The sequence below is a fragment of the Columba livia genome, chromosome 1 (assembly GCF_036013475.1).
Source record: "Columba livia isolate bColLiv1 breed racing homer chromosome 1, bColLiv1.pat.W.v2, whole genome shotgun sequence".
Lineage (NCBI taxonomy): Eukaryota > Metazoa > Chordata > Aves > Columbiformes > Columbidae > Columba > Columba livia.
Window position 1 is genome coordinate 1,798,779 of NC_088602.1, and position 142,998 is coordinate 1,941,776.

General features: G+C 48.4%; 2 protein-coding genes across 3 annotated transcripts; one reads left to right on the top strand and one right to left on the bottom strand.

The window, feature by feature from the left end:
- Positions 1 to 824: 824 nt before the first annotated feature.
- Positions 825 to 1,821, bottom strand: LOC102098270 (olfactory receptor 2AT4). The gene is given in 3 exon segments (XM_013371608.3): positions 825 to 1,230; positions 1,232 to 1,499; positions 1,502 to 1,821. Coding segments are annotated over 3 exon segments (954 nt in total). The 5' UTR covers positions 1,782 to 1,821.
- Positions 1,822 to 22,464: 20,643 nt separating this feature from the next.
- SLCO2B1 (solute carrier organic anion transporter family member 2B1) lies at positions 22,465 to 87,118 on the top strand. 2 transcript variants are annotated; one of them, XM_065049664.1, is made up of 15 exons: positions 22,465 to 22,615; positions 38,715 to 38,818; positions 50,898 to 51,035; positions 51,136 to 51,298; positions 52,673 to 52,900; positions 53,967 to 54,065; positions 55,516 to 55,646; positions 68,414 to 68,522; positions 76,126 to 76,290; positions 77,881 to 78,073; positions 78,848 to 79,007; positions 82,450 to 82,619; positions 84,291 to 84,355; positions 85,354 to 85,474; positions 86,507 to 87,118. In XM_065049664.1, exons 2-15 carry the CDS (start codon positions 38,738 to 38,740, stop codon positions 86,679 to 86,681), a joined length of 1,998 nt encoding a protein of 665 aa, XP_064905736.1. In that variant the 5' UTR covers positions 22,465 to 22,615; positions 38,715 to 38,737; the 3' UTR covers positions 86,682 to 87,118. The 2 variants fall into 2 exon arrangements, with proteins under 2 accessions (XP_064905736.1, XP_064905737.1); XM_065049665.1 differs by lacking the exon at positions 22,465 to 22,615 and adding an exon at positions 24,294 to 24,312.
- Positions 87,119 to 142,998: the final 55,880 nt, after the last annotated feature.

The window sequence follows — 142,998 nt, forward strand, 5'->3', positions numbered from 1 at the left end:
GTGAGGGTGGCAGAGCCTGGCCCAGGCTGCTCAGGGGGGTTGTGGAGTCTCCTTCTGTGCAGACATTCCAACCCGCCTGGACACCTTCCTGTGTAACCTCATCTGGGTGTTCCTGCTCCATGGGGGGATTGCACTGGATGAGCTTTCCAGGTCCCTTCCAACTCCCGACATTCTGGGATTCTGGGATTCTGTGAAAAGGTGCTCATTTGCACTGGACTATCCACCCGCTCTAGAATGAATTAAAATGAAATAAAAATGAATTAAATAAGCTCCAGATAAGCATACACACTTTCCAAGGCTTGATAGCATCTCTGCAAAAAATTTGAGGTTCATGGTGTTTTATTGACTGTAGCTTTCCTAGCGTAGGAACTTGTGAATTGGGCTGTTGGATATCAGAGATGGTTGATGGCACCGTATTGTATACGGGCACCGTTTTAATCCAGGGTCACCTCTGTCATTTGTAGGGAAAAAACTGCTACCACCCTGAAACTCTTAAATGCAGGAATTAAAATAATGCATCCTCCACGGTGTAAAGTGGAGGAGAAAGTGTAAAGAAATGTGGTGCTGCTCTAGATCAGCTTTATTTAGTGCATTTCCAGCTTTATTTAGTGCATCTGTGATTTTATCACTGAAGAAAACAAACTAGAAAATTGTAAATATTATGTCAAGTCTACTAAAAACTTCACAGAAATAGGCTGAAATACCTTAACACAGGATAAACCATATTTCAGGGGAAGCAAGCAGAACTCCGAAGACAATGGTGTCTTAATTAACCAGAGGGCTGAAATAACAAATAGCACAAGGCTTCTGCACTACTGTAAATTTTACCCAAATAAATTGAATTTTTTAGGAAGGGGGAAGATTTTCAGAGAAATAGACTTTTTAACTGCAGATTTTACTTCCTTGTTGCGTAAAGTGTAAATGATGGGGTTTAGCAAGGGAGTTAAAATTGAGAAGACAACGTTGTTCATGGCATGGACATCAGTGGGGATGTCTGCTCTGTAGGACACGTATGCCACAGCGATAGAGGAGTAGTAAGTGCCCACCACAAGCAGATGGGAGGTACATGTTGAAAAAGCTTTGGTGCGACCCTCTTTGGAGTTGATCTTTAGCATGGAGAGGATGATGCGGACGTATGAAAGGGTGACGAGCAACAGAGGGAGGACCGACACTGTCATAGCGATGGAGAACCCCAAGAAGGTCTGGAAATCGGCACTGAAGTCCAAGCACCACTGCCAGGTGGTCACAAAAGCAGTGGTGAACTGTGGTGGTGTCCCTGTAGGTTAGCTGAGAGGTCTGCATGATGATGGGCACGGGTATGAGCAGCGCAATGATCCAGGCACTCACTGCCACCTGGATGTTCAGTCTTCTTGTCATCTTGGCCGGGTAACGGAGGGGGTTGCAGATGGCTTCGTAGTGATCACAAGCCATGACCACCAGCAGAAGCGCCTCGGTTACCATCAACCTGTGAAAACTGTACATCTGCAGGAACAGCCCCAAAATGAGATGGTTTTAGCGTCGACCAGGAACATGGCCAGCATTTTGGGGATGGTGGTGGTTGTAAACAGCATGTCTAACACAGAGAGGTTGATCAGGAAGAAGAACATGGGTTTGTGGAGCATATGGTCGACCACAACCACGGTGATGATGATGGCATTACCAACCAGGATCAGCAGGTAGAATAGCAAGAACACAACGAAGAAGGTCTGGAAATCCTGGAGGGCTGGAAACCCCACCAAGAAGAAGACTTTAGCGGAAGCATTGCTGTTGCAGCTTTCCATAGTGGGGCTGGTCAAAACACCTGCAAGGATGAAGAAGGAAAGAGGCCGATGCTTGGGAAGGTATTTCTCTAAGGAGCTTTGCAGAGGTTCTGCAAGGAAAACACACGTTGGATGAAATCTTGCAGAGCCGAGCACACTGCAAGACACAGCTCAGCCCCTCCAGTCTCTAATTTGCAATTAAGGTGATTTGGATTCTCTGCCTTCAGACACACAGTGTGAATTTTGAGGTTGTCCTGTGCAAGGAAAGGAGTTGGACTCGATGATCCTTGTGGATCCCTTCCAACTGAGGACATCCTATGATTTTATGTTGGTGATGTGGATCATGTCTATAGCTTTGGGCACAAAGGGCAAGGATTCATCTCACGAGGCTTTGGGTGCTCTCCACACCATGTGCGCTGGTACTCCTGTGTCCTCGTTAAACAGTCTTTTAGCCCAGTTCTGATTGTAGTCATTTAAGAGTTCCTCACACACTATTAGAACATGTAGGTCCCCAAACAGCTGCTTTTCTCTCTGTTTGCTGTTGGAAAGTCACAGTTACAGAACTAGAGGCCAGTAACCAGACTCCTAAAGTAAGATCAGAGTAGCTCTAAAGGACTGATCAAAATACACCAGTTCCTCCATCTAAGGAACGGAGCTCCCAAGCGTCCCCTTTACTTTTGGAGGGACCAAAGAAATAACACACATGATACCAAATACATCATCTTCTATAAAGATTTTAACATTAAAAGGAAAATATCCAAACCTCATGTAATTTAAACAACACAACCAAGACAGGTGACGTTGCCTACAAACAAATTAATCAAGCTAACTCAAAGAAATGATCTATCCCCCAAATCTTCTCTATTTCAGGATGATGGCTACTTGCCTACTGATGAATAACACGAGCAAGAGACAGAGTCAACTGGTGAAGAGAAGCATTAAGAGCTGCTTGTGTGTCCATGACGCAACAAATGCTAAAAGTGAAGGATGTGCTTGTGGATCAAGATAAATTGTCTTATTTTGATACTCTCAGAAAACTGGACATGGATGTCCCCAAATCACTGGGCACTGGGCAGAATTGCATCTGGCACTGATTCTTTTCTGAGCTTCTTGGATTATAGCCAGATTCCAAAAAGAAAGTCTTAACTATCTTCATCCTAATAGCAAAAGAAAATAGTCTTTCTTCACCTGAACTCAGTGCTGTGGTATTGAAACGAATACATGGACAGTTTAGATGACAGGAAACAATACAGGTAACAAGTAGAACAACCGTTAGACAGTAAATGCCTGGCAAACGGCAAATACCTTTCTAACTAAAACAAGTGGTCCATGTGAAAAAGGGACATTTTGGGGGATGCAGGACCGAGGAGGAGATGTGTTGCGTTAAGGAAATGCCCGTTTATCTTCTCTAAGGGAATTTGGGGAATTAGCTCAGGAACAGCCAACCATCCACCTTTCTTTTTCCAGGTTATTATCGACTTTGCTACCCAAAGTCATTCTCATCACCGTTTTTCATGCCCACGTTACCTGTAGTTGGCTACTCGCAGCATTTCCCACCGTCATTGTGGCACATGGTCAATTTCTGATGCTGTTGCTGAAATTCAGATGAAAATATATAATTTCTTCAGACTTCCAGATCATTTTGTGGTACATAAAAGCAAAGGAGTTTTCACAGTAACTATTTTTTGGCTGATGTAGGTCAGCATCACTTCTTTTACTGTAGTAAGAAATATTTGAGGGACTTGTAACGTTCAAAGACATTGTCAAGAATAAATATCCATCAGTGACTTCAGCTCAGATGGAGGGGGACATGATGTGTGACAGCTTACAGCCTTATATATCTATATTTTACATAATGTAGCTCTACAGTTGCATTATTCATACAAACTTGTGGTGCTTTCTGGATTTCTCCAGGAAGGGTAAGAAAGAGCACACCATACTTTTCAATTTATTTTACATTTTGAGTTTTTAATATTACCGAGTTTCTTTCCTCTCCGTGGAAATATTTGCTTTGTTGCTCATAAAGATTTAATGTGCATTGGAAAGGACTATTCTGCCCAAGCCCAATGGAATATTCTTGTTTGCTGTGACAAGCAGCATTTTGGAAACTTCCAGCATCTTCTGTTCAATGCACGAAACAGCTGCATTTCATGGACACAAATTCCTTTGGAATTGATCTATTTTTTCTAACATAGGGTAAATCAAAACTAAGATAATGTTCAGAAATAAAAAACAACAACCTGGTTTTCATTAGGCTTATGCTAAAAAAAGAAGGAGAAATGAAGCTTAATTAAGTTTTTATCATTTTCTTGGTTTCCTTATCCCAATTTGAGATAGAGGAAATAAAGCTATCATGGAAATGTTTTGTGCTTGGCCACAAGTAGTTGAGAGTAATGGTTGGTCTCATGCAATTTCCTAACATTATTAAATCTCTGGTAATTTTCGGATAGTTTTACCTTTCACCCAGAAAGTCATCTCCATAACCATATAGGAGAGATCCATTTAATATTACAAATTAATAGATTTTCTGCCACACCGAAATTTAAATACAACTGATATTTTGTTTACTCTCTACCTCTCATCTAATCTACCCTTCTCCATTTCTCTTTCTTGTTATTATTTTTTCCAAAATGGTAACCTTCAAGGATGTAATTTGTATAAACAAAGCTGCACTATTAAAAAAAACAAGATAATTTATTGTATTGAATTAAAATTGCTGGCGTGCAATGTCCTTAAAATAAGCATTGATTTGAAGTTGTTTTCAGACATACTAGATCAAATTCTCATTCTTTGGAGCCTGTTGACATGTATTACAATCATATTTTTCCATCCTGGACCCCAGGAGGACAAAGTAAATCCAAATGAAACACTTAATTAGTCTGAAAAATATTATCGTATTAGCAGAATAGTATCAACAATAACTCACTTGCACTTTGAAGTTATAACAAAGCCTTCCCCTTCCGTATTGTTATCCTTAGTGGGAAGCGTGGAACTCCTGCAATATATCAACGGGCAAAGCCACCGCTGATCTCAAACATATTTGAACGTGTTGTCCTGCTCCTCACCCAGAGATGCTATCCAGAGATGGTCTCTGTGTTGTTTTCTTGCCTTGAACCAGGAGACCCACACATTGTTTTCCCTCTAGAGCATCTCAACAGCTTTGAATCCCCATGTTGCTTGTCGCAGTGACACCGGGTGAAGATCATACAACAGATTTGCACAGTCAAAGAGCAGCAAAGGAAGAGTTTTCACCACGTAGATCTTGTCCTGTGATGACCACGGGCTGTTGTGATGAGGCCGGTGGAGAAACACTGGAGGAAGTCCAGTCTTTTCTTCCCCGATCTGGAGGAGCTTACCATGGTCCAAGTGGCAAGCAATAGGATGAGAGGAAACAGCCTCAAGTTGCACCAGGGGAGGTTTAGATTGGATATTTGGAAATTTCTCCATCTCTATTCTCCAGGATTTTCGGGTCAAGCCCCATACACAGCTCAACAGCAAAGACAACATGCATGGGACTGATCTGGGCAACATCTCTGGGTGCCCAGGAGTTTCACAGAATCATAGAACAATTTTGGTTGGAAAAGCCCCTCAAGATCGTCGACTCCAACCATTATCCCACCCCTGTCCCTGCCCCATGTCTTCAGAACCTCCTGTCCGTCTGTCCAACCCTCCAGGGATGGTGACTCCAGCACTGCCCTGGGCAGCCTGTTCCAATGCCCCACAGCCCTTTGGGGAAGAAATTGTTCCCACATCCAACCTCAACCTCCCCTGGCGCAACTTGAGGCCGTTTCCTCTGCTCCTGGCGCTTGTTCCTGGGGAGCAGAGCCCGACCCTCCATGCTACAACCTTGGGTTTCCTTGAGTGCCCTACTTGCAGGTTGGCCTCTGGCTCTTTATTCTACCTCAGAGAAGAGCACAGGATTGCTCCATGAACCATGTATGTCTAGGTATGTTGACCAACATACAATCCCTTTACATGGACAACCAGGTGACTACTTCAGCCATCCCTGAGCCACTTCTGTGAGCAGCCCATCTCCTTGCTGTCTCCATCCCTGAGATGATCACCTCTAAACCTCACAGCTTCTTCTTTGGGAGTTCTGTGGCCTGGGTACTCCAGGCATGTGGCATGAGAAGACATTGCCACCCGGCTCTATAGTCAATGGAGGGAGATGTTCCCTTTGACGGGCAATTCTAATCACTCAACTAAACTCCTTCTCCAAGTGTCCTTCCAGATCAATGTCCTCTTACTACAGATTCCTACATAAATATTTTCACCGTCTCTTCACCATCTTAAGTGAAAGCTGCCAGATGGCAATTAGTAAGGGCTAAATCCTGTCCTGTGTGAGGAGGTTCTGATGCACTCAGGCTTCTGTGGTGCAGGATGTGTCCTTGGACACCACACAGAAAAATATAGCTTTGGTTACAATATTAGAAATTAGTGAATAATGCACCCACGTGCATCTAAGGACCATCTAGATACATAACAAAAACACAAACCAGTCCCACTTCCATTGCTCAAATAAAATTATTCCTCCAAATTGCAGTCACGCCTTTGACAAATGAAAGAGCTGGAGAGCTCTGGCAGGTGGTGGGATCTGGTGGTGCTCCTGCAGTGTGTCCTCAAAGTCATTTTGCCCAGGGTGATCCCTGGGAGGAGAAGTCAAGCCAGATTATAGGAGTGGTTTAGGTAACAGTTCCTTGGGTCCAATGTCCTGGGGCTGAATCCTCAGACTGGAGGAGGTGGGATCAACAGAGCATCGCTGAGGGCTTGGTAAGAGGTTGAGAACTTTTTGGGAGCCTGGGGACACAAAGATGGATCATAGTTTGGTTTTATTTAAAGTGTGAGATGGGATTCATGGCAGATTGGGCCAGCTAGTTTTGAAACAGAACCTTTGAAATAAACTTTTGTTGAATTCTCAGTATGTTTTCATTATTATCTTGCCCCCATGCCATTCTCAGGTCACATCCTGACCAAAAGCCATCACAGCCAGAAACAGTAATACAGTGGAGCGGTGCAAAGTCCGTCCTGAATGGAGTTAGTGTCCTTGATAGGCTCCAACTGCTCATGATACTTGTTGAGGTTTTGGTGTGAGGTTCACACCTTCTCCATCATGTTTCTGCTGTGGATGTTGTCCTGCAGTCCACATCTGCTCCAGGGACTAACAGGGGGACACCAGCTATGTTTCCAAACAGTCAAACACACACAATTACGGTTTCCTGAGCTTAGACTATGGATGAGAAAAGTCCCCCCTACCTTTAGTCACTTGAACATTTAGTTCTAATATTCTTCTAGGACCACAGGTGGTTAAATGTCTCTTGTATGGTGCTAAGGAGTAACTCATTGCTGATAATAAACCATTTGAGCTGTGATCTTGTCAGTTACAATTTAATTTTTAATTACAGGTAACTTCTGATATATGCACTATAGGTGATGCTGGGATTATCTAGCCTCTGCTTATCCTCAACAAATTGGCGGAAAAATACATTAGGGGACAACAATCTTTCCTTCAGGGTGGCAATTTTTATTAAACTACTGTGAAACACCCACACATCCAGGACTAAGAGCTGCTCCAGCTTAAAATGTCATCAATGGCTTCCCCAGGGACAGGACAGAGATGCTTAAGGTGTCAGTTGGTTCACAGTGATCTGCTGGACCTGACTATTGGATGGTCTTGAGCACAACAATGCCTGGTGGTAGCTGAGTTATCTCCTCCCAGGAAAGCAGCTCTGTAGGACCTTGGTGTTGTCACCACCGTGGTGTTTGCAGCTCTCCATGTGTGATGGCCATGGTGGTGACCGCAAACACATCCTCAGCAGCTCTGAGGTCCCTTCTCCTGCTCCAGGCCATGGTGAGTGAGATGCTCCTGTGGGGAAGCTCATCTCGTTTGGAAGCAGATGCCTGGCATAGTTGGAGATACTGCACCGTGAAAATGCTAAACATGGAGCTGCGGGGACTTGCTCAAGTGTGACTAGCAGATATCAGCCCAGAAGGCTGCTGAATCCTGTATAAACAAAAATGACTGAATCACAGGTTGGAAGACACCTCTGGAGATCAACTACATTGTCTACAGCAGGTTCCCCGGGACCGTGTAGCTGATGGAGGTGGAGACTCCATGACCTCTCTGAGCAGCCTGGTGTTTGGGTGGAGGACAAATCCCTTCCCTCTGCTGTGGTTGCACCGAGCAGCAGCCTCCCTATGCCATGCCCTTTCCCAAGCACATCTGGCCAGGTGTGGGACAGGGCAGCAGAAGCCAACCAGACCTTTCCAAATGAGTCCCTGGTACCTCTTGAAGGCCAAGTCCTTTCACCTGGGAGCTCCCACTCTTCCCAGCTGGGACCACCCTTTGGGACGGCAGAAGAACCAAGCCCCATGCTAGTCCAGCTCAGTTCATGACTTTCATTTCATCTCCTTTTCTTCTCCATCCTTCCCTTTGCCCTCAGACTTGTCTGAGGTACCTTCTCCCGCTGTCTGCGATTGCATGAGTCTCCCTTGTGCTCCAGATGGTTCCTCTCCCTGCCTGGAGCCCAAATCCCCAACGTCCCGCCCTCACCTTCCCTGAATCTGCAAATCTGAAAATGTTTTTGCAGATCTTCAGGAATTGCCAGTTTGCAAATCAACACTGCTACCACACCTGCCCGGTCCCACCTTCCATGCTCATCTCTGCTCATCTGGTTTCTGTGGCCGCTTCTTGGAGCACCTCTTGGTGCAAGAAGACCAAGGGCACGTGTCCCCTTTTCCCCGTGCAGGAGGCAGGATCTGGCCCTGCTCCATGGGCATGAGAGCAAATGTCATCAACACTAAGCCACGGTCACGCTCGGCACAAACAGGACAGGCAATGGCTCTGCTCGTTTCTATGCATTTCCTAACGAACACCTTCTGGAGCAATTTCCCACTTGAATTTCCGTTTGCATCCAAGCGGTCACGGTGCCCCTGACAATGGAGCCCCTGGGTGCTCGTGTTCAAAACACTCTCTGTAAACATGCGGGAGAAGTTGAATTTCCAAACATGTTTGTTTCAAAACACCAGTTCCTACACTTGGGTGGCAACGCCAGTGAAAATAGCACAAATTGGTCTCTCAGTGGCTTTTAGATCTTCAGGGGCTTAGAAATGTTTTTCAGAATAATTAATATCCAGGGCTGGGATAATCAGAGTTTGTATGGCTGGTGCTGGAGCGTTCCAAAGCCTTGGGGAGCCCCAGCCGCTGATTGCACAGGACTGGTGAGCATCCAGTAGCAGTTTTAAAGGTCTTGAACCTTTAAAATGTTTTGTTTTTGCAGGCCTGGCATATTAAGAAGCTCTGGGTGACCTGGTCGATGGAGACAAGTTCCACTTCGGGCTGCTCTGCAGATGTGGGGTGTCATCCTGGAGCCACCTTTTGTTCTATAAGTAATAAAGCCATGGATACTGCTCTACCCTGAAAATGTCCCAGAGCAGCGCAAGTACTTTCATTCTACCTTGGGTTCACACAACCACAGCAGCCAAAACTGTCACGTCGTCCCTTTGCCATCTGTTTATGGACCCCCCTGCGGTGCTCGTCCAGCTCTGGGTCCTCAGCACAGGACACACATGGACCTGCTGGAGAGGGGCCAGAGAAGCCCCAGAAATGATGCGAGGCTGGAACAGCTCTGCTGGGAACAGGATGAGAGAGTTGGGGTGTTCAGATGGAGAACAGAAGCTTCCGGGAGACCTTAGTGTGGCCTTTCTGGACATGAAAGTGTCCAAGAAGAAAGATGGGGACAGACTTTTGAGCAGGGCCTGTTGTGACAGGACAAGGGGTGACAGTTTTAAACTGAAAGATGGAGATTGAGGCTGGACATGAGGAAGGAATTGTTGTCCCTGAGGGTGGTGAGAGCCTGTCCCAGGTTGTCCAGAGAGGTGGTGGATGCACCATCCCTGGAGACATCACAGGCCAGGCTGGACGGGGCTCTGAGCAACCTGAGCTGGTGAAGATGTCCCTGCTCATGGCAGGGGGGGCACTGGGGGAGCTGGGAAGGTCCTTCAACACAAACTATTCTGTGACTTTATGATTCTTGAACTTGAACTGCCAGTCCTCTGCAGCCTCATGGGCTGTGAATCCCCAGGTTGCACTGCACGCTGCATAAAACCAGATCTTTGCTGTTTTATACCAATCTCCTGGCTTCAGCGAGCATCCCCTGGTCCTGCTGCTGGGGGTGTTCAAATGTCAGATCTTATCCCCATAGCTTGAGGTCCCAAAACAAGGACACAGAGGGGTTGTTTGGGCAGGATGAGGATGACACCTTCCTTGCATTCCCATTGCGCTTGTGATTTTTCTGTTTACGAGGCAGGTGTCATCCTGTTAAAAAGGGATGCTCTTCACGTGGGCAGCCCCAAATTTATAAGCAGGGCTGGGCATTTTCTTTGCAGGAAATGGAGAGGTGTGTGTCAGTGTTTTGATTCACTGGGAAATTTGTCTGAACAGCCCTGACATTGCAGATGGGGAAACTGAGGCTGAAGGGAAGCTGGGAAGTCTCTAGGACCTGCTCAAGATGTGTGTGAGTGCAGCTCTTCCTCACACAAAACCGCAACAGTGGAAACCTAGAACTGTTGTTCGTTTTTTCCTTTTGCCTGGCTAAAAATTGTCAGATAAATTAATTTCATTGTTTTAAAATTTCCTGTCTTTGCTCAGGGATATGCACAGAGTTAAAATCCATCCCCAGCCCCCGGAGTCTTTGCTGGACTGAGGGATGGAGGATCCGTGGGGCTCGGAGATGTGGACTCTGGGACTTTGCAGGCTCCCTCCTAGCATGGAGCGTCCTCCTTCTCTGCTCTAACACTGCCACCCCCCGGCACATCGGCACACAGCTCCCCGGAGCCGCCGGACCCCTCCTCTTCTCTGCCAGTGGCAGAACAGGTCATCCATCCATCCCTCCATCCATCCCTCCATCCCTCCATCCATCCATCCATCCATCCCTCCATCCATCCATCCATCCCTCCATCCCTCCATCCCTCCATCCATCCTTCCATCCATCCATCCCTCCATCCATCCCTCCATCCATCCATCCATCCCTCCATCCCTCCATCCATCCATCCATCCATCCATCCCTCCATCCCTCCATCCCTCCATCCATCCTTCCATCCCTCCATCCCTCCATCCCTCCATCCATCCATCCATCCATCCATCCATCCATCCTTCCTCCACCCACCCACCCATCCATCCATCCCCTCCGTCATCCATCTCCATCCTGGGCTGCGGTGGCTGATGTCTCTGCATGTTCCCACCAGCTTTTCAGCAGGCAAATACCCCCCAGGTAGTTATTTCTGGGGGATACATGGCTCAAGCGACTGGCACTTGGGTGAGAGCCCCTCATGCCTTACCTCCTTGCAGTGTCCGTGCAAGTCGCACAACCTCTTTCCCTACATGTCATTGAGGTTTTCACTTACGGATGGATTTATCATCAATGGACACCTTTTTAATCCTCCTTTGCGCCACACTATAGAATCGTAGAACCATAGAATCAATCACAGAATCATAGAATCACAGAATAATTTTGGTTGGAAGAGACCCCGAAGATCATAAACTCCAACCAATAACCCAGCTCTGGCACTAATCCATGTCCCTGAGAACCTGATCTATGAGACAAGAAAGGATTTAGGTTTGTATCGACACAGTCCTAGCCCAGGGACTTGGACTAACATGCTGGTGGAACAAGGCTCACCAGGGTTTGCAACATCTGCCCTGGGCTCACAGTGGAGATCCTGTAAGTGTTGGTTGGAAAAACCTTTCTGGCCACCAACCCAACCTCCCCCCACAAACGGGACTGTCCCCCACATGGGTCAGGGCACCATGTCCTCAGAGCATCTGTTCTTATTCAATTGAGCCTAAAGGAGCTACCTGGAGGTGAAAATCTCCACTTGGTCAGGGGAAACCCTACTGTGAGATGTGGGCTGCTCAGGGTCCTGCAAATCTCATGTTAGAATCACAGGACATTTTGGGTTGGAAGGGACCTCCCCAGCTCCCCCAGTGCCCCCCCTGCCATGAGCAGGGACATCTTCACCAGCTCAGGTTGCTCAGAGCCCCGTCCAGCCTGGCCTGGGATGTCTCCAGGGATGGTTCATCCACCACCTCTCTGGCCAACCTGGGACAGGCTCTCACTACCCTCAGGGACAACAATTCCTCATATCCAGCCTCAATCTCCCTCCTTTAGTTTAAACCGTCACCCTTTGTCCTGTCACAACAGGCCCTGCTCAAAAGTCTCTCCCCATCTTTCTTATGGGCCCCTTTTAAGTCCGGAAAGGCCGCACTAAGGTCTCTCTGGAGCTTCTGTTCTCCAGCTGAACACCCCAACTCTCTCAGCCTGTCAGGAAGGAAGAACCTGGGATGTCAGTGGAAGAGAAACACAGGGTTGCTAAATAGTTAATGACTGTCCTGACTCAGTGAAACGTGGAGTAGTAAATTGTTTTTCTCCTGGGGCCACTATTGGATCATCTTATGGATGAGGTGGCTGCTGGCCACTTGTACAGGGGTGGCCTCTTCTTAATTGCTCCTGCAACCTTTGAGAGTTCCTCCCAAGCAGGACGATTGCTCACGTGTGGACATCTTCCTCTCCTATTTAGAAAATCCAATTAGCCTGGCTTAATGAGAAGGTGCCGTTGTGCCTGGGAGGTATTTTTCTGATGTTGCTGCAGCTGAGCTTAGCCCTTTGGAGGGCTGGCCAAGTGTCCTGCTCATGGGAGGCTCTTGGTGTAGAAAGGAGATGAGTGATGGAGCATGGCAGCTTTGCCATGAGACCTGATCATCACTTGGAAATCAAGAAAAAAATAGTTAAATTTTAATACTTTGAGGCTGTTCTGTGTGTTGCTGCTCAGGCTCTGATGGAGAGGACTTTGGAGCCTGCTGAATGTCACCGTGGCACTGCCCTCCTTGGCCATCTGCAATAGCTGGCTCTAAGCTCAGCTTATCTCTGCTTGCAGCTGGCATGGAGGGGCTTAATGTGGCTCCTGCCTGTTTTTTCAGCTGCTTTCACTCTGCACTCTTCCAGATTTGCAGCCTCCTGCCATGACTTTACAAAGCTGTCAATGGAAGTGACCCTGTCCTAAGTCCTTCAAAGTAAGTCCCAGGCAATTTTAAACTATTGAGATTATCTAAGCTCCCCCTGAACTCCTCTTTCACTGTTTCAGACTCTGTCCATTACACCCCACTGCAGGTGTCGACATTGCTCACAGCTGCCATTGACCTTTTGGTGAATATTGATGTGAAAAAGCCATTCAGCAGCATTGGCTGGCAACGTCACCATGAAGCAGAAGACCAGCTCCTCCCTGGGCTTCCTTCTTCTCACAGGCTGGTGGCCAACCTTACATCTCCAGTCGCTGTCCTTGTGTCTCCGGTGGCCATCCTTGCTGGCTTCATCCCCTCTACATGCTCCTGCTGCTCTTCTGTATTGTCCCAGCCATGGCGCCCGGTTCCCACCTTCTCTGAGTTTCCTTGGCTTTGGACCAGAGCACCCAACCACCCTCTAACAGCTCTTTTTGTCCATCCCTTGAATTGAAAATCCCTCATTTCTTTAAACTCCATTGTTTTTGACCTTGTTGGCTGCCAACAATGCTCCCTCCACCTGATCTTTGTTCATGTTCTTGTCCCATCTCTTATGGACTCTCCGACTGCTTAATGCTTGGCGTGGTCTGAAGTTCAGGATAAATCTGTACCTCTGCAATGGTACAGAAACCATCACTCTTCTCTTCCACTCCTGTCTGCCCTTCCTGAAAATGTTAGTCCTTTTTCTATAATTAATCCAGTGATGGAGATTGTTTTGCTGGGTCTCTGGTGGGGCAGCATGAGCCACTGACCCAAGTCCAGGCCTCCAGCTCTTCCTATTCCCCTCCACCCCCCTTGCAATAGGATATAGAGATGTTGGGTGGACCAACCCATCATCATCTTCATCCCTCTTTTCTACCTCTGTTAGGACTAAGCCTATTTCTGCATGGGTCTAGATCCTGGTCCTGCTCCATCCCTGCTCTCCCCACTTGCTGCCTCTTCTCCTCGTTCAGGATTCATGGATGAAAGCCAGTGAGATGCTCATCATGCAGCCTTCTTGCATCTCCACTGGCCTCCTCTTCCTCAACAAAGCCTGCGCTAGGGCAGAGCAATTTCAGGATGAGTTTTGTTATTACTGGTTTGTCCTGGTGAGGACATGATAAAAAACAAACCAAAACCCAACCCAACCAACCAACAACAACAAAACCCAAAAGCCACAAAATCCCAACCCAACCCAACCCAACCAACAAGCAAGTAAACAAACACAAAAACCCACCCCAAAACCCAACAAAAACATCTTTAACCTGCAGTATTGGCTTTGTTTTGGTGGGAAACTCAGTTTGGAGTCTGCCGGAGATGATCTGTCCTTCTTTGTCCCTTGGCTGTCCTCCCATTTCAGCAACATCCAGCTGGTGGCATCACAGAGAGTAAATTCCCCCGGCCCTTTTCTTCCCCCGAGGGTTTTCATATCTCATGCATTTCATGGGCTCCATTTCTTGAAGGACGATACCTCTCAGTCCCGTAGATTTTTAACTGAAATTCTCCCAGATGGATTTTGATGATGTCAAAATGACTTTTTAAATTACTTTAGGCCCAAACAGTACGTTGCTGGAGCACACAGCCTGGCCTTAATTCCCCAGGACTTTCCCATGCTAGAAAACAACTACAATTCCTTCTCACCCCTTTAGATTGGGTGAGGTCTGGGCTTGGTGGGGCTACATTTCAATTGATAGGTGATAGGAGACATCTTCAAAAAAAGAGGAAAAGGCTACTGGTGGAAATGGGAAGAACGTGGTTCTTATCAGGACTATAATAACATTTATGTACATAGCGATTTATTTAACCTACTCTAGTAAAGACAAAAGGGATCATAATTCAGAGAGCTTTGAGGGCACATAAAGACACAGTTCTTCTAAGGGCTTCTGTGGATAAATTAATGTAAACTTTCACTTCAATAACAACTGCAAATTACAAGTGCTTCCAAGAAGCAGGAACTTGTTCAATTATTAAGCGACAGGCGGTGCCGGCCTTGAACTCTCTGCGCAGTCTGGCTCAGTGACTAATTACTTTTCAGTAAGATGCTTCTTCGGAGAAACTCTGCCCTTCCTTATAGCATTGCTATCGTCATTCAGGTCATTAGAAGCAATTAAGAGCTAATTGTAAGCCTGCATGGGCAGAAAGGCTTCAGGGAGTTGTGGGAGATGGCAGGACTTGTCTCCCTGTTAGATGTGGATGGAGCTGCCCGCAATGGACATGGTCACGGGGCTCTTACCCAAAAATTAAGCTTAAAGAAAATCTTCTGCCATCACACATGGCATTAATTAGTGCCCATCCTCTTCATTTTAAAGCCACACTGAAAGGATGATGGGCTTAAATGCTCACTCAGCTCATGTCCTCAACCATGGAAAGACCTTATTTTTCCACGATGCTCTGACTTGTATGATGTGCATCATTAAATAAAAAGGGAAAAAATTTTAGCCGCTTGCCTTTATATAATGCCTTTAGCTCTCCTAATTAACACGTAGCAATCAGACATAGCGAGGGGTAGAAATCTGGACCAGCCTGCGAAGCATCATGACTTGCAAGCTGGTTTGTTTTTCCGAGCTGAATTACAAACAGCGTTATGGCCTCTGTCCATAAATCGCAGTCTCCCTGACACCACGTCCCCGAGGAGCAAAGCGCATAATAGTCTCAAAACTCTCCAAGAAGTGCATCTTGTGCAATTACGCAGCAACACAAATGCTCTGAGCTCGGGCAGCCTCTCAGCATGGTGTTAATCCCCCGCTGGAAGGCTTTCAAGTCAAAGCACATCCCTCGGTAAACGTTATTGCTTCTGTGTTATTCATAGAAAAACATCCTCGTGTTTTGAAAGGTTTTCCGAGACTGAGGACATCTCACACATCGCGGTCCCAAAAACGTTACACCCAAAGGAGTGGGCTGGCAGTTTCGCAAGGACAGAATGAGGGAAAGTTGTGGATTTTCCTGTTTTCCTCCTCCTTACCCAGGGCAGGATTTCTCTCTGCTCCTCCCTACCCATTGCTGCGGGTGTTGAAACCCAGCCCTGCCGCATTCCTCTCCTATAACACTGCCCATTCATAAATATTGATATTTCAGGTGAATATATGCCTTGAAATTTCCCTCCTGTGCTGCTCTGGAAGAGTTTTGGGGTGAAGCTCAGAAGCAGAACAATAAGGATACTTCTCCCTGTGTTTGCACAGCACACAGGATTCCTCTTTCTTCAGGACAGGAAGGAAAGTCCCGTGGTTGAGGGACAGGAAAGGCAACCACGAGTTCAGCCCATGTTTTTGTCTTTGTTTTTCCTCCTTTGAATGCAGCCTGAGTCGGGATCTGTGCTACGGCAGCTGACAGCTCTCGGTGCATTAAAAGGCAAGCGGGGCATTCAGAAAGCAGCCCCAAAATACATTGAAATAGTTGGCCACCAGTGGAGTTTGGCCACTGAGTTTGGATCCCAGCTCTGCAAAGAGTTTCTGCAGAACTGAAAATGTTTGTGTCTTGGATTTTGGCTCTAAGATGTCAGCAGAGCTCAGATGTAAAATCCCAGCCCTAATTCAGCTGTTTTCTTCTAAGTCCACCTGCAGTGTTCCTGCCTGAAGTCCAGCTCTGGGTCCTCAGCACAGGACACACATGGAGCTGCTGGAGAGGGGCCAGAGGAGCCCCAGAAATGACGCAAGGCTGGAACAGCTCTGCTGGGAACAGGCTGAGAGAGTTGGGGTGTTCAGCTGGAGAAGAGTTGCAAAGGGTTGCAAAGGAGCAGCTCAGTGTCCTTCTGCTGAAATGGAAATCCTCTCTACTTGTGGGGCTGAGGCTGGTCCTTCTCATAGAATTATGGAAGGGTTTGGGTTGAAGGACCTTCCCAGCAACCCCAGTGCCATCCCTGCCATGAGCAGGGACAACTTCACCAGCTCAGGTTGCTCAGAGCCCCGTCCAGCCTGGCCTGGGATGTCTCCAGGGATGGTTCATCCACCACCTCTCTGGCCAACCTGGGCCAGGCTCTCACCACCCTCAGGGGCAACAATTCCTTCCTCATGTCCAGCCTGAATTTCCCTCCTTTAGTTTAAAACCATCACCTCTTGTACTGTCACAACAGGCCCTGCTCAAAAGTCTGTCCCCATCTTTCTTATGGGCCCCTTTTAAGTCCGGAAAGGCTGCACTAAGGTCTCCCTGGAGCTTCTCTTCTCCAGTCCTCCAGCAGTGTTGGGGTATCCAGCACAGCCTGGGCAGATATGAGCTCACCAAAGTGGCCTCTTCCAGGCTGAAAGCCCTGATTTATTAATCTGTTGATATCTCTAATCTCAGACACATGAAATTTTACAATCTCTTCACAAAAGATAAGTGTTGCTATCATTTGCTGCAAACTGGTTTTAATTGTTCCAAGAAATTGTCCTTCCACCACATTATCTGGAGGATTTTACATCACTGAACTGGCTGTAATGAGATTGGTATAATTTTCCTTTTATTACAGCACTCATGTAGCCCATTTAGGCTTTAGTTTCTGGGGCTTTATCAATGCTCAGGTTTCAATAGGAATTATCCTTTTCATTTACATTCGATGCACTTGGGGTCTTCATGCCCAAATATTTGAAGGTTAAAGGCTTACATTGACCTAAGGGTTGAAAAAGCTGCAGGAACGCTCTTGGTCAGAGAGTGGCAGCAACAGGCAGGAGACGGCTCCAGGCTGGGAGCCACAGGGCTGGCCCACCAGGAGGAACACAGAGGGTTTATGGGCCTTTTTAGAGTCATAGAATCACAGATGGTTTGGGTTGAAGGGACCTTAAAGCTCCCCCAGTGCCCCCCCTGCCATGAGCAGGGACATCTTCAGCAGCTCAGGTTGCTCAGAGCCCCGTCCAGCCTGGCCTGGGATGTCTCCAGGGATGGTTCATCCACCACCTCTCTGGACGACCTGGGCCAGTGTTTCTTCTACATCCCTTCCCCACATGGTGCAACACCAATTAATATTGCTAACTGATAAATAGCTAACACATATATAGCTCATTGAATTCCTGCAGCCCAAGGGGATGGTGGCTGCTGTACATCCCTTGCACAGGCGTGTGGGTGGTGGCCATGGCCACCCATTGTCCCATGGCATCCATTAGTTAGAGCCAAATTCCTCTTTAACTCTGACGCTTTGCAAAAAGCTGTTTGCATCCTGCAGGATGAGCCTGTCAGCCCATGGAGATGCAACGCAGTGATGTGCCATCGAGCAGCCAGCTTGGACCAGCGGGACAAGGGCATTTTCGGCGATGGGTCCATGCACCTCTGCAAACAAGGATGCTCTGGCAAGCACCTGGGATGGAGCAGCAGCCCGTGCACTTGCAAAGCTCCTGCCGGCTAACAGCAGCTGGAAACGTGGTGCTGAGGAAGAGGAGTCGATAGATGGTGCTCTTCTTTCGTGCAATATCGCTGAGTGGCTTTTCTGCTGGGAGGGGTGTCCACATTTCCCTGCCACTTTCTAGGCATGGGGAGTTGAGGGTCCCTTGGCCCAGGCCATTTTGGGTGCTTGTCTTTCTCCTCTGCAGCTGGAGAGTCTCTTGCATCACACCAAGGAGCTCCAACCTCCCACTCCCAAATTAACCACATTTTGTGGGTCCTTGGGTGCTGTCCATGTATCCTCTCTGTAAAGAAAGGAGTTACGCAGCTGTAAAATATTAATAATTTTTTTTTTTTGGAGATCCTGAGATATTGCAGAGCCGACGAGAGCTGATAAAGTTTATTTTCTCTGCAGTGCATTATCTGTCTGATGCAGCCCTGCCTGGGAGGACAGCTCAGGGTCACTTGGGCGAAGGGTATTTTCGAACGCGCTGAGTTGGCTGTCTCCTACTTAGCACAATGTATAGTATCTCCTCTGCTCGAGCTAATAACACCATTGTTTAATTATTCTTTAATGAGTTTGTGCAGGGAAAGAAGATAATCTTCCCTTTGGAAACATCAAGTGTCTCTGGCCAGTGCACCCTGTTTCCCGTGGCCGGTCTGTCCCACCCGTCAGACCCCAAGAAGAAATGCCAGGAGGAAAATACGACTGTGCCTTTCTCAGGTGCTACTGCTGCACCACCACCCTGAGCTGGAAAATATCCCGTTTGGAGCTTCCATTGGGAGCTTGTTGTGGCTTCACAGAATCCCAGAATCCCAGAATATCAGGGGTTGAAGGGACCTGGAAAGCTCATGCAGTGCAATCCCCCCATGGAGCAGGAACACCCAGATGAGGTTACACAGGAAGGTGTCCAGGCGGGTTGGAATGTCTGCACAGAAGGAGACTCCACAACCCCCTGGGCAGCCTGGGCCAGGCTCTGCCACCCTCACCGGGAACAAGTTTCTTCTCATATCTAAGTGGAACCTCCTGTGTTCCAGTTTGAACCCATTACCCCTTGTCCTACCATTGGTTGTCACCGAGAAGAGCCTGGCTCTTCTTTTGGGATGAAAAGAGAATGGACAACCCGCTAAAAGGGTGGACTCAGTCCTCCAGAGGTTTTGAAATCCAGGTACTCAAAAAGGTTCAAAATGACCTGTTTGGTTGGTTGCTTTTTCATTGTTATTTTTTTTTGTATTTATTTTTTTTTAAAGATGCACAGAAATTGCTTTTATGCAGACTGTAAGGTGAACGGGCAAAAGCATTTGCAGGATCAAGGTGTACGATCCTCTGAGAGAGCAGCAGCTCGTGGAGTCTCATGACATTTGGTCCTGAAAACGTTACCTCCACAGACAGTAGATTATCAAACAAAACAGTAAAATACCTTCAGCGTTAATTGCCCAAACCCAGTGTCTCACACCAGCCGCGCTTTGCCCTCTGCATCCCATCAGGACAGGGAACTGCTGGAGAGAGTCCAGCGCAGCCACCAAGATGCTGAAGGGAGTGGAGCATCTCCCGTGTGAGGAAAGGCTGAGGGAGCTGGGGCTCTGGAGCTGGAGGAGACTGAGGGGTGACCTTATAAATGTTTACAAATATACAAAGGATGAGTGTCAGGAGGATGGAGCCAGGCTCTTCTCGGTGACAACCAATGGTAGGACAAGGGGTAATGGGTTTAAGCTGGAACATGAGAGGTTCCACTTAAATTTGAGAAGCAACTTGTTCCCGGTGAGGGTGGCAGAGCCTGGCCCAGGCTGCCCAGGGAGGTTGTGGAGTCTCCTTCTGTGCAGACATTCCAACCCGCCTGGACACCTTCCTGTGTAACCTCATCTGGGTGTTCCTGCTCCATGGGGGGATTGCACTGGATGATCTTCCAAGGTCTCTTCCAATCCCTAGCATTCTATGATTCTATGAAAGCTCGAGGGAGGCAATGATGCAGTCCTGAAGAGCTGCCAAACCTGTGCTCCCCTGGACTGAGGGCATGGATGAGCCTTGGAGGATCCATAACTGAGGTTGCTCTACTAAAACTTTCCCTCCTTGACCTTTCTCCACAATACCAGGTCCCCGAGCAGCCCCTAGGCTTCCCACCACTGTGGCACAGCAGCAGGCGGAGGGTGAGAGGGGAGTCCCACCTAAAAGCTTTATAAATCAGGCTCTGCACCCAAGATAGTCCATCTGCAGATGGTTCACAGATTTTCTGAGCAAAGAAAGTTATGAGCAGGGTTAGGGCTGGTGGGGAGAGCCAAGTTTCCTGGTAAATGGTAGGAATGCTGGTGTTTGAAGCTGAAAAAGGCCAGTGGGGATGGAGGTGTGGGGGCTGGACATCCGGGGACCTGTTTTGAGAGGCTCAGTTTGTGCTGCTCTCTGGAGCACCTGCCAATATCTCCAGCAGTGTTTGGTGAGGTTTCCATCGCCTCCTTCTGCAGAGATGACTGAGAAAGGGTAGCTTGAGCTCCCAGGATGGGTGAGGTGAGTGTCCCCAGGTGTATTTCCAAGCACATGGGTTAAACACAACACCTCCAGCCCAGTCCCATGGGGGACCACATCCTCACACCAAGTCATAGAGTTATAGAACCATTTCAGTTGGAAGAAACCCTCAGGATCATCGAGTCCAACCATAACCTAACCCAACTCTAGCACTAAACCATGTCCCTGAGAACCTCATCTCCACATTTGTTCAACCCCTCCAGGGATGGTGACTCCAGCACTGCCCTGGGCAGCCTGTTCCAATGCCCCACAGCCCTTTCCATGAAGAATTTTTTCCTAATATCCAATCTAAACCTCCCCTGGTGCAACTTGAGGCCATTTCCTGTTATCCTGGTGCTTGTTCCTTAGAAGAAGAGACCAAAACCCTCCATGCTCCAACCTCCTTTCAGGTAGTTTTAGACAGTGATAAGGTCCTCCTGGTGTTTCCTCAGCTGTGATGAGCTAAACCTTGTCTTGCTTTGTCTCACCAGTGATGGGTCCCTTTGTGGTGGGGACCTCCACAGCCCTGCTCAAACAAAAGACAACTGAGATTTTCTTTGCTGATGCAATGTGGTCAGTTTTGCATCACTCACAATAAGAAAGGCCTTGAGGTGCTGGAGCGAGTGGAGAGAAGGGAACGGAGCTGGGGAAGGGGCTGGAGCACAAGTGTGATGGGAGCGGCTGAGGGACCTGGGGGGTTCAGCTGGAGAACAGGAGCTGAGGGGAGACCTTCTGATCTCTGAACTGCCTGAAAGGAGCTTGGAGCCAGGGGGGTCGGGCTCTGCTCCCCAGGAACAAGCGCCAGGAGCAGAGGAAACGGCCTCAAGTTGCACCAGGGGAGGTTGAGGTTGGATGTGGGGAACAATTTCTTCCCCAAAGGGCTGTGGGGCATTGGAACAGGCTGCCCAGGGCAGTGCTGGAGTCACCATCCCTGGAGGGTTGGACAGGCGGACAGGAGGTTCTCAGGACATGGGGCAGTGCCAGGGATGGGGAATGGTTGGACTCGATGACCTTGGGGGGCTTTTCCAACCAAAATGATTCTGTGTGTCTGAGTGCAGGCAGTATCTCATCTCCCTCATCTCTCTGCAGCATGGAGATGGCTGGGGACAGGGCCAGGTCCCTCCATGGCACTGTAGGCACCACAGATCACCATCCCCAGCCAAACTGGCAGCAGATGGAGCAAACACAGCAACTGGGAGTGAGGAGGAGGAAGATGTATCGAAGTCTGATGTGGCTTGCAAGCAGCTGTGCCGGCATCCAGGCAGAGCATCCCCGCTGGGTCCAGACAAGGAGATCCCCGATGCCCACCCACAGCCGTGGTCCTACACATCACCCAAACACACAAAAGCACCCGAAAAATACCCAAAGGGAGAAATCCCAGCTTCCCTTTGACAGCTTTCACTGAGGCTGCCTGTTTGTTAACTCCGCCGGTTCTTACCTGGAAATGCCTCAGTGACTAGCGAAAAAATCTACACAATAGGGAGAGTTATTGAAAATTAAATAACCCAGGGTTATACAAACAAACACGCCTGGTCACAAATCCTGGTCTAACACGGCAGTTTCGAAAGTTAAAGAAATAAATGCAGATAAAGCAACTGGAATAAGAAAAGGTAAGGAAAAAGCTGGGGTGGGATGGGACTTTTGTGCATAGTGAAAAGGGGAAGGGAGGCAAGAGATGGAGCAAAAGCAGAGATTAGTTTAGACTGGGACTGCGTGAGCAGTTTGCAAAGCCCCGTTTCAGCAAACCGCACGGGTGGCTCTGTCATTTTTGGATTGCAGCTTCAGGAAAATGAAGTTAAAAAAAAAAGAAACAACAAACCAAACCAACAAACTATTGAAAGAGATTGCAAAAGTTTTGGTTCAAATGTAGTCCGGCTTTTTGAAATTGCAGCCTAAGCCCCACCTCCACACACCCATCCCCACCTCCCCGCTGGGAAGTAAAAGTGGTGAATGGCCTCAGCAGACGCCGTCGGAGGGAAACTTTCTATTTCGCTCCCAAGGCAGTGGGATTGGGGTCCTGAGAGTCCTGAAATTGTGAGTATGGCAGCACCACCTCTGCAAGGAGATGCCGAGGGTGACTCTGCTCCAGCTCTGCCTCCGGGCTACGGGACGGGTTGAGGGTTCGGTAGATGTGAACTTTCTCACGCTGTTTTTCTTTTGCAAGAGTCTCTGAACTTGTTTGTCTCGGGAGCTGGAAGTTTCCAGCAGCTTAAAAGATAAAAGGGAAAAGAAGAGAAGTTACAAATGTTCTACACTCAGCTCTCTGCACGTGTGTTTTGTCGCTTGCCCTCTGCTTGTGCTTATTTATTGGAGTATTTTTTTCTCCCAGTAATGTAGTTCCACTCTTTTTCTCCCTTTACAGGGAGTTTTCCAACCTCTGAGGCAGCCACGGTTGGTTTCTCTTACAGTTTTTCTTCTTTTTTGACAATGCCCCTTCTCACCCCAGGTCTTAACAAGCTTTTGGGGAGGATGCCAGGCAGGTGTGGACCTGACCCATCCCTGGGCTGGCACAGGGTTGGTGTGACATGGAAACCTTGGCCAAACCCAAAGTTCTCCAGCAGCGTGTGGCTTGGGAGAAGAACCAGTTCAAGGCAGGGTCACTATGTTGGTCAGAAAAAGCTGGTGGGACCTCCTGGCTTGGAGAAAATTGGTGGCAGGGAGTGGGAAAGGGTTAATGGGAAAAGTTTCTGTGCAGCTCTGTGAAGATGCAGCCCAGCAACCAGGGTGATGGGTTGCATCCTTTTAATTGTTATGTGCATTTTCTGCTTGGGCTTAGCCTGGGGACAAGCTCTGGGCTGAGCTGCTGCCTCCACCTGCTCCTACCTGTATTCTAATGAGTTTTCCTTAGCTGGACCTCAGGTGAAGCAGGTTTATTGGTTTCTCCTGGGTCACGGGTGGGTGGAGCTGACGTTTCCCTTAGAGCAGCTGATGCTTAAAACCTCAGAGGGGGGAGTCAGCAGTGATACCAGCCTGTCCTCTCTGAAAACCTTGAGTTTTAACCCTGAAGAGGTGAGATTAAATGGTAGAAGTAGGTGTTGTGCTTTGCAAAGCCCAGCTGATCATGCCTTGGCCATGCTGGGTTACCAGGCAGGTTGTTGTTGCTCAAGAGGTGTGTTATGCCCAAGGATCTCTGCAATGTGGGGGTGTGGATGCAGCCTGGAGCTCTTATATTTCTGGGGTTTTTAGGCAATTGCTGAGTCAGAAGAAGCACAAGTGTGACAGGAGTGGCTGAGGGACCTGGGGGGTTCAGCTGGAGAACAGGAGCTGAGGGGAGACCTTCTGATCTCTGAACTGCCTGAAAGGAGCTTGGAGCCAGGGGGGTTGGGCTCTGCTCCCCAGGAACAAGCGCCAGGAGCAGAGGAAACGGCCTCAAGTTGCGCCAGGGGAGGTTGAGGTTGGATGTGGGAACAATTTCTTCCCCAAAGGGCTGTGGGGCATTGGAACAGGCTGCCCAGGGCAGTGCTGGAGTCACCGTCCCTGGAGGGCTGGACAGACGGACATGAGGTTCTCAGGACATGGGGCAGTGCCGGGGGTGGGGGAATGGTTGGACTTGACGCTCTTGAGAGTCTCTTGCAATCCAAGTGGTTCTATGATTCTATGATCTCATGATCCCTCCCTCACTCCTCTATCACCTGGATACATGTCTGAGGCACCTTTCACAGTGTCCATGGGTTGACAGCTGTGCCATGGACTTCCTCCAGCTGGAACCCCTGCAATGCATTGGGAAACAGGTGGGATCTCTAGAGCATGATGCTGTCAGGTTCTGCTGCTTTGTGTCCAACCAGACAAGGCTCCCAGCTCTTCACTGCTGTTCTTAGTGCTCCAGGTCCATAACAAAAAGGAAAATACCAGTCAAAGATGGTGTGGTAAATCAAAGAACAAGAGCAAATAGGGAAAAAAAAAAAAGATAGTTAGGGCTTGTTATGAGCAGCACCAAGAATATTCAGCCATAAAAAAAAGGCCAGAGTTGAGCTGCTTCAGGAGTTTACCATTATTCTGGTCTATATTTCACCCTACAAGCTGTATATTATAACCTCACATAGCATCTGTTCGAGGCAGCGCAGCTCACCCGCGGTTGCTGGGACGGCTCCAGCGGGCAATGGAGCATCCTTTATCCAACCTCCTATCAGTATCTGTTTCCTCACCAGTCCAAGCCATATTGATTCCCCTCCAAAGGGCCTTTTATCAGTTGTGTGCAGAAATACCATGACTGCATTTTGTTTTCTTTTCACTGCCTGCCCCGCACTGGTCTGCGATGTCTTGTGCTCGTGCAGAAGATGCCAGAAAGATGAAAAGTGTTAGAAAAGAATGTTGCACCCCTGCTGGGGTCTCCATCGTGGCATCCATCTGCTCTGCCATCCACTAAGAGGCAGTAGCTGTTGGAAAATGTGTAGTCTGAGCAAGGTTTTGCCCCTATCTTGTCTGGACAGACACGTATAAACCTGTGCTCTGCTTAGTCCAGTTCCCTCATAAAGCTTCTGAAGGGCTTTTGGGGGAACCACTGGCACCAAGCGGGTGGTGAGAGCCCTCCTGACTCCCAGCTCTTCTGGTTGTTATTTAATATTTGGTTATTTTGCAATGCGCTCTGATTTATATTAATTTTCCCCTCCTACTCTTCCAGCTTTCTTGCCTTTGCCAGCCGTGCTGCTGGGTGTGGGTGGGATTTCCAGGCTCTGAAATACTTAATCCTGGCTCACACGAGTGTTCCTAACCCAGCTCTGCTGAGCTCCTGGATTTGCTGCCTCCTCTGCAGCAGCCCAGGTGTGTCTGGGGACCTTGGTCTGGTCAAAAATAGATCCCAACATCACAGAATCACGGAATGTCAGGGGTTGAAGGGCCCTGGAAAGCTCATCCAGTGCAATCCCCCCATGGAGCAGGAACACCCAGATGAGGTTACACAGGAAGGTGTCCAGGCGGGTTGGAATGTCTGCACAGAAGGAGACTCCACAACCCCCCTGGGCAGCCTGGGCCAGGCTCTGCCACCCTCATCAGGAACAAATTTCTTTTCAAATTTAAGTGGAACCTTTTGTGTTCCAGTTTGCACCCATTACCCCTTGTCCTACCACTGGTTGTCACTGAGAAGAGCCTGGCTCCATCCTCCTGACACTCCCCCTTTCCATACTGATCCCCATGAATGAGTCCCCCCTCAGTGTCCTCTTGTCCAGCTCCAGAGCCCCAGCTCCCTCAGCCTTTCCTCACACGGGAGATGCTCCACTCCCTTCAGCACCTTTGTTGCCCCACATGTCTTCTTTGTGGTTCCTGGCTCCCAGTTTGGTCCCAGTGCTCCCTTGGGTATACTGGTACTGGTTCGTCAGCACATCCCAGCTTTATCCCGAACTTTCTGAATGTGCTTGAGCCACCCCACGTATTAAATATTTGGTGTTTTGAGCTGTTACCTGGCTAAATGTGGACTTGAGGGATGTCTTGGGAGCCTCATTGCCCACCTCAGCTCCTGCCCCGGCACACTTTGAAAATGTTAATTTTCAAAAAAATAGAGGCAGCGGCGTGAGGTGCTGCAAAGCAGTGAGCGAGGTGGGGAATTTCTGGCTTGAAACTTGATTCAAACACTGCAAGGCTCTGAAATATAGATATATGGGTGTATATATATATATATATATATATATATATATATACTCTAGGAGAGATTGATAGTGGGTGGCTGGCTGGAGAAACCCCAGGACAGGATTTCTGCTGGGGTTGCAGGAGAGGACTTGCCACCTGCCGGGTGTTGGGCTGCAGACGGGCAGCTCAGCCAGGGCCAGATGTGGCTCCAGCGGCATGTGTGGGGACTTCCAGCAAACAATCCCATTTCACTGGTCTTCCTTGACCCATCGGGGTGTTCCAGCCTGTACCTGTTCTCGGGGTGAGCAGGAGATGCTTCTTCCAAAGGGTGTAAGAAAACCTGGTAGCAAAAAGAAAAGAAGTAACATCCCTTCCTAATAAAGATGACTTTCTGCAGTCCATTAATATTAAATAATGGACGAATGAGTTTTAGTTGTGACGGGAATTAATTCCCTCTTCTACCTAAAACATCACAATGGCTTTGCCAGGGTGGGTCTCGCACTTGTCCTTGTCCCAGCATTGCCCCGTAATGTCACCAACTCTCTTCTTCCCTGTTTCCTCATGGGTGTTTATATCCAGCTCCTCTCCACGTCTCTTTTGCTGGGTAAGGAAGTTGTTTTCACTTCTCCTAATCTCTGCTCTCAGTTCCCTGTTCATTGTAGCAGCATTTCATTGCACCTGCCCTCCAATCAATCCCTCTTACATGTGGGTGACCGGCATCTTTCCCACCTCCCAGTGAAGCAAATCTTACTAGTTTCCCCAAAACATTTTGGGGATGCTTTGATTGCTAATCTTTGGCTTAGTCCAGAGGGAGAAAAGAGTTGCCTTTGAATATCCCGTGGAAATAAATGAGCAGGAAGCAAGCACGTGTAGGTGCTCCTCATGCAATACTCAACATCAGCGTGGAGGATCGGATTATTTGTCCTGGGAAGACCATGCGTGCAGGTGGAAAATTCTCATTTGGGGTTTTTTTTTTTAGAAGTTTTAGGTAATATATAGCAGGCAACATCTGGATTTCTCCAGGAAGACTGTGCTGCAGGGAGCTATTGGGGCTTTCACTCAGGATACTGTGTGAGACACGAGGCTTTTGCAGTGCCTCCTGCTCTTCATTTTGCAATAACTTCCTCTTCCATAAGTTAGTTTTGCTCATCAGAGTGTGTCTGCATCCATCAGGTGCTGGAGACCCTCTGGCCGCTGACTTTTTCTCGCTTTTATATGTTTCTTCCAGCACCTTGTGAACAGCACTGCAAAGTCTCACTGCTCTTTAGAAACACTCAGCAAAAAGCCAGTATTTTTCTCAGTTTCATTCCTGTCCAAGCATCATTAAAGCACAGAGGAGAAAAATTATCAGGGAGATATTTACAATGTATAAACCCCCCAGATTAGAAAAACTCCGGTTTGGGATCACCTTCCTTCAGTCTCCTTTTGGCAGATGTTTCTCTATAGACTTGAGCACCATGTCTATGGGAAGGCAGATCCTCCTGTAAAAAAAAGGGCTTTTCATACTTAATTTGTTGTTTTTCCTGCTGCTGCTGCTTGGAGCAGGGAGTATTTCCCTGCCAAACACATGGGAGGTGGTGCTAAAATAGAAATTCCCCACTGAGGATACAAGCCATGACTTTTCCATAGTGCACACCACATCTGTTCTTCCCCCCGTGCTCAGCATCTGGCTGGGTCCAGAGCAGAAGGCCAACTGTTTTATTCAATGTATTGCAAAAATAATCTCAACAGAGAATGAGTAAAACTTGCAAAGCTGTGAGATCCCTGTCTGGCAAACGTCTTGAATGCCCTTGAGATGAACTTAATTCACCTGCAGCACAAACTGCCAGCACAAGCAAGACCAGAGTTCACGTGGGGAGAAACAAGGGTGGAAATTGCACTGAGGTTTAATGGGATGTTGGTTTTGTGAGGAGTGGGATGGATCCCGTGAGAGCTTTGGAAATAACAGGAGAAGGATGGAGAGCAGGGGTGTCTTTGGGGACACCAGACCCCGACATCTCTAGAGCTCTGGGCAGCCTTTGAAAATGAAACTGTACAAATTATTTGTGTTGTTATGCAATTCCCAGCCTTGCTGCTTATGTAACTGGCTGAGATTGGGGATCTCAGCTGCAACATCTTGCCTGTAACCTCTTCCCTCTGTGCTCCGAGTCACTTTTGCTCTTGGGACACTTTGTCCTCTTGCAGGCGAGGTCAACCCAACCCATGCAATGGGCACTGTCTTCTTCCCAAGGATGCATGATGATGGCAGCCACCACCATGAAGGTCACCCAGCACCCAGGGACAGTCCCCAAGCCAGGTTTATGGCTCTGGTGGCCTTGATCTGCAGAGTTGCAGGGCAGCTTCATGCTCTCTCAGTGATGACCACCCAAAAGCAACCCATTTATTTGCAGTGGGGAGACCTTCTCCCTTTTATCCTGAGGGTGGTGAGACAACGGAACAGGCTGCCTGGAGAAACTGTGGATGAACCATCCCCGGAGACACCCCAGGCCAGGCTGGACGGGGCTCTGAGCAACCTGAGCTGGTGAAGATGTCCCTGCTCATGGCAGGGGGGGAACTGGGGGAGCTGGGAAGGTCCCTTCCAACCCAGACTGTTCTATGATTCTATGACTCTATGATTCTTCTGGTGGCCATGGGTTGGGTCATGGAAGTGATGGCCTCTGTTGACTGCAAGCATAGTCCAGGAGATGGTCCAGATGTCCCCTGTGCAAATGTAGTGCCAGGTGAACCCCACAGCTCCGTGACAGCTCCCACAGCTCCAGCTCCTCCACACCGACCTTTTGCAGTGCCTCGTCTCCACGGGGGTTGATGTGAGAGCTCCCCTCTCAATTTCAGCATCACCAAGTGAGCTCCAACCCCCTCACTATGTCTTGGAGCAGGTGAGGACCCCTCTAAGAAGGTCTTATGCTTCCAGCATCTGTCAGAACCTGCTGGGTTGAGCAGGGAGGTCTAGGAGACCCCATCAAAAAAACTAGGAGGAAAGCTTCACCCTCCCCAAGCAAGAACAGGCCAGGGACCCCTGGAGAGCACCTGGTCCTGCCCTGCACCCGGTGCCCCTGTTTCATCGCCCACGGTTGTATTTCATGTGTTTCAACATCAGTTTTCTCTTTTTTTCTAGTCTTTTAACTTCTCGGTAACAGATTTCCTTGTGTTTTGCTTCTTGTGGGGTTTCTGGGATGTGTCATCCCTGACACATTTCTCATTACAAAGAGCCACCGAGCTGGGCTGATCTCATTTTCACTTGGAAACAGCATTTAGGCACATCTATGCATCCCTTTTATTTCTCAGTGCTTTTCCAGGCAGGGAATGATTTGTATGCCCTGCTTTTTTTTCCTTTTCTTGTATTATAAAGCATCTTTGCACCCCCATTTTCCAAGCCAGCTTCCCATTTAACACAGGCACACTCACAAATACACACACTGACGCTATTCCAGTTATACCACCAGTGGATGAAAATTATCTAGAAATTCAGCAGAAGGAAGACAGATTACGGGGTATTTGCTAGCATTTTGTCTCCCCTGCTGGGATTTAATTCGCTGTGTTACATTCACCGTTATTTACTCAAGCTCTGCTGAGCCCAGCGTGTGTTTTTCCTTGTTCAGCTAACAGGAGCCGTGCTGCTATTAATAAAGGCATCATGACAGATTTATGTCCTTGGGAATAGGACAGTGTCACCAAGCCTGGTCCCCTGTTATCGTATCCAGGACCATTGTGCAAGTCCCAGAGAAACTGTGAGGTTTTGGGGTAATTCTGCTGCCCGGGGATCAAAGAAAGGACAGCGTGGAGACAAGTGGAGCATCTTAATCTGTGCTGCAAAGCTTTATGAGATTATCTGTTTGAATTCTGTACATAAGGGGGTTATTCCCCAGATTTTAGCCCCCAGCTTTGCCACTTTGCAGGTCACTAACTCCTGGGAGCAAGGCTGTAATTAATGGCAATATTTTATGGTAGCCTGATGGCATCAGTCAGTGTGGGACTGACCTGCTGGTGCATCCAAGCTCGGCTTCCTGTACCCCCAACACCCAGGGCTTGTTGTACCGGGTTCTACCATCCCAAGTGATTCTGTGACCTGGATTAGAAATGTGGAAAAAATGGGCCGCTGAGGGCAAATCCTTCATCCATAGCTGAAGGAATAATATCAGCTGATGGATCTGTAGCATCAGGCACCTTTGCTCTCTGAACGACCATTCATCCATCACCTTCCCTGAAGTCTATGAGTAAAACCTGTGGGTGCTCGGTAGGTGCTGGTTGGGGTCCTGCTGCATGAGCTGCTCTGCTGAGCCCCTGTGCTGAGAACATCATCTCCCAGATGTCACCCTTGGTGACACCTGGTCACCCATGTACCTTCTGGACTCCTAAACACCATTCTTGAGCACAGAAAGTCCCTCTGAGGTTTGCAGGAGAAGCGATTTTGCTGGAGAGTTTACTCGCAGGTGTATAAGGAAACGATTTTCTGCTTCATCAGGGTGCAGCACTGGCTTTAAAGGGCTTTGTGTTTGGGTTAGTGACACCGCTTACGGTCACAGATCCTGCCACCTTTGCCTGTCACCCTCCGTCCCAGCTGTCACCATCCTCTCGGTGGCTGTGTCTCCTGAGCAAATGAATTTCACACTCCTGTGGTTTGGGGGAGAAAAGGTGAAAAGCACCACTGAGAGCTCCAATGCAGCAGCGTTTAGCATTTTAAATATCTCACTAGGCTGAGATCACGCCTCTCCCCTCTGATGATGTGTGTGGATGAATAAAGATGTGTCGGAGGGATGGGTACAGCTCTGCACAAGAGAGCAGAGCACAAATTCCACGTCTCGCTGCAGCATCTGCTTGGCCGTGGGGCTTCACTCCCCATGGTCAAGGAGGGGAAAGGAGGACGAACAGCCACATGTTGGGATGAAGATGCTCAGAAGGGTTTGCCAGACCAGAATGGTGTCATCAGGGCTGGTCTGTGAAATATTGAGATGTGAAGATGGGGAGCAGATGCTGGCTGAGTTGTCTTTAGTTGCCATCCATGGTGAAGACCATCCCAGGAGGAGGAGACCTCAGCTGCTAAGGCACCTTAATCAGGAGGTGTTCAGGGAGAAATGTGCCTTTGCCATCACTCCTTGCCCCACCATTGTGTTTCTTAGACATCCCATCCCATCCCATCCCATCCATCCCTGTGTGGGTCAAGCTCATCCCCTTCGGTCACCAAGAGGCCATCAGCTCACCAAGCAGGCTTCCAGTGACCATGTTGTCCTGATTAGTGTCTCACCAGGAAGAGATGACTGAAGTTAAGCTCCAGCTTTGCAGAAACATCCCATCACCAGTAGAGCAACATGCAGAAACCATGTCTCTGAAGCTGGCTGGGAAGGTCTCAGGAAGGAGGACGGATGTTGCCAGGTTGTCCTTGGGTCTGAAAAGAGCTCGAAGCAACCTCTGCCCTCGCTCCTGCAGGCAGGGATTTGCCTGTGGCCCCAGCCACATTCTTCAACAAGCCCAGCCCTCTAAACGTAGAATCAGAAACATAGAATCATTTTGGTTGGAAAAGACCCACAAGAACATCGAGTCCAACCGTTCCCCATCCCTGGCACTGCCCCATGTCCTGAGAGCCTCATGTCCGTCTGTCCAACCCTCCAGGGATGGTGACTCCAGCACTGCCCTGGGCAGCCTGTTCCAATGCCCTACAGCCCTTTGGGGAAGAAATTGTTCCCACATCCAACCTCAACCTCCCCTGGCACAACTTGAGGCCGTTTCCTCTGCTCCTGGCGCTTGTTCCTGGGGAGCAGAGCCCGACCACCCCTGGCTCCAAGCTCCTTTCAGGCAGTTCAGAGATCAGAAGGTCTCCCCTCAGCTCCTGTTCTCCAGCTGAACCCCCCAGGTCCCTCAGCCGCTCCATCACACTTGTGCTCCAGCCCCTCATCACCTCCGTTCCCTTCTCTCTACTCGCTCCATCATTCTCCAGCTGACAAACAGCAGCCTCTAACACTCATTAAGCACATTGTACAATCATGGTATGCTTTGCAAACACAACCTAATTGCTCTGGACTAGATAATTAAGATATGTAGGCTGGTCATTTGGGACTTGTGTTTGTACGAGATGCTGGTGTTGCTGCATCCACAGCATCTGCAAGAGCCTGTTTCTGGAGAATCCAGGGTTAAATCCTCTCTTGTGGTGCAGCCGATGCGGTATCGCTGCTCGCAAAGCGGCTTCACAAAGCGCTTTTCTGGGAAGGAGCTTGCTCACCCAGACTCCACCATGTCCTGGGCTGCATCCCCAGCAGCGTGAGCAGCAGGTGCAGGGAGGGGATTCTGCCCCTCTGCTCCACTCTGCTGAGACCCCCCTGCAGTGCTGGTCCAGCTCTGGGTCCTCAGCACAGGACACACATGGACCTGCAGCTGTGAGAGACACCAAAGCTGCACCCCGCCCCGCCACCCTGAAAAACAAACTCTTTGGCTTAAAACCCTCTCTGTGTGTGGGGTGACCTTGGTCTGACACCCTCCTAGTGTGGTTTTGAGGAGGTTTGACATGGGGCGGGTGCTGGGCTGCAAGGGTGCTGTGGAAGTCATTAGGCAGCCCAAGTTTTGCAGCAGCATCTCAGCTCCTGCTTTATTGTTTGGGACAAAGTTCCTTGGAGGGCACAGCTGGGTTCAGCCTGCAGAGCAGGGCTCTTTGCAGCACCCTTTCCTTCCTGGCACAGATGGGGAATCATAGAATCACAGAAGGGTTTGGGGTGAAGGGACCTTCCCAGCTCCCCCAGTGCCCCCGCTGCCATGAGCAGGGACATCTTCAGCAGCTCAGGTTGCTCAGAGCCCCGTCCAGCCTGGCCTGGGATGTCTCCAGGGATGGTTCATCCACCACCTCTCTGGACAACCTGGGACAGGCTCTTGCCACCCTCAGGGACAACAATTTCTTCCTCTTGTCCGGCCTGAATCTCCCTCCTTTAGTTTAAACCATCACCCCTTGTCCTGTCACAACAGGCTCTGCTCAAAAGTCTGTCCCCACCTTTCTTCTCAGCCCCTTTTAAGTACAGAAAGGCTGCAATAAGTTCTCCCTGGAGCCTTTTCTTCTCCAGGCTGCACAGCCCAACTCAGCCTGTCAATAGCATGCTGCTATCTTCTTGCATTTTTTTTTTAATCTATTTGGTCTTATCTGCCTTTTTATTTGGTCTGGTCATTGCCCTTTGTGCTGGGTCAAAGCACTCTTCTGTTTTGTTTTATTCCTAATGAAGCATAGTGGATCAACAGTATCTATATGCAATGGGTTATTCTCGTTTTTAACTGCTGGCAAGCGGTGCAGCATTTCAGATCTCTGCCAAATGTGTTCCCCCTTGGGTCTTTCATCTGTTCACACCCCTTCCTTCTTTCATCCGTGAAACAGGAGTAGGAAACCTCACTGAAGGTGAGATAAAGGTGTCTGTGGTGGGATGGAGTCAGATGTGGCCGTGCATCCTCAGCCACCGGCTGCTGAGAGATGATGTGGGTCATCCTTAATGCTAAGAATAGCTCTGGAGAAAGAAAACATGAGTTTTTCCATGGCGGTGTGGGAAATTTGGGGTGGTTACGGTGAGGGGCTTTTACACCATGATTGGGCAGGGATTAGTGAAAACATTTCTACCGGTGCTTTCTACCATTCTCTTCTACCAAGACGACTATGTAGGAAAGAGGTTGGACTGATTCCAGGTGTGTTATGTTCCTGGACACCTTGAAGGGTTAAAGGATGCACACATGTAAAGGAGGATGTGGAAAGGATGGGCAGAGGCAAGAAAATACTCCTAGAGACCATGTGATTCGTTGTTTATGCCTCTATTTAAGTGTATTTTTTGTTGAGGAGGCCAGGCAAAGACGGAATCATAAAATCATAGAATAGTAGAATGTCCTGAGCTGGAAGTGACCCACAAGGATCACTGAGTCCAACTCCTGTCCCTGCATATAACAACCCCACAGTTCACACCAGGTGTCAGAGGGAAATTAAAACATTAATATAGTTACCCAAGGAAAGAAGGGTGTTAAGCATGCAATGGGTACCAGCTCCATGGACATATCCATGACTTCAAATCTGGGATCAGACTCCTTTTTCTTTCCTCCCTTGCTACCCCAGAACCCTTTTTCTTCCCCCTGTGCCTCTCCTGAGCTTTCAAGAGGCTCCAGCAGCAAAGTCGTTAACTGTAAATAATTAATCACAGCTCTGCTCCCAGAGACAGGCAATATTGGACACCGTGGTCCGGAGACAGGCGGGTGCTTTTTCTCCTGCACTGCTTAACCCTCCAGAGGTTCAGAGGAGCTTTTCGTGGATGCTTCTTTAATTTACGATCGAATTTACTTTATTGATCCCATCCTGTATTTCGTTGGAGCAATATCTTGTCTCTTGAAATGGGGCTGAGGGCAGCAATTGTTTTTTTTGCAGAGGATGCTGTGGAGGTTGTAACTCAGAAGGTCCCTGCTTGAATTTACTTCTCCTGCAAGCTGCGCTTAAGGGTTGTACAAATACCACAGTTAAGACAGTCTCCTCTTGGTACAATTTACATCAGCCCATGCATTTGTTAATTTGTTTGTGGCTACGGTACTTGCTCCTTCGCCTCTCATCACGGGGGAAATAGAATTACACAGAGTAATAATGTAAAGTCTTTCACCCCATTTACCGTAGAGCCTGCAGATGCCGCCGAGATGGAAACATCCATCAGAGTGCACTGAACAACAAGCTGGAGCCTAATGGGTTTAACATGCCTCCAAACAATGCAGCTTCCTGAGTGGGAAGTCTGGGGACTAAAAACCCAACAAAGACATCGTCCTCCCTCATATTATTCACCCTATGGATGTGGCTGGTGAGAAGTGAGGAGGGAGACGAGGTCTGAAGGGAAGAAGGTCGATGGTGCAGGGATGGGGATGGTGGCTATCCATGGATTTATATTTCTTTGTGTGGTTAAACTTAGGTGGTGGTTGGGAGCCAGAAAGCAAGTGTGGAAGTATACTTCCAGGGGAGGTACAGAAACACGGTGGGTTAAAATGAGAGGCAGGAAAAAGAAATTTAGAGCAGCCCCCAGGAGAAGGACTTGGGGGTGCTGGGAGTGAAAGATTGGCCATGAGCCAACAATGTGCGCTTGCAGCCCAAAAATCCACCCGTGTCCTGGGCTGCATCCCCAGCAGCGTGAGCAGCAGGTGCAGGGAGGGGATTCTGCCCCTCTGCTCCGCTCTGGTGAGACCCCCCTGCAGTGCTGGTCCAGCTCTGGGTCCTCAGCACAGGACACACATGGACCTGCTGGAGAGGGGCCAGAGGAGCCACAGGAATGATGCGAGGCTGGAACAGCTCTGCTGGGAGGACAGGCTGAGAGAGTTGGGGTGTTCAGCTGGAGAAGAGAAGCTCCGGGGAGACCTTAGTGCGGCCTTTCCGGACTTAAAAGGGGCCGAGAAGAAAGATGGGGACAGACTTTTGAGCAGGGCCTGTTGTGATAGGACAAGGGGTGATGGTTTTAAACTAAAGGAGGGAGGTTCAGGCCAGACATGAGGAAGAAATTGTTGCCCTGAGGGTGGTGAGAGCCTGGCCCAGGTTGTCCAGAGAGGTGGTGGATGAACCATCCCTGGAGACATCCCAGGCCAGGCTGGACGGGGCTCTGAGCAACCTGAGCTGGTGAAGATGTCCCTGCTCATGGCAGGGGTGGCACTGGGGGAGCTGGGAGGGTCCTTCCAACCCAAACCATCTGTGATTCTATGACTCTGTGATTCTGTGGCTCTATGATTCTATGAAAGGAGGGTCTAACCCATCAGAGAGCCAGTGTATGCAGGGATGGAGAAGGGCTTGCTGAGCCCCCTTCTTGCAGGTAGGAGCTGCCTGTGCCTCCTACCTCTGACCCTGTAGAGCAGTCCCCAAAACCCACCTTCATTTAGGCAGAGCAGTGGTTGTATATACCCAGCCAGCATCTCCCAAACTGCTTGATCTCAGGCACACAATCCTGCATGCCATGCCCTGGTGCTACCACCAGCCCTGTGTGATGGGGAGCTGAAACCAGTTACATACCGCTTGGACTTGATGATCTTGAGGGTCTCTTCCAACCATAATTATTTTATGATTCTATGATTCTATCAGATATAGCAGCAAATGTGACCTCAGCCACAGATGGTGAGCTTGGACTTGCCTTGGTGGGACCTTCATGTCTGGGCAGATGCTTCATCCTTGGCTCCAGCACCATGCAGGGCTGAGCTAACGCCCATCTGGGTTTTTCCTCTCAACCGCTTTTCCCATCTCTTCAGTGCTGTGGGTATTTCTGAACTTAAACTACGGTGTCACCGTGTAAAGCACATTGCAAACATACCTAAGACAGCTTGACATAGGGCAATATATAATGTAGAGGCTGGATCCTGGTCTCAGTGGTGCCTAACCAAATCAGAGGAGCTGCTCTGGGGTTTGTGGAGCTGCACTGCCGTGGGAAGGAGAGTAAGGCTCATGGAGATTTGTACCAGCACGGTGGAGACCAGAGCCTGCCCTAGGCACTCTGTGGAGACCCTGGGATGCACCTTGTGTCTGGAATTCAGGGTGGGATTAGGAGAGGTCTGGAGATCTGTTTACTAATTGAGATGGTCAATGTAGGTGTGTGGTTGATACCAGACAAAAAGAAGCCAAGATGTCTTGTGTGATTCAAGGATATGAAGGGGTTGATCAGAGCAATTAGAGTCCCATAGCTTGGGACAGTAAAAATTGTCCACCTTCCTCCTACTGGTATTGAAGGGATTATTACAGGCTCACAGAATGTCTGAGGTTGGAAGGAACCTCTGGAGATCCTCCTGAAGAAGCCCAACTGGCTTTCCTTGCCATGAGGGAGTGTTGCTGGTTCACGTTCAACCCCAGGTCCTTCTCTGCAGAGCTGGTCAGTCCCCAGCCTGTGCTGGTGCTGGGGTTGTTCCTCCCCAGGGACAGGACTTTGCACTTCTGTTTGAACTTCATGAGGTTCTCCAGCTCCTTGAGGTCTCTCTGGATGGCAGCACAAACATCGTTGGCGCCAGTCGCTTCTCCCAGTCTTTTGTCTCCTGCCAAGTAACTGAGGGTGTACTCTGCCCCGTCACCCAGGTCATTGATAAGGATGTTAAACGGTAATCACCCAGATAAGGTTTAAACAATATTATCCTTGCTTATCATAGAATCATGGAGTCATTTTGGTTGGAAGAGACCCTCAGGATCATTAAGTCCAACTGTTCCCCACCCCTGGCACTGCCCCATGTTCTGAGAACCTCATGTCCGTCTGTTGAATCCTAATTCCCTTGCACTGACACAGGATTTTGCCCTTTGCTGTGTTCCCCAGGACCTGCAGTATGGACTTTTTTCTTGTAGAAAAGCGAAAGAGAAACCTGTAAGAGTGCATGGCAGATTTCAATGAAGGATCTCTCTTCACTCCAAGTCTGCATCTTTATCCCCTGGAAGTCCTGACCTTCAGGCTGTGGCTCCAGGGAGACCTTATTGTGGCCTTTCTATACTTCAGAGGGGCCGATGAGAAAGATGGGGACAGACTTTTGAGCAGGGCCTGTTGTGATAGGACAAAGGGTGATGGTTTTAAACTAAAGGAGGGAGATTCAGGATGGACAGGAGGAAGGAATTGTTGCCCTGAGGGTGGTGAGAGCCTGTCCCAGGTTGGCCAGAGAGGTGGTGGATGAACCATCCCTGGAGACATCCCAGGCCAGGCTGGACGGGGCTCTGAGCAACCTGAGCTGGTGAAGATGTCCCTGCTCATGGCAGGGGGGGCACTGGGGGAGCTGGGAAGATCCCTACAACACAAACCCTTTTGTGATTCTACTCCATGTTTCTATGAACCCCCAGAGTGAAGACTGTCGGGGTCACAGGTGCTGGTTGCTCTGTGGGTTGCAGAAAGTGAAGGATCTTTCTTCCAGCATAGGGTTTTGGTCTGGATGAATGGAGCTGCAAGCATCAGCTTGCTGGGAGAAAACCAAAATCCTCTTTACAATGAGCATCTTGTTGCGTCCGTGTTCCTGGGCATGTCCCAAAGGCAGAACCGAGCTGGCCCCTCAAAATCATCAAGTCCAACCGTTCCCCACCACTGTCCCTGCCCCATGTCCTGAGAACCTCATGTCCGTCTGTCCAGCCCTCCAGGGATGGTGACTCCAGCACTGCCCTGGGCAGCCTGTTCCAATGCCCCACAGCCCTTTGGGCAAGAAATTGTTCCCCAGATCCACCCCAACCTCCCCTGGCGCAACTTGAGGCCGTTTCCTCTGCTCCTGGCTCTTGCCAAACAGCGCTGGCCGCAGTTATAATCTGGTATGTCTGGGATTTACGAATACCAGGGTCCTGGCCCTGCACTTTTTTGATGCTTAGAAGTAAGATGACTGATAATTTTTAACCCCTCAGGTGCCCTGGTGACCAGCATGTTAGTGTTATGCTTTGCTGCTTTGTTGCTTTGCAGAAGCAAAGCACTGAGAGAAAACGAAAAAAACCCAGGAATAATTAATAATTGCTTATGGTGACCGTGTGCCTGCTGTGATTCTGTGATTCTGTGATTCTGTGTGGGTGTTTGCAAAGCACGAGAGGATTTTGCTGTGCTGAGCAAGGCGAATTCAGGCAGAGCAACTTAGCATTGTGCCGAATGATTTCTTTTGGCAGGCGGATAAAGCAGACCTGACAGAATGACAAGCACCACTGCAAAGAGCAGCTGCCCAGATCGGTCCCAGAAAACGCTCTGCAGGAACCCATTTCTCAGTATCAAGGTAAATACCTCCCGCTTTCTATAATCCCCCCTTGGATTACTGGCCCGATAAAGCGGAGTTTAGCTTTCTGCAGAAGGCACTGGTAGGATTTCTGTTTACAAGACGTGTTTGGAAATGGATGGGGTGCTCCTCACAGCGGATGGATGTGCAGACACCTCCACCCAAAAGCGAGCGGTGGGACGGCGATGTAGCAACGCAAGTTTAACTTTCAGCTTCTGCAGCATTTAATTCCTGTCAGTGGAACTCCCTGAGCCCAAAGCAAACTGTCAAGAGAGACAAATCCCAGATCTTCAAGCAGCCATGAGCCTTGGTCTTTGTGGAAATGCTTTTTTATGGTACCCATGATAAATGCGTGTATATAATGGGGGCAGGAAAGGGGGAATCGATGCTCACTCTTGGAGTTTAGCACACAGCAACCTGCAAAGCTTTGGGTGTTAGCCCCCTTTTAGGCAAGGAGCGGCATCTAGTTGGCTTAAACCTTGCCCTTGCTTTAATTTGTTGACTGAAAACATATTTCCTAAGCAATGATTCTGGACACCCCCCCTGCAATACCTCCTGCCCTTGATGTAAGTTCACTCAGCTCCTCCAGTTTTGCTGGTGTGTGTCTGGGGTAATACAATAGAATCATAGAATAGTTTGGGGTGAAGGACCTTCCCAGCTCCCCCAGTGCCCCCCCTGCCATGAGCAGGGACATCTTCACCAGCTCAGGTTGCTCAGAGCCCCGTCCAGCCTGGCCTGGGATGTCTCCAGGGATGGTTCATCCACCACCTCTCTGGCCAACCTGTTTCGGTATGCAGGGAGGTGGTTCCTCCATATCTTCAACCAAGAGCTCCACGAGGTCCAGTGCAGGCAACCAGATGAGTGGACTTCATTAAACTCCTTGGGGAAGGCCCAAAAGTTGGTTGTGGTGGTAACGGCAGGAGGTGGTGGTCACTTCTGCACAGCAGTGTGATGGTCAGAGGATGCCCAGGGAAGGCAGAGGACCAGTTTGACTTGCTTATCGTAGATGTGAAGCCACTTTTTGTCTGTCCTGGAGCACCCAAAACAATGAGTCATGGGGAACTATGGGTGAAGATCCTTTTTTCTTCCCTTATCGACACTGGGAAGAGGCGTGAGGCTGGATGCAGTAGAAGCTGAGATCTTCTGGTGGTGTGGCCAGCGCTGCCTGTTTGAGTTTAGCACATTGATCTCAGGTTTGCCAGCAGATATGCGTGGCTTCTTGCCTCCTTCCCATGGCTGTGTCAGTGCCAGTGAGACCCCTCAGCTCGTTATTTGCAGAGGAGGATCCGTGATCCTTGGCTATGGAGGTGGTTGGGAACCCTTTTCTCTTTGTACAGTGCTAATGGCATTTTTTAAAAAACCCCATGTAACGATAATGATCACACTACTTGTGCAACTGGTGTTCTGCCGCAAGGTGCTCTTGGAGAAGTGTAGCAACACACAAAAGAAAAATAGAAGTGTAAACATTTAGATAAGACAAGCATCTGCAAAGTAGTAATAACAATCAGCATTGGCCACAGCGATGCCAGAAAAAGTGAGTGCTTAGGTTGCATCAGAATCAAGGTCATATTTCCATCTTCTTTTTCTTACAAAGAGGACATTTCGGAAGTTTTGCGCTCTTCTTGTGCATCTCAAGGAAGCAGGAAACTAAAGCTGAGCCAGCTGCAGGTCTAGCTGGATGACAATTGTTATGTTCAATGGTGCATGTCGCTTGGCTTGTAAGCATCAGCTTTCAAGAAGTTCTTGTTTAAACAAACAGAAATGACAGGTACAAAGTGTTTTGCTGTGGGAACAGGCTACTGTGAAGCTTGAGACACAAAGCTCCAGGGAGCCAAAGGTGGGGGGATGTGGGAGCAGATCAGAAACTGCTGACTGAATAGGTGGAGAGCAAGGTGGAAAACTCTTTTTCTGTTATTATGCAGCCACAGGTCTGTGGATTTTCTTTTTACGCCTGCGGTATGCACACAACTGATTTAACATGAGCTTTTCTTACAGTGTTGCTGCAAATGTGTGGGGGAAACGATGGTTTCGTTTACTTAGGAGAGTTGGTATTGAGCTGGGAGACCAGATTCCTCATTCTCTCTGTTGTGTCTTCATGTAATTTTAATGTAAACCAGAGCTAATCATATAAACCTTCCTTCTTCAAAGTCTTAGGGCAATGCAATGCCATGAGCGTCCTGCTGGGCTTGGTGCAACCTCAGGTCCTCTCCAGTTGAATGTTTGAGGAGCTCTTTGCAGGACCATGGGCTGCACCTGGGGTGGCTCCTTCTGTCCTGCGGCATCTGGTTTATCCTCTTTTGGCTGAATAATTTTGCTTGATGAGAAATTATAGCATTATCATCAATTTATTGCTGCATTCAGTGTGTTAGAAGCCAGTTACCCGACTTGTTAGACAGTATCACCAGGCTGTAGAGGAAAAGATGATGGCCAGCGTTAAAGGCTTCAGATCTGTCATTTTTGTGGGGAAGAGTTTGGTGGGTTTGGTTGGTTTTCTTCGGCTTTTTGGTGTTGTTTTGTTTTTTACTTGCCAGCAACATCATCTTTAAAAACAAAATCCCATTGATTTGTCCTTGCAGATTCTTTTTAAGGGGTTTTGAAACTTCAAAGATTAAAGACACTGAGGTGCAAAGTCATCTTGGGCCTGTGAGAGGAATCAATGTCTCTTTTCCTTAGCAAGGGTGTCTGTGTGAATGTAGACATAGAGGAAATTCTTGGTGGGGGTTGTTGCAGACCAGACCAGGGCAGGACAATGGGCAGTTGTTTCCTGAAGTCTGTTGCTTTCTGAAGGGTCCCTAGAGCCCACCCTGAGAAGAACGAAAGGAAGAGATTTTGGTGGAGACCAGTTCTGCTCCTCATGGACACCCTGCTGCTGGGTTTCTGCTCAGAAAGCTCAGCAGGGAAATTATGACCCATCTCTTCAGGTCAGAGCGGCTTTGAAAGAGAATGCAGGGATGGTTACAATCACAGAATCACAGATGGTTTGGGTTGAAGTGACCTTCCCAGCTCCCCAGTGCCCCCCCTGCCATGAGCAGGGACATCTTCAGCAGCTCAGGTTGCTCAGAGCCCCGTCCAGCCTGGCCTGGGATGTCTCCAGGGATGGTTCATCCACCACCTCTCTGGACAACCTGGGACAGGCTCTCACCACCCTCAGGCCAACAATTCCTTCCACATGTCCGGCCTGAATATCCCTCCTTTAGTTTAAAACCATCACCCCTTGTCCTATCACAACAGGCCCTGCTCAAAAGTCTGTCTCCATCTTTCTTATCGGCCCCTTTTAAGTCCGGAAAGGCCGCACTAAGTTCTCCCTGGAGCTTCTCTTCTCCAGCTGAACACCCCAACTCTCTCAGCCTGTCCTCCCAGCAGAGCTGTTCCAGCCTCGCATCATTCCTGTGGCTCCTCTGGCCCCTCTCCAGCAGGTCCATGTGTGTCCTGTGCTGAGGACCCAGAGCTGGACCAGCACTGCAGGGGGGTCTCACCAGAGCGGAGCAGAGGGGCAGAATCCCCTCCCTGCACCTGCTGCTCACGCTGCTGGGGATGCAGCCCAGGACACGGGTGGATTTCTGGGCTGCAAGTGCACGTTGCCGGCTCATGGCCAATCTTGCACCCCCAGCACCCACAAGTCCTTCTCCTGGGGGCTGCTCTCCATCCCTCCATCCCCAGTCTGGATTGATACTGGGGGTTGCCCAGACCAGGTGCAGCAGCATCAGGCTGGGACCAGCCCCAACAAAGCCGTTTCCAGTTGTTGGCCTGTCATTGCCAGGCATTATCCTGGCTGCAGCCTGTGGCCAAGAAGAGAAAATGCTCTCTTCCAATTCTATGTTTCCCATTCAACTATTGAACTACTTGTTTTTACCCTGAAGGCAGAGCTGACCTGACCATGCATATGCATGCCACCAGGCCCACAATTAACACAGGATGCTTTTTGGTTGTTTTTTGGGTTTTTTTTGTTTTTTTTGTTTTTTTTTTCCAAGAAGTTAGGTCAGCCCGTCCGGTTTCTAAATGACTTCCTCAGAAAACATAGCTTCAAGTCCAGGATTTGAGTGTTTCTTGCAGAAACACAAAACCATTGCTCAATGGGGTTTATGTGTTTGAAGTGGCTGAAGGACCAAAAATCACAGCACTGCAATTTTTATAGATACATATATATATCTGTAGAGAGAGAGTGTGTAATGAAAACCAGTTGCCGTGTGTCAAAAGGCAACTGAGAGGCGTAACTCAAAGCTGATCCTGGGGCTGATGGTTCCTGAGCCTTTAGAGATCCCTGGGATGAATTCCTATGGTCCATCAGAGCAGGTTAAATTAAATTGTTGCCCTGAGGGTGGTGAGAGCCTGTCCCAGGTTGGCCAGAGAGGTGGTGGATGAACCATCCCTGGAGACATCCCAGGCCAGGCTGGACGGGGCTCTGAGCAACCTGAGCTGGTGAAGATGTCCCTGCTCATGGCAGGGGGGACACTGGGGGAGCTGGGAAGGTCCCTTCAACGCAAACCGTTCTATGATTCTGTGAAACTGGAACAAGCTGATTTGCCCCAGGCCCATTTTCTCCTCTCTGTAAGCACAGCCCACTGCATGGGATTTTATCATGTGCAAAGGCACAAAACCCTTTCCTAAAATAGCAGCAAAAGTCTCCCAAACACATGGAAACAGCATGATAGGGACTTCCCTGTGACAACCGGGGCAATACTGTGTGTGCGACTTTCAGAGCCTTTATATGGAGGATTTTTTGCCAAACTGTGCAATCAACACTAGAAACACAATGGATGGTTTTTTCCAGACCATCAATAGAAGAGATATTGATGTTTAATCCCCAGTTCTGCAATTTATTCTATGATTCTGTTCTATGATTCTATACATTTATTGGCTGTTCAGGACTGAGTAGATTTCTCTATTCTTTTACGCATGTGGAGTGAGAGCAGCAATACCTTGCCAACACAATGCAAGGCTTAGTAGAGGAAAGCCTGTAAAAATATATTTAAAAATACAGGGAAATTCATAAAAGCAGTGAGTTCCTCCAAAAATTCTTGGTTGCAGAGAAGCTCCTTGTTCGACTTGTGGTAGAGCAGCAATGCTCTCATCCCAGTGCTGGTTGTGGAGGATGTAGACATTGGGTTGGGGTGTCATTGCCTGTGGCTGAGGGTTCCTCATCAGACACCTTCCAGGGATGCTGACCATCCCTCTGGGGCACTGGGAAGATGTCCTGGGCACTCTCCATGACTCATGGGTGGTGGGAAGCGGTGGTAGCACCGCTCTGGAGGAGGAAGGTTGCTTTGCACCCTGGCTCTGCAGAGGGGTTGGTTTTTCAGGGGTCCATTGATACCAAGCACCCTCTGCCCCTGTTCTAGTGTGATGTTTGGTGTTATCCCAACGCAGAACCTGAGGAGGCACTTATGATAATAACGCTTTGCGGATGTTTGTTGAAAAAAAACACATTAAAAAAACTCTCCCTTCCTTCCTCCTCAGCCTACACAAGCGTTTGTTTGGATTTTCTGAGTTGTTTTAATTCTTCTGGTGTAGAGGGGAAAGGATGTGAGCATGGCTTGGCCCACAATGGGAAAGAGGTGGCAGACAGCTGGGCTTGGGGGTGCTTCTGGGATCACCCAGCTCTGGGGCTACCCCTGTCTTTCCATGAGTTAGTTCTGCTGTCAAAACCCAGGTCTTGGTAAAAGGCTGGTGTCTGCAGACCCAGGTCACCTTCTGATGTTCTCCCACTGCTGGGGAAGCTCATCAGACCCAGGCTGGCTGATCCCACCAGTCCCAAGTCCAGGTGTGGAGGGACCCCAGCTTGAAGTCCTTGGGAAAAGTAACCAGATGACACAGAAAGACCGTGAAAGAGGATGTACCTGCCCTGTGGCACAGGCTATATCCCAGACCCAGGTGGGAAAGGCACACGGTGGCGTCTGGGTCAACCCTACACCATATAACATGGGAGGTCTCAGAGGAACCTTGAGATAGACACGCTGCTGGGACTCGACCACCCACCACAGCTACCACGGGGCAATCTGGAAATCTCACACTAGCGATTACCGTCTCTCTATTTCTCACTCATTAAAATATTCTGCAGACTAAAAATGCCCTGTGGTTAGGGTGGTTGCCCACAATGGCTCCCTGAAGAGCAAGGAGGAGACTTGGCCTTGCAGAGCTTTAATTGCAAGACCTCCCACTTCGCTACCTTAGGAAAGTAAACCACCACCTTGGAAACATGGGAAGCACAGAATATCTGACAGAACCCGCAAAAAGCCGTGTTTTTCTGTGACATTTTCTCAGAACTATTTGACTGATAATCATTGCAGAAGTTGGAGAAAATGTAGGCATTTTTCTTCACATTCCTGTTTGCTTCCTCCTTCTCAAACATTACCACCTCAATTTTGACTTTCTAAACGTTCCCCTGCTTGCTCCAAGCTACAGTTCTGACTTGTGTCTTAAAACCTTTGTCCAGCTACCATCCAGGTATCCAGGTTTTTGTCAATCTCTTGGTCTTTGCTCTTTCAACACACAGAGTGCAGAAATGTCAGATGTTGGCCCTTCTAAAGTGTTTGGTTTAGCAGTCATCTGTTAAAAGGCACACGTTGAAGAACAGAGGTTGAAATGTTTAATTAAAACCTGCTATCAATAGCTTGATCTCAGGAAGCTGTTCCGGGCAGCCCCTGGGGATCTCCTTTCCTTTGTTTCATGCTGCTGTTTGCACTGTGGTCCGATGCCTTAGCAGCTCTTTCACCACCTCCGCTCCCTCGGAGGGACACGGTGCATAATTGAGGGTTCTGTCTGGGTTGTCTTTAACCATCCCACCAGCTGCTGGTGTTACCCAGACCCCCTGTTCTCCGACTCTGGTTTCCTTGAGCCACTGCAATCCCCTTGGAATGTCCTATCACCAACAACACCCTAATTCCCTTGCACTGACACAGGATTTTGCTCTTTGCTGTATTCCCCAGGATCTGCTGTACTGATTTTTTCTTGCAGAAGAGGGAAAGAGAAGCCTGTAAGAGTGCATGGCAGATTTCAGTGAAGGAGCCCTCTTCACTCCAAGTCTGCATCGTTATCCCCTGGAAGTCCTGACCTCCAGGCTGTGGCTCCAGGGAGACCTTATTGTGGCCTTTCTGTACTTCAGAGGGGCCGATGAGAAAGATGGGGACAGACTTTTGAGCAGGACCTGTTGCCATAGGACAAGGGGTGATGGTTTTAAACTAAAGGAGGGAGATTCAGACTGGATGTGAGGAAGAAACTGTTTGTGCTGAGGGTGGTGAGAGCCTGGCCCAGGTTGTCCAGAGAGGTGGTGGATGAACCATCCCTGGAGACATCCCAGGCCAGGCTGGACGGGGCTCTGAGCAACCTGAGCTGGTGAAGATGTCCCTGCTCATGGCAGGGGGGGCACTGGGGGAGCTGGGAAGGTCCCTTCAACCCAAACCCTTCTGTGATTCTACTCTATGGTTCTATGAACCCCCAGAGTGAAGACTGTCGGGGTCACAGGTGCTGGTTGCTCTGTGGGTTGCAGAAAGTGAAGGATCTTTCTTCCAGCATAGGGTTTTGGTCTGGATGAGTGGAGCTGCAAGCAGCAACTTGCTTGAGAAAACTAAAACCCTCTTTACAATGAGTATCATGTTGTGTCCGTGTTCCTGGGCATGTCCCAAAGGCAGAACCGAGCTGGCCCCTCAAAATCATCAAGTCCAACTGTTCCCCCAGCCCTGTCCCTGCCCCATGTCCTGAGAACCTCATCTCCGTCTGCCCAACCCTCCAGGGCTGGTGACTCCAGCACTGCCCTGGGCAGCCTGTTCCAATGCCCCACAGCCCTTTGGGCAAGAAATTGTTCCCCACATCCAACCTCAACCTCCCCTGGCGCAACTTGAGGCCGTTTCCTCTGCTCCTGGTGCTTGTTCCTGGGGAGCAGAGCCCGACCCCCCTGGCTCCAAGCTCCTTTCAGGCAGTTCAGAGATCAGAAGGTCTCCCCTCAGCTCCTGTTCTCCAGCTGAACCCCCCAGGTCCCTCAGCCGCTCCCATCACACTTGTGCTCCAGCCCCTCACCAGCTCCGTTCCCTTCTCTCCACCCACTCCAGCACCATGCTGGTGTGCGTGTCCATATGACCTCTGGGAACTTGGAGGTGCTGTAGGTATTTGCCCTGTGTCTCTCAAGCAGAGCTGAGCTTATGCTCTGCAGCAGTTGCTCCTCAGTAAATCTCTCCCTCTGTTTACAAGGGTCACGCTGGTGTCAGTGATGGTCTCTCCTTCCAGGCGTGAAGACCATCTGTCTGGGCCATACAAGTCAAAGAGCCAGATGTCTCAGTCAGAGACAGAAATGTAAACGAGAGATTTTTGTGGTAGGACAAAATGCAGCATCATGTGTGCAGCCAAAGACAAATAGGGTCATATATCTCTCTCCAGCTGATCTCAAGTCCGCGAGGCTGTTCCTTCTTTTCCTGGCAAATCACAGCTGTGCTGTGATTTGGTGGCTAACAGCAAACAGCCCCTGGAAACAGAAGGAGTGAGGTCCTTGCCTGGTGCTGACACAAAGCCACTGCAAGTCCATTGGAGGACTATCTCTCTTTTCTGTGCTTTAGTCTGTCTGGATCAGGTAGAATAAAATATCAGATTCTCAACCCATTTTCACCTCCAGTGTTCAAGGAGATGAGGGGAAGTGGTGGGAGTCTGCTGAGCTGCTGTAAACCAACATGCCATGAAGGTCCTGGCTGTGGATACCCAAATGTGAATACAGATGCCTGGAAGAGAATGAATCTGGCCTCAACATTTCCATCTGGACTCATGTATTCAGGAAACAGTGCCTGGACTTAGCCAGCATGTCCTGCAGGAACACAGGAAATATAGGAAAGCTGACTGTGGGAAAGCTTTCCTTTAGCTGGGTGACATTTTCCTAGTCCAAACATGGTCCACCCCTCAGAGGTGACACGAGCCTGGAAGGGGGGAAGGTCCTGGATATCATCCTGCTTTGCATGATGCCAACACATCACTTCTGGCAGCAGTACCCATACCCCAGTGCTACCAGGGAGCAAAAGGGGTCTGACCATCCTATTTTTTACAATGAGGGTGGTGAGAGCCTGTCCCAGGTTATCTAGAGAGGTGGTGGATGAACCATCCCTGGAGACATCCCAGGCCAGGCTGGACGGGGCTCTGAGCAACCTGAGCTGGTGAAGATGTCCCTGCTCATGGCAGGGGGGGCACTGGATAAGCTTGGAAGGTCCCTTCAACCCAAACCCTTCTGTGATTCTATGATTCTATTGTTCCATTTGTACTGTAAACAGTCCATTTGCTTACCAAGCAGCCTGATTTGGCAGTGAACACACTTCAGACCTGGATCAGAATGAGACATAGCAGAAACCCAGGCCAAGCTGAGCGGCTTATCCAGGAAAGACTCCTGCCCAGTGAGAACTGGCTGCAAAACACGCAGAGCTGGAGCAACGTCCTGCTCTAGCCAGCGACTGCAAAAACATCTACCAAAAGCCATACCCTGTGGCTTTGGGCAGCGTCCAAGGGTGAGGGCAGCAGTGCTGCAGGTTCCAGGGATATTCAGCCTGTCCTGCAGGGAGACGAGTGGTCCGTCTCCTTAGGGCACAGAATGTCCTGGGTTGGAAGGGACCCACAAGGATGATCGAGTCCAACTCCTGTCCCTGCAATGACAACCCCCCAGGTCACATCATGTGTCTGAGGACGTTGTCCAGTCTTTTTTGAACCCTCTCAGTTTGGGGCTGTGACACCTCCCTGGGGAGCCTGTTCAGTGTCCAGCACCTCTGGGGGAAGAACCTTTTCCTCATGTCCAACCTGAACCTGCCCTGGAACATCTTCCTGCCATTCCCTTGGGTTCTGTCACTGTCACCAGAGAGATGAGATCAGCACCTGCCCCTCCTGCTCCTCTTGTGAGGAAGCTGCAGCCCCATGAAGTTTCCCCTTAGCCTCCTCTTCTCCAGGCTGAACAAACCAAGTGACCTTAGCTGCTCCTCACTCTCCAGTAGCTTTATATCCTTCTTATACATGCAACAGTTGGTGTTGATTAGCTTATTTTATCTCATTTTGGGGAGTAGTAGGTTGCCTGTGTAGAGCCACATGGCAGTAGGGAAGGACAGGTTCCAGTATAAGTTGAGGAATGACCTATTAGAGAGCAGTATAGGGGAAAGGGACCTGGGGGTCCTGGGGACAGCAGGGTGAGCATGAGCCAGCACTGGGCCCTTGTGGCCAGGAAGGCCAATGGTACCTGGGGTGGGTTAGAAGGGGGTGGTCAGTAGGTCAGAGAGGTTCTCCTGCCCCTCTGCTCTGCCCTGGGGAGACCACACCTGGAATATTGTGTCCAGTTGTGGCCCCTCAGTTCCAGCAGGACAGGGAACTGCTGGAGAGAGTCCAGCGCAGCCACCAAGATGCTGAAGGGAGTGGAGCATCTCCCGTGTGAGGAAAGGCTGAGGGAGCTGGGGCTCTGGAGCTTGGAGGAGACTGAGGGGTGACCTCATTAATGTTTACAGATATATAAAGGGAGAGTGTCAGGAGGATGGAGCCAGGCTCTTCTCGGTGACAACCAGTGACAGGACAAGGGGTAATGGGTTCAAACTGGAACACAGGAGGTCCCACTTAAATTTGAGAAGCAACTTGTTCCTGGTGAGGGTGGCAGAGCCTGGCCCAGGCTGCCCAGGGAGGTTGTGGAGTCTCCTTCTGTGCAGACATTCCAACCCGCCTGGACACCTTCCTGTGTAACCTCATCTGGGTGTTCCTGCTCCATGGGGGGATTGCACTGGATGAGCTTTCCAGGTCCCTTCCAACCCCTGACATCCTGGGATTCTGTGACATGGCTCTCTGGCTCTTTGCTGGGTATTTTGCAGACCTGTGGATGAAGAGGAGGTGGTTTCCGTCCCCCCTGGGACAGTTCGTTCAGCACTCATGAAATATTTCTGTATAAGGAGCAGGAAGATGGATGCTGCTCTCAGTAATGGGGCAGCTCTAGCCACGTGTTCGCCTGGGCAGCCCAGCACCAGCACATCCCAAGCTCTGGAGGAGATGAGATCAGATGATTTTCTAGGGGATGATGATGATCTTTGACAAAATTTCCTTCTGGAAGCAGAAAAGAACCATCACATTTTCCCCGAAGGGGATACATCATTTCCACCCAGGGCTTTGCAAGAAGGAAGTGAAAACAGAAAGTCTGAATTGTTCTCCCTGACCTTCCCCTGACTTTGTCTGAAGAAGCCGTTTGTTGCCGTGTCTAGAAGGACTCATTCCTGCCCCAGAAGAGCTCCTGCCAGCACTGGGGATGGCTGCCTGCCGCAGGCTGGATGGGAGCAGGAAGGTTGTGCAACCTCCTACTTCTGCTGATGGATCTCAGGGTCAAGGCCAACAAAAACTCACAGCAAGTTTTTCCCAAGCGAAATGTCCAAAGCCACTTTCAGCTGAAGAAACTACACTCTCCTGACAAATACTAACCTTACTGTCATGTTTGGCAGAGGACTATTTAATAGTCCTGACCTAATTTCTGATGATCTCTGATGGCAGGAGCAAGGGTAATATTTCAAAGGCTCATGGTCAAAGGTTCATGCTCAATAATTCTGCCTTTGTGTAGTAGATGCCATTTGTTATAGAATCATAGAATCATTTTGGTTGGAAAAGACCTTTAAGATGATCAAATCCAACCATTAACCCAGCCCTGGCACTGCCCCTTGTCCTGAGAACCTCCTGTCCGTCTGTCCAGCCCTCCAGGGATGGTGACTCCAGCACTGCCCTGGGCAGCCTGTTCCAATGCCCCACAGCCCTTTGGGGAAGAAATTGTTCCCCACATCCAACCTCAACCTCCCCTGGCGCAACTTGAGGCCGTTTCCTCTGCTCCTGGCGCTTGTTCCTGGGGAGCAGAGCCCGACCCCCCTGGCTCCAAGCTCCTTTCAGGCAGTTCAGAGATCAGAAGGTCTCCCCTCAGCTCCTGTTCTCCAGCTGAACCCCCCAGGTCCCTCAGCCGCTCCATCACACTTGTGCTCCAGCCCCTTCCCCAGCTCCGTTCCCTTCTCTCCACTCGCTCCAGCACCTCAAGGTTTTTTTTGTAGTTTATGTCTTTATCTTGCAGCTCTCAGTAATCATGCTGGATGTTCTCTTTTTTTGTTGTCAGTTCTTCGTTTTCTGCCATGGACTCCTACAGCTCTCCCAGCTCCTGGTCTCTGGTTACCTGAAGAGCTCCATCTCAACCATTGAGAAACGATATGGCCTTTCCAGCCAGACGTCAGGGCTGCTCGCATCCTTCAATGAGGTGAGAACCAGTTTGATTCCCCTAGTCTACCTGGCCAACACTCTCCTCGTGCTCCTGTCATTCCCCTGTGAGACCTCTTGGTCTATGTGTCCTGCTGCAGGTTGGGAACACGTTGCTCATTGTCTTCATAAGCTACTTTGGGAGCCGAGTGCACAGACCTCGTTTCATCGGCTGCGGTGCCATCCTCGTCTCCTTGGCCGGGTTCCTCATGTCTCTCCCCCACTTCATAACTGGACCCTATGAGTATGACCAGTCTGTTGCCAGTAGGTACTCTAGGAACTAATTTAATGCCTTTTGGGATAGAAAAAGGAAATTACCTTCCCTTGAGGGGTGGTGACCTGCAAGCTGTAGGTTTGTTCTCAAGGAATTTTAATCATCTCAGTCCTGAGAGGCAACAGCTGATGATGGGAATAAGAGCCAGAGGACAGCTGAAACCATGAGTGAGGGCGTGAAAACCATCACAACATGGGCTCTGCCTTTGATTCCCCTTGTCTTCTGCATATCCATGTGGTAGACAGTGACCAGGTAGCAGGAAAGTCTTCTCCAACCGTCAGACCTCTTATCTTCTATGAGCTGAGGCAAGGTGTCCTCATGCACTTGAACTGCTTCCTGATTTTCATAACATAGATAAGAAAAGGTCTCATGAACTCTGTAGCCCTTTACAGGAAGGAAACAAGAGATATGGGAAGTAGCTTAATTCAACCCAACAGAGAAGTTTTGGGGGTGAAACACTGTTGTTCGCAATGAGGAAAAGTTGGTTTCACACTTCTTTTTGAGGAGCACCTCACCTGTCTTCCCATCTCCCTGAGCTGTCTTTGAGGTCTTAGATCCCAACAGAAAAAAACAACAACCTCTTGTGAAAGAATCTTGAAGGTGTAAATCACTCATGGAGGAGCAGGTCAGGGTGGATTTAGGATTTTCTCACTGAAAGAAGGTGAACGGATGAGAAAAGAAAGAAAGGAGAAAAACCATTTTCTCATTACCTTCAACAGTTCTGCCACAAAGCTCCAGCAAATCTTCTAGAAACCTCCACTAAACAGTTTTTCTCTTGCTTATCAGAGAGCGCAGCTGGTTCACTCAGCTGCAGACACCAAAGGAAGACTAAATAGGTGAAAAAATTGCAATCAGGGGTCAGGTGCTAATGACACTTTGGAAACAATGAACCACGCATTTCAGGAGTGCTGGTGGCCCTGTGTTGAGCACTCAGAGTTGTGTATGATTTGGGGACATGACCATGGAAACCCTGCTGTAAACATCCCCTCCCCCAGTATTTTAAGGAAGATGAGAGTGCTAGAATCAGCACTTCCACTTAGGCAGCTTTGTGATCCATTTCTGGGTAAAATGAGTTCTTATTTCCCGAATAGCTATTCGTGAAATCTGCAGTTTTGCTCATTTTATCACAAAAAAAACTATCAAAAGTCCTGGAAGTTATCTCAGCTTTGCTTTTACCATGGAGGTGGCTTTTCATGGCACGTGCATCCATCTCTCTGTGAACACCTACGCAATAATATTTGCATTTTCTTTGCATTTTCTTCCATTTGACATCTACTGGGTGCACATCTACATGCTTGCTGCTATCTTAGGGGAGTTCTTTCTCCAGACTAAGCTCCTTAAACCTCTTCTCCCTGTCACCTCAGGCATGTTCAGCAACACCACCGACCTGTGCCAGCCTGGAGTCTTGGGGTCCTTGGGGAACCTCAGTGGTGCTGACTGCACCCCACACGCTGCCAAGGAGAACCATGAGGTTCTCCTGGTCATGTTCATTGCCCAGGTGCTGTTGGGCGTCGGTGGTGTCCCCATCCAACCCTTCGGGATCTCCTACATCGACGACTTCGCCAGTGAGAGAAACTCCCCCCTCTATTTGGGTAAGGCTGGGGGTGTTGTGGGGAGAGGGGAAACCAGAATTACTCATCTATAGGAAGGCCAGACAGTATTAATTTGTGCTAATGAGAGCAGAGCTTGCCATAGCCCTTCTGCACCAGCCAGTGCTGGGAAGGTATCTGCAAAGATGGTTTGTCTGTCCCAAGCTTGGACAGACTGCAGACAGACCAGCAGTGCTGGCAAATGTGATTTAGGGGAGATGCTGGGATTTTTGGCATGAGGGTGATAATAACCGTGTCCTCCTCCAAAAGGGCTTCAACAAAGAGGAAGAATCTGATCTCTGTGTTCACAGGAGGCAGCTGTGGGCTCAAAATGCAGCAAGGAAGACTTTATTTAGATTTAGAGAAAATTACAGGAAGCTAAAAAAGCAGGGTCAACCATTTGGGAGGTGGAAAGTATCCTTCAGGGGAGGGGGTGCTGAAGAACTGCTTGGGATGTCCCAGGGTGGTGGGATGGACAAGATGGTCCTTGTAGGTCCTTCTAGCCATTTTCAACTTATTATCTGTGATGGCATCTTGAACTGAGTGGCACAGCAAGGGTGGCCCCAAACCAGGTCATTACTGTCCGGAGACTGGAAGTACTGCATCAAATTTTACTCTGGCAGATGCTCCAAACCTCTGAACCATATTTGAAAGGATCACCTTTAAGACAGGAGTTTAATCTTACATGTGTTTATTTTATTTTTTTTTATCGGTAATTCACCTAGGAGAGTTTGCTGATAACTTTTATCTCCTTAACCTTGTAAAAGATTTTTGCATTTCCTGGATTTCTTATGCCAATGGGCACATTTTGTTCCTGGGTGTATTTCAGTATTTCTGGGAGGATGAAGAAAAACGGAAGGGAAGAACTGAGTTTTGCAAAGCCTTCCCTGCAAAGGGAGCCTGGAAGGCATGGGGGTTATTACCCTTTGAAAGGTGTGAGATAAGAAAACTGCCAGAGAAATAGCCTGGAGGCAGATGGAGTGGACACTGGTCCTGCCTCAAGGCATCTCCTGTCCCCTCCAGGTCCACTCATGGATAACTGAGCCTCTCTGCTCTCACCTCTCTGCAGGGATCTTGTTCTCCTTCACCGTCATCGGGCCGGGGGTGGCCTTCATGCTGGGCTCTGCAATGCTGCGTTTTTATGTCGACATTGACAAAGTGACCAGAGGTGAGTTAACACACCCCTGGAGACCCACCAGCATCCTCCTCCCTGCATCCCGTTTACTGAGCCAGCAGTGGTCCAGCCCCTCTCCAAGCATCCCGACCCCAGGGAATGAAGGTGCATCCTCAGGCTGGACATGAGGAAGAGATTTTTGACCATGAGGGTGGTGAGAGCCTGGTCCAGGTTGGCCAGAGAGGTGGTGGATGAACCATCCCTGGAGACTGATGCTCAGTTCCTCTAAGTCATCTTCTGCAGAAGGACATTGAACGAGAAATGTGCCCGAGCAGCCTGAACTGGAGAACACCCAGTTTCAGAGCTGTCTTCAGTCTGCTGGGGAAAGCAAGCAAGATGTGGCAGCTTAATGATAAAGCTAATTTAACCTCACATTTTCCTAGAAAAACAAAACAAAACAGAACTTAGTGTTTATTCAGGAAGGCATTTAAAATCCCAATTTGCTGAACGCAACAAGCAGGGAGGAGATTATCAAATGTCTTTGCCCTATCACTTGTTACTTCCAGAGGTGGGAGATCAGATGTGGCAGTATCCACTGTACCAAAATCTGGTAAACTGACTGCAGTTTTAATTGCACCCCCCAGCAAGAATATCTCATTTACGTTAAAAATCACAGTTAAGGAAGAGGTTTCTGGGAGGACTCATTCCCTGCGCTTCCTTGTTAATGTTATCTAACCACAGGTATCCCCTTTTTCTGTAGAAATGTTTCTTGTTTCAGACTCACCCTGTTGTGAATTAGCATCTTGGCTTCGGCATATCTCATTTTATTTATGCCAAATACCCTTCTGACAGAAAATATTATCTTTGGCAGAATGCCCTGAGGATGACAGGAGAGGAGGCTGGGAAAACTGAAGGAAGACACTCAGGAGAAAGGGATATAATCTTTATTAAAGCATTTTTAAAGATCATTTTCTTTGGTTGATCTGCAAACCAGGCACTGGCTGATGGGCCAGACTGGGGGGCAGAGCTTCAGGGTCCAAGTCCTGCTGTGAACAGGATGCCGAAAGTTAACTGGAGTTAACTCTATTTTGATATTAAGATTTTTCTTTCTGTCTTGACAGACAACATGCCCTAATCCCGTTGAGTGGGTATTTCCAAGGTTTTCCCCAACATGGGTGTCTGTTCTCTGAAAAGGCTGTGATGGGGATGCTTTCCTTTGCCTTTCCAGCTCTAGGACATCCCTGTCCCAGTTGTGTTCATCCAAAGGGCTGAGTAGGTTTTTAGGCACCCTGGTGATAAGAATGAAATGTGATTTAGCACCATGGGATGAACCAAGTGCAGGTGCCGCTCAGATCCCAAAACAGATGGTCGCCAGGTTGAGAGTCACCACTTCGGAGTACACCAACATCTGGAGTGACTGGGACCACCCATCACCATCCTTTGGTGCACTGGGGTCCCTCTGTTCACCTTTGATTTGATGCCCATCTCTCCATTTGTGTTGCAGGTGAAGTCCAGCTCACGAACAAGGACCCGCGGTGGGTCGGTGCCTGGTGGCTTGGTTTCCTGGTGGCAGCCAGTCTCGTGGCCCTGTCTGCGGTGCCTTATTTCTTCTTCCCACAGGAAATGCCGAAAGAGGTAGGAGAAGCACTGCAGACCATCTTTTTGGCGTTGCACACAAATACTTGGCGCATTTACATGCACGTTCCTTGCTCGCCACCAGCACCAGCTGCTACATCTGTGAGGAAAAGTGACTATGGAAGTGGTTGTGCAGTTTATATGAGGAGTTTTATGAGGAACAGCTGAGGGACCTGGGGGGTTCAGCTGGAGAACAGGAGCTGAGGGGAGACCTTCTGATCTCTGAACTGCCTGAAAGGAGCTTGGAGCCAGGGGGGTCGGGCTCTGCTCCCCAGGAACAAGCGCCAGGAACAGAGGAAACGGCCTCAAGTTGCGCCAGGGGAGGTTGAGGTTGGATGTGGGAACAATTTCTTGCCCAAAGGGCTGTGGGGCATTGGAACAGGCTGCCCAGGGCAGTGCTGGAGTCACCATCCCTGGAGGGCTGGACAGACGGAGAAGATGTTCTCGGGGACAAGGGGCAGTGCCGGGGTTGCGGTAAAGGTTGGACTCAATGATGTGGAGGGTCTTTTCCAACCAAAATGGTTCTTTGATTCTATGATTCGATAGCTGCATCCCTATGTCAGATGTGAGCTGTGGTTTGCTCTCACCTCTGGAAACAGAAGGACTTGTATGCTCAGCAGAGCCCAGTTTGCTTAATGAAACCCAGCATGGTGCAAGAAACTTCATGGAAGTGACAATTTCCTTGGTGGGGTGCTGAAATAGCACTTGTGTGTTGATTCCTGTGCATAGGAACATATAGCACCAGACAAGTCCTGTGTGGGTCGAGGCTGTTCTCACAGCCACCCTCCTGGCGCACCTGGAGGTGGGCCTTCCCTGCAGAGCAATGGTCCTGCACCCTTTGCTGCGCTTCTTTAGGGGGCTGCCAGGAGATGATGTGCTGATTGTTTTTCTTCAGGAGGAGTCACGTGTGCCCAATGATGAAATCACCAAATTGGTCCCAGTTCACAGGAGATATGAATCAGGAGCCTTTCCTTAGAAGTGGCTTGTACCCTGAGGATGTTTGAAATGCCGCCTGCAGTGTTGCATCCAGCTCTGGGTCCTCAGCACAGGACACACATGGAGCTGCTGGAGAGGGGCCAGAGGAGCCACAGGAATGATGCGAGGCTGGAACAGCTCTGCTGGGAGGACAGGCTGAGAGAGTTGGGGTGTTCAGCTGGAGAAGAGAAGCTCCAGGGAGACCTTAGTGCGGCCTTTCCAGACTTAAAAGGGGCTGATGAGAAAGATGGGGACAGACTTTTGAGCAGGGCCTGTTGTGATAGGACGAGGGGTGATGGTTTTAAACTAAAGGAGGGAGATTCAGGATGGACATGAGGAAGAAATTGTTTGTGCTGAGGGTGGTGAGAGCCTGTCCCAGGTTGGCCAGAGAGGTGGTGGATGAACCATCCCTGGAGACATCCCAGGCCAGGCTGGACGGGGCTCTGAGCAACCTGAGCTGGTGAAGATGTCCCTGCTCATGGCAGGGGGGACACTGGGGGAGCTGGGAAGGTCCCTTCCACCCAAACTATTCTGTGATTCTATGAGACCGGAACCAAGTTTGTTTTGTTTCTGCTATGAAACCCCCTTTTTATCACCCATTGTCCATGTGTCTCGGGGTGAACTGCTGCTCCTGCAACCCACCTAACCCACCATCTCACTATTTGCTGGCCAAAAGGATTTTAGACACTTTCCAACCCTGCCTCTGTAAAGTCCTCAGAGTCATCTGGCAGGAAAAAAAGAAGCCTTTAGCAACCTGAACCCATAATTAGAAGCCAAACCCGCGTCTGCCCGTGGTTTGCTTGCAGGATGCTTGTCCCCAGCTCTTTCTGGAGCCCGCTGGAGGGACATGACTCTGCTCTGTGTTCACTACCAGGGTTTTCACTTCTCTAGATCCCTCCTGGGTGCTTCAGTGCTCTCACCACGATGTGAAACATCTTGTGAGCTCCCAAGCATTTTACCGGCTGCAGGTCAGCGTTTTCTGCCGACCAGCGCGTCATGAGGAATTAAACAAAGCAAATTGTTCTTTTAGAGGAGGCATCACGCTACGGTTTTGCATGTTGTTGTAGTTGCTGGGACGCGCTTATTAGGTGGAATTCTGCTCGTCTCGGTGTCTTGGCCATGCTCCAGCCTGTTTAGTCATCTTTCACATCTAATTTACCTTGGAACGGTGTTGAAACTTTCGTGTCTAAACAAGTCCGTGCACTGTCTGGTGCAGAATAATTCTTTATTTCTCCTGTATTTCTGCAGGAATGAGTGATTTTGGGGGGAATTTTGGTTTTAACTGGCCTGGGAAAACCTGACCTGATGTACCAGTTATATAAAGATCTACTCCTGGTTTATATATGCTGGCAGATTTGCAAAGGTGCCATGGTCTTGGGAGGCAGTGGGGTTGAAATTGCTCAGCACTTTGTGGGATGAGGATGATACTGGATGCAATGTGCCTGATTTATCCTCCTGAAGCTCGGTTCACTTTAAAGTCGTTATGGATGATGTATATTAGCTGAACCTGCTCGGTGTGCAAGGGTGGCACACTATATCTTAGGGGAAAGGTTCTTTATTAGGGCTGATGGGAATATTAACTTTATAAACGGCTCTTCAGAGTGAATAATGTACTTCAGACTAAACCAACTGCACTTTCTTTGCCAGTGCTGCGCTCTGATCCGTCTGAGCAGTTTTGAAGAGTTTAAGGAAGGAATGGCTGGATATTAATTAAAAAAAACCCAGCAGGATGATGTCCTCCTGCTCTACTGGTTGCTATTTGTAGGGAATGTTTGCACATGACTGAGCAACCATTTATCCCTCTGCAGCCCAGATTTTCTTGAATTGCTCCCCGTTTTACCGTTTCGTCCAGAAAGCTTTTGGAAACTGTTTACATTAAAAAAATAATAAGAAGAAAATAAGCTAAGGGATGGCAAAATTCTGCCCTCCTCGCAGGACAGGAGGTGGCAGGGCCGGCTGAGACCAGTGTCTGGGCTTGTGCCCATCCCATGGGGGTATCAGCATCACCACCAGAAGCAAGGAGCCCTGCTTAAAAACATTTAAAAAACCTCTTTAGAAGCTTTGCCAGATGCTGTTCTGGTTAAAACATCTGTCTGCTGTGGAAGCACTCAAAGCTTCGTAGGAAATGTGCTTTGTCACAGGTGATTTTCTGTAGGTTTAGCAGAAATAAGATATGTATATTAATCACTCTTTCTTGCTTGTCCTTGGAGAAAGTCAGTGTTTGGCGAAGGGTATAAACAAAACTGCTTTTCCATTGTGAAGGGCAGCCCCTTTTTCTCCTCAGCGAGCTACAAGCAGCAGTTTCTCTAAGGTCACTGAATTACTGCACCCACCATTGAACTTAGAGCCATGGTTCCCCTCCAAAAGAACATCAACCAGGAAAATATTGCAAAACCCTGCAGAAGGGTTGGGTAGAGACAGATATGCAGGAAGGAAAAGTGTGTTTCCAGGCACAAAGCTCAGCGTTGACAAAGTGTTGACCTCAATTTTTCCCTCCTCTTCCCCAGTAGGAGCAGATGCCCTTTCGTGGTAGGTCCCTAGTGCCACAATGGCCCATGGGGTGGCTTTAGGGTTGCCTCCAGTTTTCCTTTCACAGCACAGAGCAAATCTGTTTTTTCTGTGATATTAGGAATGATTTCTTGCCCAAAGGGCTGTGGGGCATTGGAACAGGCTGCCCAGGGCAGTGCTGGAGTCACCATCCCTGGAGGGCTGGACAGACGGACAGGAGGTTCTCAGGACATGGGGCAGTGCCAGGGGTGGGGGAACAGTTGGACTCGATGATCTTGAGGGTCTTTCCCAACCAAAATGATTCTGTGATTCTATAATTCTGTCCCTGAGACATTGTAGAGGGGAAGGAAGGGATGGGGTCAGCATGGCGTTTTACAGCCCAGCTGGACACGGTGATAACCTGTAGGTCAACCTTGTCTAAATAGAGCTGCAGTTTCAAAGACTGTCAGCATTTCCTTGGCTGCCTTTGGTTTCAGGGTTTCTGCCTTTCCAAAGCAGTAAGAAAGTCTACCAGCAGCAGAGCACCCACAAGCTGCAAGTACTTAAAGCATCAACTGGCCTTTTCCACTGGGTTAGTAAAGCCCTAGCAAAATGTTCTACCCACAGCAGATACCTCCAGGCACGGCAGCCATAAAAACACGTGAGAAAAGCACAGATCTGCTCTGTCCACAGAAGAAGCCAAGGTGTTTCTGCACCACCAGCTGTGGGCTTCGTTTCTGGAGGACAACGAGGAATTTCAGGTGCCCCAGGCCAAGCTGTCCTTGTGTCACTTGCTGTCTGCAGACCCCTGCGACCACGCATGGTAGATGATGGGGCTGCCTCGGATTAACGTGTCCACACCAAGCTGTGGGTACGTTTCCCCCCTGCAGAGCCCACCCAACAAGATCCAAGGCACTATTTCTCATCTCTGATTCTCATCCTACCTTCGTCTGCCTTTCTTTCTCCTGCCTCACTCTATACAACTCATCTGAGCCCTTGGTGGTTTCTCCAGAACAAGGACCATCCTCCTCAATCGGCATCATCCAGAAAATGCTGGATAACTGCACAACCCTCAGACTATCAGGAGAATTATTTACCTCTTCCCATCAGCGAAGATAAATCTAGATTATTTATTCTACAACCACATTCCAGCTTCACCTTTATTTGATAGCTTCTTCCTTTGAAGTTCCTGGAATGACTTGTGCATTTAATGTTAACATTAATGATAACGAGAGTTTGCTCTTTCAATCTTTTTTTCATAAATCAATCACTGTGGACCCAGAACATTTTTATTTCTCTGCTTTGGTGCTTGTCAGCAAGTTTCTAGCACCAAAGTATCCTGAGTAATCTTATTTGAGGGACAATCACAGCAAAGCTATGAAGTTGTCATGATCTCAGATCTAGGTGAAGATGTCCCTGCTCATGGCGGGGGGTTGGACTAGATGAGCTTGGAAGATCCCTTCCAACCCAAACTATTCGATGATGCTATGAAACTGTCTCCAGTCAAGACCAGATTTTTTATATTAATTCCAGTTTAATCCTTCTTTCATGAGCCTGATCCATGTCTTGGGGTTCTTTTCCAGATTGTAGTGAACTACATCATTTGACTATATTCCAGTTGCTGAACAGCCAAAATTTAGCTTGTGCTTTACCATCTGTCCCTGGTGTTGTTGTATCCCTACCTGGGCTGATGTATTCCATCTGCTAAAGGCTTTCCCCATGGATTTGCTTGGGCATGGTGTCTGCAGCTGGTAAATCACCTCCCCAGTCCCTGCAGCTGTGTGGGTGATGTGAAAAGGGGTTTGAAAAGGGGAAAGGTGCTCTCGGGAGCATCTTGAAAGCAGGAGCATTTCCCATCCTCAGAATTTCTCCTGTGCAAGATCTGTCTTGTACACTAAATCATCTCCTGGTTCAGGTTTTGTGCTGTGACATCCCAAGGTCACGTAGAACCAAACGTCTCCCAAACGCCCTGACAAAGCCTGCCCTGTAGTGTCAGCACATGTCGTCTCCAAACAGATACCTCGTGAGAAAGCTCAGATGGATTTTATGGGAAGCAGGTCTACATGAACCAGTTGTGTCCAAGCCTTGGTGGCTCCTGTTCGCTGTCACACAATCCCCTCTGGATACCAGTCCATCTCATCAGGTCTTTCCTCCCTAGCCTCCCTGTTAGGTGGTTTCCAAGAATTATTTTCCTGCATGTTTCAAAGCATTGTTTAATCTTCAGTCTATAGTTTAGCTCTTAGTTTGTTTTTCTGCCCCTTATACTGATTAAATACTTTTTCCTACTCCTTGCCATATCGGCGTGGTCATAGAGAACCTCTCTTTTGCAGGGTGAGGGAGGATATCTTGTCTTCTACTGCCAAAGAGCTTCTCCATCCCAGAAGCTCCGCTCTTCACCCATCCCAACCAACAGGCTGGTTTTCCCAGTGTTGCACCAGTGTGGATCTGGTCTCCAGTGGTGGTGCAGTGGGGTCTGCACTTCCTCAGCTCTCCTGGGAACACCATCCTTGGTTCTTCTCACTTCATATTGTACTTATTCCCTCCATGGTTGCACCATAGGCTTGTGCAGAGAGAGACCTGGAGCTATTTGCGGCGTTTCTGTACTTAAAAGTGGTGATAAGAAAGATGGGGACAGACTTTTGAGCAGGGCCTGTTGTGATAGGACAAGGGGTGATGGTTTTAAACTAAAGGAGGGAGATTCAGGCCGGACAGGCTGGAGAGTTGGGCGGGAAATAACCTAAGGAAATTTAACAAGGGCAAGTGTAGAGACCTGCATCTGGGCAGGAACAACCCCAGGTTCCAGTATAGGTTGGGAAATTACATATTACAGAACAGTGTAGGGGAAAGGGACCTGGGGGTCCTGGGGGACAACAGGATGACCATGAGCCAGCACTGGGCCCTTGTGGCCAGGAAGGCCAGTGGCATCATGGGGTGTATTAGAAGGGCGGTGGTCAGTAGGTCGAGAGAGGTCCTCCTTCCCCTCTACTCAGCCCTGGTGAGACCCCATCTGGAATATTGTGTCCAGTTCTGGGCCCCTCAGTTCCAGCAGGACAGGGAACTGCTGGAGAGAGACCAGCGTAGGGCAACAAAGATGCTGAAGGGAGTGGAGCATCTCCCGTGTGAGGAAAGGCTGAGGGAGCTGGGGCTCTTTAGTTTGGAGAAGAGGAGACTGAGGGGGGACCTTATTAATGCTTATAAATATATAAAGGGTGAGTGCCATGAGGATGGAGCCAGGCTCTTCTTGGTGGCAAACAATGACAGGACAAGGGGTAATGGGATCAAGCTGGAACACAGGAGGTTCCACTCAAATTTGAGAAGAAACTTCTTCTCAGTGAGGGTGACAGAGCACTGGTCCAGGCTGCCCAGGGAGGTTGTGGAGTCTCCTTCTCTGCAGACATTCAAACCCACCTGGACATGCTCCTGTGTGACCTCACCTGGGCGTTCCTGCTCCAGCAGGGGGATTGGACTAGATGATCTTTTGAGGTCCCTTCCAATCCCAGACATACTGTGATACTGTGATACTGTGACATGAGGGAGAAATTGTTGCCCTGAGGGTGGTGAGAGCCTGGCCCAGGTTGGCCAGAGCGGTGGTGGATGAACCATCCCTGGAGACATCCCAGGCCAGGTTGGACGGGGCTCTGAGCAACCTGAGCTGGTGAAGATGTCCCTGCTCATGGCAGGGGGGGCACTGGGGGAGCTGGGAAGGTCCTTCAACCCAAACCATCTGTGATTCTATGATTCTGAGCACCAGAAACTTCAACATGTATGTGCTGGTAAGGTGCTTTCTCTGCAGAGCCAGGTAAATGCAGTGATGGGGAGCTGTATTTTATCTGGGCTGGAAAAGCCTCTCATATGGGGTTGTTAATAGCAAGATCACAAAATCAGAGAATCATCTCTAAACAGGCCATGCTTCCTTCCTATTTGCCATGAGAAATCATGATTTCCTGTCTCACAGAAATACTTATTTCCAGCAATATTGGTCTCCCTGCCTTCCTTCTAACTGCATTCACCTCTGTGTCTTACAGGGCTGCAAAATGTTCATGCACTGGTCAGGTCACAGTTAAATGGCAACCCAGCTTCCCACCCAAACTATTCTATGATTCTATTTGTCATTCTCCACCTCTCATTCCCCTTTCCTGTCCTTCCTTGACATTGTTAACAGGGGAGGTGGAAGGGGCAAGGTTGGGTGGGATGGAAAGGCTGGGAGAGTCTAGGAGATTAAATCCTTTGCAGAACAGAGGAGGTGGATTTCTGGGGACATTTCATGGTGAGGCTGGAGATATGTGAACCGTGGGAGTACTCAGGGTGTGCAAAAATGCGATAGCTCTGTGGTGGCCTTGCAAAGTGCAGCTGATAGGATTTTCTGCTGGGATGGTGGGGGACATGTCCCCTGTCATCTGTACGATATCTTCAGGTTTTAATTTAAATTGTCCTGCTGGATAGTTGGAGCAGACGCTTGGGGAAAGAGGGAAATGCCAAGCTGGACGTGCAGCTCCATCCTGGAGGAGACGCACATGTCAGAGCAGAGGGCCAAGAAGTCATAGAATCATAGAATAGTTCGTGTTGAAGGGACCTTCCCAGCTCCCCCAGTGCCCCCCCTGCCATGAGCAGGGACATCTTCACCAGCTCAGGTTGCTCAGAGCCCCGTCCAGCCTGGCCTGGGATGTCTCCAGGGATGGTTCATCCACCGCCTCTCTGGACAACCTGGGACAGGCTCTCACCGCCCTCAGAGTAAATATCCAGGGCAAACCCCACCTGTCTGGACAGCACCTCAAACCGCAGAGAACTGGCAACAACTAAGACTGGATTTTCATCCTGAAAAGCACACAGTGCATGGTATGAGGAGGGGGCTACAAGCGCACAGAAACCTTGAATGAGATCTATCTGTGTCCTGACTAGACATGTCCATCTCAAATATTTGGACATCACCATTGCTGGTGGAGGTGGCATTGCTTGGCAATGTCCACGCAACACCTGTCTCTCCAGTCCTGGAGCAGGTCTATGAGGAGGAGAAGTTCCTGCAGGTTAAATGCATCTGGGACCCCTCCTGCCCTATCTTGTGGATGCCCCATGGATGCTGGTGTTGCTCTCAGCTACATCACGGGATTGCACCAGCATGACCAAGCATGTAAGGAGCCTCCTGTCCTTCACCAGGGTTGCTGGGGGCTTCCCAATCCGTGGAGGGTATTTGCGGGGTGTGCAAACATCTGATGGCTTTACCTGGGGTTGTCCCTAGGGGTCCCAGTGGACATCCCAGGTCCAGCACAGTGGGATGGTGCTGGGACATCATCTCAGCCCTTCCGTGCAGGCAGAGACGTTGTGCAACGGTGCTGGGGAAGTGAAAAATAGCTTCTCCGGTTTCTGTCTTGGGACAGCTTGCCTGCGTTTCTATAAATCCTCCCACGTTGATTCAGCAGTGGCCTGGTGCGCTTCCAACGCACACGGAAAGCTGAAATGAAAATAACCGATGGAGGAACTCTCTTAAAAATGCCTGCTCCGATTCGGGTTATCCGTTAATGGGGAAAGGTTAAAGAACGGGGACAGGGACATCTAAATCTCTGCCTGGAAACCTTTGCTCCTGGGGCTGCGATGCCTCATGAAAGCCCCTAAATCAACGGCAGTCTGAAAATACAGGGTATCATTTGGGGAGCAATTAGGGACCAAGAGGCAGGGTGCGGTGGTGCAACTGGCACGTTGCAGGAATGGGCTGGTCCCTACATTTGGATTTTCCCCGGGGAACTTTAAAGAAGACAGGCAGAAACGGTGGCTAAAAATAATCATCCCATTTCGGGTGAGCAAGGTGGTTATTTTAACACTTTAGGAAATAGGGTCCCTGGTGGGACCCGCACTTGCTGGAAGAGACATAATGAAGTGTTTGTAGGGAGCGTGACCTTGTCAGGAGGAAAAGAATTCTTGTTTTCAAGCTATGAGGTATTACATTCTTTTTGTTTAATATGAAAATAACTCCTCTGACCTTGTTTTTCACTGAGCTGGGAGCGCTGCGTTCTGCACAACCAGAGGGAAACTCTGCGAGAAGCCTCAAATTAAGCAAGGAAATACCCCCCTGCCACAGAGCAGGTCATTTATCCCTCTTTTCCAGCAGCGTATTTGAATAAAACCAGACTGCCAGCACCTCTGGCTGCCCTTCTCGCAGGTGCAATAGCAGGAGGATGAAAGCAGGAGCCGGGCAAGCTGCCTTCATTTGCCTTTTCTGCAAAGCAAATCCCCATCTGAGCCCTGCTCAATCACACCCAGTTTATTTGTGTCAATGGAGGTAAACAGAGTCTTTCCTCAGGTCTGGGTCTTTTTAAGGATGCTCTTCCTAATGTAAAGTGTGTGGGGAACTTCATCCTGCTCCCCCAAAAGCCATCCTGCCACCTCCATCCCCACCACAAGGCTAAAAGTGATGGTGATAGATAAAATCACATTGCAAAAACATAAATTGCAAGAAGAACACATTCACCGGTCGACAAGCACCAGGAAACTGAGTCCTCTGAGGAGTCATCCTGAGAAATCAAAGTGTGGGGGCCATTTTGCAAGACGCTTCCACACTCTTGTTTTGGTTTGGTTTGTGTTTTCCATTGGCGCGATGCTGCGGCAGACACTAGGGTGGTGCTGAGCAACCAGCTCGTGTTGTGTTGCTTCGCCTACCGACTTGGCCTTGCCAAATTGCCCGCTCTGAGTAATGCTAAAATCCTCTGTGGCAGGAGTACAGCATCACTGGCAGGGCTGGAGCACCTCTGGTTGTAGAACTAGCACTGTTTTCCTTCCTTCCTGCATTGAGCAAGCAGGATTGCTGCCCGTCCATCCACAGCTCATTCCCCCAGTGTGTGAACATGCCTGCTTCATCCCCAAAGAATGCATTTCCTCATCCTTTCAGGCAGTAAAACAACTAAAAATCATATTATGGGGCCAATCCAGAGTGGGGAGAGAGCATTTGAGAGCTTTGCTCCCTGTGCAGACGGCAGCTGCTCCTCGGGTGGGTGCTACGCCAGCAGATGTGCACGAAAATGTCCCATTTGCAAGGGTCACACTCCCACAGAGGCATCTAGACTGGGGAATTTGGGGGGATTTGGGGCTTTTTTAGATTATTTTTGGATATGCAGACTCTCTGAAGTGCAAACAGCTGGGAGCTGAGGAAGCCACAGTCAGTAACAGCCTGAATGTAGGAAAATTGAGCAGTTTTAGAGCAGAGACCCTGTAGCCTAATTGAAAAGTGAAAGGAAGCCGGATTTTATCTTTGCATTTGAAAAATGTATTAAGCCATGAGCTCTACCAATAAAAACCATGAAAGGAGTTTTATCACTTTCGCCTTGCAGAGACTCTTCAAAAAGGGAATGTGGCATTCGCAACGTGGGACGTTTTGACCTCTCCGATATTTAATAATCAGTCTCAATTTCAAAGGAAACTAGATCATTTTAGCCAAAGAGCTGTCCAGTTCTTCCTGTGAATCTAATTTCTGTTGAACGGGCTCGTTTGTCTGACTCATATTAAATTTGTGTCAAGAGTTGCAAGAGCTGATGTGGAATGTCAGAGATGAGGCTGCTGGCTCTGTCCTTCTGGCTAAAAATATGCCGTGGTTTTCCATGAAAACCTCTCTCCCACTGGACACTTTCTGCTATTAAGCATCTAGAGTATCACATCTAATCTAATTAATTCCTTCCATCCAGTGATTCCCCTAAAAGCCTGGCAGAAAAAAAGGGGGTGGGAGGCACATCCAAAAAATCCTCCTTTCCCTTGGCTTGCTGTTGGGTTGTTGGACATTTGCCTTGAATATGAAGGCATCTAATGAGGCTGGGATGGACCTTAGATGTTGTTCCCCTAAATACAGGAAGAAAAAACAGGGGGAGCTGCAGGATCTGTCCCTTTCCATGGAGCATCACCAAGAAAGGAGAGGGTGTCCTTTCCATGCTGCTGCTGTTCAGCAGGAAAGATGTTCAGGGGGGAATTACCCCCTGTGGTGGGCACTGGGGAGGCCAAACCTCAAATTCTAAGCTCAGTTTTGGACCCTTCACACCAATAAAGGCCTTGAGAGCGAGTGGAGAGAAGGGAACAGAGCTGGTGAGGGGCTGGAGCACAAGTGTGATGGGAGCGATTGAGGGACCTGGGGGGTTCAGCTGGAGAACAGGAGCTGAGGGGAGACCTCCTGATCTCTGAACTGCCTGAAAGGAGCTTGGAGCCAGGGGGGTCGGGCTCTGCTCCCCAGGAACAAGCGCCAGGAGCAGAAGAAACGGCCTCAAGTTGCACCAGGGGAGGTTGAGGTTGGATGTGGGAACAATTTCTTCCCCAAAGGGCTGTGGGGCATTGGAACAGGCTGCCCAGGGCAGTGCTGGAGTCACCAGCCCTGGAGGCTTGGACAGATGGAGATGAGGTTCTCAGGACATGGGGCAGGGACACGGGTGGGGGAACAGTTGGACTTGATGGTCTGGAGGGTCTTTTCCAACCAAAATGATTCTATGAATCTATGTGTCTAAAAAACAAGAGTTGCTAGAATGCAGCTGGGGTTTGCAGGAGTGTAGAGGGGCTGGGAGAGGTGAAGGGTCTGTGGCTGCTCCCCTTGCCCCCCAGTACATCCCTGGGTCAGCCCCTCTCAGCTTAGGAGGTGAAAACTATTTTGACTCCATCCCAAACCCCCTCCTTTCCAGCATCTTTTCCTCCTGCAATTGCTGGTGACAGGAGCAAAGGCGCCTGCACAGCATCTTGTTATGGGACACACGGAGATGCAGGAGACATGCTCATCCTCTACCCAAAACCAGTGTCCAAACCTGCTTTTGGTCCAGGTTTAGCTGTATTAATATCTCTCCTTGGTTCCTGTGCCTGCTTCCCCAGCACACAGGGGCAAAACAGACCCTCTGGGGAAGAAAAGCATCTCCCTAAGGGTATCTGTCTTTCCCAATGCAAAGACCTTCTGAATTTCCATATTCATGTTAGCTCAGCACATGCTGTGCTGTACCCAGGTAATGGTCCAGCTTGGTATTTATGAAGTGTGATTTATTACTGTTGGAAAAGGGAGGAGAAGGTGGGTTTTACCCCTCAAAGGCAGACATTTGCATGGCTGCTTTGAGCCCCATTGGAGACCTGACCGCGCACTCACAGAGCAGGAGTGGGAGGATGCCTGGACACAGACAGTGCTGGCCAAGCCTAGAAACATTGCAAACTCCATCTGCAAGAAGCACGGGCTGCTGTCTGTCCTGATTTGGAAATAAGATTTTCCTTTCCTTCAGTAACACAGCTGTGGAAAAGAAGCGAGTTTGGTGGAAACTTTGGCATGGTCAGTGCAGTGACAACCTCTCCTCTGTCCCCAGGTGGTGAGCGGGAAGGAGAGCAGCAGCAAGAAGAGTGAGGATGTGCTCAGCCAGCTCAGGTCGAGATCTGAACACCTGCAAAACCTCTCCCTAGCCAAGTTCATCAAACGTGAGTGTCTGCATCCCCCTGCTCCTGCTTGGATGGGGTCTCTCTGCAGAAATGTTGGTTGTGGCAACGGGAAGGGTGGTAAGAAAAAGGGATGTTCCTCCCTGTGCTCAGCCTAACTCCTCCAAACTGGAGAGAGCCCAGTGGAGGGACACAAAGATGAGCATCTGGAGCATCTTTGTGATGAGGAGAGACTGGGAGAGCTGGGGCTGTTGAACTGGAGAAGAGAAGCTGAGAGGGATGTGATCAATAGATCAATATCTCAGGGTGGGCATCAGAGGATGGACCAGACTCTGTTCAGTGGTGCCCAATGCCAGGGTGAGGGGCAACGGGCACAGACTGAAACACAGGAGGCTCCATCTGAACATGAGCAGAACCTTGTGTGCTGGGAGGTGCCAGAGCCTGGCCCAGGCTGCCCAGAGCGGGTGTGGAGTCTCCTTCTCTGAGACATTCAAACCCCCTGGGATCCTGTGTGATCTGCTCTGTGACCCTGCGTGAGCAGGTGGGTTGGACTGGGGGATCTCCAGAGGTCCCTTAAACCCCAACCATCCTGTGATTCTGTAACTCCTAGGCAAGCCCTCAAGATGCAGCTTAGGCAAGCTGTTGGGTTTAATTAGATCTGCAGATCTCACCCTGGTCTGCTCACAGCAGATGCTTGCCATCACATCCAGACCACCCTGCTCCACCTCATGCTGACCGTAGCATCTGGGTTTGGTAGCTCTCAATGTTGAGTGGCTTTATGGTTCATTTAGGCAGTGGGAAGAAGAGATCGAGGTTTGAGCAATGAAAATCAGAGACATGTTTGTACAGGGTGATCTTAATCCCATGCAATTAGCTTGTTTAGAAATGAGGAGGCTCCTTGTGCTGAAGAGAATCAGCTGGGCTTCAGTCTGTGGACGCTGCTGCTACGGTTTGTTTCTTTTCTCTTGAGGGAAATACTCTGCACTTTGGCAATTGCTTAAGAAAAGTGACCCTCAGAAGTCAATCATTGCCAGCTTCCTCCATATTTCCTGAACATTATCCCTTTAATTTATTGGAAATTCTCTGTTTTATTAAGGTCAGCGCAGGTCAGGCACAGCCAGACAAGCGTGGGCAGGTTTTTATTCTGCTCCTTGCACCGTTTGCTAGCCAGCCTAACGCTAAATTAGAGGAGCAAGTCAGGGGTTTATTCCTCCCCTGACCTTGTTGCACTGTCATTTAGAAAACCCGTGTGGTGGAGGCGATTGTGTGGGAACAGATTTATAGCCCTCGGATGGGGTTTTCACGCCGACGCTCTGCTCTTTGCCTCTGAATAATGAATAAAAATGAGCTGCTCGCCCTGGGTGAAGAAAGGAGGAAATCTCTTACCTCTGCTTGAGCTGCAGGTTGGGCTTGGAGTTTGCACCAGGGCAGCTGTTGTCAGGGCTGCAGAAGCTGTGCTAATAAATACATAATTTCTGAGAATTTACCCCCTAAAGACCAGTTCTGAAAAGAAAAACAATGAAATGTGTGTAGTTTTTGTCAGGAGAGCGATCTTGCTGAAATCATCGGGATTTCCAATACAAAACTGCTTTTAGAGCCAGAACGTGGACAGTAGCAAGTGGGTGATGGTTTAGATGCAAACAATTTTGGTTTAAGTCTGAAAACCTTAGTGCTAACTCATCTGTGGGTCACTGGAAAGAGAATTTTACCTCCCATTTTGTGATTCTTCTGCTTATTTTTTTTCTTTCTGTCACCGAGCATTCTTTCATCTCTATTTTTTCTGTTCTTCACTACATGATAGTTTATGAAAAAAGTGTTTGGAGATTTTACAGCCTGAATCACATGCAGTTTTATACCTTCTGTTGATGGGGCTGTGCTGTGAAATATTTGAGATATACCTGCTTGGTTTTTCTGGTTTCATCTGGCATCTCTGCACACAGCGTGGGGAGCAGGAGATGGGCATTTAGGAGATGGGCAGTACCAATCCTCCTCCAGAAAAGATACAGATTCCTATAATACTTTGTAAGAGAAATAGCAATGTGAATATTAATTCAGTCTTAAGTTCACAGATTTTTATTGCTTGTAAAAAAACATTATTTTTATGAGCAAGGAGCTAATGCTTATGCTGGAGATGGCTGATGGCAAGAGGTGGCTTGGACCTCATCTGCTTGCTGGTCCATCTGCATCTCGAGGGGAGCTTTTCCCCTTCCCAGAGCTGCCTTTGGTGTTGTCCATGGGACAGGCAGACCCATACGTGCTCAATGTTGATGGCTGTGGGTCACCTGTTCACTAGTGGCTCTGGGTTCCCTGTTCAGGGTGGGATGAACGTCACTGGTGAGTGTGGGTCCCCTGTTAAGTGTGGGATGAAGGTCACTGATGGCTATGGGTCCTCTGTTAGGCGTTGGGATGAAGGTCATTGATGGCTGTGGGTTTCCTGTTCAGGGTGGGCTGAAGGTTGGTGATGACTACAAGTCCCATGTTTGGGGTGGGATGAAGGAAAGCATTAGGATGCTACCTGAAAGGAGGTTGTAGCATGCAGGGTGTTGGTCTCTTCTCCCAAGCAGCAAGTGATAGGATGAGAGGAAACGGCCTCAAGTTGTGCCAGGAGAGGTTTACATTGGATATTAGGGAAAAATTCTTCACGGAAAGGGTTGTCAGGCATTGGAACAGGCTGCCCATGGCAGTGGTGGAGTCACCATCCCTGGAGGGGTTTAAAAAGCGTTTAGATGAGGTTCTTAGGGACATGGTTTAGTGCTAGAGTTAGGTTACATTATGGTTGGACTTAATGATCCTGAGGGTGTCTTCCAACCAAAATAATTCTATGATTCTATGACTGGATGAAGCAGCAACTGCACAAGATCTCGGATTTTTTCCCTATGGTGTTTTAGTCCTATTCCTCCTGCATACCTCATAATATATAGTCCTCCCTCTGGTTGAGGTCTTTAAACATACTTGAGGCGTTTGAATAGCTGAAGTAGGTTGTAAAATGGGCATGGAGATCAGGACTGTGCTTTGTTACTTGGCTCATCTGCAGGTCTTCACCCACGTTCAGCTAGAAGTTACTTTGCACCACCAGTGCTGGGTCTGCCCAAACAAAGCACTTGGGGGTTGGAGTCCATTGAGTCAACACCTGGAGGTGGCTTTTTGCTGGTGTTAAAACCTATTGCAGACTTTGTGTATTCACATGGACTATTGCAGGATGCCTGCAAACTCAGCCTGGGACCAGGAACACTATGCATGGGAGGAAGGCAGAGACCTTATTGTGGCCCTTCTGGACTGAAAAGCAGCTGATAAGAAAGATGGGGACAGACTTTAGAGCAGGGCCTGTTGTGATAGGAAAAGGGCTGGTGGTTTTAAACTAAAGGAGGGAGATTCAGGCTGGACATGAGGAAGAAATTGTTGCCCTGAGGGTGGTGAGAGCCTGGCCCAGGTTGGGCAGAGGGGTGGTAGATGAACCATCCCTGGAGACATCCCAGGCCAGGCTGGACGGGGCTCTGAGCAACCTGAGCTGGTGAAGATGTCCCTGCTCATGGCAGGGGGGGCACTGGAGGAGCTGGGAAAGTCCCTTCAACCAAACCATTGTGTAGTTCTATGATTCTATGAATGCACCACCTACTCTTGGGAAGTGTCCCTTTGCCTGTCACCTGGAGGGAAGAGGGATGTCTTTCCCTAATGAGTGGTCAAAATGCAGCTCCTGCTCCAAACCTGTCCCAAGACTGGAGAAACTCCAGATGAGAAAGACGATGAGTTCAGGCTGTAATTCAGAAATGTGTTTGAGGAAGATCATTGAGCAGAATAAGACTGAAGAGTGTCTTTCAGGGTTCATAACTTTCTTAAGGGCTTGGCAGAGGCAAGTCTTAACTTACTAAACTGACCTGATGGAGCAGGATGTTCAGAAATGCTGTTTAGTCACTTATTTCAGCTTAAATGATTCAAAATGCAGCATGATTATGGAGAAGGAAATGCGTTTTGTCATTTGTTCTGTTGCTTCAGTGCACATGGCGATAACTGAGAGCAAAATCAGGCTTGCGGGGATTTTTGCTGTTTATTTCGTTGGGAAGAAAATGAGAATGGGTTAGAGCCCATCCCATGAGATTCTTCACATTCTCCATTTCTCTGGAAGCCACTGGGTTTTATATGTTTCAGGGGCAAGGTGTGATGAGCCCAGAGCAGTTGGCAAAGCCCCGGGAACTCAGCCTCAAGGACGGGAAAGAGCTTTTCCATCCACACTCAGCAACAACAGGATGGAGCTGTGTACAGGATAAACACCCAGGCAAAGCACTGGGGACATTTCCAAACAATGAGGTCGATTATCCAAGAAGGGAGTAGTCAAAGGAAAGGAAGGAAAGTCAAAGCACTGTGGGGAATGATCACGGCCCTCGCACAGATGCTTTGCGTGACATTGAGTTGCACCTTCCTCCTCGTACGCACAACGTGCTCCTTTTGCAGGCATCGGACCTGCTCATAGTAATCAAAAAAAGTAGGATTTAGCCAGGCTGAAGTCATTTCCATTGCTAATTTCTAGGCTTCTGTTGAAAACACCTGGGAGGATGTGCAGCTTCTGTTGCACATACCGGGAATTAATCCATTAAAGGTGATCTTCAAAGCAATTAAAACACTGGGCTTGTGACTTGTTTGTTTCTCTATGGTGCCTGAAGTTTCAAGGATATTTTTAAATTATTATTATTTTAAAGTTTCTGTTTGTTTTAGTGTCTGCCCAGCTTCCTCTCTGGAGCGGTAAGGAAGATTGAATTAGCAATGAGACAGTGATTGCAAGGATGGCAATTCTGCTGCCTCCTACCATGAAGTGGGAGATCTGCTCACTCTGGGAGCTTCATAGCCCTGACCTTGGGTGGCAGAAGGGGCGTAGTTTGACTGAAAAGACCAAAGAACTATAGGGAAAATAAATATTTTTGGTGTAAGATTCCCACTACTTCCCACAAAAGGCTGAATTAGCTGTCAGGAGATCTTTCAGCAAGTCGAGGAAATGGCCTCAAGTTTTGTCAGGGGAGGTTTAGATTGGATATTAGGAAAAAAATCTTCCCCAAAGGTCTGTTGGGCATTGGAACAGACTGCCCAGGCAGTGGTGGAGTTTAAAAGGTGTTTAGAAGAGGTTCTTAGGGACATGGTTTCGTGCTAGAGTTAGGTTAGATTATGGCTGGACTTGATGACCTTGAGGGTCTCTTCCAACTGAAATGATTCTATGATTCCCTCTCTGGTTGACTGCTAACCTCCCATCCCTCCAGCATGTCAGTATTTCATGGTCCTTGAACTTGCCTTCCACAACTGAACCCTCTCTATTGCCCTGAGTTTGCTGCTCCCCAATGTCTCCAGCTGCTTCCCAACCCCTGAGAGCAGCGTGTGGAGCTGGAAAGGTGATACCCCCATGAACAAAAGCTTTGACTTTGTGCATGGGAGACCCCCTCACAGCCATGGAGGGACCTTCGCTCTTCACAGAACTGTTTTAGGACCGCCAAAACAAATACACAGCTTGGGAGCAGCTCCCAGGCAAGCACAAGACCTGCTACCACCTCCCAGCTCATGTGTGCTGGAGCAGATATAAAGATTGTCCCAATTGTTTGTGAGCTGCTAAGAATTAACACCATTAATTTATGGCAGGCCCTTGTGTTAATCCTCCCTGTTAATTCCTTATCTCTGCTCCAGCATATTTGCTTTCAGAGCCCTCATCTGGGAAACTCATCATCTGTTTGTGTGGAAGTTGCCCTTTGCTTGAGTGCTACAAAGCCGGATGAAGAGCGGGGGGGAAGAGGATGGTCCAGGGGGAGCAAATGCACAAGCAGAAAGTGGGTTTGGGATGTGCATGAAGGAGAAATCATAGAATCATGGAATAGTTTTGACTGGAAAAGCCACTCAAGCTCATTGAGTCCAACCGTTCCCCACCCCTGGTGCTGCCCCATGTTGTGAGAACCTCATGTCCGTCTGTCCAACCCTCCAGGGATGGTGACTCCAGCACTGCCCTGGGCAGCCTGTTCCAATGCCCCACAGCCCTTTGGGGAAGAAATTGTTCCCCACATCCAACCTCAACCTCCCCTGGCGCAACTTGAGGCCGTTTCCTCTGCTCCTGGCGCTTGTTCCTGGGGAGCAGAGCCCGACCCCCCTGGCTCCAAGCTCCTTTCAGGCAGTTCAGAGATCAGAAGGTCTCCCCTCAGCTCCTGTTCTCCAGCTGAACCCCCCAGGTCCCTCAGCCGCTCCATCACACTTGTGTTCAAATCACACCAAATCGTTCCAGGCTGGAGAATGCAGCCTCCCAGCTGGTGGGTATCAGCATCAGACATCTCCATTCCTGCAATGCTGGGAGCGGGGCAGCTGTCTTTGCTGAGCAGACTGAAAATATCTTTTTCTCGAGCAGCAAACTGTTCAGCCTCAGGGGAATTTGCCAGAGTGTTTCTTGCCTGTAATCAAAAAACACATCTTTCTGATTGAAATGAAATGGACATTGAAATTGCAATTGCAGCAAACAAATAAATTAACTTTTAATGACTTTCCGGTTCCTTTTGTATTTTAGTAGAAGCCCTGCCAGAACACTTCGGGGAAAGGAACTGAGGCCGTGTTTGCTCGGCCATTTGTGTTTGTAGCAGCCCCTGTGATCATTCAATGCCTTCAGCCCTCACGCCATGGGTGGTGGGGGAAATATTGAGGTTTTGGTCTTCCTCTCCTCCTCTCCTCTCCTCTCCTCTCCTCTCCTCTCCTCTCCTCTCCTCTCCTCTCCTCTCCTCTCCTCTCCTCTCCTCTCCTCTCCTCTCCTCTCCTCTCCTCTCCTCTCCTCTCCTCTCCTCTCCTCTCCTCTCCTCTCCTCTCCTCTCCTCTCCTCTCCTCTCCTCTCCTCTCCTCTCCTCTCCTCTCCTCTCCTCTCCTCTCCTCTCCTCTCCTCTCCTCTCCTCTCCTCTCCTCTCCTCTCCTCTCCTCTCCTCTCCTCTCCTCTCCTCTCCTCTCTTCTTCTTCTTCTTCTTCTTCTTCTTCTTCTTCTGTTCTACTGATGTTGACAACTCCAAAAGTTTCCCGTTTCACTGGCACAGACCCTTTACTTGTTGCCTGCTGTGTGCACATGCATTTAGATTAGTTCCCAGTCTCAACTTCATTGGCTTCAACAGAAATCAAGTGCAGCCAACCTCAGCACCAAATCAAAAGGATTAACAGATACAGAGGTGAGCTCTGCACGGATGGGACATGTCCAGTGAGGAGTTGCTCTCTTCTGACATTCACTTCAAGGCTGGGCAGTTTTTGCACTGAAAACCCTATTTTTCTTTATCTTTTGCAACAACGAACTTGTGCTGTTGATTCTCCCATTCCATGGCTGGTTCCTGAGGCAGGTGGGGTGAGGGATCATCAGTTTTACTGTCTCATCCTGTTCTGCAGTTTTCAGACGTTTAATTTTTCAATGTCCTGATGCTTCATCTTGATTTTTAATAACCAAATGGTCATGCAATCAAGCCTTGAAACGATAAACCCTGAAAGCACACATTCTGCCCTTTTGTAAACTAAGCATTCAGAAAAGCTCGCCACAACCTAAATTAATTCTGCACAAAAAAGTGTAGGAAAATCTCAAGGTTTTGCCACTTTCTGTGGATTAGCATTTTGCTGTGCACCTCCTCCTCATGCAGCAGGTTTCCCTTTTTCTTTCCAGATTTTCCTGTGGTCCTGTTGAGGAACCTGCGTCATCCCGTCTACCTGCTGGTGGTGTTGGCTCAGGTCAACCTCTCTGCCATGGTCGCTGGTTTAGCAACGTTCATGGCGAAGTTCCTGGAGAGACAGTTCTCCCTCACAGCGTCCTTAGCCAACATGGTCATCGGTAAGTGTTGCTGTCAAGGCTTGCCAGCTTCTGAGAACCTCTTACAAAACAGTTTAGCGATTACTAAGCATCATCTCTTTGTCTGGAGCTGCCAGTCTCCTTCCATTATCTACAGACAGACGTGGCACGAAGTCCTTGCCCATATGATTTCTCCGCTACCATCTACCTTCCTTTACATTGCAACCTGAGCTTGTTGGAATAAAACCTTCTAAGAGCTGGATAGATGTTTGTTATCTGAAGCTGTTCACCATAATGAAGGAAAGGAGAATGACTCACTGCATCAAGGAAACAAAGAAACATCAACTATGAATCATGCATGTTTCTGTAGCTGGGATTACTTTACATTGATCGCTTGGTTAAGGGTCTTTAAAAACAAAGTAGATAGTAAATAAAATTAAAACCAGCACTAATGCATGTATGCATTTTGAAGATGCTTTGCAGCAAGAGACCAGTCAGGCTGGTGTCATAATCATGTCTAAACTCTCCAAAATGTTTGCTATCATTAGACTAATTGCTTGCAACGGTTGGGCTAATTACTTGCTGCTGGTATTGTTGAGAAGGAAAGGAGTAAGTGTTAAGCAGGATGTGTGCTCATGAGATTAGACTGCTTTTGCTTGTATTGGAATATCCAGAATGTCCTGTTCAGGGCTGAGGTCTTCCTGTGCGAGACTCTCACGGTAATAAAAATATCAAGAATAAAGCCCGACTCTTATAATCAGTCAGAGAGTTCAGAGACCTGAAGACAGAAGTATTTAAAATATATTTTTGAACAAACAGCATGCATCCTCAGAGGAAGAGCCTCCCCAAGTCTGCAACAAATAAATCAGAAGAAAGTGAGCAGGGCAGGCTGGCAAAGCCCAGCAACACAGGCTAAATACAGGCAGAAAGGTTAAATGCTGAAACAGTTGTGTCCTGCACTGACGTGCCCTGCAGAGCTGTTTGCAGGCTTGATTTATCCACTCTGTTAAAGACGTGCACCCTATTTCTTGCACAAATTTATCTAGCTTTTGTTCCCAGCTACTGAATCTTGCTTTGCCTTTTTTTCTTCTGCCAGATAAAAAAGCTTTTTGGAAATCCTTTCTTTCTGTGGGTATTTACAGGCTGAAAGCAACCTCTCTATCAACTCTTTGTTGAATTAACAGATTGCATTTCTCTGGTATCTCATTCTAAGGCGGGTTTTGCAAAACTCCACATCTGTCGTGGAAACCTTCACAGTTTTGTAATGATGACAACAGAAGTCAGCACATTGCTGCATTACAGATGAATTAAATACCCTCTCCAGGGTTCATAGATATTTGCTCCTGTCTACGCTGAAAAATCACATTTGCTGGATTAAGCAGAGCTTTTCACTGGTCCCTACATCTTCTGTGCATGGATACATAAGACAGCCAGTTTGCTGTGAGATCCTGCTATTTTTGCAAAACTGCTCACCCTTAGCATTATTCCACCGGTCCCTGCAAAAACCTGGGTCCCCTCCAGATGACCAATGCCAAAAAATAGGGGTCCAACAACAAATCCTCTGGGCTTTTGCGGTAACAAAGGAACTGATACAGCTCAGAGGATGGAAAAGAAGGTGCTGTCTTTCCCCAGGTGCTGTGAACATCCCTGGGGCCATGGTCGGCATCGTGGTGGGTGGTGCCATCCTGAAGAGGTTCCAGATGTCCCTGAGGCAATGCAGTGCCATGTGCGTCCTCGGCATGTTCCTCTGCCTGCTGCTGGCGTTCCCCCTCCTCTTCCTCGGCTGCCCCACGCAGAAGGTTGCGGGCGTTACCTACAGCGAGAGGTACGGACACCAGGGGGTCATTCCCAGGGGTGTGGGTAACCCCCATCCCCACCTACAGTCCTAGGGTGGAGCTGGGCATTAAGCAGAATACCCAGAAATGCATTTATAACCTCATTAGAAACAGTTAATGGTGATAAAATAAAGCTAGAAAATAATACTTCCATGAATGAACACTGAATAAACACTCCTCCTGATTTCATCAACCGGCAGTGAAACCAGAAGTGAGCGCTTTTTTGGCACAAACAGCACAAGGTTTTGTCTTGGAAAGTGCAGCACGTTACTCACATGCAAATAATTTGGGCAGGGGCCAGCTCTGGGATCACACCTTCAAAGCCGTGGCTGCTTCCCTACGCACCTGAAGGTGGGCAGGACCTCCTTGTCTTCCCTCAAGGCTTGGTCCCAGTTGCTGTAAATTTACACGTTCTTCATCCAGTGGTCTTGGTGGATGCTGGTCCAAGCCCTCAATGGGAAGCTCACCACCTCCCACCCGTAGTGTGGTGTTGCTCTACCCCAAGACCCCATGTTTGGGCCCAAATCTGAAGGAAGTGGGTGATTCCCTTGACCATTTGTGGTCAGGACGCTTTACCCAGGCAGAGCAAAGCCTTGGCGGGTTATAGTGGAATTTCTGTGGCTCCTCACTTACATATGGGGAAGGTTTTGTTAAGCAATCAAGTGTTTCTTTACTAATCTCAATATACATGCAGTATATTTTCTATATAAGATGCGTATTAATGATGCTCAACACCATGCATTATTGTTTTCTTCCTGTCGTAGCTCTGATTTTGGACACCACGCCATGGAGTGCAACCTCCATTGTAACTGCCCCGAGAAAGCCTATAACCCCATCTGCGGCTCCAACGCCATCGAGTACATCTCCCCCTGTACCGCAGGCTGCAGAGCTGTAAATGTCAATGCAGACAACAACTTGGTCCTGGTGAGTCATTCCCGCTGCGTCCTGACTTGGGCTGGCTAATGAGGGATGACCAATGCAGCGCTCAAGTCTGGCAATTAGGTTTTCTGATGTTTGTTAGCGTTGGACAAGCTCTGCACGACCCTGTGGGATGAGCAGGGGGAGGTTGAGAACATCCCAGGAAAACTCCTTGTAGATGGTGGCTCTTAGCACTCTCCAGTATAACGCAGCTCTTTCCAGTACAGGTCGTTGGCCAAGGCAGTAAGCAGAAACCTTTTAGGTGTCCAGAATTTGGGATGTCAAGATGTCCTTCCCCATCCACCACTCCCCCCAGGTCAGGTTTTACTCCACAAACCCTGGTTTCAATGTAGAATCACAGAATCACAGAAGGGTTTGGGTTGGAGGGACCTTCCCAGCTCCCCCAGTGCCCCCCCTGCCATGAGCAGGGACATCTTCAGCAGCTCAGGTTGCTCAGAGCCCCGTCCAGCCTGGCCTGGGATGTCTCCAGGGATGGTTCATCCACCACCTCTCTGGCCAACCTGGGCCAGGCTCTCACCACCCTCAGGGACAACAATTCCTTCCACCTGTCTGGCCAAGCCTGGAGGGACCATTGTCCCAGTTCACACAGCACTGACATTTAACAGACCTTCGCTGACTGCTCTGGGGAGGACTCATTAAAGCGATGTTATCCCACCTTTCAGCCTGCAGACTTTTAGGTTAAAAAGTCATGATCTGATTGCAGTGTGCGTCCTCTCCATAAGTACCGGTTGTCAAGCCAAGTGTCTGTGTAACAGGATAATTTAGCTGGAAAGTCCCACTGTGGGGGCTGGAGAAATGGGATTTGCTCTTGGCTTTCCCTTCATTTGCAGACTTGGCTGGGTTATTTTTGCTGCCCTGTGCTTCTCCCTCCTCTGCTGCTCCCTGCCTGTCACCAAAACCCCAATAAGACTGAGTTTTCCCGGTGCCAATTGTCTGTTGGCTCTCCAGGCAACACAGTTCAACAAATAAATAATAAGGAAACCTTTTCCAATTCAAATACCTATCTGAAAAATGCTAGCAATCCATACACAGTGAGTAGTTTTCCGCTGTGTTCTTGGCACAGGATTTATATCAGCATGGGACTGTCTGGGCACTTTTTAGCAGCATTTTGTTAATTAACAAAGCTTCATTTTAATAACAATTACACTTTCTGCCAGAGCTTAGTCCCAAATGTGCTTTTCTGCATCCCTGCGCCTGTTTTTTTGAACAGCGGATCCTTTTTAACTGTTTCCTTCTCCTCAAAGACTCCTCCAGCCCTTTGACACCCAGTGCTGCTGAACGTGACCCACTCCTGCATTCATTATACGTCTAATTATGTGTAGCCACACGCCACAACAAAATCAGTGCTCCCTTGATGTTGCTGTGCAAATATTGCTCAGTAAAGCCAACATTAGCTCTTCCTTTAGTGCTGAGATAATTTGCTGAATCTTCTTTCCACCTATTGATGAATCTTGACCCAATTTATGTTGTGCAAGAGCTTCTTCTGCACAGGGACTGTACCTCAGTGTGGTGTTATAAATGCCAACCCATGAGCCAGCATGTAGTAAACGGAACACGTTGCACCTCCCCGGGATGGGGGAGCTCATGGCACACAGTGATACGGCTCCAGATGCTGGTGTCTGCAGAGCAACCTCATTCCCTCTCTGGTTTTGGGTATTACCTGTTGCAGGAAATGAAAAATATTATTGCAGGTGCTCCAGCTCCTGTTTGCTCTGCTATATTGTATTTTTCTTATCATTCTCAGTATCTCTTTGACAGTGCAGGGATCTATGGCAGTCATGGAATCATAGAACAATTTGGGTTGAAGGGACCTTCCCAGCTCCCCCAGTGCCCCCCCTGCCATGAGCAGGGACATCTTCACCAGCTCAGGTTGCTCAGAGCCCCGTCCAGCCTGGCCTGGGATGTCTCCAGGGATAGTTCATCTACCACCTCTCTGGCCAACCTGGGCCAGGCTCTGACCACCCTCAGGACAACAATTTCTCCCTCATGTCCAGCCTGAATCTCCCCTCCTTTAGTTTAAAACCATGAGTTTCACATGGGTTGAATTCTCGAGCTTGTCCAGGTCCCTCTGGATGGCAATGAAATGGATGCACAAATAGAAGGGGCAGAGTCCTGCCTTGTGACTCTATCACGTGCCATCTCCAGCCCTTTGTCTCCATTTCGCTCTGTGCAAGTCGCCTAAATATTGTGACTCCAATTCTCTGTAAAAGGTGGCAGTCGAACAAGTCAAGTGAGTTTTAATTTATCTAATTGCATTTTTGTTAAATGCTTTGGCCTTAATTCATCTCAGCTATCGTTGGCACTCATCTCTGGAGGGTTCTCTGGAGACCCACCTCTCCCTTCATGACCACAGAAGGAGCCCAGATGATGAGTTTGGTTTAGTTCGTTTCAGATGGCTGGAGAAGATAAATCCAAGTCTTAATTTAAAATATTAAATCCTCTTCCCTCGAGGTGGGAGGAGGGATTGTGTCCATTTTCATCCCAAATCTCCCCCGTGCTCTCAGCGGGGAGCAGTTCCTTCTGGCTCTCACTTATAGACATTGGCCATCCCACTGTGAACCTGTTCCCCTCTGGCATCTCATTATGCTAAATTTATCTAAAGGTCTCTTCCAAAAATAAAGGTTTCTTTCTTTCTTAAAAAAAGAATTGTGACTAAAATATTGAGAAAACAAAAAAATCCACATCTCTTGTCCTCAGGCATCCTTCCTTTGCTAACACTGAGCTGGTTATTTATGACCCTCTCTCAAAGGTGAGGTTTTGAATTTTCCCTTACCAAGTGTTTTCTCATTTAATGCTCCCCTGAGCTTGGGCTCTGGCTTTGGTTGCCAGCTCTGCTCAGCATGTAGCCCCTGGATGAAAGTTGGAAGGGACATTCCCAGCTCCCCAGTGCCACCCCTGCCATGAGCAGGGACATCTTCACCAGCTCAGCTTGCTCAGAGCCCCGTCCAGCCTGGCCTGGGATGTCTCCAGGGATGGTTCATCCACCACCTCTCTGGCCAACCTGGGCCAGGCTCTCACCACCCTCAGGGCAACAATTTCTTCCTCTTGTCCGGCCTGAATCTCCCTCCTTTAGTTTAAAACCATCACCCCTTGTCCTGTCACAACAGGCCCTGCTCAAAAGTCTGTCCCCATCTTTCTTCTCAGCCCCTTTTAAGTCCAGAAAGGCTGCACTAAGGTCTCCCCGGAGCTTCTGTTCTCCAGCTGAACACCCCAACTCTCTCAGCCTGTCCTCATACAAGAAGTGCTCCATGCCTCTGTTGTACATGTTTCTTTTCCCCCACTGCTCCCTGAAGTGCTGAGTGCTAATTACTGCTAATTATTTACAGACAAAACCTAAACACCCTCACTGCCTATGACAGCTGGCAACTATCCCTGGTATCTCCACAGTATTGAGCAGATGAGCAGCCTTTGGGTTTTCTCTTTGCAGAACTACACCAACTGCAGCTGCATCTCCGAAAATGGACTCGAGGGGTTTGCCAAGCCCGGGACCTGCGGTACCAGCTGCTCCCACCTCTTCTTGCCCTTCGTGGTGCTGTCCTGCCTGGCCGGGATCCTGGCCAGCACGTCCCACACGCCGTCCTTCATGCTCATCCTCAGGTGAGCAGACTGGGTTGGTTTGACATGGTGTAGGTGCAGCCACTTCATTAAGCACGGCGGAAAAGGCATCCAAAGGTTGTGTTTGGAAAACGTTGAGTTGTGGAAAAGGGTTTTCTCCAGCTAGGGGACTGGAGGGTTAAATCAACCCTGTGTTGCACCTCCTGCCCAGTTTCTCCCATTGATTTTATGTGGTGTTTGCATGGGTGTGGGTAACGGGGGTTCCCTGGTCCTGTCATCTGGCAGTGCTTGTGATTTCCATCTAGGTCATGTCTAGGACATCTAGGACATCCAGGCTATGTCTGTCTCAGGAGCAGGCTGGGCTTTGCTAGCAAAAACCTGTCATATCTGGGCAGGACAGGAACATCAAGAGGCTCCATTCTTAAGTGTTGAGGCAGGAGAGACCTTCAGGCTTGCTCTTGAAGACCCTGCACTCACTTCTGCTGCCCTGAGGCCACTAAGGCTCTTCCAAGGTCTCTTGGGTTGTTTCTTGTGAACTCCCTATGGAGTTAAGGAGTAAATGGAGATTTCAGGTTGCTGGAGGCTTTACCATGGAGCCACCAGTGCTGCATGGCCAACTGCTCTATGTGGGTAGTGTGGTGTCCACCAACAGGGTCAGCCAAGGAGCAGCAGGTGGGTGTCACACCATGCCAGAGACCCCACAGCACCTCCACCCACCGATGGGGCTGTGGGGCTCACAGGAACCCCATTCCTGGCCTCAGCACCCCCATTCCTGGCCTCAGCGCAACCTTCAGATCCAGAAACCATTCTGCTCCTTCTCCCCACCCACGGCTGATACCTCCATAACAAGATGCATCATTAACTCAGCATTAATTTTGCACGGCAGTATTTTGGCACTTTTTAATGCAGCTCAGTGTTAAGAAGTTTAATTACCTTCCTTCCTTCTGGTGGATCTCACTTGACTACACCCCCCCTTCCTAGCACAGAGAAGCCATTCTCTGTGTTAGTCTATAAATGACATTTCTAAGCACATTTCTGTTGTAGAAACACTCACTGTGGCTTTTTAGGGAAAAGCTGTGGTTAAAACTTGTTTTTACCTTGACTCCCAGGTATTAAATCACCTTTTATGCCATGAGTGAACTATGGTGGTCAGAGAGGAAACGGAAGAGACCTCTGAGGTGGGATGACCTGGAACTTCTCTGCCACCAAGTATGACCCCAGCAGGAACCACAGCCTGAAATATTGATTTCAGAAAACTGGGTTACCACCAAAATACACCCAGGTGCATCCCACCTCAGAAAAAAAACCACTTCCTCAATGGGTAAATCACTTTTTCAGTCGCAAAAAGCGTTCCTTGTGTTGCTTGTGTTTGGCAGATCCAGCGGCTATATTGGGTTTCGTTTGTGTTTTGCTCATGCGGATTCTTTAAATTAAAAGCCGAAATACTCAGCTGAGCTCCTCCCTGTCTCTTACCCAGATTGGCAGGTTTTTCAGGCCAAGAAAAGTCTGTGGTGAGCTGCTAGCTCTAATGAATGAAATATCATTATTTTTTCTGACATAAACTGGAACTGCCTGGGGTCCTTGGCGGTTGGGTTGAAGGATGAATTTTTTGGGTAAAGCTTCATGCGATGCCAGTGAGGGAAACATCCATCTTTGTGCAAATGCCAGAGGGCACACTTTCCATTTGGGGTTTTTTATTTGTTGTTTTTTCAGGAGCATCCAGCCTGAAGACAAATCGTTTGCGGTTGGGATACAGTTCATGCTGCTGAGAGTTTTAGGTAAATTAAAATGTGTTGAAATGCCGTCCTGGAAAACCAAGGCAGCTTCTGGGGATTTGTGGGGGTTTCAACCCTGAGCAGCCCCAGGGCTGCAGAAATGCTGTTTATTCAGAGTTTCAGACTGATCCAAGCCTGTCCTAAACCAGAGAAAGATGCTGCCTTGAAAGGTCTTGGGGGGGCTGCACACAGTGTGGAGGGGACAGGGCATCTCTGTGGGGCTACATCTGCATGGCTAAATAAAAGAAGGCAGGGAATAAGTTTGGTCCCAGGAGGACAACCCTTGCTTGTGTGCAGATGCCACCACGTTTGCCTCCAGCTTATCAAACTATGTCCTGTCATCCCACTGGTTATTTTTCACCTGGAGGCCCCCAGAACGTGCCACTGCGGTCCTGGGAAGGAGTGCAGTGCAGGAAGGAGGTGAGCATCATTCCTGGGATGAGTGATGGTCCATTATCAGAGAGCAATGAGAAAAAAGAGATCTTCTTGCATCTTGGTGGGGTGCAAACACATAGCCAGCCCTTGGCATGCTGGACAGGACAGTAGCTTCATTTGCCACAGCAAAGAAGACCATGTCCAGCCACTGTCCACCTTCTTATCACATGAGAAAGTAACCAGGGTTATAGAATCATAGAACAGTCTGGGTTGAAGGGACCTTCCCAGCTCCCCCAGTGCCACCCCTGCCATGAACAGGGACATCTTCACCAGCTCAGGTTGCTCAGAGCCCCGTCCAGCCTGGCCTGGGATGTCTCCAGGGATGGTTCATCCACCACCTCTCTGGACAACCTGGGCCAGGCTCTCACCACCCTCAGGACAACAATTTCTTCCTCATGTTTGGCCTGAATCTTTAGTTTAAAACCATCATCCCTTGTCCTATGGCAACAGGTCCTGCTCAAAATTCTGTCACCATTTGTCTTCTCGGCCCCTTTTAAGTAAGGTTGTGACTATTCTGTCAGAGGTGCTCCGGTAACATAAAGCTCCCTCTGACCTCCTCCTTCCAGCCTGGATGCCGGGGCCCGTCCTGTACGGCAGCGCCATTGACACGACCTGCATCCTCTGGGAGAAGAAGTGCGACAGGAAGGCAGCGTGCAGATACTACGACAACAACCTCTTCAGGCAAAGGTAGGGATGAGCAGCAGCATAAGGACTGAGGGTGCAGAGGGAACCCCAGGGGGAACATGGCGTCAGGCCACCTCCAACTTAGGGTAAGTTGTTGTATATGCCATGGTAAGAAAATAGGGGCACTCACATCCCCCTGGCCCATGATATCTCCCATTGGTGACCAGGAATCGTTTGGAAAGTCAAAACCACAAGCTAAAACCCCACCAAAGACCATGCTAACTTGCTGCTGTAGACCACAGAGGTCCTCTTCCAGAAGCATTCCCTGCATTATTGTAAAAACAACCATTCAATGGAACAACCTCTCCATGGACATGGTAGCCTCCCCATTACTGGGGTTTTTCAAGATATGAGTGGACAAAGTGCTCACCTAGGTTCCTTCTCCCTCAAAAGGTTGAACCAGATGATCTTCTGAGGTCTCTTCCAACCTGGGCTGTTGTGTGATTGCTCATTCTACCAGCATAGACACAAGCAGCCTGTCCTGACACCTTCTTCATGGAGGCAATACAGCAGCAGGGGTGACCCCAACCTCAAAGACACCTGTGAGGTGGTGCAGGGTCCATGCAGGTTGCCTTGAACCCTGAGGTTCATCTTCCAGCAGAACAGCCCAGCTCAGCAGGCAGAAGACACCAAATCCAGTCTGTGCACTGTGGGGAGGCTGGAAGGAAGCTGTAGGTGGGTCTTCTATCCCCGTTGCAAATTCATCGTTGCTGAATGACTCAGTGACCAGCAGCTGCAGCTGGTCCTACTCGCCTTCAAGCTCAAGATACATTTTTATAGGCCTCCTTCTTTCCACAAATATGTTCTCTTAATGTGACATTGAAAAGAAGTACATCTTGGATAGCTTCTCCTCCTCTTTCTGCCACTGTTCTCTGGACCCAGGCTTGCAGCAGTTGCTCTTCCACTGCTGAATGTGCCCAAGGAACCCAACCCCACGTTCAAGGTCTGCTGGGTGTCTGGGGACATTGGGTGTTGGTGCTTGGTGCACATAGGAACATGCTTGCTACCCTGATCTATTGTGTTTCCACACCATAGGTACCTCGGCCTCCAGTTTTTCTTTGAGGTGGGCGCTTTCCTGTGCTTCGTGACCGTGTATGTGATTCTCAGACGACAGGAGAAGGAAGCCAGCAATGCAGCAGAGACAAAGGCAGACCCAGAGAAGGAGAAACTGGCAGGAAATTCCACAAAGAGCCCAGAATCCAAAGTGTGATACCAAAAATGTGAACTGCAATCCGCATCCGGAGAGTTGAAGCCATATGAATAAACCCTACACTTGAACTGTGAAGGATGGATGCTTGGAGTGATGGATGATGGAGCTGCTTCCTAATCTTCTGGGTGGGATGTTCTACTTCTGTACTGCCATGGGAGTCTGTCCATACACTGTTCTACACCTGCCTCCTCCTCCTCCTCAGTGTTGCAGCTTGCTCCATCATGTAGATTAGCCCACACACATCAACTTTTGGACGCAGCGGACTTTTGAATTGATGTCCTCCAAAGCATTTGGTGACAGTCTTGGTGATGCCAGCACTGAGCATTAACCATATAGCTGAAAGGTTTTGTTTGTTTTTTAATGAATCATTTTTAAGAAATGGTTTTGTACTCAACCCATAAATCTCCGTGAATGATGGTTTGTCCTTGCCCCCAAAATGTCAGTTGTTCTTTTCGCTTTTGTGGTGTTAGATGATCTCTCTTCCTTGAAGGCTTCATCCAGCTCCAGCTGACACTGATGGGATTTTTGTCCCAGGCTGTGGACCGTTGCAAAGACCAACTCACATGCTTCATCTAGATGGTGCTTTGGTGGCGAGGAGAAGGGATGAGAAAGCTGGGGAGGGGAGGACATCAAAAAGAACCACAGGTCCAGATCAGAGGAGAAACTCCCATACCCGCACACTTGTGGCAGCGTGTCCACATTTTGCAGCAGTGATTATTATAATACTAATTCTCATTTTTGCATTATCAGTGCTTGTCACAGGAGTGTACTGAAGCATGAGAGTGTTATGAGAAAGGGAGGTTGAACCCAACCCTCTCACAGACTGGGCAGAGCTTGTGGCTAAAGCCATTCGACCACAGAGCCAGCCAGCCTTGCTGTGCTCCTTGAAGGGGTTACTGTCAAATTCAGTTGTAATTATGGGGTGAAAGTGGAGTCTGGTGTTATTTTGGTGCAGCTCCCTTTATTTTCTGCATTCTTCCCATCCCAGGGCTCCTTTCTGCCCAAGCACAAATTGTGTTCCTGGTCTTATAATACCAGTCTGCAACCAGACCATTGGGTAACTTGTCATTTTTGGCTCCAGAATGGAATTCAGGAAAGAAAACAGATCTTCTAGGTTCAGCCCAAATATGCAGAAGAGAAAAGATATACAACATAGATAAAATTCATTAACTCCTCACAGCCTGGAAAATACTCCTATGGTAATGTCTGGAGTGTGCAGAGAAGTACAGTGGTTGACGGGGGAAAGGCTTAAGTGGCTGGTTAAGATATTTCAGCAGAATGTTTGCCCAGCCCTTTTGAGAGACCCAATTAACACACTTTAGAGTGAGAGAATTATATTTATATTTATTTTATTTATTTTATTTTATCTTTTATTGTGTTGGAAGGTTTTTTGCATATTTTTTGTGCAGCGCTTTTTGTTCACTGAGGAGCTGGTTGAGAGAGTCTACAGCCACATTCACAGGTACCTATGCACAGAAGTGACTTCTGAGTTAAAAGAAGGTGTTGGAAGACAGACATGAGAGTGGTTGCTGAAGAGATGTGGGTGGACCCATTCAAGGAAGGACGAGTAGCATATGCTAACCATGAGCATCAGACAGCTAAATATGGGGGAGGTTTGCACTGTTCTCAGTTTTCAAGCCATGACTAGGTAGCATCTGTTTCTAACACTAGGAGTAGGCACAAGGTTCTTTGGAGAGTAATAGGGAGTCATAGAATCACAGAAGGGTTTGGGTTGAAGGGACCTTCCCAGCTCCCCCAGTGCCCCCCCTGCCATGAGCAGGGACATCTTCACCAGCTCAGGTTGCTCAGAGCCCCGTCCAGCCTGGCCTGGGATGTCTCCAGGGACGGTTCATCTACCACCTCTCTGGCCAACCTGGAACAGGCTCTCACCACCCTCAGGGACAAGAAATTCTCCCTCATGTCTGGCCTAAATCTCTCTCCTTTAGTTTAAAACCATCACCCCTTGTCCTATCACAACAGGCCCTGCTCCAAGTCTGTCCCCATCTTTCTTTTCAGCCCCTTTTAAGTCTGGAAAGGCCGCACTAAGGTCTCCCTGGAGCTTCTCTTCTCCAGCTGAACACCCCAACTCTCTCAGCCTGTCCTCCCAGCAGAGCTGTTCCAGCCTCGCATCATTTCTGTGGGCCCTGAAGAATAGATGGTCCACCATGTTCACAGTGGTCCCTCCAGCTCTTGGCAGCCCATGGGTTTGTGACATTCTCGCTGCATCCAGCAGAGAAGAAGGTTCTTTCCTGGCTAAACACAAGCCCCCAGCTCACAGACAAGGGTTTCCTGCCTTATTTAACACAACCTCAAGTCACTCCAGGGTACTTTCCAAACCACAACAAAATAATAACAACACAATTTGCTTCATATAGCATGAAAAGTTGAGAGCTTCAATGTGCTTTGTCAGGAACTGTGTTCAGTTCTGGGCTCCCCAGTTCAAGAAGGACAAGGGATCACTGGAGAGAGTCCAGGGAGGGACACAAAGATGCTGAGGGGTCTGGAGCATCTTTGTGATGAGGAGACACTGAGAGAGCTGGGGCTGTTGACCTGGAGAAGAGAAGCTGAGAGGGATGTGATCAATGGATCAATATGTCAGGGTGGGTGTCAGAGGATGGACCAGACTCTGTTCAGTGGTGCCCAACGCCAGGGTGAGGGGCAACGGGCACAGACTGAAACACAGGAGGCTCCATCTGAACATGAGCAGCAACTTGTTTGCTGGGAGGTGCCAGAGCCTGGCCCAGGCTGCCCAGAGCGGGTGTGGAGTCTCCTTCTCTGAGACATTCAAACCCCCTGGGATCCTGTGTGATCTGCTCTGTGACCCTGTGTGAGCAGGTGGGTTGGACTGAATGATCTCCAGAGGCCCCTTCCAACCCCAACCAGTCTCTGTGTGAATAACCCTGGATGGCATTGCAGATTGATATTTATAAAGTCAGACAGGCTGCACCTCCCTAACATTGGGACAACTGACTTCATATGGGGACCAGACCATGCTTGAGCACCAGAGAAGCACACAGAAGTGGCCACCAGACAGGTCCAAGGAGCTGTGACCTTTGTGTTTTCATCTGCCAGTGCAATCCTTCTGCAAAATCAACACTGACCCGTTGCTCGTCCTGTGCTGCCCGGGTCTGCTGGGCTGTTGAGCAGTGATGGGGACAAGACCACACAGCATAGCACCCGATTTCTGTTACAAACCACAGGGAGACCCTCAGAGCAATGTCTGCACAGCCTTTCCGAAAGCCCCCCCAGACTGCAGCAGCTGTTCCTTAATCCTCACGATTGCTCAAGCAGTGGTGCTGCTTACAGAAAAGAGGGAGAAAATGGGAAAAAAACACACCCTTGCACAGCAATTTGTCTTGTAAGTTTGTTCACAAACAGCATCAGGCAAAGATAAACAGCCAGTTCAATTACCCCCCTTGGACTGGGGGGCGGGCAGGCTGCACGGTCCCTCAGCCGTCCAGCTGAGCCATGGCCAGGTCTGCTGGGCTCGCAATGGATGCAGGGGCAACCCACAGGGTGACCTGGCCAGCGTGGCCTGTTCTCACTGCTGGGTTCGGAGCTCTACATCCATTTTCCGCTTGGAAAACTCCTACCACATTGTACAGAGATTTTCCTCAGGCAACGCACAAGCTGGTACAACCTGAATTCTTCCTTTCCTCAGTACCCCTCCAGCAGGGCAGAGTGGCTAAGCATCCAAGGCAATATGAAACAGCGTGTCTTAGCTTTGTGGTCAATTGTAGGCCTGTTATTATTCTTTTACCATGGTAATTTCCATTAATTTGGGCTGGAGTTTCTATAAAGAGAAATAAAACCACGTTTTTTTTCCCCCTTTCCCTCCTCTGTGCTCTTTAAGAACACTGTTGAAAGGGACTGACTTGCAAGAGACGATAAAGAAGAGGCAGTTAGGAAAGAGTAGCTCCTGCTGTCAGCAGGGAGGGAGATAAAATACAGGAAATAAGAAAAGATTGTCTGCACTGAGGTGGGAGGAGGAGTGTTTGATGGAGAGAGAGGGGCAGGTAGGAGGATTGCAAAAAAAGGAAACAAAGGAAGGCATAGCGTCAGCAAAATCCACCCTGAGCTGTTAAGATTTGCCAGGTTTTCCCCAGAGGAGATATATATTCTCCTGGAGATAGTTTAAAATAGATTTTACAAAGTACTTAAGGATATACCTTAGACAACAGCCATTAATTGCATAGGGGAGGTTAGCATGAGTCAGTCCAGACATGCAAGTCCATTGACTTTCTTCAGTCTTGCTCCTTTGTGCTCCAGGAAGGTTAAATGGCAGAACCTACAGCAAGGCAGGTGTAGCAAAGACATCCAGATCAGGAGCTGAATGTGCTGGATCACAGAATCTTAGAATAGTTTGGGTTGAAGGGACCTTCAATGCTCATACAGTGCCCCCCCTGCCATGAGCAGGGACATCTTCACCAGCTCAGGTTGCTCAGAGCCCCGTCCAGCCTGGCCTGGGATGTCTCCAGGGATGGTTCATCCACCACCTGTCTGGACAACCTGGGCCAGGCTCTCACCACCCTCAGGGCAACAATTTCTTCCTCGTGCCTGGCCTGAATCTCCCTCCTTTAGAGCCAGTGAGAACTGCACAGGGTCAAGATGATGAATTAATACAGGAGAGAAGGTTGCTTCTCCAACTACAAGAAGGTTTTGCAAGGTGCAAAGAGGTTGGGAGGGTGGCACCAGTTCCAGCAAAGGCAGTGAACTGGTGAGCAGAGACAGGCAGCTCCGCAGGAAAATATCTTCAAGGCTGGAAGCTGCTCTTGTGTAGAGTTACCACTTTTGAATCACCCTGTTCATGTCAGTCCCTTACAAATTCATCTGTGGTCTACAGCATCTTTTCATCATAGAACCACAGAACCATAGGATAGTTTGGATTGGAAGGGACCTTCACATGTCATCTAGTCCAACGTACCTGCAATGAGCATGAAGATGTCCCTGACCATGGTAGAGGGGTGTGAACTAGATGATCTTTAAGGTCCTTTCCAACCCAAACCATTCTCTGATTCTGTGGTTCGATGATCTCCACACCCTCTCTCATGCCTCCTTTGCCATTTCTCCAGCCCTCCTTCAGCCGAGCAGTGCCTTGGGCATGCAGACCTTGTCCTGGACATAGACATGCTCCAGTGCTGTGGGTTCTCCCCATTGATGGGCACCTGGGGAGTGAAACCTCCCTCCAAAGTTGTTAGCACTGAGCATCATCACTTTTCTGCTCTGGTCAGCCTGAGGAAGTCCCAGCTATGCCTAGATGAGAGCTGCACTTTCAGAAATGTATGAAGGAACCAGATAGAGACCAGAAGACAGTGATTAAGGGTTTAGAAAACACAAGCTGGGAGGAAGAGGTTGAATCTGTTTGGTTTGTTTACTCCAGAAAAGGGAAGGTCAAAGGCAACGGGTAAGTAAAGAAATAAACCAACCACAACCAACTTGCTGTCAAGAGGATAAAAATCAGGTTTTCCCCTGTGTCTCCTGAGGAAAGACAAGAAGAAGTATGTTAATTTTGCAAGGGACATTTGAGCTGGTTTCTCTGGATGACTTCCCAGTGTCCTGACCACTGGGCCAGGCACCATGGGTAAAGGGGAAGGCCAGCTCTGAGAGGGCTAGTCCGGCTTTATTTGGGTGTCTCAACTGCTTCTGGTTTGAAGGTGACAGATGGTAACTTGTTGAGGTACTTTGGGGTGGTGCCTCGCCATCCTGGGTACCACTGCTCCACCAGCATCGTGTTGTCCTGGCTACCAGGGGATGCCGCTCAGCTGTTAGACAAGAAACCTGGTTAGGACTGGATGGAAAATGAATGAGGCTGGCTTAGATCTGCAAAGAAAATGGGTTCAGGGGTGATAATAGAGGAGGAGGAACTGGATCCATCATGAGAATGTTCTGGGATGGAAACCTCAGGCTGTTAGAGACCACAGGTTGGTGGCTGGAAGCTCCAGGTTTGCCTGCAGCCCCGATCCATGATGTTATGGAAAAATTGCAAAGACCCATCTGAGTTTCCAACTCTCTGATCATCTCTGTGACCTCCTCTGGACTTGCTCTAACAGGCCCATGCCCTTCTTATGTCAGGGATCCCAGAGCTGAACGCAGCACAACACCCGACAGAGACTCGCACTTGAAGAAAAGGGGATAGGGAGGAATTTGAAAAGTTTCCCAGGGTTGTCCATTTCCTCAAAGCAGGGCCAAGGCCACCTCCTCCATCCCCAGTGAGAGATAACCCAGTCCATCCCAGCAGCCCCTTGCCAGAGGCCAACAATTACTCAGGCAGAAGGTGTGACACCAATGTCCCAGCCAGGGATGATGACTGCCTTGTTACTGAGGAGTGACAAACGGCAGTGCAAATGTTGAGAGCAGCAAATTCAGTAATTGCTCTTGTCAACTGTATTAAATTGAAACAGCTTAATGCAGCAGTTCTTTGGGTCACCCTGGCCAACACCCGGACTCCATCCAGCAGTACAGGGGGAGCAGGGTGCCTTGATGTCCCACTGAGCACAGATGAAGGCTCAAAAAGGGGTGCAGCTGCATTTCCAGCACTTGACATGGCTTGACAACGCTTGACAGTCTCTTCAGTCTCTTACACAAGTCAGGGATGGAGACTAGGACATCTAAATGGGGTTCACAAAAGATGAGGTGCAGCACTACGAACTGATAGAACCCAGTAGAGATGAATACTGAGGAGCCATGAGGGAGATCATAGAATCACAGAATGGTTTGGGTTGAAGGGACCTTCCCAGCTCCCCCAGTGCCCCCCCTGCCATGAGCAGGGACATCTTCACCAGCTCAGGTTGCTCAGAGCCCCGTCCGGCCTGGCCTGGGATGTCTCCAGGGATGGTTCATACACCACCTCTCTGGCCAACCTGGGACAGGCTCTCACCACCCTCAGCACAAACAGTTTCTTATATCTGTGCTGAATCTCCCCTCCTTCAGTTCAAAACCATCACCCCTTGTCCTATCACAACAGGCCCTGCTCAAAAGTCTGTCCCCATCTTTCTTCTCCGTCCCTTTTAAGTCCAGAAAGGCGGCACTAAGGTCTCCCCGGAGCTTCTGTTCTCCAGCTGAACACCCCAACTCTCTCAGCCTGTCCTCCCAGCAGAGCTGTTCCAGCCTCGCATCATTCCTGTGGCTCCTCTGGCCCCTCTCCAGCAGGTCCATGTGTGTCCTGTGCTGAGGACCCAGAGCTGGACCAGCACTGCAGGGGGGTCTCACCAGAGCGGAGCAGAGGGGCAGAATCCCCTCCCTCCACCTGCTGCTCACCCTTCTTTTGATACAGATACCTGCCTAGAAAGCCATAGCGACTCTTTTTTCATCCATTTGCCCCATGATCAAAGCCCTTGCTTGGGGCAGAGGAACCCAGGCTCCAAACCTCCATCTCCATGAGCGTATTCAATGTGTGGCATCTCATAGATGTCAGCACTGGTGCTGTTCCTGGTGTTTTAACCCCTTCCCACTGAACAGCCTGTCTGCTGGGCTGTAATTCAACCCATGAACATTCAGTGTTGGTTCAAATCTCTGCAGACTGGAGAAGAAAAAATATCAGCAGAGTTTGCCAAAGATTCAGTGAACGTGGTTCTTCACTGTCTGTCTGAGTGGGGAAGGATCCAAGGCTGAGAGCTACTTTATAGCTAAGCACAATGCTCATTCTTCTGGAAAGAGCAAACCTAAGCCTTTTAAATAACTTAATATCCCCTTGGTCTATTTATCTCAGCTAGATCTCGCCCTGGGATGCTCCTGGCCATTGATCTGCTGCAATCAAAGCCCAAAATGTTTCTTCTGGTTATCTGCTGCTGTTAAAGAAGCAGGTTTTTCAGCAGAGGGGATGGAGATGGTCCTGTGTGGATTTGGTGACTGTTTGCAGATTGCCAACAAAAAAACGTTTATCAAAACCCACTGAATGTTTCTGTTAAAATTCATTCAAACTGCCTCTGGCAACCCAAAAGCTCTTCCCAGAAAATCCCCATTGAAGAAATGCGATTTGTAGCAAAAACACGGAGAATCCCTGTGCCTGGCCATAGCCTGGGGCTGAGGCAGAACTGCAAGAGAAACTCAGTCCTTAGTCTGGGGAAGAGGAAGTCAAAGAATATATATATGTGTATTTATATGTGAAATATAGAAATACTCAGTTTGGGAAAGTCTGTGAAGTTCCCATGAGGATACTGAAAAGATGAGCCAAGGAATCACTGACTTGCTATCAATTAACCCCTCAATTCACAGAGGCTGGAGTTCCTGGAGGATCTTAGAGAGGGAAAACTGAGAAATCAGGCAGATCCAGACCCAGCTCAGCCCTGAGCATCAGAAAGATGCTGTAGCAATTGCTAACCCATGTACAATCACTTGGATAACAATGTCATGGCTTGTCACAGGCAGATCACATTGAACAGGTAACTCGCCCATCTGGGAAAGCTCTTGACTTAAGGGTTTTGATCCTCCCCCACCATATTCTCGTAAACTAATTAACAGCCATGTGAAATTGTCGTGCAGACAGGAAAAAAAATAAGGGGAAAGAGCATGCTTAATTGGAAAACATCACTTCCAGGAGTTATGGATGGTTTACTGCATACCTAAAAGGACTTCTCTAGCAGCATCTCATTGGGGTCTGCCTTGTTTCTGGCACTAATCAATATTTTAATTAATGACTTGGATGATGAGAGAAAGAGGAGCTAATAAAATTTCTGCCCGCGGTTGCAAGTGCTGCCGATGGCAGGACTGGAATTCAAATTGCTCACGACAAGTTGGAGAAGTGGCCTGAAATCAATAATGCTGGGATTCAACATTGAGAGCAAAACGGTGGTGCCAAGGAAGGAGGGCTCTGGTGCAAAATCTGCCCTGCGAGAAAGGGAATGTGAAGCCACCTCTGATACAGAGTAGCTGTAAGGAGGAGGGAAGATGGGGAAAAAAGTATCAGATGGGGAAAATCTTCAACCAAGCAGATTGTAAAGCCCTGGGTCCATCAGGGGAAGGTTTTAGGAATGGGAGATGCAAGTATCCATCTGTCTAATCCGAAGCCACAGCGTGACTATAATAAAACCAAAATAATTTCTTAGACCAAAATATAAATGAGGATGTTGAGCCCCTTCCAACCTGCCCTTCCCAGGCTCTACTGAAGTGTTGAAGAGCAGCAAAATGGAGAGGACATCTCAGGACCCTGTGGATCCTGCAGACAACACCAAGTTGGGTGGGAGTGTTGATGTGCTGGAGGGCAGGAGGATCTACAGAAGGATCTGGACTGGCTGGATTGATGGGCTGAGGCCAGTTGTCTGAGGTTCACCAAGGCCAAGTGCCGGGTCCTGCCCTGGGGTCACAGCAACCCCAGGCAGCGCTACAGGCTCGGGGAAGAGCGGCTGGAAAGTGCCCGGCGGAAAAGGAGCTGGGGGTGTTGGTGCCAGCGGCTGAACATGAGCCAGCGTGTGCCCAGGTGGCCAAGAGGCCACCAGCATCCTGGCTGGTACCAGCACTGGTGTGGCCAGCAGGCCCAGGGCAGTGACCATCCCTGTGCAAATCGTGGGAGCCAGGGGAGGTTGAGGTTGGATCTTGGGAACAATTTCTTCCCCAAAGGGCTGTGGGGCATTGGAACAGGCTGCCCAGGGCAGTGCTGGAGTCACCATCCCTGATCGAACAGATGCAGAGATGAGGTTCTCAGGACATGAATTAGTGGTGGACTTGGCAGTGTTGGGTTAACAGCTGGACTCAATCTTAAAGGTCTTTTCCAACCTAAACAGTCCTGTGATTCTATAACCCTTTTAAGATCATTGAGTCCAACTGTTATGACAGAGACTCTCATGAACAAGGCAATATGAGAGTCATAGACCCTGCAATGCTGTAGCAGTTGAGAATCCCTGAATCACACCTGCACGGTGTGATCTGGTGCTGCTTTTCAGAAGGTCTCACACCTAAGAAGCTGTAGCCCTGTTGAAGGTTTTGATTGCAGGGTGACAATAAAACCGAGGCAGATGTATTGTTAACCTCCTCTTTTCCCCGCTTCCCCCTTCAGCTCCTCCTGTCCCCCCTTCCCACTCAGGACAGGTGATTGGGAGGGAAAGAAGGACAGAGAGAAGAGAGTTGGAAAAAAACAAAAATGTTTTACTTATGCTACTAATAAGAATGGAGAAAATAATACAAAATACACAAAACCAATCTTGAAAGTCTGCAGAGCCGGCACCCAAAGTCCTGGACTGGACTCTGCAGACAACCGGAGCTGGATTCAGTCTTTCACTAGGCCTCAGTTCGCAAGAACGACTAGCAAGGTCCTCTCCTAACGTCGCCATAAGCAAAAAAAGGGATGAGATCCTCGTGATCTCCCGCTTTTATATGAAGCATTCACATGAATGGGATGTTATACTCCGTTGGTCAGTGTCTTGGTCACCTGTTTCTCGTTGCCCCTCTCGTGAGATGTCCCTCCATGCTTATCAATAACTTTGCATTCCATTGCTATGTTTACCAAAACATGTATCTGGTTCTCCAGGAAAATGCAGCTGATATGAAGCTTTAGCTGACAACGCAAATTCACTAGAAGAGAAACTTGTTTTTAACAAGCCAAACAAAACTATTGCAAAGAACGGGTTACCTGCCTTTTCCATCACACCAAATGAAAGGAGGAAGGGGAAAGCTGAGGGATTTGTGTCTGCATGGAGGATCTGAGCTGCTCCTCCTCTTCTCCGTGCTGAGGCCATATCTTGTTGCACCACTTAAAGAAGCGGCACAGATGCTTCCCTGCTGCATAACAGGTATCACCCGCAATTTTTTGCTTACTACAGTATCCCTAAAGTTAGATTTTCCATTTTGCAAGCAAACTGCAGTCACACAAACAGCTGGAGCCATGCACTTGCTCTGGGAGAGCTCACAAGTAGAGCGGGGGCAGGACCACTATTTGGACAGGAGATCATCAAGGAAAGACTGTGTCCTGCAAGGAACCTTGTTGTTGTGTAACAGTTGGCTTTGCTCTTGGGTTTGATCAAAGACCTACCACCATTTGGGAACTGCCTGGTATATGGCAGGGAGAGGTCGGAGGCAGCCGTGCTTTCCAAAATAGTGGTTTTTTAAGACAATAGGAATGAAAAAATAAATATCTCAGATCCCATGAAATGTTACTGATTGCTCGGGTGGGCTTTTCTCGTAAGCAGTAATTGTACCATCAAACCTAGACCAACAAAATCGTCCCTGATAGCCATTTTTCCAATGATTCCATTCTTCGTTTGCTTCTCCAAAGTGCTGCATGGCATTTGACTGTACTTTTAAAGAGGTTCTTGCCTTGCAGTCCTAGTTACTTGGGTCAACATTTCCTTACAGAGCCATGACACCAGAGGTCACAGAGGACCTGCCATTTACAAACCTTTCTTCCTTCAGCCAAAGCTCAAAATACTTTCAGTAAAAATAAAATAAAACAAAATAAATTAATGAGCTGTGCATTGAAGAATGACCATACCATCCATGGGATGAAGCCTTCACTCGGGTGATGTCCCTGTCCCTTGGCCAAGGGCACTGCAGGACATGGTGGAGATGGCAGCTGCCTAAGTGCACAAGAGACAGAATTTACTGAGATTTGGCCAAGATGCTGGGTCTTTGTTATAAGAGCTTTAAGCCCATATCATCCCCTTAAATTAAACTGGCATTCACCATAATTCACTTGCTATCCTGTGCGGAGAAGTTACAACCCCTTGCACTTTGAGGCATAAAATTATCTCCCCATGTTGCTAAATCAAGTGCATTTTCCTACTTATTGCTGAGTGCCCTCCCCGCTTCTCTTCCAGTTGTACTTACTTGAAGGTCCAAGGCAAACAGAGCAGAATAAATCAGGAAGTCTCTTCTGCATTTAGAGACAGGTTGAGTAATGATTACTCATGAAATATGAAATTCATCTTCAGGGCTTAATGTACTTATAGCGAAGTTGTGTGGGAACTTGTTGTTGAAGGCTCTGAAATTATTGTGGCGAGGGAACAACATCCTTTATCATTTGGATCTGATAAGAGCTGACGCTGCGTCATTGAGCATATTCCCAGCTTCATCCTAATCTGTTGCTTTCAGGGCGCTGAAGGACAGAGGCGCTTTCAGACGGTGCTGATAAAGGCTGCCATAACATTTTAATCCCTCTCACCTCACTTTTCTAGTTAAAATGTCATTTCCTAAGGAGACCAGAACCTGAGATGGTTCCAAGCGGTGCACACTGTTATAAATTTCTGAGCAAACTTCAATGAAAAAAAACCAACTTTGCCCAGCTAAACTTGCTATTGAAACCTTCTTCCTGCTATATGGGCTATTAAAAAAAAGGTTTCCCTTTCCATCCTCCCCATCTCCTACTCCTCCCAGCACAATGACCTACCTACACCTTGGTGACTGGATATATCCAAGTTGCACTTGTACCATTTTGGGGACTTTGTACTCTTTTTTCCTGCCCCCCCCACCCCCCAAGCTTCTGATTTCTTATGAATGCTGGGCACAAATACAGAAATACTTAGAAATCTTTGCAAGCAGGGAAGACAAGTGGCCATATAGGGATGACCTGGGTCTGGCCAGACTGAGACATGCTGGGTCTGCACATCAGCAACTCCTTCAGTCTCAGCTCTGTTCGTAGGCGGTTCACAAGGGAGACCTTAGAGGTGGGATGTGAAGGAGGCAAGAGAGATGCAGATAAATGTCTGCAAATATTTGCAGATAGATTTTCCATCAGGCAACCCTGCAGAAACCACTGAGATGTGGATAAAGCAGTGACCAGGGGCCTGAGAGGCTGGTATGGTGGGCAAAGACACAAGATAAAGGACCTCAGTAGCATAGAGATGATATCTACACCTCCAGGGGTGGAGTAGATGGAGGTGGAGAGAGAAAGATAAGCATGTGAGAGCGTATTGAGACCCCACAGAGATGGAGGGGAGGAAGAGAAGTGATGCAGAGGAAAGGGTCATGATAGACAAGGACAACACTTCATAGAATAGAATCACAGAATAATAGAATCACAGAATAGTTTGTGTTGGAGGGACCTTCCCAGCTCCCACAGTGCCCCCCCTGCCATGAGCAGGGACATCTTCACCAGCTCAGGTTGCTCAGAGCCCCGTCCAGCCTGGCCTGGGATGTCTCCAGGGATGGTTCATCCACCACCTCTCTGGACAACCTGGGACAGGCTCTCACCACCCTCAGGGCAACAATTTCTCCCTCCTGTCTGGCCTTCTTATCAGCCGTTGTGGCTTCCTGCCTTCAGAGAGTTTCCAGAGAAGCACATCATGGATAAACATCTTCTCTCTTCATCCCTTAAGTGTTTCTAACATGGGCACAGGAGACACCAACTGGTTTTGTGCCCTTGGGTGCACCCCACCCTGTGCCTCCCAGTGGTCTGTGACAGAGATGCTGAGGTTAGTCTGGTTGGAAGGTGATGGGGAATACCTGTGTGTGAAAGCAATGGGAGGGTGGCAAGGAGGTGCCAGTTCACGCCCTCATCCTGCAGTCCCTCTGGGAGACAGGCTGGAGTCACGCCTAGCCCCAGAGCAGGGACATGCAGAATATTGCCAAAGGTTCACAAAAGCCAAAATAAGCAAGATTTTGAGGCAGAAGATACCTGCAACAAACCCCTTTCCAAAAAAAAACCCAGTTTGTCATTACCAATGAAGAGGAATCCAAGAGAGATGGGAAGGACCAGACATTTGAAGGCCTTGATCTTCCTCATTGCACATAGATGATGCTGAGCAGACATATGGATAGCAGAAGGAGAGTGGGTCAAATTTAGGAGCAAAGGACTGAAATTCATCTGGATTTTAAAAAGTATCACTTTCTCTTCCAGAAAGGTCTCATGTTGAGTCTTGTAGCATTGATCTCTTACACCAGAAGCAGAAAGGGGCACAACCCTCATGATTGCCACCTCCAGCAGAGAGGTGACGCAGCCAAGTGTGCCAGGTCTGGAAAGACATGGACCTGCTGGACGGGGACCAGAGGAGCCCCAGAAATGATGTGAGTCTGGAACAGCTCTGCTGGGGACAGGCTGAGAGAGTTGGGGTGTTCAGCTGGAGAAGAGAAACTCCAGGGAGACCTTAGTGCGGCCTTTCCGGACTTAAAAGGGGCTGAGAAGAAAAATGGGGACAGACTTTTGAGCAGGGCCTGTTGTGATAGGACAAGGGGTGATGTTTCTAAACTAAAAGCGGGAGATTCAGGCCAGACATGAGGAAGAAATTGTTTGTGCTGGGGGTGGTGAGAGCCTGTCCCAGGTTGTCCAGAGAGGTGGTGGATGAACCATCCCTGGAGACATCCCAGGCCAGGCTGGACGGGGCTCTGAGCAACCTGAGCTGGTGAAGATGTCCCTGCTCATGGCAGGGGTGGCACTGGGGGAGCTGGGAAGGTCCCTTCAACACAAACCATTCTGTGATTCTGTGATTCTATGATTCTGTGATTCTATGAGCTGGTGCTTATCCTGGAGTGAAGATGTTCAGGCACACAAGGCAGCACATGGCTCTCGGACCCTGCCGATAATGACAGACAAGCCTAGAGGAAATTACAGCTTTGCTGTTTCCAGGAAACTGGACAAAAGCTGTGATTAACAGCCTGGCCTGCCAGTATAGTTCTCTGAAATCCCAGCTGCAAAGTCTTCTGGGTTCCTCATGCCTCAAGGCAGCAATTTCAAACGATGTTCTGGGAACAGAGGATGCAGGAGTGAGGGATATCTAAAAACAGCCAGGAGTCTATGGCAGCTCAAGCAAGGTGTCAGCTGCAGTGAGCATACTGCAAAGCAATAACACCTCCAAATAATGTAATGCCTGCTTTTCTGTGTGGTCTCCACCATCCCACTCCCACCCCCCTGGACATGCCCCTAGGGCACTGGCCTCACACACACATTTTCCTGAGGCTGGAAGTCATTGAATGTGCAGGCTGTGCACAGAACAGAGAAATGATGCAGTGACTGATAAGGCCCATGATACTTTTTAAGCCACAAGCATCTTTCGTCACTGCTCCCCCACCACACAGATGTCAGGATGCAGCTTGTACATTAAATCTCCTAAATGTAAACTCCCACATACCTTCATGTGAGCTGAGTTCCTCAGCTCCCATTGCAGCCTAGATTTGGTTCTACAAACACAGCTGTGTAGTGTTATTTAAGATACTAGGGTCCTAAATGTTTAAAATATGTTCAAGCATACTCCATCTAGCAAGAGCACCCCATGGGAGTTTGTAGCGAGGAAGACATCAGTCTCTTTTCCCAAGTAACAAGCAACAAGAGGGAACAGCCTCCAGTTGCACCAGGGGAGGTTGAGGTTGGTTCTGGGGAACAATTTCTTCCCCAAAGGGCTGTGGGGCATTGGAACAGGCTGCCCAGGGCAGTGCTGGAGTCACCAGACAGACCTGGAGATGAGGTTCTTAGAGGTTTAGAGGTGGACTTTGGAGTGCTAGCTAACAGTTGGACTTGATGGTCTTCAAGGTCTTCTCCAACCAAAATGATTCTATGATTCTACAACTTTATGACGTGCCACTGCTTCAGGGTCACGAAGAGAAGGCACGGAAGAGGTTGTGATGGACCAGTTCAGGTAGCACCAGGATGATTTCTGCCTAGGAAGCCCCCCTGGGAGAGGACAATGAGAGGAGGATGCACAATTAAACCCTTCCAAAGATAACAGCCCTGCTGTAATTGTTAAGGTTTAGTTTGGCACATACTGACCAAATGGCCAAGTCTTAAAGGACACAATTCTGTAAAATATGGCAAATCCTGGACGCCCTCAGATCCCATTGTGTTGGGGATGCCCAAAAGTAGCACGAGTTGCAGCTGATCCAAGCCCTGAAGGTGATGAAGGCTTTCAAACACACCTCTCATCTCTTCTGGTCCATGCACAGCTTCAGCTTCAATTTAAAGGCATCTTTTGAGCCAGAGGACCCTGCCCGTAGCTTGGGTATAGTTAAATAATAGAAAAGGAGGGAGAAATTAGGCAGCAAATGTATATATAAATAATAAATAGGGAAGGAGAAAGAATTGAACAAAAGTGAAGGCAAGAGTGAAATGAGCAGGTGAAACATGAAGCAGAAAGTGACTCAAGACACCATGGACAGCCGTGGAGAAGAAGGCCTGAGGTTCTCATTCTTCTGCTGGGGCTCTACCATGAACTGGAGAGTCGCTGGCTCGATTTGGGGTCAGGAGTGGCAAATACTGTGCATGTTAACCCATGGGGATTCCTTGCACAAGACAGAGCAACTTGGGGAATAAGAGCTGGGAAAGCTGCATCTGGCTTTTAAATCCAATATCTCTCCACAGCTGCAGGATGAGTGTGAAGTTTTTGTTTGTACAAATGGTTTTAACTCTGTCCATTAGTGTCCATTGGTGGCCAGCAAAGCGTGCTCATCCCTGGAAGGCGGAGCTCTCTGTCTTGCACAGCAGGGCAGAAATTTAAATCTTTAGAGTCTGAGCATTCCTGAGTCACCTGGGAGCAGCCACTGTACCTCAGCTGGGCTGAAGCATCACCAGCCCAGTGATTCTATAATTCTATTATATGATTCTTGAAGTCAGCGTTTCTGGAATGGATGGAACACCATAGAATCACAGATGGTTTGGATTGGAAGGGACCTTCAAAGCTCCCCCAGTGCCACCCCTGCCATGAGCAGGGACATCTTCAGCAGCTCAGGTTGCTCAGAGCCCCGTCCAGCCTGGCCTGGGATGTCTCCAGGGATGGTTCACCCATCACATCTCTGTGAAACAATTTCTTCCTCATGTCCAGCCTGAATCTCTCATCCTTTAGTTTAAAACCATTATCCTTTGTCCTATTGCTACAGACTATCAAAAAAATCTGTCCTCACTTCGTTTTTTTTTTATTAGCTGCATGAATGACAGCCCATCACCAAGGTATTGCATTGCTTACAATTCCACACTGTTTTGTGATGTTCCCCTGATCAGCACAGACAGTAATTGCTGCTCTCCCCCTTTGCTTTTCATTCGATCACACTCCAGCCAAGACTGGCGAGGTCAGCGGGAAGAGGAATGATGAATGCATGGTGCATGTCTCCCGGCTGTCATAACAAGGATAGATGGTGCAAGTGCCATTTATCTAATGCGGCTGTATAAATCAAGCCAAGGAGAAATGAGAACCTTCAGGGAAATCCCAGGCGTAGAGAAGAGGAGATTGGGAAGGAGTACGATATGACTCCGATGTGTCACGGAGCCCTTTGCTCAGTAGAGATGGGTGGGAAGGAGCAGCAGAGGTGCCAGGGGATCATAGAATCATATTGGTTGGAAGAGACCCTCAAGATCAGTGAGTCCAACCATAAATATAAAGGAGAGCAAGCAGGTGATTTGCACAAGACCTCAGAGGAGCATGAACTATGTTGTGTGTCTGTGTTCAAGTGCCTGCACATGCCAAAACACCCTCCTTGTCCCACCAGACCCCAGTTATTAGTCTTCAGAATGACTCCAACTTTGGAGAAAGGCACTGAATGAGTCTTTGCTGGGTGAAGCTCATACCCAAAGAGCTTTCATTCTGCCATGAAATTATTTCCTCTCCTCTGTTGCTATTTCTTGTTATTTTATTTGTTTCTTGCCCAGAGGCACAAAAGCCAAATGAAAGTGCCAGTGGGCTGGGTCCAGCCCCTGAGAAAGGGCAGATTTGTAAGAGATAGTAAAAATGTGTGTGTGTTTCTTATGAAGGGGGGAATAGCCCTGTTCATCACACAACACAGCCAGAAGTCCAATGGCATTTCTTTTCCCCCCTTCCCCAAAATTCAGCCACTGCCAGCCCTCACCCTGCGTGTGGGGAATCACTGAAACCTCAGTGCTGTGGTTTTTGGATGTGGGTGCATGAAAAGTCTTACACAGAATCACAGAATCATAGAGTCATTTTGGTTGGAAAAGCCCCTCAAGATCATGGAGTCCAACCATTCCCCCAGCCCCAGCACTGCCCCATGTCCTGAGAACCTCATGTCTGTCTGTCCAACCCTCCAGGGATGGTGACTCCAGCACTGGCCTGGGCAGCCTGTTCCAATGCCCCACAGCCCTTTGGGGAAGAAATTGTTCCCAGATCCAACCTCAACCTCCCCTGGTGCCACTTGGGGTTGTTTCCTCTCATCTTGTCATGAACATGAGTGGGTATGGACCACCTTGGCTCAAGAGTGAATCCTCTTGAATGGGGCAAGCAGCCAGGATATGGGACCTGCAAGAAGCCTCTGCCCTTGATGGCTGGTAGCCGGGCCCTGCCAGGGTGCCCAAGGGCATCTCAAACTGCTCTGGACACCTCTGGTAGGCAAGTGTACCAGTATCACTTATGCAGGGGAATCTGAGGCCCTGAGGGATAAAAGCAGTAGTTACAACCCAAAAAGCAGCATTGGACACTCCTCCACAGCCCTCCACCTCTCAGCCCACAGATAAATGATCTTTCTGCAGCTCATTTTCACTGCAGCCCACTGTGTTGCTCAGGAACAGTTGTCTGAACTGAATTGTAGAGCAAGCTGTTTAATTTACAGTAAACCCCTGTGCAACTGTACTTACTCACTGCTGAAGGCTGTGTCTGTTAGCAAATAAGAGGCAGGTGAGGAGCACAACCTCCGCTTGTCTGCAGAGATGAACATAGAATCATAGAATCACAGGATGGTTTGGGTTGAAGGGACCTCCCCAGCTCCCCCAGTGCCCCCCCTGCCATGAGCAGGGACATCTTCACCAGCTCAGGTTGCTCAGAGCCCCGTCCAGCCTGGCCTGGGATGTCTCCAGGGATGGTTCATCCACCACCTCTCTGGCCAACCTGGGCCAGGCTCTCACCACCCTCAGGGCCAACAATTCCTTCCTCATGTCCAGCCTGAATCTCCCTCCTTTAGTTCAAAACCATCACCCCTTGCCCTATCACAACAGGCCCTGCTCAAAAGTCTGTCCCCAACGCTTTTCCGGTCACAACCACATTTCAGGAATCAGCTAACAACGAAGCAACCTAGGCGATAATGAGCAAAGCCTGGAGCTCATGGCTCAGCCCTGGCTAGTTCCTAGTGCAGAGAGTGCTAGTTTTGAGATACTGTATTTCACTTCTACATTTGCCTTCCAGGGAGGGAAGCTAGGTCAAGGATACCTAATTTCTGAGGAACAAAAAAAGAAGAAGAAGAAGAAGAAGAAAGGAGATGCTTGAGATGCTTTCTGTTAAACCACCGTGTGTCTTGTAGTGTTCTAGGATGCAGCACTGATTCATGCGGGAATCACCTCCTTCCCACAAGTAAGCTACAATCTCCCTCCAAATCAAGCAAAAATAGGTTTATTGGTCAAAACAAAGTGATCAGGTGCAGGTGGGATTGGACAGCATGGCCACAGTATTGCAGAGAGATTCATCTGACCAAATACAGCATAGAGTCATCTCTATCAGAGCCACTATCCATGGGCCAACCAACCATCAAGGAGGGAACATGAACATCTCTAGTTCAGTTTTAGTATCCTCCTGAAGCAGTAGTCTCAAAGAATAGCTCATACCCCAGAGAGCCCTTGTCCCTCTTGACCACAAAAACCCATCTGAGAAGATGACCTGTTGTCCTAATAGAGTTTCCAACACATAGGACACGTGCATGGCCCTCTCTGGGTGATGGTCCTGCACCCCCATCCATCATCTGCCCAAGAATTGAGAGAGGGGAATGTTTCCTGGCACATCTATTCGTGTCCCATCCCTGCAGCCTGGAGAGGAGGAGGGTTGGAGTGTGCACAGAGGGAACGGGTGATTGAAGAGAGTCTGACTCTGCCAACACAGCTTTGGCATCCTTGCCTGAGCTGGTTTCCAACCCTGTACAAAAAAACCCACCCTTATCTTCATGACTTGCATAATCTGTGCTGGTTTGACTGAAAATAGGTTAATTTTCTTCATGAAGTTACAAACCTTTCTTTTTCATAGCTAGCATGCTCATTATTTGGACTTAGTTTGAGAACAAGCAGATGAAACGCCAGCACAGGGTTAATGTTTTTATTTGCTCTGATCTGAGAGCCAAGGACATTCTGGGTGCCTTTCTTAAAGGTGTGAGGCATTGAGGAAGGGGGGCACGAATAGGGCAGAGCCTGACTGACATCCAGACTGATCAATGAGAATATTCCATCCCATTAGCCTCATGTTCCAGACATAAGAGTGGGACCTTCCAGTTGGCTCTTCCACTATCTCTCTGGCTTCTGAAGCACTTTCTCTTGTGCGCGTTGTTTTTGATTCTTGCTTGCTTGCTTTGCTGTCGAAGCCGGGGGAGTCTTTGGTGCAGGACCTTTAGTCTGGCTTTTGCCATTTTGCAGAGGCCTCTGAGCCTTTCTGCCCTTTTCTTCTCTTTTCTCTCTCTGGGATCAGCTGTTCAGAACAGATGTGGTTTGCCGGGACTGGCTGCTCAGTTATGGACAGAGTTCGTGAGGAATTGTCTTGAGTATCTTTTATGTCTATTTTATATAAATATATGTATTTATTAGTAGCGTATTAGTATATTCTTATTTTATTAAATTGTGTTTATCTCAATGCAAGTTTCTCCCTTCCCTTTCGATTCTCTCCCCTGTTGTGGTGGTGAGAGGGGATGAGTGAGCAGCTATTGTGGTTGTATTGCACCTCGGGTTAAACCACGACATTATCTTTTTTATCTATACTAAAATGGGGATACAAAAACCCTCAGGAAAGAGTCATCCTCTTTTTTTTTTTTTGCTTAGAGTCTCCTCATTTACCATGGGGAAGGCAGGGAAGAATTCCCAGCAAGCTGTTAAGTGTCTGGTGCCTGTCAGCTAGCAAAGCCATCAGGATAAAATTCTCATCTGGTGAATCCCCAGAGATAAGAAAGGAAGGAGAAGGACGTTTTTTACAATGTGGAAGAAATTGCTGGCCCTGAGGGTGGTGAGAGCCTGGCCCAGGTTGGCCAGAGAGGTGGTGGATGAACCATCCCTGGAGACATCCCAGGCCAGGCTGGACGGGGCTCTGAGCAACCTGAGCTGGTGAAGATGTCCCTGCTCATGGCAGGGGGGGCACTGGGGGAGCTGGGAAGGACCCTTACAACCCAAACTATTCTGTGATTCTAAGTGATTCTATGATTCTGCAACAATTTGGGGCTACTGGAGACAAGGGATGCTACTCTTCCGGATGCTTTCTCTGTGATCCAATCCTCTGTGCTTAATTCCCCTCAGACTTTTTCAGACACAGAAATAATAGACGAAGCCAAAATTCTGAAGCCAGGGAATAAATCATGACATGGGTGACACTTGTAATTGAGAGTTTCCTAATTGCTGTGTTTGATTAAAGTGAGCTGCTGGGTTTGTGCATAAAAGGTAGCACTCCAGAAACCCTGGGAAGGAGTAAAAGAGGATAAGAAGATCATGGGGACAGAAAAATGCAAGATCAAGGAGAAGAAAGATGCAGGATAAATCTTGTTCGAGCACCAGAGATAAGGGAGACAGAAAAAGAATGAGTGGTTTGACTTGTGAATACATCCGTGTTTATTTCTGCCCTTTGAGGACAGAAATACGGGGATTTGCACGGAGTGAAACGTGGCAGCTATTTAACACCACAAAGTACCAAAGATAAATGCAGCGTATGAAGAAGAACTAAAATCAACTGGGAAATTGCTTTTTTGTTGAAACAAACCCCCAGGGAAATAGGAAAACTCTTAATTAGAACTTAAATGGCTACAGTACCAAGAGGTTTATCCTCCAAAAAGCCCAGGGTGCTGTCGGTCAGTCCCATGTGTGTCTCCCAGTCCTGCAGCTCCAGCCTGAAGGACTCCATCCAAGGCCAAGGTGACGTCCATCTGTCATCACAGGTGGCATCAGGCCTGAACAGGACCCTTGTTGGATGGTGTCAGAGACTGAAAAGGATAATGGCTCAAACATTGTGGCAAAACCAGTTCATACAACCACAGGAGATGAGACATTCCAAGGAGCAGGAGATGGGACATTCAGTATAAGGTGAATTACAATTTACATATCAACGGCAAGCTAATGAGCCACAGACAAAAACCGCTGGCTGATACAGGAGGTGGGGGGTGTGTTGGAGAGCATGTGCCTCCATCTTCTGATAGGCCCAGCACGGCACTAACGGAAAAGTTGAGACCCTTCGAGATGGCCAGAGACTTGTCTCTCTTTTGCAATCACCCTCCCAGTTCTATCTTTCACCATAACACCTCCACAAAAGACCAAAAATCAGGCAAGTGGGCAACCCAGAGGGCTATAAAGGCCCACATTGTGCAAGCACTGGTGGCACCCACCCACCATCCTGAGGACCACTCTGCCCACCAGTCTCACCACATGAAATGAAAGACACCAGAGGATGCCACACATCGCTGGATCTGAGACTGCAAACTCCATCACACATAAGGCAGAGCCATAGGGATGGCAAATTCTTTCTCTCTGTATCTTATTTCTTTCCTATACTTCTATTATTTTGTTTTCCTTTTTATAAGTAACGTAAGATTTACAGCCCCACATATGCCACAACTTTGTTATGTCTACCTATTGTACCTACAATAACGTAAATCCTTCTGTCACCAAATCATTTGCTAATTGGGCCAAGCTGCAAAATAAAAGCCTTTTGTTTATGGACCTTAAGTATTGTCTGTACTGTTTTCCAACCAAGGGAACCCACGAACCTGAGTCACTTCTCCCTCTCACTCATACTTCTGGGTGGGACATGACAGATGGGAGCTGATTCTTCTACCCTAAGGTATCTCCCAGAGACATGACTAACATCTGAGAGGGGTTCATGGGGAAGTCCAAGACAGTGGTCCCCAGGGCAGTGATGAGTGTAGAAAAGAAAAGAAGAACAGGAGGAATGGGAAAATATTCCCTTTTTTGGAGGGTGTAGAAGAAATCTATGTCTTTCCTGGGATGTTATTCACTCACATCAAAGCATGGTAGACTTCAATATCAGTTGTCTGGTGGGCAAAGCAAGGTGCTATAGTCACCAGAGTTGTTGAAGAGCCCTTCTCCCAACCCAAGAGACGAAGGGATGGAGTTACAGCTGTTTTCCACCACCCTTTGGTGTAGATTTTGGGCTTGGCCATCTCCTGAGCTCCCCCCAGCTCTACATGCATGGGGTGCTGTGGTCATGGGGATGTCCTTCGCATTGCGTTGGGTCACCTGGGAGAAGGTACAGCTCTTTTTCCTGCTGGTTTTGAATGGCGTTTGTCTCAACTGTTATGAAATGAAAACTTTTTGTGTCCAGCTTTAAGAAGAGGGAGATTGCCACAAGATACATGCACTCGTCTGAGACTTTTCTTCCTTCTTTTTCATTATTTTCTTTATTTCCAAGTGAATCATGCAAAACAGGAGCCTGGTTGTGGTGCTCATGGTTAGATGGTCGTGAATAGGAATGGCGATGATGCTAAAGGTTTGAAGTGCAACATAGTCTAGCTAAATACTCAATCCTGTACAGATTTTTCCAACTCAGATGACCTTTTTGTCTTTTTATGAGATCCTTAAAACAAACCCTATTACTCCAAAGTGGAAGCGAGAGTCTTTGGGACACTGTAAGAATAAAAATACTTTCTCTGTTTCCCCAGCTGGCATTCCCACCTGCTTTATTATCTTCCTGGTTTCTCCCTGTCACATCTCCAACCAACTCTGAGCAAACCTGTTCTCTGAATGCAAATAATATGTCTGGTATAGATTAGTGGAAACAGAGAAGAAGGAGAAATCGTGGTACAGAAGAGGTTTGTAGGGGGTTTTGTGTCCGGGCACTGGCCCATGCTGGGGCCAACATGTCAACTATTATATGGGCAATTTCCAGAAATAAATGCAGTTTCAGCTGGAAGCAAAATCTTCCAGAGCCCTCTGCGGTGGCTGCTTTGCACTGAATTATACTGGGGCTTTTGCCATATTGTGAATGTACCACGAAGGGCTTAGCTTGAATGTAAATTTTCACCCTTAGAAATCTTTGTATTGAGCAAAACCAGACTGAAGACTGTAAAATCAGGTGCAGTTTGTAAATAGCTCTTTTTTTTTTTCCTTCAGAAACCTTCAGATGGATGGTATGGTTATCATGACAAATAGCATAACCTCCCCAAAATCACCCTGCTCCAGCAGCACAGACAGTTGCTCGTAAAACTTCCAGTCCCATTATTTCCTTCTATCACCATCAACAAAACTCAGGTTCCGTAATTTCTAATGGTTCCCTTTGTAAGCAGAGAATTGGATTTGACCTGCTTCGTTAGTACAACTGCCAATCGCTTCTCACTGATGGTTTTCTCCTCCAGGTCGGTTGTGTCTGATTCCCTTTAAGCTTTGACAAATGCGAGGGCTTCTGGCACAGATGAATGGCGCATCACACTTTCAGACAGCTTGGGAGCATCTTAATTGCCTTCCTCTTGTCATACATCCTCAGCCTTCCTTTCTGTGACAGCAATGTCCCAGTAATTTCAGAACTGTCACTATGGCTCCCTGGATGAAACTGGTTCTGGAGAACCACAACCCATTTATCTCCATGATCTTGCAGCATTAAGCCCTGCTGGGAAAACTCCGCGGTGCAATTACAGAAGCAACGTTCGCTTGGACTTTCAATATTTAAAGAGGCTGATAAGACAGATGGGGACAGACTTTTGAGCAGGGCCTGTTGCCATAGGACAAGGGGTGATGGTTTTAAACTAAAGGAGGGGAGACTTAGGTTAGATAGAAGGAAGAAATTGTTGACTGAGGGTGGTGAGAGCCTGGCCCAGGCACCCAGAGAGGTGGTGGATGAACCATCCCTGGAGACATCCCAGGCCAGGCTGGACGGGGCTCTGAGCAACCTGAGCTGGTGAAAATGTCCCTGCTCAGGGCAGGGGTGGGACTATATGAGATTTGAATGTCCCTTCAACCCAAATTATCTGTGATTCCACGATTCTCACAAGCCAGCTCCTGGAGTGCAGGACCTATACCATCCTGTGGCATCCATCAGGCTTTATTTACCCTTTCCAGGCATTCTCAGGATCTCTGAGTGATCTCTCCAGGTCTGACACAGTGAGGAGGTGACAGCAGAACTGGCACTTTGTGTCTTCTCCACTTACAGACCATGGCTGGATCACTGGGTCCGGTTTCAATGTCCCACTTCAAGGACAACCCAAAGAGCGTTCGTTTGACAGTAACAAGTATAATCAGAGGCCAGGAAAACATGAGCTATTGGGACGCAATTGGTGTCATTTAATCTGGAGGAAGGACAGCTGTGAGGAGACACAATAGCCGTCTTCAATTATGTAAAAGGTCATTGCAAAGAGGGGGAGAATAAACAGCTCTTCCAGGGACAGGACAAGCAGTCATGGACTGAAATTACAGCAAGACAGAATGACACTGAGATAGTCTTTATACCTAGAGGAGAGAGTAGAGTAGAGTAGAGTAGAGTAGAGTAGAGTAGAGTAGAGTAGAGTAGTGTAGAATAGAATAGAATAGAATAGAATAGAATAGAATAGAATAGAATAGAATAGAATAGAATAGAATAGAATAGAATAGAATAGAATAGAATAGAATAGAATAGAATAGATTATTCTAAATTACAGCAAGAGAGAACCATGCCAAGATAATCTTGCTGGCTAGAAGGAGAGTCTGGAGACTTCAGCAGAGACCAGACATGGAACTAACGGAGAGGGGACAGAGGAGCCCCAGAAATGATCTGAGGCTGGAACAGCTCTGCTGGGAGGACAGGCTGAGAGAGTTGGGGTGTTCAGCTGGAGAACAGAAGCTCCGGGGAGACCTTAGTGCACCCTTTACAGACTTAAAAGTGGCCCATAAGAAAGATGGGGACAGAATTTTGAGCAGGGCCTGTTGCCATAGGACAAGGGGTGATGGTTTTAAACTGAAGGAGGGAGATTCAGGCCGGACATGAGGAGAAAATTGTTTGTGCTGAGGGTGGTGAGAGCCTGTCCCAGGTTGGCCAGAGAGGTGGTGGCTGAACCATCCCTGGAGACATCCCAGGCCAGGCTGGACGGGGCTCTGAGCAACCTGAGCTGGTGAAGATGTCCCTGCTCATGGCAGGGGGGGCACTGGGGGAGCTGGGAAGGTCCCTGACAACCCAAACTGTTGTATGATTCTACAATTCTATGATTTTAGGGTGACCCAGCTTTGGGATGTGCTAAGAGGAGAAAGTTATGCAGAAGCTGGAAGGTACTATTATCTGTAGCTGCACTCCCTGGAAAGTCATTTTAACATGATGGATCTGTTCCTTTGTCCAGGTTCTAAAAGTGCAGAGAAATAAATGGGAGACACTGCAGGGAAGCGGTCGACAACTGATTCAGGAGCTGGAAAAGCACACGCTACTGCAAGAAATGAAGTTCTGGCCGTGGAGATTATCACAGCAAAGGTTAAGAGGCTGTTAAATCGCTCTCTGTGCTTGCCAGCGAGGACAGAGAATGGCTGATATGAAAGGAGGTTTCCCTCTAGTCAGCTAATGGCCAGCAGATAATGAGGGCCAAGCACTGCACCTTCAAACTGCAAAAGCAGCACGTCTTCATCATTGAGAGTAATTAGCCACTAGAACAGATTACAGAAGGACGTGGAGATTTTTTTGTTGATTTGAAGAATTATACATTGCTCTCAGAAATGCCACAGTCACTCTCCTTGATCATAAGGGTTCCTTGTGTTCTTAAAGAATCACCCAGACCATGAGCACCTCGAGGTGGAAGGAGGGATTCTCCCATGCTAAACCCATTTAGATGCTCTCCAGCCCCAGGGGAAGGCAGCATGGCATGGTGATGCCCATGCTGCCGAATCCTCTGCTCCCCGAAACCCAGAAGGTTCATCTACTTTACCTCCCAGCAGCAATCTCTGATCCATGCCACCCTACTCTGTGTCCACGCATTGTTTGGAGGAGACCTGTCTGGCACAGGCTGGAGGAGAGCTAGCAATTAAACAGCTCAGATAATTGCAGGTTGCGTTCCTGAGAAGTCTGTAAGAACTCACTAACACCAAAGGAATCGAATATTTCAACGTTATCTCATTTACAGACCTACATGTGTCCTCCCTGCTGCCTTGAGGATCCTTTTCAAGCACATTTTTGCTAAGTAAAAATGTTTCAAGTGATGGAAATTCCCCATAGAGGAGGACAAATCGTAGAATCGTTTTGGTTGGAAAAGACCATCAAGATCATCGAGTCCAACGATAACCCACCCCCAGCACTGCCCCATGTCCTGAGAACCTCATGTCCGTCTGTCCAGCCCTCCAGGGATGGTGACTCCAGCACTGCCCTGGGCAGCCTGTTCCAATGCCCCACAGCCCTTTGGGGAAGAAATTGTTCCCTAGATCCAACCTCAACCTCCCCTGGCGCAACTTGAGGCAGCCTTGCTCTGACACGGTGGATTAAAGAGCCACACAGCAAAGTCCTGGTGTGAGTTAGATGGAGAGGGGCCATCTGTCCAACTGGGCTCTTTTGCCAGCATTAATTACACCACTTACCTTTTTTACAGCTGACATCTCAGTTTTGAGTCATTCCAGCCACTCTTTTTCTCCATGTCCAAAGCCAAACTGGATGGCCCACAAAAGGCAGAGCACAACTTTGCTTACAACTTCTTAACCAGGTTTTGACTGTGTCCATCATCAATTAAAACAGAGCTGAAACCCGCCAAAAAAGTCATTAGCAGTTTAGCAGAGGGTCAGAAAACAGGTCATTGAGTTGCTTTATCACGGCTCTGAAATTCTCCTAAGAATAGAGCACTTTAGATTAATTAGGGGAAAAATGGATTGGAAAGTTGCAATTAAGTTGATGTCATAATTTTGAAAAAATCAGGTGCTCTGCTACAGCTGTAGTTTTCCTCTCCCAAATTTAATTGGTGTTTCAGTCCCAGTTGGCTGTATTGATAAAACGCTGGCCATAAGAAAAGTATAATTAGCATTGGTTTAACAGGTATAAACTTTTTAAAGAAAAAATGATTAAGAACTAGACAAACTGTAACACTTTCTTACCTTCTAAAAGCTTTGGGTAATTGTAGCAGCTCTATGCAAGAGTGAGGTGAGATAAACAGGGGAGAAGAGAATGACGCTTAATTGCACAGACACTGGGATAGTTGGGCAGTGACCTTTCGGTTACGTTGGTTGACACCAAGGACCTCATTAGCTGGGTTGTCATTTAACCGTGACCTGACCAGTGCATGAACATTTTGCAGCCCTGTAAGACACAGAGGTGAATGCAGTTAGGAGGAAGGCAGGGAGACCAATATTGCTGGAAACAGACATTTCTGCGAGACAGGAAATCATGATTTCTCATGGCAAATAGGAAGGAAGCATGGCCTGTTTAGAGATGATTCTATTCTATTCTATTAACAACCCCATATGAGAGGCTTTTTCCAGCCTGGATAATATATGGCTTCCCATCACTGCATTTACCTGGCTCTGCAGAAAAAGCACCTTACCAACACATACAGGTTGAAGTGTCTGATCAACCAAGTCTGTGGCAGCAAAATCCACCACTTCAGAGGAAAACAGAAATATCTCTCTGTGCCTCTGCCTTGACCAGTATTTGTGGTATGCACCAGCATCAGGACAATTCTGTAAGGTCCTGAACAGGTCCCTGCTACCCTGGTGCTCAAAATCAGAGAATCAGAGAATAGTTTGTGTTGAAGGACATTCCAGCTCCCTCAGTGTCCCCCCTGCCATGAGCAGGGACATCTTCACCAGCTCAGGTTGCTCAGAGCCCCGTCCAGCCTGGCCTGGGATGTCTCCAGGGATGGTTCATCCACCACCTCTCTGGCCAACCTGGGACAGGCTCTCACCACCCTCAGGGCCAACAGTTTCTTCCTCATGTCTGGCCTGAATTTCCCTCCTTTAGTTTAAAACCATCACCCCTTGTCCTATGGCAACAGGCCCTGCTCAAAAGTCTGTCCCCATCTTTCTTATGGACCACTTTTAAGTCTGTAAAGGGCACACTAAGGTCTCCCCGGAGCTTCTGTTCTCCAGCTGAACACCCCAACTCTCTCAGCCTGTCCTCCCAGCAGAGCTGTTCCAGCCTCAGATCATTTCTGGGGCCCCTCTGGCCCCTCTCCAGCAGGTCCAATGCAGCAGTGCTGGGCACAGGGCAATCAGAGGCACTGAGGAGCCTGTGCTGGGGAAAAGGGAGGAGAAAATGGGTTTCTGGCCTTCTATCAATGTTTCTGCTGCATTACAGCTGATAATCTTTCACTGTGTTTAAATTAAAGGAGTGAACCTGGAAGTGTGGACCCTGATAACAGCAGGCTTGCAGAGAACAATTCCCTTTGCTTGTCCTGAGCCTTCCCCAGCGGCTTTTGCTGGAATGCCCCATCTGAGCAATGACACCTCTTCTTTTTGGGTGTTTATACCCTTCAAATCACTTTGCAGAGGCATCACTTTCTCCTTTGCCATCATTCACTTGAGCTTTACATATTTAACTCTTCTATTCTTCCACCAATAAATCACTCCCTTAATAATTTTCAGTGTTGTCCTCAAAAATCTCTTCATCGTGATGACACATGTCAGGTATCCAGTTAATTAATGGATGGCAGCTTTCTTGCAGTGCTGAGCTGCACTTATGGAAAACAATTTGAAAAGTGTACAGGAAAGAGAAGATCAGATTTAACTGTTGGATGAGACAGCCACATCTGTTTGAGAGGAAAAGCTGAGGAGCAAGTGGAGGAGAAGAAGCCTGGATTCATCTTGTTAGCAACATGACCAAAGGGTCCATGGGCTCATGTTGGTACATGTCTGGATACGGGTTCTCTGGAACCCCCTCCCATAAATTGCAAGTCAGACCTGTGGTGCAGAGTTAACAGAGAGACCTTTTTTGGTGACAGCAACTGTGGCAGCACTCAGTGGTTTTTATGGCACGGAGCAGTCTAGGGAACCTCATTTTGGTGGAAAATATGGGTACAGTTTGGGTCCAATGTGTAGACACATCAATGGAGGTGTCTAGGAAGAAATGCTTGTACATGTGCTTGATGTCTAACCTGTTATACTCAATGCAGATATAGTCATTGCTGTTGGTGGAGTCTGGAGAGCAATTCTGCTCACTGTAAAGTGAGCACATACCTACCAATAACGCTGTCCTCCACTGGACTCAGTTCAACTGTGCTTGGTGTCTTGCTTTGCCTCCAGGTCTCTTTCACACCAGAGGCATCTCCAACACATTTCTAGGCACCCACATATGCCATTAAACCACAAAATAGAATTGCAGAATGGTTTGGGTTGGAAGGGACCTTCTAGTCCAAACCCTGCCATGAGCAGGGACATCTTCACCAGCTCAGGTTGCTCAGAGCCCCGTCCAGCCTGGCCTGGGATGTCTCCAGGGATGGTTCATCCACCACCTCTCTGGCCAACCTGGGCCAGTATTTTACCAACCTCACTGTAAAAAAATTTCTTCCTCATGTCTAGAATCCCTGTTTCAGTCCGGCTGCCTGTACACAAGCATCTGAAACCATGGAAGACCCCTGGGGTGTCTCAGCCATCCATCTGCACAGCGGTGGCAGAGAGAGAGAGGACAGAGGACCTATGGGGACATGTGCCATGCTAGGTTGGCTGGAGGCCAGGTGTGACAGAAACACAGAATCATTTTGGTTGGAAAAGCCCCTTAAGCTCATCAAGTCCACCCATTCCCCAGTCCTGGCACTGCCCCATGTCCTGAGAACCTCCTGTCCGTCTGTCCAGCCCTCCAGGGATGGTGACTCCAGCACTGCCCTGGGCAGCCTGTTCCAATGCCCCACAGCCCTTTGGCGAAGAAATTGTTCCCACATCCAACCTCAACCTCCCCTGGCGCAACTTGAGGCCGTTTCCTCTCTTCCTATCGTTTGCTGCTTTGGAGAAGAGACCAACACTCTGAGCAGAGGGAGCACAGGGCTGGGACTGGGAGCCTGATCAGATTTCCCCCACAATAACTCATCCTTGGAGTAAGTCTCCTTCTCCCAAGACATACTCACCTCTCCTTCCTTCAGAAAGACACGAGGGAGCTCAAAGCCGGGCTTTGTAATGTAGCCAAGGATTAATTGGGTTTTACATCTCTGTGCAAAGTCTGGAATGGGGTAAGAACAACAGAATGGATGTTGCTAAGAGGAAGATTTATTAACCTTTTGTTTCCTTTTTCATTTCAGCACTCTCAAAGTCACCTATGTGCTTCTGAATTGCTTCCAAAAAAAGGAAAACTTGCAGGTGCTGATAACATCTGACATCTCTCTGATTTACTGACAAACTGCTGGGGAAAGAAAGCAGAGATAAAGGAAAACAATCCATCCAGGTGGCTAGGGCCCCTGGAGACTACAGAGCTTCATACCCTTTGGTGTAAATCATCCAGGCAGCCTTGTCTGCATCAGGACCTTAGGTGCACGTCTCTGTTATAAGTCCCCTGAGTGAAAGGAAATTCCCTGCTTGAGCTTCTGAGCAACTTCACCATGGTCTGACTCAGTCCTGCCTTCCCTCTTGCAAGCTCACCTGGAGCGCTGCGTGCAGTTCTGGGAGCCACAGTACAAAAAGGATATAAAGCTACTGGTCCAGACATAAGGAGAAATTGTTGTCCCTGAGGGTGGTGAGAGCCTGGCCCGGGTTGGCCAGAGAGGTGGTGGATGAACCATCCCTGGAGACATCCCAGGCCAGGCTGGACGGGGCTCTGAGCAACCTGAGCTGGTGAAGATGTCCCTGCTCATGGCAGGGGGGCACTGGGGGAGCTGGGAAGGTCCCTTCAACCCAAACTATTTTCTGATTGTGTGATTCATGGTAGGGCAGGGCTGGGCAGATGCTCCAGGCAGCTCCTGGGATGTGCCAGAGCTGTGCGTGGCTTGAGAAGACACTGACAGGGAGAGACAACACCAGAAACAGAGCATTCCCAGCTTCTAGTAGGTTTGTCATTCCAAACCTTTTACCCTTTGACAAGTAGGAGAGGAGGAACATGTTCATACAGACGTTATCCATATGAATAAGACTATTGACCTTGTGCTTGACAATACTGCAGGCAGTAAGTCCATATACGTACTCTGTGGGCTCAAACTAGTACAGATGATAATCTTCAGAAACAGTTTATGGAGCAGTTATGCTTCTTTCTGGTAAAAGGGAAAGAAAACAACAACAACAACAACAACTCATGCAATAATAGCAGCCAGGAGAAAAGCTCCATGGAGAGGTCAAGGACGTGGATTTTTGCTGCAGACTGAAAGCAACCGAAGAGGATGAGCAGGTGGGAGCAAGGCTGCAAGATGCTTGAAATCTACAGATGGCCAAAAAAACCCACTTATAACACACTCTGGATAGAGCTGTGGGAGAGCTTTGGGGATTCATGACTTGCTAGTACTGAACACCGTGCAAGGATTTTTCCTTGAATGTTTAAGATGAAAACAAAGGATATTTAGGAGGTTCCCCTCTGCTTGGCTCTTCTTGGTCACCCCTTCTTTGCAGCTCATCCCTAGTGGCAGCAAGTTGGACCAATGAAACAAAATGATCCAGGTTAAGAGAAATCCAGCCTCAGTAATCTGATTTTCAGCAGGAAAATAATCCTAAGGGGGGTATGACACCCTCAAAGGTTTACTGGGTCAGCAGCAGGCTGACGAGATAAGGATGCAGGGAATGCTTCTCCATTAATCGGCCCTTGGACAAACTGCTTGTGTGCTCACACTCATGAGGAGGAAGAAGATGGGCTTTGCAGGCAGACAGGGCTATGTCAGCAGCATGCCTGGTCCCCCCATCCATCTTCCCTCCTCTCAGAAAATAAACACCAGAGCAAATATTGGCTCACTGGTCAAATGGAGACTGGGTCTGTCTGGGCACATTGCTCCTGTTTGCATTGTATTTTTTGAAGAGCTACGTCATGATGCCATCAGAGAAAGCAAGAAACAGAGTGGAAACATTTCAGGTAGCTTGGGTCAACACACAAGGGGTCTTGAGAGGAGATAAGCAGTGGAGAAGGCTTTGGGAGACCTTAGTGCAGCCTTTCTGGACTTAAAAGGGGCTGAGAAGAAAGATGGGGACAGACTTTTGAGCAGGGCTTGTTGTGATAGGACAAAGGGTGATGGTTTTAAACTAAAGGAGGGAGATTCAGGTCAGACATGAGGAAGAAATTGTTGCCCTGAGGGTGGTGAGAGCCTGTCCCAGGTTGGCCAGAGAGGTGGTGGATGAACCATCCCTGGAGACATCCCAGGCCAGGCTGGACGGGGCTCTGAGCAACCTGAGCTGGTAAAGATGTCCCTGCTCATGGCAGGGGGGGCACTGGGGAGCTTTAAGGTCTCTTTAACCCAAACTGTTCTATGATTCTATGACCTTAGCTGGTGGGAAGAGGGGAAGATGCCTTCCTGCTCAAGGAAGGAATAATTATTTATCCTGTAGAATTTAAGTGCTGTGGCATGGACATGATTTAATGTAGCCATGCCTAGAGATTCCAAATGCCACTTGCACCTCCAGATTCATGAGCCCACTGTGGACCTGGCTGCTCATGGGAACATCTGCTCTGAGGGGGATGAGGAGGCAGGAGATGTGTCCTCTCCTCCTGGGGGTGACGTCAAGTCTGGTTTTATCTCATTTAGCTGTTTCTTCTCCACTCTTACCTTCTGTTTCTCCCCACTGTAAGACCATCATGGCAGATGGTGGCTCCTTCTTTCACTCCAGATTGAGCATTGGGGCAAAACCCAAAGAAAAAGCTCATTAACAGCTTCTGGGGTGGAAGCTGCCAAGCTGAAGGAAGAGACTGCATGACTCCTTGCAGGAGTGGGTGGACACCCATCCCTGCCAGCGCCTGCTGCTCCAAGGATGCACAGCACCTGCATCCCAGATGAGATGTGCATTTGCACCATGGTCTTAACACTTGGCTCCCAAGAAACCTCCTGATCTCTTCATTTCACAAGTGATTGCCATTTTCCACAAAAATGCTGGTTTTTTTCTAGCATTCCCTGACTCTGGCCCTATTTTGTACTTTTTTCTGGGTACCCTCTGGCCTCTTAACTGGTGGAGAGCTTTCTCAATAGTATCTGCTATTAATTAATATTAATTAAATTAATATAAAATTAAAATAAATAAAAATAAATTAAATTAATATAAAAACCTCCTGATTAGCACCCTGGGATCTTAAAGTGTCCAGGGAAAACTCTTGAGGATTGACAACTGGATCATCCTTGAGCCCCTTTTTTGGACACCATATACCTTACAAATACATCCAAACCAGACATGAACACACCTTATTCCTCTCCCTATGGTGTTTATAACCAGGACAAACCCTCGTTGGCTTCTGGCACTAAAAAGAGCAGCAGGTCCACATGTGCTCTGATGTTTATATTTGAGCCTGACCAATATTTGCAAATGGCTGCGTGACGTCTCATCTGTTTAATCCACAAGCTGTTGCAATCGGTGCTGTGTCTCATGATGGTTTGGAGGCAGGTTTGGCCTCTGTCTGAAGTAGAACTTTGGCTTTTGTAGGGACATCAGGCTTTTCTACACAGAGAAAAGACAAAATGAAGACAAAGCTGGTGATTGGTGATGGGGAACAGCTGAGGGACCTGGGGGGTTCAGCTGGAGAACAGGAGCTGAGGGGAGACCTTCTGATCTCTGAACTGCCTGAAAGGAGCTTGGAGCCAGGGGGGTCGGGCTCTGCTCCCCAGGAACAAGCGCCAGGAGCAGAGGAAACGGCCTCAAGTTGCGCCAGGGGAGGTTGAGGTTGGATGTGGGAACAATTTCTTCCCCAAAGGGCTGTGGGGCATTGGAACAGGCTGCCCAGGGCAGTGCTGGAGTCACCATCCCCGGAGGGTTGGACAGACGGACATGAGGTTCTCAGGACATGGGGCAGTGCCAGGGATGGGGAACGGTTGGACTCGATGTTCTTGAGGGTCTTTTCCAACCAAAATGATTCTATGATTCTATGATTCTATGACTCTATGACCTAAACTGCCTCTGTTCACCACGCAGGGCTGGCAGTTGGGGTATGCGACCCAGGAGAAGCCTGTCGGCTCCTGGAGTGTCTGCTGGGTGGTGGGCTGGATGCTCCAAGGTATGTCAACCAGCACCAGGTACTGGTGTTTAGACAAGGAAGACCCAGGATGAGTCCTACCAACCCTCAGCCCACCTCCACACATTGCACACGGTATAGAACAACCCCATCAGCCCTGTCAAACCTTTTTGGGTGCCCACCCTTGGCTTGCATTCACCTCTTCTCACTGCTTCTGGGAGGCACCAGAGGGTGATGCTGCAGCCTTGGAGTTTTGCAGTGCAAACCCTGCCCTGGGAATGCACAGAAACACAGACTGGTTGGGGTTGAAGGGACCTCTGGAGATCATCCAGTCCAACCCACCTGCTCACGCAGGGTCACAGAGCAGATCACACAGGAGCCAGGTGGTTCAAATGTCTCAGAGAAGGAGACTCCACACCCGCTCTGGGCAGCCTGGGCCAGGCTCTGGCACCTCCCAGCAAACAAGTTGCTGCTCATGTTCACATGGAGCCTCCTGTGTTTCAGTCTGTGCCCGTTGCCCCTCACCCTGGCGCTGGGCACCACTGAACAGAGTCTGGTCCATCCTCTGACACCCACCCTGAGATACTGATTCATTGATCACATCCTTCTCAGCTTCTCTTCTCCAGCTCAACAGCCCCAGCTCTCTCAGTGTCTCCTCATCACAAAGATGCTCCAGACCCCTCAGCATCTTTGTGTCCCTGCACTGGACTCTCTCCAGTGATTCCTTGTCCTTCTTCAACTGGGAAGCCCAGTTTAAGTCAAGTTTAAGTGCAACAACCTCTCCCTCTGCCTTATTAAACACAGGGCTGCTTTGTCGCTGTGCTTTGAAGCAGGTGGCTTAATCCTTATCAACAGAGGAGAATTTCATCAAACAGGCAGCAGTGGTGAAATGGAAATGCGAAGGTACATAATTCATGCCGGAGAGGACACGATTTAATAGGTGTGCTCAGCGGCAGCTGTGTTCGCCACCTTGTTCTCCACGCTGAGGATGATGTCAGGTCATATGGGATTAGCCAAAGACTGCGTTTTTTCTGAAAGCCCTTTGTTGTCCCAAACTCCCTCTGCACATCCGGAGTCCTCCTGTGGTACAGGATGATCTCTGTACCCAGAGCTACTTGCAGAACCTGCTCGGTGTCAGAAAACAAAAGGGCTTATTTACACATAAATGAGAAAGGCAAATCTTCACCATAGATGCCAGCTGGTGGCAAGGAGCAAGGAAGGTGTTATTGGCAATTTCCTTCCCTGCTTCGCAAAGGCAGAGATAACCCTCAACTTGTTCCAGCCTCACCTCACCGGGGCAGGGATACAGCCCTGGGAAATGGCACAAATCTACAGGATCTCTCCAATCTCATCCATCCCTGCAATCTCTTATCTTCTTTTTCCTTTTTTTCTCTTTTTGTTTTCCTTTTCCTCTTTATTCTGGGACTGGGATGTGCACGGGGAATATGGCAAATCCTTGGTGCTGTGGATTCCAGAGACTGGCACGTGTCTCTGAGCGCTGCACAGGGCACAGACTACACAGAAAAGTGCTTAATTCCTGTTTGGCTTTCCCAGTTCCATCTCTTGGGTTCCTAAGTAGCCATTGCCATTCCAAAAAAGCAAATGTCTCCTTGTCCTCGTCATGTAGATGGGACCCGAAGCGCAGCGATGATGCAGGATCACAAGGAATGTGGACGACCCCATGGAAATGTAAATCCCAGGGGGTGTGAATCCCCTCCCAAGCCCTGTACAGGAAAGACACTGATGCTTTTTTGGGCACCTTTCCTACATTCGAGGAGTCAAACTGGTTTGGTTTCGTTTTTTCGCAACGGGAATGTGGAAAGGATGACAAACCCAGTCTGGTATCCCCGCGTCGGCTCCCACTCCAAATACAAAAGTAACCTTGCAGGTTCTTCCCAACCCATCCCAAAGCAGGGGGTGTCTCCTTCCCCTGCTCAAATTCGAGCCAAAAGCAGATTGATGACAAGTCCCTGCAAGGAGCGACAGTGGGATGGGAAAGGGGGGGCGGGGGTGACAGCATGACCCATCTCACAAAAGCTTCCAGCACTTCATCACCCGCAGCACTGCTCCCTGGGGACAGGTTCTCTGCACGGGAAAACAGAGCTTTTTAGTTTTCCTTTTTATTTTTTCCTTTTTCTGTTTTTTTTTTTGTTTGTTTGTTTGTTTATTCTTTTCTGGTTTCTCTTCATTTTTTTTTCTTGTTTCTTGTTTAATTTTTATTTTTTCCCTCTTCCTCTTCCTCTTCCTCTTCCTTCTCCTTCTCCTTTTCCTTTTTCCTTTCCTTTTCCCTCTCCTTTTCCTTTTCCCTTTCCTTTTCCTTTTCTTTCTCTCTTTCTTTCTCTTTTTTCTTCCTCTTTTTTCTTTTTCTTTTTATTTCTCTTTTTCTTTTTCTTTTTCTTTTTCTTTTTCTTTTTCTTTTTCTTTTTCTTTTTCTTTTTCTTTTTCTTTTTCTTTTTCTTTCTCTTTCTCTTTCTCTTTCTCTTTCTCTTTCTCTTTCTCTTTCTCTTTTTCTTTTTCTTTTTCTTTTTCTTTTTCTTTTTCTTTTTCTTTTTCTTCTTCTTCTTCTTCTTCTTTTTCTTTTTCTTTTTCTTTTTCTTTTTCTTTTTCTTTTTCTTTTTCTTTTTCTTTTTCTTTTTCTTTTTCTTTTTCTTTTTCTTTTTCTTTTTCTTTTTCTTTTTCTTTTCTTTTTCTTTTTCTTTTTCTTTCTTTTAGTTTTCTTTTTTCCTTCTTTCTCTTTCTCTTTCTCTTTCTCTTTCTCTTTCTCTTTCTCTTTCTTTCTTCCTCTTCCTCTTTCCTCTTCTCTTCCTTTTTTTCTCTCTTTCCTTTTTTCCTGTTTTTTCCTTTCTTCTTCTCCTTTCTCCTCCTTTCTCCTTTCTTCTTTCTTCTTCATTTTTTTCCATTTTTCTTCCTCTCCTCCTTTTTATTATTATTTTTTAACCCTCATTTTTCTCCAAAAGGTGCTTAACTCCACCAGTAGCTCCTGAGAAAAGCTTCAGTGAAACAGCCAGGCAGAAGCGGAGCCAGCAGGGAAACCTGGCCGTACTCCATCACTCCACACCTCTTTGGCAGCAACAGGGTCAGCATTTCACCGGGGAATGAGCTTCCTCTGCAGCAGAAGTGAATTCCTATCAGCACCATCGCTCTCTCCAGCAGCTGATTCATTGCAGCCTGCCCAAAGCAGCTTCTCTGAGTGGCCAAGCCCACGTTGAGCATCCTCCCAGCTGAGCGTCTGTTCTTGCTGAGGGCTCGAGAGCCCTCTGCTGTCCACCCACCCAGCCCCCTGACTTGTAGCACAGGGGACTGGGGGGCTTGCTGGTCCCCACCAGCTCTGGCCACTTCTCCAGAGCCTAAGTTGGGGTGTTCAGCCTGGAGAAGAGAAGCTCCGGGGAGGCCTTAGTGTGGCCTTTCCGGACTTAAAAGGGACCGAGAAGAAAGATGGGGACAGACTTTTGAGCAGGGTCTGTTGTGACAGGACAAGGGATGATGGTTTAAACTAAAGGAGGGAGATTCAGGCCAGACACGAGGAAGGAATTTTTTACAATAAATGAGGTAAAACACTGGCCCAGGTTGGGCAGAGAGGTGGTGGATGAACCATCCCTGGAGACATCCCAGGCCAGGCTGGACGGGTCTCTGAGCAACCTGAGCTAGTGAAGATGTCCCTGCTCATGGCAGGGGTGGCGCTGAGGAAACTGGGAATGTCCTTCAACCCAAACCATCCTGTGATTCTATGATTCTAAAGACTGGGGTGGGCATGGTTGATGGAGGTTGGTGTGCTAGCAGAGATTCATCAGGTCTCCATCAGTGCTGATTTAAAAATGGGTTTATGTGGCTTCAAGACATCTGAGGACTTGGCAAAGGGCAGGGAAGGAGACTGATGAGGCTGTCTGGTGTCCAACACAAAACCACCCAAAGCCACTGAGGTCCAGGCAGCACTTTCTCCTGCACAAACGTCATGTTTCCTTGTACCCAGACAGTCTCCATCACTAATCATCTGCAACAGCTACACTCCAGTGATGCAGGATTTTCTACAATAAAGAGATGATGAGCCTCTTTGGGCCATCAAGTTCATCCTGGGCTTGGCAGACACCGTAATGAATTTTCCTTTGGACATGGAGAAAGCTCCCTCTGGAAAGCAAGAATGGTTCTCTTCTCCCCACCTTGCTCCAAGGGTTTCATGGTTGGGATTCTGCCCTCAATGTCAAGACTCTCCATTTTGCCTTGTACTAGATAATCTTAGAAATTAAATATGAATATTGAATACAATGTTTATCTACAGCATCATAAATGTGTATAAAATATTCATCTTACATGTAGAGGTGCTGTGAAAGTTGCATAATCTATACAATTACAAGCACAAAGGTTGTAATCTCATTCTAGTTACTAAATATATATCATTTTAGCCCGTTCATATACACACAGAAACACCATTATTGCTGTTGTTTTACTGGTGTTACTACAAGTCTCCTGCAATGGAGATCGTGGCTAGTTGGAGTGGAGGGTGGCAGGTTTGGCTGGATTCAATAATTCATATCTGTATAAACCTGGCCTAAATGGTGAGAGGGAGGATTAAACACAAAGTCATCCCCAGAGCCAAATTATTTGCTCATACTGGCTGCATTACCTTAGACAGCAATGAGACTTTTACTGTTTGTTTTATTAGCACTCCATAAAAGCCTCGTTATGCATTTCTGCTGGTAATGCATTATTTATATGTGACACCTCCTTGTTTAAAGTGATTGGCTCCCTTTTCTGGCCCATTTTGGGAGCGTGGGGTTTCTGTCCCTTTGGAGCTGGGTTTGCTCCTTGGGTTGGGAGGTTGCCCTGCTGTGTCCAGAGAAGAGACACAGGACAAAGGTGCTCCAACCCCATGACCAGGACACTTCCAGAGCCCACATGCCACCAGCATCATCAGGAGGATGGTAGGAAAGGTGCAAGAACAACTCCTGGGGTTATTTAGCCTGGAGAAAAGGAGGCTGAGGGGAGACCTTCTTACTCTCTATAACTACCTGAAAGGAGGCTGTAGCATGGAGGGTGTTGGTCTCTTCTCCCAAGGAACAAGCACCAGGACAAGAGGAAACAACCTCAAGTTGCGCCAGGGGAGGTTGAGGTTGGATCTTGGAACAATTTCTTCCCCAAAGGGCTGTGGGGCATTGGAACAGGCTGCCCAGGCCAGTGCTGGAGTCACCATCCCTGGAGGGCTGGACAGATGGACATGAGGTTCTCAGGACATGGGGCAGTGCCAGGGGTGGGGGAACAGTTGGACTCGATGATCTTGAGCTTCCAACCAAAATGATTCTATGATTCTATCCCCCGGCATCCCCTTCAGCCCATGCTATCTATGGGCAGCCTGCAGTGAGTAGATCCTCTCAGGGATGCTTTAGGAAAAGGAAATATCCATATTTCTATGTGAATAGCCAGGTTTGCTGTTCTTTCCAGCTAGGCATGGAGTAGCCCTTCATTTTTACTAGGGCATTTTTTGTTTAATTAACAATAAACTGGACCCCATGACTGAGGTGACTCACCCAGACAAATGGACAGCCTGTAGGTAGAGTGTTTCCAGAGCCAAAATCCTCCTGTGCCTTTGCTTGTCCCTCAAACCCTAGTCGTGAAGATGCCTGTTTCTCCATCTCAGCATCACTTAGTAATTGGGGTCGGTGATGGGAGTAGGAAGGGGATTTCCTGTCATGGGAGTAGTGACAGGTCCAGTCTCTGAGGATCTACCTGGACCACCCCATCAGCTGGTGGGCTTGTGTCCTTGTTGGAAATCAGGAAGGGAGTGTGGAGCTATATGGAGGGGAAGGACAGACTGAGGTCTCCTTTACGGGCACTGGCCTCTTCTGTATCTGGGATCCAGTGCTTGACTTTTTGGGAGGAACGACATTTTAGTAATGCAATGGTGCTGAGATCTTGCAAAGCCAGGACCTGAGTCTAGGCTCATATTGGAGCAGCAACAGCTCTGAACATCCAAGAGCCCCTGAACTTCACTGTTGCTTAAACATCCAGTTCTTTTTGCAATTTTCCTGGCCAAACCCAGGTTTTCATAACAGGTCAAGGACACCCTGCCCGCTCAAATTGGGCCATGTGCAAGGCCACCATTTCTGAGCCTCTGGAGCCAGCCAAACCAGGCTTAATAGGGGAAATTTTGTCTCTCCTGCCTCTTGCCCTGACACAGATCACATCCCGAGTGTTAGCCAGATGCGTCCCACTGATCTCAGTTACAGTCACTTCTCCAGCCTTGCACCAAACCCTCTTGCCTTCACTTGCAAGCACTCCCTGGTCCATGCTGTGAAATTTGCCCTCTCAATTGCTCCTGGAGATCAGTTCCCACCCTTCCTCCTCCTCTTCCTCCTTCCCTTGTCCCTGTTCTCTATCACCCACCACCTAGGGAGACCATCCACCTTGTGACTCACAGCTGCATTTGCACCTCAACCAGCACAAGGCTTTGTGCCTTTGCCCATCTAAGGACGCATTTAATGCTCTTAGTAAGAGCTGGGATTAGAGTAGTGTAAATGAACAGGATATTCCCCCTCACCTGGGAGGTCCTGAGTACCTTTCCTTAAGGCAAAAATGAAACATGTTGCAAAACAGAGACTATTTTGGTCTCTGCCCTGGTTCAGGTGCCCCCACACCAGATGCCAGCAGGCAGAAGCAGGTCTCCAGTGTTGGAACCAGGCTTTGCTCCGGCTGCAGAGAGAAGGGAGAGGAAAAGGGGTGAATAATCATGTTTTGCCTCCTCCGAATCTTGTTGATTAGCATTCAAAATCTAATGAAACCGGAACGAGGATCTGCTCTTGTTTGTACGCTGCGATGGATCATGATGCCAATGTGGCTGGACCCTGGATGTGGAAACGGAGGGTTGTGGTAATGTGACAGGAATTAATGAAACGTAACCAGGCTTTCATATAATTAAAAACAGGAATTGCTGGAAAGATGGCTCATTTAAAACGATGGGCTGGGGTTGGGCTGGGTTGATTAAAACTGGTGACTGGCTACAAATGATTAGATTAAAAACAATTAACTGTAGAATTGCTGTCTGGCATATGGAAGGATAATTCAGTTACATAACTGGCAGTGGGATTTGCACTTCGCAAATGTTGTTTCAGTACATCAGTGCAGGCTTAGGCAACCTGGTCGTTCAGCAGGACAAGCTTCTGATTTCCGGTTTTGGGGGTGAGATTTGGTGATGCAACACAAGGAAGGACCCACAGCACCGGGTCTGTTGTCTCAGCAGCAGTGACAGAAGAGCAAGAAAGTCCAGAGATGGTTACAAAACCTTACAATAGCCTGGTTATTTGTAAACAGGAGCTCTTTTCATTACACTTTTAAAGACCCATTGGATTAAGGAAGCATTAGAGGAATTCAGCGCGGGTTGGCTCTATGTCCTCCCTCCTCCCCAGAGCCTGATGGTTGTGGTGCCCATTAGCACTAATGCAAGTGCATTAGCACATTGAAAGGATTCCTGTGTTACAGCATCCCTGATGACTTCATTTATTCTTCCTTCAAAAGCAGGGGGGATGGAAGTCTGCAGAATGAAAGCAAATAGCTGCTGGGTGCCTCAGGATGAGCTGTGGTCACCGGTCATGCTCTCCCGCTCGATGTCATCTGTGCCTGAGGAAGGTGGCCTCATCCTGTCCCACCTCTAAGGCTCATCATGGCACTGTGGATGAGTAACCAGCACTGGAAATAAACCCCTGGAGGTATGTACCCAAAAAGCAGTGCTTGCAGACAAGAAGCACTACATTTTAATAGATTTTTGCAGTTCCTACTGAGATTGTGGATTTGCTCATCTCTGATACAGTTGCGCTGAAGTGTGAGATCCACCTTCTTTATACATATCTTGCTTTTGAGCTGACATTTCACCACATGCTGGTCTGAGCTTCTGTGTGGCAGGAGCAAAGGCGCTCTCCCATCATGATACATCTGTCATCGACATTGCGATGGAGATGATACACATGCAGGGACAAAACAGCTCCGCTTCAGATATTTCTGGTGAGCCAGACTCCAAGCTCATTACATTCCCAGAGCCTTGAGCTTCACCCCAGAAATGGTCACCAAAATATCAAAGTGGTAGAGAAAGATGTTTCAAGTGGTGCAATGAAGCTGGACCAATTGCACCCACACCCTCAAGAGGGGAAAGCTGCTGGTCCTGTTAACTGCAGAGCACCCAGCATGGTCTCTGGGATGGGTCATTGTCCAGCCAGGGGATGGAAGTGGGCTTTGTCCCCTCCTTTGTCAGAAGATCTGTCCTGGAAGAGCTCTGGAAACCTCCCACACGAGCAAAAAAAATACGTGTGCTTTCTGTAGAAGAGGCAAAAGTAGATTTAGGTCAAAAATTGCTATGTATAGAGCAGAGAAACATCTCCTGAACCATCTGCCATGCACCAAAGCCAAACTCTGCTTACAGCATGCTGAGGCTTTAAAAAAAAATAAAATTAGATTGACTGGCTTTCATTCAGAGCTTTGAAACCACTTCTGCTCTTCATAAGGCTGTTTAAACATGGCTCTACTAAGCTGCAGTCCATCATAAATAAGCTCTTGGTTCTTGCTTTCAAGAAGAAAATTAACCTTACTTCTCCTTCTCTACTCCAAGAAGGTCACATCCAGCATGGGAGAAGAGTTCCTGGGTTCAGGTGTAACCTCAGCTTTGCTAGGCTGAGGGAGCATATCTTCCATTTTCTGCTGCGGTCCCCAAAGGTCCTTGGGGCACCTCTGCAAATGGTGTGAAACCATTTCATCTCACTTCACAGAATCACAGGGTGGTTGGGGTTGAAGGGACCTCTGGAGATCATCCAGTCCAACCCACCTGCTCACGCAGGGTCACAGAGCAGATCACACAGGATCCCAGGGGGTTTGAATGTCTCAGAGAAGGAGACTCCACACCCGCTCTGGGCAGCCTGGACCAGGCTCTGGCACCTCCCAGCAAAGAAGTTTCTGCTCATGTTCACATGGAGCCTCCTGTGTTTCAGTATGTGCCCGTTGCCCCTCACCCTGGCGTTGGGCACCACTGAACAGAGTCTGGTCCATCCTCTGACACCCACCCTGACATATTGATCCGTTGATCACATCTCTCTCAGCTTCTCTTCTTCAGCTCAACAGCCCCAGCTCTCCCAGTCTCTCCTCATAACAGAGATGCTCCAGACCCCTCAGCATCTTTTCACCTTCCACTGGACTTTAACAAGCCAGAGCTGGTAATCCCCAAACAGATCCTGCTTCTCTGCCCTTTGTCTATTGTGCTTGATTACTATGTATTGGTGCAAAATCCCTCTTTTCCCAGCTCTTCCACCGAGGCCAGCACACTTTCTACTGTATCTCTTCAGGTGTCATCCTAGGACAAGAGGAAACAGCCTCAAGTTGCGCCAGGGGAGGTTGAGGTTGGATTTAGGAACAATTTCTTCCCCAAAGGGCTGTGGGGCATTGGAACAGGCTGCCCAGGGCAGTGCTGGAGTCACCAGCCCTGGAGGGTTGGACAGACGGACATGAGGTTCTCAGGACATGGGGCAGCGCCAGGGCTGGGTTATGGTTGGACTTGATGATCTTGAGGGGCTTTTCCAAACAAAATTACTCTGTGATTCTATCCATATCCCATCTGTTTCTTAAACCTCAGCTGAGATCTTTCTTCTTGCATTAATGCAAAGTCGCCTGGATGCCTTTTTGGGAACATGGAAGTTCCACACAGCTGCACCCCAACTCACAGCCACGTTATTGCTGTATAAATCCTTCCCTGCTGCGTGGAAGCTCTGCAAATCACCAACATGGCAGGCTCCAGAATAAAATCTCTTTCATTGCAGATAGATGGATAATCATTTCCCTTCCTGAATGAGATGCAGTAGATTTATTATCCTGACTCAGCCACCAAGTTTATGCGAAGGAGTTAAGGTCAGGACAGAGTTTATAAACTCTGTCAATATTCCTGCTTTAGGAGGTTTTCTGCGCTCTGACAAAATAATTTAGCGAAACTGGTTCCTTGTGTGATGCCTTTAATAAGGCCAGAAGGACACAGATGTCTTGAGATAATTAACTCTTCTACAGTGAATCAAGAAGTGATCCAGGCTGTGGAAATCTCTGCATGGCCTCACGGCTGATGCTGGAAAATCGCTCAGTTCTCCCCAGCCCACGGGTCACACCCACCCCCAGATATAGACACGATAATTTCCTTTCTCTCTGAAATTCTATGTATCTGTATTTTTCCTGTTTAGTAATATTTCTAAAAATATGTCAGGAAGCCAAACGATCTTGTTCTTCTGCTTTTGATTTAGAAAGGACAATACTCTGGTCTGGTTTGGGACTTTCTTTTGTATTTTAGCACGCTTCAATTAAAACCCCCAAAAGCAGTTCAAAAAGGGAAAACAAGCCTGTTCCATTTCAACTTTACAAGAACACTTCACTCTGGGGATTTTTCAATGATTTGTTGAAATTAAATATATCAGTGAAATGTGGCTCATTGAATGAGCCCAAATTCCCCTACAGGGACAAGGTTGTTACGAACATCTCTGATCAGCCCTTTCACATTGCCATATTTAGATGTAGCTGGTATTGTCATGGAAATACGCCCTGGAACATCTCCCACCAGAGATGGCAAAGCTCCAGTGGGTCACCTTGTCTCCATCTCCATCTTTCGGCACCATGTCTTCCCCCACAGAGGACATCCGTAGACATTTTGATCCTGCAGTGTTGTGGTCACCTCCAGGTGGGCAGACTTCAGTTATATCCTTTTCCCACCTACAGGGTGGCTTGTAGAGGATGTCTTCACTCTGGCCAGGACATTTGCTGGGCAAAGACATCAACTGTGTTTGAACAAGTCAATAAGCCTTGTCCCAGGTGGAAGGCCAAGCAGAAGGTTCCTCTGTGTCCATGGTGGTCCAAGGTAGACCCTATGCATGAGCCCTACAGGTTGCTATTTCCAAGGCAACCTGACACCCAAAAAGAGAAGTCACAGAATCACAGAATCCCAGAATGTCAGGGATTGAAGGGACCTGGAAAGCTCATCCAGTGCAATCCCCCCATGGAGCAGGAACACCCAGATGAGGTTACACAGGAAGGTGTCCAGGCGGGTTGGAATGTCTGCAGAGGAGGAGACTCCACAACCTCCCTGGGCAGCCTGGGCCAGGCTCTGCCACCCTCACCAGGAAGAAGTTTCTTCTCAAATTTAAGTGGAACCTCCTGTGTTCCAGTTTGTACCCATTGCCCCTTGTCCTACCATTGGTTGTCACCGAGAAGAGCCTGGCTCCATCCTCCTGACACTCACCCTTTAGATATCTGTAAACATGAACGAGTCCCCCCTCAGTCTCCTCTTGTCCAGCTCCAGAGCCCCAGCTCCCTCAGCCTTTCCTCACACGGGAGATGCTCCACTCCCTTCAGCATCTTGGTGGCTGCGCTGGACTCTCTCCAGCAGTTCCCTGTCCTTCTGGAACTGAGGGGCCCAGCAAAACAGTTCAGTCTCACATTTTGTGCCTCTCTACTCCACTGGGTCCTTATCTTTCCCTTGGATATCTGTAATCCCTCTGCTGTTCAAGCTTACCCCATCTGCTTTCTCTTCTACTGCTCAGGGACCTGCACCACAGAGCTGTGGCTGAAAATACCCTCTGGAAAAAATAAAGTCTCTGGCCAAAATGGGTCGTGCAACAAAAAAACAACCAGCCCCGGCACCAGAGCAGGGACTGGGCGGGAGGCATCGCCAGGGCACATGGGATGGGACACTTTCCAAAGGCAGAGTCCATTGCTCGCCGCGCACTGCTACCATTAGCTCACTCTGACAGTGAAACCTCACCTGTAGAAATTAAGGGCTGGTTGCAAAGCTCACCACAACCAGTGAAAGGACTTCCCTCTACACGTGGCTTTGGACCAGGGTCTCAGCTTTAGCCCCAGTTTAGTCAGGAAGCCACCACCATGGACATCTAGCATGCTTTTAGTTCTCGGATCACCAAATCATGGATATTAAGCATTCTTTTGCTCTCGGGTCACCCAATCTCAGATACCCAACGTGTTTTTATTCTCAGGTCACGTTGGAGCACACTTTCTATTTATAAATAGAACAGCTTGTGGAGAAATAAACACCTGACGCTTCCCCATTGCTGATGTTCGCTAACGATGCTCCGGCAGCTCCACGCTGAACAGCTCAGCCAAGGAGAAGCACACCTCTCTCCAGATGGCGAGAGCTGCTGTCAGCTCAAATAGGGGAATCGCAGCTGAAATGAAGATACAAACTGGCATGCGGCAAGGTAGACATCAAAATTACTTGTGATTGGTGATGTCTGTCACTACCTATGGGCAGCAGCCCAGTGAGTACCTGTCATAAACCAGCCCCTGCTGAGCTTAATTGTAAACCTGATCTAACATGTTTTGAACAAGGCTGTTGGCAGGATCAAGGAAACAGGCGGCTGCACAGAAGGGCCAGCAAGCTCCCCAGGATTAGGGGGCATGGGGTTTCTAAGGATTGCAGGAGGTCCCATGGAGGATGTCAGGCCCTGGGTAAACATAGGACTGAGCCAGTGTTGGTGGCTTTGAGTTGGGAAACAAAGGGGGTTGGCGCAAGCTCAGGAGAAGCTCAAGCTCTTGGGAGGTTTTCTTTTCTTATCTTTCTTCTGTCTAGGATGACAGAGAAGAATAAATGAGGCAAAGCTTGGCTTGGATCTTGGGAACAATTTCTTCCCCAAAGTGCTATCAGGCATTGGAACAGGCTGCCCAGGGCAGTGGTGGAGTCACCATCCCTGGAGGGGTTGGACAGACGTGGAGATGAGGTTCCTAGGGACATGGGCTAGTGCTAGGGTTTGGAGAACATTGCCACTGGCAAGCCTGCAGGTTTGGGGGGCAAAGCCATGCTCACAAACCTGTTTCCACATCTGGTGTGGGTAAAGGAAAGAGTCACTCATCCAAGCCAACTGCAGAGCTTGGGGAAGGGAAGGAGCTGGTACAAGAGGGCTCACAGTAAGTATTACCCAGCTCCAGATCTTCTGTGGAGCTCTTTGGTGGAGCACTGGAAAAGGCTCCCCAGGGGGGTGTCATGGCCCCAACCTGACAGTGTTCAAGAAGAGAATGGATGATGTCCTCAGACACACAGTGTGACCTGTGAGGTTGTCTTGTACAGGGACAGGAGCTGGACTCCATGATCCTTGTGGGTCCTTCCAGCTCAGGACATTCTATGATTCTACAATTCTTTCCTAAGAGAAAATAGATACTTTATTGGATGGAGAGCAACTCCCCGATACGGTGACTCACCAACCCTTATGTTACACTTGTTATTTACACACCCCAGTGCTAATGTTATGACACTTAAAGGCTTACAAGGTACTATTTCATCTTCTAAATATACACCCCCATTGTAGTGCCTGAACTCCCTTCATTATATCATGAGCTGACTGCAGGCATCAATCACGGCTGTGATAAACAGAAACTGCCCTAATATCCTTTCACAGGCTGTGAAGAGTCTGATCTCAGCTGTGCTGGAGCCAGATGGAAGAGAGAGTGTGGAATAGAGACTTGCGCTTGGTTAAATATATGTGACATTTAATTACGGTTGCAATAGCTTCTCTCTCATCCAGGGTAACAGGAGACTGAGTTCTGAAAATAAGAGGAAAAACCTACATAATATAAGCTCTGCCACTTCCAGACCCAGCCTGGGTATTCACTGGTACATTCTGCAGCACAACCCTGTTCCCGGAGGATTTATTATATCAAATGCTGCATCATGCACACACAAAAAACAACTCAGGTTCAGAAATAAATTATCTGAGTTCCTGATGAACGTGTACAGTTTTGTAGCCCTCCCAGGACCTGGTGCATAGATCTCCAGGTGATCTGGTCACAGACACCTCCAGAGCAATGCAGAACCTCCAGGAGCCTCAACATCACCTCTCCAGGCTGATCTTGCACCATAGTCAGACCCGAGCAGGTCCCAAACAGAACAGCTTCCCATGAGCAGAGAAAATCAGCCCTGCTGAGTTCAAAATGGCTTACATGTGTCTTCATCTGTTGCATGGTTTAGCTCATTGCCCACGGACAGCGAAGAGTCAACTGTATTGCAGTTATTAATATTTCTGTGGTTGTAGTGATGAGGAGCTGCCTCAGGGAGTCAATTCCATTGCCACGTGTTGTGCAAATGCTGGAGGGAAAAATGGTGTTGTTTTAATGGGCAGCTGATGTTCTGGATGGGTGGAGATGGCATCTTCAGCCAGATGGAGCTACAAGAAGGCAGTTTTGGTCATTGGTAGGAGTGTTTGTCATAGAGTCATAGAACAGTTTGGGTTGGAAGGGACCTTTAAAGGTCATCTAGTCCAACCCCACTTCAGGGACATCTTCAACTAAACAGGTTGCTTAGAACCCCATCGAACCTGGCCTTGGACATCTCCAGGGATGGTCATACATCTCTGTGAACCCAACTGCTGTTAGGACTTCAGGAGGCATCACAGCTCGGGACTCATTCAAGAAGGGAGATAGGAAAGAGAAAGAATATGGCTGAACTGAAGTTCATGCAGAAAAGTGAGAGAAAGAATGGAAGAAAACCCAAAGGATATTCTCCAGAAACTCATCCGTGCCCACCATCTCCCAGGCCAAGCAGAGCCAGGCTTTCCATGATGGTATGGAGAACAAGGATAGACACCAAAGAGTCTTAAACCGAGGAGGAGCTGCTTATGGAGCTTTGGCAAGGCAGAGCAGCCAAATCAGAGCTTTGGGAAATGTTGCAGTAGCATTCTGGGTTGGCTCTGCCATGACAGATGCTAATTGCTGTTGTGAAGCAGTGCAAGATGATCAGACCTTGATACATCTCCAAATGGTGGGGAAAGGTGTCGCAGAGAATGAATGTGCAAGAGCAAGTCACTCCTGGAGGTGAGGACTCAATTTTCTGTGGCCTGGGACCACAAACCCCTGAGGACAGGGTGACACTTTCTCTGAATAATATCTTAAATTATTAATATAGCTCTTGACTTCTTTGTTTTAGGACAAAAGTGAGATCAGTGACCTCTTGTCTTCCAGTTTCTCTCAGCCCATCTCACCTCAGTCACCTGCTTGCAATGTGTGTTTAATTAAAGGTTGGTGCTGGGTAATTAAAAGGACCGTGCAGCTAAACAATCTTATTGATGGGTTTACACTTTGTACCAACGTCCTTTGTTAAATCAAGGTGGTTGTTTGGTTTGGTTTGGTTTGGTTTGGTTTGGTTTGGTTTGGTTTGGTTCGGTTTGGTTTGGTTTGGTTCGGTTCGGTTCGGTTCGGTTCGGTTCGGTTTGGTTCGTTTTTTTCCAGGTGGAAAGCACAAATATCAGTAAACAGAAGCCCATTTAATACCAGACTTTTAGCAACAGATAAGTCTCTACCCAGCTCTTAAATTCTGATAATGATCTCCTCCCTGAAGCCCTGCTTTCCAAAATAACAAAGTCCTTTTCTTTAACAGCGCGGAGCTTTTAGGCAGCAAATTATTGTTTTATGGGTGGAGGGTACATAAATAGGACCAATTTCTTTCAAGCCTGGAGATATATTTATTTTCTGGCAAACAAATATCAGAAAGGCAACATGCGAAAATATAGTTTTCCTGCATGTGGGCCGCTTTGCCTTCCCAGCTAAGACCCCCTGCCCTTGAACCCCATAAATACTTAACAGCCCAATCTGTTTTTGGAGCAGGTACATCATATTTATGGGAAACTGGAGACAGAGTGGATTTCTCCATAGCACAAGGCAGAGATGTCCTGGAGGAGCTTTTCCCATACAGGATGGTCATAAAACCAGCCCGTTCCCACCAGTATCCAACCCTCGGATAAGTCCCCAAATACAGAATAAGCTTTCTGTGACCATGGGGTAGCGGGATCACTGACAGCAAGGGGCCAGGATCATTTTTTGGCACCTGAGGCCACAGCATCTTGTACAAGAGGGACTTGAGCACTGGAGAATTTTGCCGTGGACCTGCTAAAAAATCAGCGTGATGGGGATAAATGGCCCCATGCACTCGCATCCGCTGCTGCCCGTGCAGATTCCTCGTCTCGATGAAGAAAAGCTTCCCCATTACCATCTGACGAGCTCATCAGAACAATACCCAAAGTCAGAAATAAATGGGTTGAATAATTTAGTGGGCTCCGGAACATGGGAATGACAGAGCGCATCGCCAGGAATAGGAAATCACGGCTAATAAAGGCAAGCGACAGTGGAAAATTCATTAAACGTTTTTTTCAGGCAAGAACATTTTGCCACTCGCAGAAAGAAAAATTAAACTAGAAATGAGGGAAATTTTGTTCTGCAGATGGGGTTTTTTGATAGGAACTATATAAAAAGCTGGAAAAATGTTTGATTAAAGATTGGGAGAGAAAAGCTATTAAAAAAAAGAAAAAAGAAAAAGAAAAAAGATAATAACAGTCTATAACCTTAATTTCAATTTTCTGAGACCTATATCTATTTCTTTGGGTCCTGCCCGGGTAAACAAGCCTGGCACTAGTGACTTTTGGGGTGCAATGAGTTCTTACTCCTAAAGGTAGGTGTCTCCCGGGGGGTCACCTTGGTTTTAGGTGTGTTGGGAGTTGGGCAGCCTGCACAAGTCTCAGAGCCATTGTGTCCCTCTGGGAGTCCTGATCTGCTCCCTGTGATTTATCAGTTGTCACATCTCTCTGCTGTATCTTCCCTGTTTCTGCAAAGGGATGTTTTGCAGGTTTTCTACCACTGCTACACCCTTAGAGATGTGGGTTAGGCTCAGCCTGTGCTGAGCAGAGTCACGCTCAATCCCACATCTTGCAAAAAGCAATAAAGAGAAGTCAAAGGAGTTGTCCCTCTGCCCTTGAGCTCCCCAGTACATCTCACATCCTTACCTAGCCCTGACCTTGGAGCCAAAGTCCCATTTTGCACTTTAGTAGCATCTATTACTTGCACATCCCCAAGTGCTCTGCTGCATCAGTTATCAACTGCAAGCCACTCGCAGTGATGCAGCATTTTGGGCTGATAAATCAAATGTTAGGAAGCTCTACGAGACCCTGCAGAGCTCCTTCCACCATGCGGCTCTGCTGGGAATCAAGGCAGTCAGACTTTGTAATATGGTTTAATGGGGTCTGAATGGGAAGACTTATTTGCCCAGAGAGGTGGTGGATGAACCATCCCTGGAGACATCCCAGGCCAGGCTGGACGGGGCTCTGAGCAACCTGAGCTGGTGAAGATGTCCCTGCTCATGGCAAGGCCAGCACTGGGGGAGCTGGGAAGGTCCCCTCAACCCACTCTGTGATTCTATATTTGAGGTAACGAGGTTTCTCGGTTGTTACTTAACCCAGAGGCTGCTGATGCTTGTGGTTGGTCAACACTGGACGTATATTCAAAGGACACGTGTTCTTCTTTCTGTATGGTGACAAAGTCCTTCATAGAACCACCCAAGATGTCCCTCATCCAGCAGCCCACCGTAACCCAATGCCATCTCATAATGAATTGTGCTGGTGACGTCCCTATGTCCATAGCTGTGTGTCCCCTTGGACAGGTTCCCTCTCCCAGCAGGACCAGCTGCACTGTTTTCCACTCTTCAGCTGCCTTGGAGGTCTCCAGGTCTCCTGTTTTCCCACCCTGGGCATAGCAAGTCCGTGAAGTCTAAGGGAACTCAAGCCACAGCAGCAATTTCCCTTGAGACCTTTGACAGTAGGAATGTACTTTCAAAGGGGAAAAAAATGGATTTAAAAGCAAGCAGTGCTCTCACCTGTCCCGCACAGCTCACACTGTGATATTTGGTCCCTCTCCCACCACAGACCACAGATGGGTGTGCAGCATCTCTGCCTGCTTCTCCAGCCCACCCAGCTCCCCTCCTTCTGCATAGGCAAAGCTCCTTCCCTCATTTCATAGAATCACATAATGTCTTGAGCTGGAAGGACCCACAAGGATCATGGAGTCCAACTCCTGTCCCTGCACAGGACACCCCACAGGTCACACCACATGTCTGATGGCATTGTCCAAATGCTTCTTGAACACTGTCAAGCTTGGGGCTGTGATGCCTCCCTGGGGAGCCTGTTACAGTGTCCAGCACCCTCTGGGTCAAGAACATTTTCCTCATGTCCAGCTGACCCTCCCCATCACATCTTCCTGCCATTCCCTCAGATTCTGTTGTTGGTGACCAGAGAGAAGAGCTCAGTGCCTGCTCCTCCTTCTACCCTTGTGAGGAAGCTGTAGCCTCATGAGGTCTCCCCTCAGTCCCCTCCTCTCTAGGGTGAACAAAACAAGTGACTTTAGCTGCTCCTGGTATGGATTCCCCTCTAAACACTTCACCACCTTCTAAATTTCTAAAGCAATCCAAGTTCTTGTCATCTCCCGTATTCATGGCCTGATTCCTGTCCCTGCAGTTGTTTTCTAACAAGTCCCTTGCTAGACTTCTTTCTTGCACTTATCCTTCCTGGGGGTCCTTTCCTATCTCCACCCTGTGCAAGCCAAGCATCAGAAAGGTCTGAAGTCACCTGCAATCATCTGAGAAGGGGACAGCTTGTACAGCACGTCCATGAACACCCAGGAGGACCTGGGCAGGTGGATGGTTAGGCAGTGAGGGAACCCATCTGGCATTACTGTTCACTTGGAAATAAAGGATGGGTTTGAAATCCTCCAGACACGAGACTGCCTGACATCATTGCAGAGCTGACAGCCATCCACTGCCTCAAACCTGCTCATCTGTGTCCCCGATGTTAACAGAGCATATGGTCCTCATCCATCTTTCTAACAGCCCAGGTCCAAGCTGGCAGCGTTACTGAATCCCTTTAGCTCCTGTGCAGCTTCAGTGAGATCCCATTTGGGAGCAGAAGCAGCAGAGCATGAGTCAGGTTCATCTTCTTCCTCCCACGCTTGCTACAGGGCTATGGCCACACGCTGCTGTTCTCCCTCTGGGATGACACAATCCCAGGAACAATGACAGTTCCCTGCTGGGACGCATCTCAGTTCGTGATTCTCTGCAAGAAGGAGGTATGGCTTTTCTCCTCTAGATGATGATGACCCTAAGACAAGACATCAACCCGGAATAATCCCCAGGTGCTGCTTCAATCCTGAGAGGGGTCTCTTAGGTTTACCTGCAGATGCTATGCATACGCAGAGGTATTTGCTAACAGGATTTCATAGGATCACAGGACAGTTTGGGTTGAAGGGACCTTCCCAGCTCCCCCAGTGCCACCCCTGCCATGAGCAGGGACATCTTCACCAGCTCAGGTTGCTCAGAGCCCCGTCCAGCCTGACCTGGGATGTCTCCAGGGATAGTTCATCCACCACCTCTCTGCCCAACCTGGGACAGGCTCTCACCACCCTCAGGTCCAACAATGTCTTATATCTAAGTTGAATCTCCCCTCCTTTAGTTTAAAACCATCACCCCTTGTCCTATGGCAACAGGCCCTGCTCAAAAGTCTGTCCCCATCTTTCTTCTCAGCCCCTTCTAAGCCCAGAAAGGCCACATTAAGGTCTCCGTGGAGCTTCTCTTCTCTAGCTGAACACCCCAACTCTCTCAGCCTGTCTTCATAGGACATGGATATAGAGATGTCATCAAACCATCAGTTTCCAATACAGGGTATTGCATGTCTCAGAGGCTCAACAATAGCGCCTTACAGCCCCTTTTTCATGGAGTATTTCTTCATTTACTTGTGCCACTTCTTTTATCTGTAACTCTCCCATCAGCTCCATCCCAATTGCTGACACCTTTTTAGCACTGGGGAGTCCAAAGTGACACAGAATCTTCATCACCTACACAGTATGCATCTATATTTTCAGTCTATCTGTATGCATGTATGTTTCAGCTCAGTCATTCGATGCTTGTGGGGCATTTTTGACACAGGTCTCACCTCGTCGTTTCCCAACGGCAGAGCACTGCTGTCCCCTGAGTGCAAACTTGCTGAGAACTCGTTAACAGGAAAACCCCTCGTTAAGTGCAAAGATCATAACGATCCTCCCCAAAGTGCCAGGGGATTTACTGGCAGACCGAGCAATTATCTGTACTGTATTCTGTTTCTCCATGTCTCTATCATGTACTACCACTATTAACCCTCTCTCTTGTCCTCTTCTCACCCGCAGCCCTTTCTCTGAACATCTAAGTCTCTAAATTTACTTCTAGTTCCCGACTTTAACATCAGAATGAGCCATTAGTTTCACCCTTTCCCTCTCAGTATTTGCAAACTTCACTGATTCTGACATTTAAAAAATAAACTAAACAGGCTAAAAGCTCCAGGTCCTTGAAAGAATAATGATTGCAAGAGCCTGGCTGTGACCAAACTAACCAACGTTCACAAGCAAAATAGGTGTGAATAATCCAGAATGCTTGCTGGCAGCCTTTTAAAGGTAAAACAGAGCAGTCATAGGCTAAAAATGAGAGATGGTACAAGCAGATGAGGTAAACGCCTGGAATAAAATCATCAAAAGACAGGAAAATGGATCCCTTAGATGCGACAGCTTCTGCCTTTGCAGTGAGGGGAATGGAGGAGCTTCATCTCAACTGGGATCGTGAACATCCAAGAGGTCATGGTTTGTAGAAGAGGGATGAGTGAGAGGTTTATTTGGTTGCTGTTTTATTATTTTGGCTGGGAAAACGAGAATTTCTGTCCCTTGGGAAATTCCAACACCCACCTTCATCCCTAATGGAACTGTCAAAATAGAGAAACTCCCCATGAAGCAGATGGACAAGGACAAAATATTAAGCAATATCAGAAAATCCGGCTTTTTTTCTTATTTAGCCCTGAGCAAAATTGGTCCGACTGCTCCAGCAAGTCACAGGAGTAGAAATCCAGGTGCTTCATAACTTTTCTGGGTTTTTCTCTGTTTCTCAGAGCACAACACATGGAGCTCGCTGCAGATCAGCCAGGTCCCTCTCCTGGTCTGCAGGATGAGGTAGAGAGGAGCAACAAGCTCCTCGTCTCCTCTAACGTCCTCACAGCGATAAACGTCAAACTGACTCAAACCCAAAGGACTGTGATTCAACAGAAAAAAGTGACTCAGTTTGGGGTCACCTCAGCCTGCAGTGAAAAACCTCACTTCTCTTTCCGTGCTATAAGTGAAAGCATTTCTGCACAAAACTCCGCAGGGATGGATGCAATGTTTCCCCTAAGAAGCATCTCCAGTGGCACCATGGCCAAGGGGCTCAACAAGCTGAGCTGCCAAGCATCTCCAGGGCTGTTGGTGTCCACTGATCATGATGTCTACATGCATCTTTTTAGCTTCTTCCTGAAAGGTGGTCCTGAGACTTTCCAGTTGGAAGACAGTTGACCCAGGATAGAATGTTAGGGGTTAGAAGGGCCCTGGAAAGCTCATCCAGTGCAATCCCCCCATGGAGCAGGAACACCCAGATGAGGTTACACAGGAAGGTGTCCAGGCGGGTTGGAATGTCTGCACAGAAGGAGACTCCACAACCTCCCTGGGCAGCCTGGGCCAGGCTCTGCCACCCTCACCAGGAAGAAGTTTTTCCTCATATTTAAGTGGAACCTCTTGTGGTCCAGTTTGAACTCATTATCGCTTGTCCTATCATTGGTTGTCACCAAGAAGAGCCTGGCTCCATCCTCCTGACACTCACCCTTATATATTAATAACCGTGAATGAGGTCACCCCTCAGTCTCCCTTTCTCCAAACTAAAGAGCCACAGCTCCCTCAGCCTTTCCTCATAA

Coding starts and splice junctions, on each gene's coding strand:
- SLCO2B1 (XM_065049664.1), top strand. CDS start 38,738: ATGACAAGCACCACTGCAAAGAGCAGCTGCCCAGATCGGTCCCAGAAA. Junction 38,819..50,897: donor ACCCATTTCTCAGTATCAAG/GTAAATACCTCC, acceptor TTTTGTTGTCAG/TTCTTCGTTTTCTGCCATGG. Junction 55,647..68,413: donor CACAGGAAATGCCGAAAGAG/GTAGGAGAAGCA, acceptor CTCTGTCCCCAG/GTGGTGAGCGGGAAGGAGAG.